This window comes from Sarcophilus harrisii, chromosome 1, assembly GCF_902635505.1.
Source record: "Sarcophilus harrisii chromosome 1, mSarHar1.11, whole genome shotgun sequence".
In the NCBI taxonomy this organism is placed as follows: Eukaryota; Metazoa; Chordata; class Mammalia; order Dasyuromorphia; family Dasyuridae; genus Sarcophilus; species Sarcophilus harrisii.
In genome coordinates, this window is record NC_045426.1 from 116,633,844 (window position 1) to 116,752,502 (window position 118,659).

At 34.5% G+C, this 118,659-nt stretch overlaps 1 protein-coding gene and 1 pseudogene across 1 annotated transcript; one reads left to right on the forward strand and one right to left on the reverse strand.

The window, feature by feature from the left end:
• Window positions 1-36,834: 36,834 nt before the first annotated feature.
• On the reverse strand, window positions 36,835-39,919 carry LOC116422765 (annotated as a pseudogene).
• A 72-nt stretch (window positions 39,920-39,991) lies between these two features.
• On the forward strand, window positions 39,992-111,409 carry KIAA2026 (KIAA2026 ortholog). Its single transcript, XM_031961973.1, has 8 exons — window positions 39,992-40,788; window positions 58,745-58,945; window positions 67,885-69,290; window positions 75,164-75,243; window positions 81,373-81,462; window positions 96,771-96,886; window positions 105,317-105,504; window positions 107,074-111,409. Exons 1-8 carry the CDS (start codon window positions 40,169-40,171, stop codon window positions 110,763-110,765), a joined length of 6,393 nt encoding a protein of 2,130 aa, XP_031817833.1. The 5' UTR covers window positions 39,992-40,168; the 3' UTR covers window positions 110,766-111,409.
• The last annotated feature ends 7,250 nt before the right edge of the window (window positions 111,410-118,659 follow it).

Consider the following 118,659-nt stretch of genomic DNA (forward strand, 5'->3'; position numbering starts at 1 on the left):
TAGCACCCACCCCACACAGTTTATGGGGGATCATCTGGGATCTGTGACTTCCCAAAGAGATGGCTGGGCTTCCGATGCAGGGCAGGCGCCAGGTTGGGTTTTCTCTAACCGAACTTGAGATCCTCCTTCTCTGTGGAGTGTGGGCCTGAAGAGATGCACTCAAACACAAACAGGAGCACAAGTCTCCAAGGAAGTCCGTGGGCAGGTGGCCAGTCAGGTAATTTGTGTGCGGGTAATCCAGAAGGAAGGGGGAAGAGCAGTCCAGATTGGAGCTACTATCCCCAGGGCATTGCCTGCATCCTTGCGCTGCCCTTAGGCAGAAGGGGACTTTGGGATCATCGAGGCTTGGGGATCCAAGATTAAGGGGTGCTGCCCAGGTAGCCAGAGGGAAGTCCTGATAAAAGGCACAGAGAAGGGGTGCTCTGTAGGACTGCTGGATGGGGTAAGCCCCTCCGGGCTTGGGGATCTGAGTCAAGAGATCAGCTCTGTGTGTGACAGGATCTAAACCGTGAGATTGGAACTGCTCTCCCCAGAAGGAGAGGGGAAGGAGCAGTACAAACCAGCTCTTCGGAGCAAACCACCAGAGAGAACACTTGATGATCTCTTGCTATTTTCTGTGGTGAAGGAACGGTCCTCTTCATTATAATTTTTGTCTGTATTTGTATTTGTATCTTTGTGCAGAATGTCTGTGTCATGTTCTGTGAGCTAGGCCTGACTTTTTCTTGTAGACTGGAAGCTGGGAGGTGCAGAAAAAGTAAGCTAATTAAGAACAGTGATTGGGGAATTTGGCAATTAGTTATTTCAAAATTGCAAAAAATACTTATAAAACAAATGCTATATGAGTGTTAACTACTTTACTGGATTTAATTGTTTCATCTTTGGGAACTTTATGGGTTTTTAGATGTGACCAACATACAATACCAATGTTGAAATATATGAATTGTGTGTGTGTGTGTGTGTGTGTATGTGTGTGTGTGTAAAGTAATTTGGAAGCAAATTCAACTAAATTAATGCCTCCACAAGAAAGATAATGCATAGGATAAAGGGACACATGGGAGGAGGGGTGAGAAAGAGAGAGAGAAAATAAGTTCAATCAGTTCAGTGAAATTTGTTATATGATATATAACATGAGATATGAGAGATAATCTAATATGAGATATGAGATATATGATATATAACATATATGAGATATGATATAAAACCAGTTTTATATAAATTGTAATCTCTTTGTACTGTTAACAGAAGAGTTTGGGAACTTTGGGAAAAAAATAGAAAAGTACTTGGCTGCTTTTAAAACACAAGCCTTTTCTGATCCACAGAGGGAAAAAAAAGAGCAAAACCTTATCTTTGTCAGGTTTGCATTTTAAAAGCCTAGAGACCCGGGAGTATGCAGCTCTGAAGGGGGGAGGTAAAAGAAAACAAAGGAACCTGATGTCAGTCAAAGAAAGTAAATAGACAGCAAGTGAAGAAAAGTCTTCTTCTGGAATTCCTCTTGAATTGTAAATTTGTTAAGCTTTTAAAAACTATTTTGTAAGGTTATTATCCCAGAGAAATAACTTGTTTGAGTTACTTAGGTCCCAATAAAGGAATGAGTGTCCTGATAATCTACAATTCTGTTAAGTAGAAACAATTTATAATAATTGGCTTTTACAACAGGAATGTTGAGCTTAAGACCATCTCCTCAGATATCAAGATGAGTTGTAAATTTTATATAATGAATCTCTTGCTATTACAATTATATGAGATGATCACTATTTAATGGTTTGTGCTAGAATTGTGGGTTTATTTATTAAAGCACAAGATCTTCAAAATTGTTATGCAAATATGGAAACATTACTACTGGAAATCTAAACCTGTATTTGATTTGAAATTTAAAAAATAGGTTATTAAAACAAAGTTCTGTTAGCTTACCTTAGGGGGTCACATGTTTGTATCCCCTAATTAGATGAAGTATGTTGCTTTCTAAAATGTATATTGGGCAATTTGTAAAAATTATGAGCTATGATATAAAATTTTGTCAGCTCTGATGGACATGTATAAATTTCATGAAATTTGGCACAAAATTGTTTAGATATTAGCTATCTTGTGAATCTTAAAGTTTTTGGTTTTGTTTTTTTAAAAAAGAAGGGACAAGAAAGATTAATTTACAAAAGCAACTGATAGTTTGAATGGAACATCTAGTTAGAATATCACAAGATAAAGTATTGATTTTTAAAATTACTTTTTAATTGGTGTGTATGTTAAAATTGAAAACTATAAATTACCTGTGATTTCTGTTCGTTTTTGTGATAGGTTATGTTCTGTTTATTTGGCTATAACTTATGAAAAGTGTGAAATTGCTAATTAAATTATTTGGAGTTATTGTTGTAATGTTGAAGCCTAAAATTGTTAGGTATTATGTGTGTTATATAGACACTATATATATATATATAAATAGATATAGACAAATCTATAGATATATAGATGATGATAGGCACCAAAGTTGGGGTTTGGTCATGTGAGGAATTCACATTGGTCGTTATCTTTGCTAAAAAGTAGATTTATTATGAAAAAGATAAGCTTCTATTGAAACTTGCCACTTTCCAGGGGAAAGGAAACACCCTATGAGGTAGGGACATGCTTTTGGCTGGCAGGCTAAATCCTGAAAGGGACTTAACACCCTAAAAGAGTTAGCTCTAAGGAGGAGAAGTGGGGTCGTAAAGCACATGGAGTGGGGAAAAGGGAAAGGGAAAAACCTGTCGGCTTGGAAAGGTTAAGATTTAATGCACCTTTCTCCCGCTGCTTCTTAGAAATGAGAGAACAAGCCCACTTGCTGGAACTCATACCCCCACCCCAACTTCTGCTACCTCCCCCCTTGCTGGTTAAATGAAATTGCTTTAACATTAATTGTTTTCATTGTTTAAAGAAATAGCTTACATTTACATGGTGTTAATAACTGAATGTTTGTTTTTATTTTTCAAGTTTATGGCTGCTTTAAGGCAAGGTCATTTTTGATGCTGTATCAAAATTTCCCCTGCTTATCAATGCAAGAAACTTTTGAGAGGTTTGTTAGAACTGCAAGTACTGTCAAAACAATTATTTCTACCAAGGTTTCCATCTGTCTTCAGCAAATCATTTAATATTTATCTAAGTGCATAATGGTCTCCTTGTTTAAAGAATATGATAACAAATATGATCGATCGCTTTCTTGAAGTACCGAGAGCAGAATTTTAACCTGATATCCCTATACTAGTTTTGACTCTTGCAGATGCATTTGATAGATTGTGCACAATGGTTTGTAAGAATTTTTTTGTGGTTGTTTTTATATAGACCTTGATGAGATTAGATTCAGAGAACCAAAATGATGAGATTAAGGTTCCTGGTGGTCAAGGAGTTTAATGGCAAAGTTAGTAGCAGGTTCAGGGTTCAGGGGACCAAATGAAGAGCTTTGGCTCCCCTAAATCCCCTTAGGATTGGTGCATGGTTGGGAGTTGTGGGAACTCCTTTCTGGTGGCACAGAGGTCCTTCGTAAAGGAAATTACGAACCTGAAAAGCTAGACAGATAAAAAGAAGTTTATTTTTGGCATTGGGAAGTCAGCCTTTGCTATGCATGAATAGAAAGGCTGAATTTCTTAGTGGCACGGTCCTGGCAGAGAAGTAAAGTTTCTATTAGAGAAATCTGGACAGAGAGGTATAAAGTCTCATTAGGGAAATACATGAGGATAAAGAAAGGGTAACTCTGAAAGAGAATATCATTCCAGCAGGCAAAGATTGCTGTTATGCCAGAGATGGCATATTAGGTCCTCTACAAAGAGTGAGTTTAAAATTGGCTTTTTTTTTTTTTATAACAGAAGCCTTAGCTACAAGCTGAGGCCTGTTCTCCATGGGGGCTGGTCAGCTTGAGCTGGAATTTGAATAGAATTGAATGAGTCTTTCTAGGCTTGATCTTTAATTCAATGGGAAGTTTAATCAGTAGGGGTGTTATCAGTGGGGGTGGTGCCTTTCTCTCAGGAAAACAGAATGAAGCTGTCTCCTACAGAGGTCAGATTCAAGGAGACTTTCTCCTGGAAGGAGTTTTAGAGAGTTGCTGGGCTCCCTCACCACCCAAAGGCCCCTGATGGGCAAAACTTGCTATTGAGAGGAAATCTCTTGGGACTGTAACTAATACTGTTTTGAATTTTGAATTTGGATATGATTGCTTAATGGATCATTAAGTCAGTAACCCACCATTCCAGAGAAATGCCATAAGTTACTCAGGTGGATGTTTTATCTGGGGAAGAGCTGGAAGGAGCCTCTGCTTAAGGGGATCATTCTGACTCAGTTTTGCAGTCCTGTTTCTTTGTTTCCCACCTGACTATTCCTGAGTCTGGCTATGAGATGGATTTGTTACTGCATGATTGGTTGTTAGAGTTAAGGATGCTTTATCCTATCACGTATGTGCTCTCAGGATAGGCCCTGAATCACTTTTCTGATTCTAGCAAATTTCTGTAATGGGAGCAAGTGGTCAGTAGAAAACATGAGACACAAGTATGTAGATGATATCTTGATCTGCAGCCCAGCCCTGGAAGCTTCTCAGGCTGCTGTCATAAAATCTTTAACTCTCTTGCTTCCTGGAGTGAGAGTTTCTTTGTCTGAAGGCCCACATTGCCTAAGTATTTGGGCCACCTCCCACCTCCCATTTGCTCATTGGGAGAAGCAGCAGACAATCTTATCACACCCTGATCAGGCCAAGATTTTTAAGACCTTGATCCTAGGGGGTCTCTGGAACCCTATCCTAGACCCCTTGCTTACTTCTCAAAGAAACTTGGTCTCTTTGGGGTGACCCTCCTGCTTTAGAGCTAGCTGCCATAGCTCTTCTAATTGAGGAAGCCCCTAAGCTCATCCTGAGCTAATCATTGGAGATTTCGACTCCCCGCCAGGTTCAGAGTATTTTTGCCTATGTGAGAGCTTTAGAATTGGGGAAAGAAATGAGAATGAATATCACTATTGACCTCAAATACGGTTTTCTTGTTTTGCTTGATTACAGGGGGCTATATAGATGGGGGATTTTTGACAGACAAACATTCCTCCATTAAGTCCATGGACCTAGAGAGGTTTCAGTTAGGTTTCGTAAAGGAAGGGGAATTCACTTCAGGCCAAGGGAAACAGGCTTGTGGATTCAGTTGCACGAGCTGCTGCCCATTTGCCCCTGATCATGACACCTTTAATTCCTCAGCTCCTGACTCCTGTATTCCCTCATATAGCTGCCAGACAAGTAAATTCTGAAAGGGCTGTTAACAAAGCTCTACAGTTTTTGCTAAAGGAGATCATACTTATATAAGGCCACAATGTTCCATTGCTTCTGCTCCTTTGAGGAAACAAAACAGCAATTTGGGGAAAACATTCTTTGTTATTCTAGGAAAAGCTGTTTGGCTGAGAGGCACTTCTTTTCCCTGTCTTCTTCTGGGTGGGGATCCTGGTTTCTGTGCTCAGTAATCCCCATGTTCAAAGAACTGATATGATTCATAGCTGGATCATAGAATTTGTGAAAAGGAATAAAGGATAAAAAAGACTGGACAGATAAGAAGGAGCCAAGTTGTTTGTCATCTCTGCCATTCTATACCCATTCATGAGATCTTTATGCCCTATAGCCTATTTCTTGGAAAGGTACAATCTGTGCCTAAAAATATGTACTGATTAAGGTTGCTACTCAGTTTTCTCCAAAAAGTTTATCAAAGCCTATTTTTCCCCCATTCAAGATCTTGATGTTTACTTTTTTCAATACAACTAAGTTCCCAAAGAGGAACATTAAAATCTCTATTATATTTCCAAGTTCTTTTTGTACTTCAATTATCTTTTTCCTTATGTACTTAGTCTGTAATTTTGTCACTATATAATGAAAAACGGATAGTGCTTCATTGACTAAGCATAATGTAATTTCTCTATTGTTTCTTTTGATAGCATTTATTGTTTAAGCCTTATCTAAAATCATGATTACACCACCTGCTTTTTTTGGACTAGCTGAAACATAACAAATTTTATTTTGTCCCATCTCTTTAAATATATATGTGTCCCTATGTTTTTAGATGTTTCCTGTAGGCAATATATTATTGAGTTGAATTTTCTAATCCATTCTGCAATTCTCTTCCTTTTTGTGGATAAGTACAAATCATTTCTATTCAGGGTTATTATATCTTTTTCACCAGTTCTAGGTACAGAACAGCTTGTCTCTTGAATCAATTCATTTCTATCCACTACACATGAGCACAGACATACCCGTATTTATACCGTAAAATGTATTTATACATACATCCATACTCTTACATACCTGATTCCTGAAGAGAATGAGTAACTCACTCAAAGTCATATAAATAGTAAATGGCAGAGCTGGGATTCAAGTTCAGGGCTCATAGCTTCAAGTTAAGTAGAAAAGTTCCATGTTGTTTACACAATGCTACTATGAATACTCATCATAATCACATCAATACTATCATTGTTTCTGGCAAGTCTAGCTTAACTGTCTAGATTCATGTCCAAAGCTACAGTTTAGGGAAGGAAATTCATGTAAATGTGACTTCCCTTGGAGAAGCTAAAGCAGTTACTAAAGTGAAAGCTACTGCTGAAAAAGAAAGATCTCACCACCATATTGTTTTCACTGGCTAACAGTTCAACATCAGAAATTTATGTGATTGTATTAATGGAAATTATGTGAAAGAAGATGCATTGCCCTCTGCTTGGCCATTGAACTCTTACAAATATCATTCCAAGTACTTTCAACTGAAACTTCTCATATGTTTTATTTTCCCCTACTAAAATATAATTTCCTGAAAGTAGGAAGTGTCTTCCTTATACTCAGTGCATTGCAGGGTGTTTTGCACATAGGAAACAGGAATAGCAAAAATCAATTAGTTACCTACTGGATCAACTCGATATCCTTGTTGACAAGGGGATCCCCGAAACACACACACACTTTCTCTCTCTCTCTCTCTCTCTTCTGGGTGAGCCATAAGGAGAAGCACTTGGGAAGCTCCTTGAAGGAGAGATTCTCCTTGAATCCTGTCTCTGTAAAAGACCTCACCCCAGGAAACAGGATAAGCAGCTTCATTTTGTTATCCTGAGAGATGGGCACCACCCCCATTGATAACAATCGCTAATGATTAAGCTTCCCATTGAATTAAAGATCAGCCTAGAGACACTCATTTGATTCTAAAATTCTCTAACCTAATTCCAGCTCAGGCTGCACCCAGCCCCCCTAAAGAGCAAACCCCAGCTTGTAGCCAAGGCCACAATTATAAAATGAGCCAACTTGGTGCTCAGTCCTTGCTGAGGACTAACATGCCAAGGAACCTCTCTCTTCCTGGCAGAGCAGCAACCTCTGCCCGCTGGAATGATATTCTCTTTCAGTGTTATCCTCTCTTTATCTTTCTCACCTATTTCCCTAACAAGAAGATATATATATATATATATATATATATATATATATATATATAAAACAAGAAGTAAAGAGAAACTTTACTTTTCTGTCAGGACTCCTCCACTAGAAACTTTACTTCTCTGCTAGGACTCCTCACTAGAAACTTTACTTCTCTGTCAGGACCTTGCTACCAAGAAATTCAGCCTTTCTATTCATGTATAACAAAGACTGACTTCTGACTGCCAATAATAAACTTCTTTAACAGTCTAGCTTTTTGGGTCCGTAAATTCCTTTATGAAGGACTTCTGCACCACCAGAAGGGGTTCCCATAACTGCTGAATCCCGGGGGGATTTAGGGGAGCCACCTCTTTTGGTTCCCTGAACTCTGAACTTGCCACTAACCTCATCATTTAACTCCCTGACCACCAGGAATTCTAATCTTATCATTTTGGTTCCCTAACCGGGAACCCCAAAATCTACACCTCATCATTGTGACTCCCAAACCAAAACTTCCTTTCCTGGCCAAAAAAACATCCATATGAATTTTCTTCCTTATGTAAGTTACTTGAGAGCAAGAATAGTCTCTCTTTTGTTTTTATATTTCCAGTGCTTAATGTAGTATTTGTTTACTCAGATTTTTTTTTTTTTTTTTTGGACTAGGTAAAAGAGGACATTCTTTGCTTCAATTACTATTTAGCCTTAATCACTGAATGGATTTAGCCTCAGTTAAACTGAGACCTGTTGAAGACTTTAGCTTAAAAGGCCAAGGTCTCCCATTGAATACAAAGCCATCTCTAGTTGTATTGATCTAAATCTAGCCACTGGACCCAGACAGCTCTGGAGGGAAAAGGGAAATGGGTAACTTTACACAGCCCTCCCTCCCTCAAATCTAATTCACTTGCATGTCCTGGCATCATCTCCCTGATGTCATGATCTCCAGTCCCTTTCAAGAATGAAGGACAAACAACAAGACATACAGTAATCATTTAATTGAAGTATTAAGTTAATTTATTCATAACAATGACAATAACAACTTCCTTGCTTTCCCCTATTTCTTTGTTGGTTCATTCTCACTTATGATGCCCCAATTCAGTGTATATTTTTTTTGTTCTTGTCTCCTCTACCTTCTTCCTCAAGGTCATCTCCATTTTAATCTTACCTGTTATCCTTTCCAAGATACAGTTTTACACCTTAAAGTTAGTTTAAAAAAAAAAAAACAATAATAATAAATTCATAAGTGTCATTTTAAAAAAAATCTTACTTTGCTAAATATCTATATGGTAAGCTTATATGGCAAAGATTCTTTCAAGAGCTAGAGAAACAGGGTGAGAGGGAATTATATATTGCTGTTGTGTATTATCTTTAGATAATAGATCTAAAGATTAGCTTTAGAAAAGAGCCATTTTAGAATGAAAGTTAATTTTCCTTTGTTGAGCTCAGTTATTTAAGAATTTTTTCTCAGCTTTTTTCATTTCTTTTTATTCTGGTTACTTTGCTCTTCACAATTCAAAAGTTGTTTTGTTTTTTAATCTTTGTCTGAACAAAGTAATTTATTCCATTCCTTATAATTTTCTCTACATTATACTTATTCACAATTAATTCCATCTCCAGAATTGTGAAATTATAATATTCCAATATATATTTTATTTATTTTTTCATATTTTCCATCTGGTATTAATGACAGGGGTGAACCCTGAAACTGTCCTCCCTAATTTTGTGGGGGAAGCCATGAGAGTGAAGTTTGAGAAACTCTCCTCTGGGGCAAGCCTGCCTCAGGAAATTAAGATAAGTGGCTTATTATGTTATCTTGGTGGGGTTAGCTGCACTCTATTGAGTTGAAAATTAATCCAGGACCACTCTTACTTTGCTGCAGTAAATGGTCTCATTCAGCTGGAGATCTAGGCCTAGGGACAGTGACAACACTGAAGGAATCTCATTCAATTGAAACCCAGTCTTATAAAAAGACAATTTCAAACTCACATCCTTGCAGAAATCTGAAGTAGGAGTATGCTTTGCCAAGGGACCTTTCCTCTTGGCACAGCTGCCTATCAGGACTCCTGCCTGCTGTGAAGAGACCTCCTTCTCAGGATAACTTCTTGTTATTTCTCTGCCAGGATCTTGTCACTAAGAAGTCTGCCTTCCTAGCAAAGCTGGTTTCTCAGTGCCAACAGAATAAACTTCCCTTTTGCCATTCAAACTTTTTGGGTTCATGAATTCTTTCACATTGGACCTGTGTCGACCGGAGAGGGTTCCCACAACTCTCTGCCCTGCCACTAACTGCATCATTATTTCATGTAGTATTTTGTTGGTCAGTTTCTATTTTTTGTTTAAATGCTCCTCAGTTTTCCCAATAATTTTTGTTAAAATTCTGGGTATTTTCCCAAATAGCTTATGAGCCCAGTTATAGTAAACACTAATTATATATATATATATACACACACTATATAATTGTATTACCTAGTCCATAGTCCTAAATCTATTTTTCTAGTTTGAAAAAAAATCCAATACCAGATAATTTTTAATAATTATTGTTGTAAAATATACTTTGAGACCAAGAATGTAAGCCTTCTTCCTCTTTTTTTTAATATCATTTCCCTTATATTCTTGACCTTTTCTTTTTCATATACATTTTGTAATTCTTTTGAATAATTCTATTGTTTGCTATTGGCATTTTGAACACTATACCATTAAATCTATAGATTAATTAGGGAAATACCTTTATGCATACTACTTTAGCTCTTCTTAACCATGGACAATGAATTTGTTGGAATTGGAATATAAATTTCCAATTTAGTGTTTGCATTATTTTTGCAAAAATTATTTTATGTAACTCTATACAAGTACATCTGTCTTGGTAGCTTATTTCCAGATTATTGATTACATCTCATCACTATTTTAAGTATAATTTCCTTATCACATTTCTTCTCATTTGCACTGATAATAGAAATATTAGTAGGATCATAAATTTAGAGAGATGAGGTATTCAAAAGTCCACCTAAAGCAACTCCTTTTTTTTTTTTTTTCCAGATGCGAGCCTAAGTGATTTGCCCAAGGTCACATATGTAGTATTAAAAGTAAGGTTTTTTATTTATCATATGAATTTATCTTATGCCCTATCCATTTGCTGAAATTTTCTTTTTTCAGATATTTTTTGTTAATTCTCTTAGATTTTCTAAATAAACATTTATAATTAGAAAATAGAGATATTTTATTCCTCTTTTAATCAATGTTTTTCATGGTATATTTGAACTATCAAATTTTAATGGGATAACAAGAAAACTTAGCTAATCTCTCTTGTTTAAGTGGGAAAAATATTAAGATTTCTCTATTATATTTAATGTTGGCTTGGGTCCAAATAAAAGTCTTTAGTGTAAATGAAAAATTTTGTAGTTCTATCCTTAGTGATTTTAACACAAAATATCATTGTTATCAAAAACATTTTTATTTATTCATATAAACATGTTTTAAAAATTATTTTTGTTATGATATGCTATGCTTTCTATTTTTCTATATAATAAATATAAACATACCCACACATATAGATAGATAGATAAATGTCATAGTCTATGTGCCAGTATTTTACTTATTTTTTTTTTGCACTGATATTCATTAATGATATTGATCTCTAGGTTTCTTTCTTGGCTTTATTCTTAACTCATTTGATCATATTTCATCATATCAAAAATCATATTTGTTATCACTAAAGGAAATAAAATATCATCTTCATCTATTTTTGAAAATGTATAAAGCATTAGAATTTTAGATAATTATTTTATAGAATTTACTTTTAAATCTATTTGGTCATGTAATTTTTTAAAGTTACAGTTTCATCAACAGTATATTTAATTACTTTTCCTTGTATAGCTTGCTCAATTATATATTTCTTGGGTTTTCTTTTTCATTCCAGATACTTTATATTTTTGAATATATTCATCAATTTATCAGATATCCTCAATGTCATTTTCACGTAATTGTGTGTAATTTTCCTTAACTTTTATTTTTTCATTATTTGTTAAATTTACATCTCCTTATTTTTTTTTATCAATTCAGATTTTCTTCCTTTTCTTTTTGATAAAATTAGCAAATCAAGCATACCTTTTATTGGTTTTTTGAAAAAATGAAAATATCTCTTTATTATATATTTCTCTCCTTTCAATTCTATTTTTTGACGTTCTTCTTAGTGTTCTAAAAAAAAAGATTGGGGAGAAAAGGTCTATCAGAATGATTGCCTTTCAAAAACTTTTAGTTTCAGATTCTTTATAAGACAGCAAAAAAAAAAATTTATGCGTTCATTTTAGAACTATTTTCAACAAGTTTTAAAGCAAAAAGGATTTTCTATTCATTGAAAAATTCAACACCCCATTCAATGAGTACCTATTACTCAGGGTTTTAGTGAAACCTTTTAGAATTAATGAAACCAAAGGACTCTCTCTCCCTTCAGATGTGGTAGTCATAAAAAATATTGGTTAAGCAGAGTTACAGAGGAAAACATACACAGAGATGCAATATACCAGACCTTATACAAAGAGCAGGTTATGTAGCAGATAGGGAGTTATAACCTAACTTCAGGGAGAAGTGAGCAGGGAGTATAAAGATGTAGCCAGTCCAATTTACACATTTATTTTTGGAATATAACACATTTAATAGTTGCGCAAAATTTAATCATCATATCTTAGCAATTATGTCCAATTCAATTCATTAAAAAAAAAAAACTTTGCTATAATGCAAAGAACTCTAATTGCTGCAAATATAAAGACAAAAATGAAGTAGTCTCTGCCCTAAAGGATTTCACATTCTATTGAGAGGGGAGGTTACAACATGTACTCAATAAATGATTACAAACTATATATGAAGTAGTAAAGTCATTCTGAGAAGAGAGAATATAAACAAAGGATCAGTGAGACTTAAGAAGGTAAAACCTCTGATCTTAAAGGTGTAAGAAGGTGACCCCTAATCTGTATTTTGTAGTAATTAAGGATGCTAAAAGACAAATGAAAAAAAAGGACGGCATTCCAAAAAATGGCTTTTGTGCAGGGTTTTGATTGGATGTCCTGGGAAAAGGCCATGTTAAACAGTTTTACACATAATGATTAAACTCTATGGTACCACTAATACTAGTGACACTTTCATGAATAAGTTCTTTTTTTTTTTTTAATTTCTTTACAACATTATCCCTTGCACTCACTTCTGTTCCGACCTTTCCCTTCCTTCCTTCCACCCCCTCCCCCAGATGGCAAGCAGTCCTATACATGTTAATTATGTCACAGTATATCCTAGATACAATATATGTGTGCAGAATCGAATAATTCTCTTGTTGCACAGGAAGAACTGGATTCAGAAGGTAAAAATAACCCAGGAAGAAAAACAAAAATGCAAACAGTTTACATTCATTTCCCAGTGTTCTTTCTTTGCTGCTCATGAATAAAGTGTCTAATAGACACTCCCTCTTCCTAGGGGGTCCCTCTGCTTTGGACTCATACACAGAATTCTAATCAGACTCAGTCTTGGTTAAATCTCTCTTATGAGGAAAGGTTATGGTCATTGTTCTTCTCATTCTTTATCTTTTTTAATGCACCACCTATCACCTAATATTTTGTTATCTATAAAAGCAGTGTTTAAAATTTTGTTTTTCTTAATTTATGAGTTTATGCTCCAATGTGAGCAACTTTTATTATTGTTCTTTACACATTGGAATTATTTTTGTACAAAACAAAAATAAAAAATATAATAATAAAGGAGATAAACATGGAAATGACATGCTTAATAATAAAGCAACACCAATGTGTAGGAAACATATTGAAATTAAAAGCTAAATTAATCAATTACATTTTTCCTGCATATCTATTTTTTTCAGTGTTCTATCCAATTCTCAAACTTGTCTCATTTTTCTTTTTTGCTCACTGTACTCAGATGGAGTAATAAAATATCTCAATATCAAAATTTTTATCTGTATCCTTTTGAAATTTTGTCAACTTTTCTTTGAAAAATTTATTTTTAATTCCATTAGTTTGAATATATGTTTAATAATTATATACTTTCACCATGAATGGACCTCTTAATGAGGATATAGTTACTATCTTTATTTTTCTTACTGCTTTCTACCTTAAACTCAGTTTTGGTTATAGTCATAATTAAATAGCCTAAACTTCCAGAATCAGATGACTCATTGTGAATCTTTACAATCCCTCACTTTAAATCAATGGCACTTTTTGCTTTAACCATGTTTCCTGTAGGAAATATATTATTGCATTTTTCTAGCCATTCTTTGTCTCTTTTTTGGTGGGTGAATTCAAGCATAAGTTTTCAAAGTTATAATTATTAAGTGTGTGATACCCATAATCAATGATCCTTCCATTTATTTTTGTTGTTGTATTAAGTACATATATGTCTTTATTTACTTTCTTCCCCATTACCAAAGTATAACTGTAAGTTTAACAGGTTTTAAATGAGCCACCAAGATCAATAGCAACTCAAATTTAGTATAGGTATATTTAGGAAGAAATGATTGCAATTTACTTATTTTGTAGAATCTGGAAGTAGCTAAGTGTTTAGTCCTTCACTCTCCTATCTTTAATACAGGAATTGGGCTAGAAATTTGCAAACTAGGATTATGATGCCCTTTGCAGGGTTCATAATAAAAGCTGCTTTCCCTGGTCACTTCAGGGAAAGAAGTGAAGAACTGCTCCCTCCCCCCCAACCCCGACCCAGATCTTAAAGGTAACACCTTAAATCTTCACAAATTTGGCTTCCTTTCCTACCAAATTTTTGTTAATATAAATAACAATAAAAGAATAGTAAAATATATACATATATATTAGTCCAACAAAGTCAAATAACAGGGGAAATGATTCAGATTGTGACTTAAGAGAGAAAATCTAGCTCAACCAAAGAGGGAACAATCTAACCCAAGGAAACTACTGTCAGAGAACTTTGAGTATACAGAAGAAGCTGATATTCAAGGTCCATATTCGAGTGACCCTTTCCCCATATGTATGAGTTTCTGGGAGCTCCTGTTAATAATCATTTAAAAAGATGAAGACTTCACCTCTTCTCCCTTCATGTTTCCTCACTTTTTCTCTTTCTCTGAAGTCTTTCTACCAGGTTAAGGAACCATCTCCCTACACATGCACAAGGGCTCAGAGGTCTTTTCAACCAATCAGTAGTCACATCTCCCTATACATACTCAGGGTCACAAGGCTATTTTTGAGGACAAGGGCATTATATGAAACTTCATTACTGAGTGACAGTCTTCATTGCCTTATTAATCCCCTGGGTGATTCTAAGGCAGAAATATAGCCACATATCTGTCATTCCGGTATAATAGACACGATCTGGGGAATCTTTGATTTGCTTGACTTAGGCTCTTCCACTGACTCTTGACTCAACAATATACCCACTGAGGAGATAACACAAATACTCTGGATTGGTCCCCAGTGATGAGGGAGTCCCGCCAAAGACAGTTACTAAAAGTAACTATCGAACTTGTGCAGAGGAACTTTCCCCCTCGGTAGTACCTGAAAGCAATGGAAATGACAGTGAGTCTCCTTTGGGATTCTTTCTTGTATTAATCTTCTTCAGGACTCTATAAGCGGCGAGTCACTCCAAGAAGGAAAATGGAGAAGGCCAACTCCACTTCAGATTGTCAAAGGAAAGGATTCTGGGATGATATAGATTTTTCAGTTTGATACTTTTTCACTAGTTCCCCAATTTTTCTCTCCACCCCCCAAAGGTGTCCTTCTTTGAGACCACTACATATCATGACCCCTCTAGATTTTTTAACATTAATATTGAGAATAAATCTCATGCCCAGTTCTCATCTCCCACTTCTTTAGATGATTTCATATCCTAACTTTGGGTTTGAAGAGATCTCAGTCACCAGCTAGTCATGACATACTCTATATGTCATGGCATAGCTGACAAGTGTTTATCCAGCCTTCCCTGGAAAAACTCCAATGAAAGGAAATCTAATCTCCTCTTAAGGAGCCCATTCCATATTGGATAGCTATTGTTAGGAAGTTTCTTCTTATATTAAGTCTAAATAATCACTCCCTATTACTTTCACTTCTCACTATTTGTTCTCCTGCTTAGGATCAAATAGAACAAGATAAATCCTTCTTCCAAGACAACACTTCAAATACTTGAAGAAAGATGTTAATCTCTCCTCCCCCAACCATCCTCCTCTTCTCCAAGCTAAATAGCACATTTTCTTCTACCAATGTTCATATTGCTTGATTTTAAATATAGTTACCATTTTCAAAGTCCTCTCTGATAAAGTCCTTATGGTGAAACCATAGTTCTAAGCAAAAAAAAAATCTTTGTTTGATTCAATGGTCCAGCCTGTTAATATCTTTTTTGATCCTGATTTTAAAAATTGGATAACCATGCCACTGATGACTTTCTCTAAGTTGCTGTCACATGAAGCCTTTCTTGATTAACCTGGCAGTTTTCCCCACTTCAATAACTTCATATATTATATATATATGTGTGTGTGTGTATATATAATATATATGTATGAAGCATTAGAGATCAGTGTATGCTAATAGATATGTTCCCAATACCTGTCTATGCATGCCTCTGAGAGCCAAGGGACTGTGTCTGTTTCTGAAAGATGCAAGTTCCCTCCCTTCATCCTTCATGCAAAAAAGGGAGCAAAATCTTCCAAGAAGTGAGCAGTGATCAATGAACTTTGAATAAGATGCGGCATTTCCACAGTGTGTCTGAGACAAGAAAAAAAGAGAGAAACACACATATATAGAAAGAGAGGGAAGAAGGGAGGGAGGAAGAGAAGAGAAAGATTTTTATGGTGCCAGTAGTGACTAATACACAAATCCAGAAAAACTCAAAAAATACCCACAGTCATAATCTAGAAAAAACAAAAAACAAAAACCATTTCCTCTTCTCCCCTTCCTTATCTTACATCACCTAGATGCCTTCTGCCTCTATGTCTGCCTTCACCTCACTTTCTAAATGCACAATTTCATTTCATTCTCTACAGCAAATCGGATCCTCCAACAATCTCTATTCTCTCACTCATCTTCAGTGGTTCCATGTTTGGTGGCTGTTTTTCTCCCACTTATAAAACATGTCCATGTCTGCTTGATCTCCCTATCTCTCAATTACCATATCCAATGGCCTTTTCTCTCTCCTCATCCTTCTTAACTTCTCTGCAGTTTTGACACTTTTGATTACCATATTTTCCCTGATACCTCTTTTTCTCAAGGTTTTTCAGACACTTCTCTCTCCCAGTTTTATCTGGCCACTGCTTCTCAATTTCTTTTGCACAAAATAATGTCTTTCCTCATCTCTGCTTCCTGGCTTTCTTTAAGTCCCAGCTAAAATCCTACCTTATATAAAAATCTTTTCCAAATTCCTCTTAAATGTAATACTTTCATTCCACTGATTATTTTCTATTTATCCTGTAAATAATATGTTTTACATAATTGTTTGTATGTTGTCTGCAAACAATTAGGCTGTCAACCCAGTTTAAATTATATAACATAAATTTGTAGTGGATCCAGTGAAGACTTTCATTCAATAGAAAAGCATAGAAAGCCAAAGTAGTGATAATAGTAGTGATCCATGGCTAAGGTTTGGCAGAATACAATCTGAGTTATGATATAAGAGCAACGGACTCAAAAGAAGAAGTTTAGTGTAGAATTAAAATGGTTCACTAAGAGATCAAGAAGGGATATTCTGGGAGAGAATTGAGTGATCACGGGACTGTAAGTCATAGTATATAGGGAAGGATTTAGTATTGGAAGACAGAGGAAGAGGTAGAATATCAATAAATTATGTTCACATAAGGGCATTTCAGAACTCAATGTGTATATCTGTGGTTGGTAGCAAAATCAAGGGTATGACCATTTCTTTGTGTGACTTAGGCAGAGTGAAAGAGTAGATCATAGGAAATTAGTAAATTGTAGAACTGAGCTTAGGACATTTGAAGAAGAGTAAATATTCTCCTAATATGAAGGAAGGAGTTAAATATAAGGACTGCAAACCAGGTACTAAATTAATTGAAGAAGCAAGAGGAGTATCCTGGAGGTCTCTAGACAACAATTACTAGGATTTGGATTGAGTAGTGCTTACAGAATCCTAAAGAATCAACTAAAAATTAATTGAAAAAATAATTTCAGTAAACTTGCAGGATATAAAATAAAAGCATGTGGATCATCAGCATTTCTATATAAGACCCATTAAATCCAGCAGGAAGAAAGAGAAATTATATTAAAATTATTACAAAATGTATAAAATACTTGGTGATACAGAAGCAATAGCTAGAATGCAAAATGAGATATTTACTTTTCTATACAGTCAATGAGGGAATTTGTTTTGCTTGACTACACATATTTGTTACAAAGATTTTGTTTTTCTTTTTCTTTTTCCAGTAGGAGACAAAATAGATTTGTTAAAAAAAAATGTTCTTTTAAACAGAGAAGTGGGAGTTATAGAAATAGAACATTGCATGCACTTTTAGATAAGGTCATTGATTGTGAATTTTCTTAATTGTTTCATTTTGTTACAAGAAACCTCTCAGGAGTGGGCATTAATCTATAATCACAATATAAAATGAAAACATTATTAGAACTTAAAAGTTTAGCTTGCTGTCTCCAGGGATGGAAGAAGAGTGTGCTCGTGGTTTGAGGGAATGGGTTGTACTTTTGTTCTCACTATATCTTCTTAGTAAATGTCTCTTTGTAAAAGCTAACTGATGTTAATTAGTTAAATGTTGCTAAGGGTCTAATCATTAATCACCATCATCAATCAATAATATAAAGAAAATATTAATTACAGTTGGTGATTGATATTGGGGAGAGCACATTAGAATGGGAACTTGATCTAATGACATTAAAAATTACCACAGACCCTCACAGGTGCCCTGGACATCTGATTTGCCAGTAAGAGTGGGCGTTTGAATAAAGACTATCATGGAGAAAGAATATTGAGTAACAAGAAGAAAGAGTATGTTGCAGGATGATTAGTCTGGCAGGAATTGAGAGGTATTGCTTCGGAAATTGGCAGGTAATTAAAATAAAGGAATAACTGAGAACAGAAAACAAAAAAGAAAAGGAATTGGATAAGTTTCAAAGAACAATACAAAGAACATCTTGAGCAAGAAAGAATGGCCTGATAAAGGACCTGGACTAAATAAGGAACTTCTAAAAGAGCAGCAAAATTTCAATCAAGTGCTAAGGGCAAAGGTTGTGAAATAATAGGCTCAAAATCAGCTATAAAAAAGGTGAACATCAGACACTGAAACAAGACTATTAAGAGAAGAATGAAAGAAAAACATTTACTATGTGTTTATCAGGTGCCAAGAACTGTGGTAGTTGTTCATCCTCTGATCAAAGGTGATAACATATGTTCAATCACTGGGGAGATGGGTATTTCCAGATATGGTAAATTGCATTAGCAGGTTAGATGGCAGTGCCTGGCTTAGGAATTTAGGCTTAGGACAGATAATAAGATCCAGAAGATCTTGGTCCACAGTTCAGGACAGATGAATTGTGTCCAGAACTGTGTGTATACTTATACACAAATATACATACAAAAACACACATTCATTTAAGTACACACAAATGTGTGTGTATATATACATAAATACATATGAGATTTCTGAATATTATGTCTACATACATACATGTTTTACTGTGCCTTCTTTTCAACTCCACTTTTGGCAGCTCCCTTATATGATACTTTGTCACTGGCTCTCCATCAGTTGTAGAAAATTCTTAGGGTAAAATCTTCCTCTATCAATGCAAGTGGACAATTCATCTATAATTTGTTGTCTTATGGAATTGCCTAGAGGCACTTAAGAGACTACATGGGTTGCCTGTGGCAATATATGGCGAAACTTTTTGAGATTCAAACAAGTTTTTCAGACTCCAAGGTCAAGCTTCTTTAGTCACTATCCCACATTGCTTCAAACAGACTATATAACTATGGGCAAATCACTTATCAGAACCTCAGTTTTCTCATATATATAAAAGTGGCATAATAATTACCTGTAGTATCTTTCTCACAAGTTGTTGAGGCCCTAGATGTGACAATGTGTGTAAAGACCAACTAAATGTCAGTTGCTACTATTAAATACATAATCTTGGAGGCAAAATGACATGCTAAGGCTCTAAAGCGCTAATAGATCTTTTCATTTTCCTTTTTAGAGACTAACACCAGGACTCCAGCTAAGAACTCTTTATTTCATTTTATTTCCAAGAAATCCCACAAATAGACCCAACCAGTTGAGACGGGGACTCCCAGAATTAGATTGATCACATAATTTGTGTGGAAGATATGTCTCTGTCACTATAAACTCATTTCAGTTGAATGTACTGGCAAGCAAATTCTGGCTTGGAGAAATCTATCTGGGTGCTATGGCTTGATGATGCACACTAATTGTTCTAGTCAATGTGCCTGGCAACCCTGGGCCTTCCCTGAGTCCTGCATGATTGAATTATGGAGTACCTTCCAATTTGACCACCAGTACTATTAGGAAGAGAGAGGAATGGGTTAACATTTAAACTGAATAACTGTTCCCCCATTTGAATCAAAGTCCCAAATTTTGAGATTCGGAAGGAATCTCAGTGACTATCTGTTCAAACCAAACACAAAAGGAATCGAATCCTTGCTTTTTGACCCCATTTGGGGTTTTCTTAGCAAATATAATGAAGTGGTTTCCCCAGCTCAATTTATAGAAGAGGAAACAGAGACAAACAGTTACGTGCTTCACTCAGGGTCACACAGTAAGTGTGTGAGGCTGATTTAGACTTGGGTCTCCCTAACTCCAGAACTCTGGACCACCTAGCTGGCCCCAGTTTAGACAGCTCTAATTGTTAAGAAGTTTTTCCTGACATCAAATCAAAATTGGTCTCTTGAAACGAGCACCTGGTTCTATCCTTTTGTGCTAAAGTGAAACAGACTCCGTATGATAAACCTTCAAATATTGTGATGACAGTTATCATGTCTTTCCTGTGTGTTCTCTAGTTGAGGTTAAATATCCTCAGAACCTTGAATTTCTATGTGACAGACTCAAGGTTCTTTATCATCCTTATGCACTGAAGACTCTCTAGTTCATCAGTGCCCTTCTCCAATTATGGTGCCCCAAACTAAGCATTTTACTCCAGAGATCTGATAGACAGGGAACAGTAAGACGCTTACTGCTTTAATACAAAAGTTATGCCAATCTTATTTAGCCTGAATTCGTTAGCTTTTTGAGGTATCATATCACTCTGATTCCAAATTGAGCTTCAAATCTACTAAAACCCTCAGATATTTTCCAGAACTCTAACTATCCCTCCCCAATCTTGTACTTGTGAGCAGAGTTTTTGTGTAAGATTTTTATGACATTTCAGAATCATAAATCTGGAACCAGAACGACCTCTAGAGGTTACTGAATTTAATTCTCTCATTCTATAGATGAGAAAAAACTGAGGCCCAGAGACATTAAGAGACATGACTGGGGTCACACAGTTCATAAGGGTCTGAGACAGGATTCAAACACCATATTGTTTCTATGTATTTACATTTGTCTTTATTGAATTTTGTCTTAATAGAGTTAGGTAAATGTTCTCACCTGTCAAGATCTTTTGGGATCCTGATTCTATTGTTTAATATCTTATCTTTCTGTTCTTCAATGTTTGTGTCATCTGCAAATTTGATAAGCCTCCCCTCTATACCAATATCAAAATCATAGATAAAAATGTTAAACAGTGGAAGCCCAAGCGCAGATTCCTGGGGCACTGCACTAGAGACTTCCTACAAGGCTGACACTGTAAAGGGCTGAGGCCTCCAGGGAGCTAGCCCAGACTTAACATGACACTGCACCATTTACAATTACTTCTTGTTCCTAGCCATCCAATTCTGAATCTAATTTTATTATCATCTAGTTCATACTTCTCAGTATCTACATAATAGTACAAAATGTTTTATCAAAAGCTCTGCCATAATTAAGAGAAGCTATATCCATATTATTTTTCTCATCCATTAGTTTGGTAAGCCTGTTAAAAAACAAATGAGATTAGTCTGACATGACCTGTTTCTGATGAAGTGATAACGTCTCTTTGTAATCACCACTTTTCTTTCTAGATGTCCATAGACTATCTTAAAATTCATTGTAGAATTTTCCTAGGATTTGATGTCAAGCTCACTGGCCTACAGTTTGTAGGCTCTGTTCTCTCCCATTTTTTTGGAAAATTGGGACAATTTTTCCAATTTTGTGATATCACTCCAGTTCTCCATAAGCTTTCAAATATTACTGTCAATGCTTTAGCAATTGTATCTGCCACCTCTTTCAATATCTAAGATATAGTTCATCTGAAATAGGTGACTTGAATTTACAAAGAGCAAGTAGGTTCTTATTTTCTCCTTACTTATCTTGGATATGAATTCTGTTAATCATGTTTATTCTGTCATTTCTAGTGTGACGATCATTCTCCTTGGTGGAGAAAACAGAAGCAAAATAATCAAACAGTTCTGCCTTTTCTCTGCTGTCAATTATCAACTCATTTACCCCAATAGGAGAGCCTATCCTTTCTTTGATCTTCCTTTTTGTCACATGGATTTTTTTTTGTTTGATTTTTGTGTGAGGAAATAGGGTTTATGTGATTTGCCCAAGATTACACAGCTAGTAGGTGTCAAGCATTTTGAGGACAGGTGTTCTGTACCACCTAGCTGCTCCCCAATATAGGTTTCCTAAAAAATAAAAATAAAAACCCAAAACATTAACATCAGAATCTTTAGGCAAATCCCATTCTTATTTCTTGTTATAATTGTTTTCCTCTGTATCTTCAGAATATAAATCATAACTCTCCCATTACTTTTGGCCTGACTTCTCCTGTAGTATTTTAATCCATGGGACTTTCCTCTGAACTTTTTGAACTCCTTCCCTTTCCCTACCATATAAGGTACAAGTTGGAGTATGCTTGGATTCCCCTTCTCTATCAAAACTTTAGGAAGAAGTGGTCATTCCTTATTTATTTCCTCCAGGGCACTAAAAGCCTGGGGTTCCATGGCATTTCTTTTTAGATAATATCTTTTGTACTCTCATGAATCACCTGGAATGAATAATTGTCATTCACTTTGGTAAAACTTTGTTGGTTCTCTGATTTGTTTTGAATCCATGCTATAGTAAAAAACAGACATTTTGGTTGTTGTTGTTACCAGGGCAACAAATAGCTACCTCAATAACCTTGAGTAGGAATTTAGTTGGAATTTCTTTTTCCTCTGACTCTTACATAATGATCTCTCAGTTGACAACGTAAATGTTTCTACTATATCATAGTAGGACAACTCATAGAAATATGTGTCCAACCCAAAATAATATCCTGTTTCAAATGAGGCAACTTGGAATTATTGGAATGCTTGTTCTTTCTCAGCTAAAACAATCCAGAAATCCCTTACAAAGACTCTCCAAGTCCACCACAGTTAAGTTCCACAATACCTGAAACACTGACAGTTCAATTTAGAGCCTCAGAAATAGATGAAGTATGGGACGTATGAGGAATTGTCAGTCTGAAGATGAATAGGTCTTGCCACCTCATACATACTGGCCAGTCAGTGTGTGAATCTCTGGTCCAAATGTCCATATGGTGGAAGTGGGTACATGCTGATTTATCTCTTGCCCTAATTGCACACATCAAATGATTCTGCACAAGGAGCTGATTGTAGTAGGATGTACCACAACTTTGGTCACAATATAGAATCAGATGCACAATGAGTTTCAGACAAATGTAGACAAATTAGTAGCCAAATCCACCTGAACAAATTTATCACAAATGGGCCCTTTAAGCCCTCCAGATTTAATCCATCGTGGCAAGTGTATTCTATGCCAAGCCTCAACAAAAGAGTTGCTATAATCTACAAGGTTCTTTGCTCCTTTTGAAGTCAAAGAATGCATTGGTTAGCCATCTGATAATCTCTCAAGAGAATGTTGTGTTCTTAAGCTCTGTTTTTTTTTTTATTAAAAAAAATTAATACATATTGCTTCAGGAATTGTGTTCAGAGAAAAATCAGAGCAGTAGGGGAAAAAAACCCCAAGATTTAAAAAAAAGTGAACATAGCATGTACTAAGTTACATCTAGTTTCCTTACTTCTTTTTCTGGTAGATGACGTTTTGTGGCCAAAAGTCTATTGGAATTGCTTGGGATCACTGAACCACTGAGAAGACCCAAGCCTTTCATAATTGATCATCACACTTTCTTGCTGTTACTGTGTACAATGTATTCCTGGTTCTACTTGTTTCGCTCAGCATTAGTTCATGTAAATCTTTCCAGGCCTTTCTAAAATCAGCTTCTTGTCCTTAAGCTCCTAAAGAAACCTTTCAAATTTTTTTTTGACTGAGGCAACTGGGGTTAAGTGACTTGCCCAGGGTCACACAACTACGAAGTGTTAAGTGTTAAGACCACATTTGAACTCAGGTCCTCCCTGACTTCAGGGCTAGTGAAATCTTTCTACTTTACTCAAAGTAGGGCTATTTTCAGTGAGATAGGTGGGGATCCAGGGAGAGTCTGATTCACTATGTGGGATTCCACAACAGCTACTTTGTCATGGATTATGAAGAATCCATGAAAGTAGAGTTATATGAAAACATTGCACTAAGATCAGAAAGGTCCTCTGCAAACAGTGAAAAAAATCTAGAAAAGGAAGAGACAAAACAATATACACTATGACTACAGTAATGTAAATAAGACAATGTTTTTTTTTTCCATTTGATTGAATTTATGAACTGATATCCAACAGGCAATATTTCTATGACTTGGAACCCAGGAGACTGGAAGCTAAAGGGAAGAAATAAGCACTTATAGAATATCTATTATGGGCCAGGCACTGTCCTAAGTGATTTTTTTTTGTTTTGTTTTACAAATATTATTTCATTTAATCTTCACAACAGCTCTGTGAACTTGTAAGGTAGGAGTTATCTTCATTTTGTAGTTGAAGAAAGTATGAAGTTAAGAAACACAGCTAATAAGTGTTTAGGGCTAGAATTGAATTCAGATCTTCCTGACTCCAGGTCCAGCACTACTCACAGTGCCACTAATCTATAAATTGATTCACCATCAGTCGTGTTGCTAATATGAGAACCTGGAGCCCAGATTTTCTATGACATTAAACTTCCTCTCAAGGCAATAGTAAAAAGAGGGAAAAAACCAGTCTTATGTTAAATGTAAGAGGTCTGGTATGCACTTCCATTCTTTTAAGACTACATAAGTTATAAAATCAGTATGTGATGTATTATCAGTATCCATCATACTATCAATAGTTTTTCTTAACTGTTTTTAGCTAACAGTCTTTGTAGGGAATTTGTTTGGATGTCTGTTGGGAAGTAAGTTTTATGCCAAAACAATGTCTTGGTAGAAAGAAAAAAGAGGGAAGGAAGGAAACCAATGAGTATTTATTAAGTACTTACTGCGTTCCAGGCATGTTGCTAAGCAATAAAAAACCAAAGGCAAAAATGGACCATATCTTGTCCTCAAAGAACTGACATTCTATTATAGGAAATGGCATGTACATTTAGCTAAGTTTAAAAAAATTTGTTTCAATTAACAACCATTAATTTACTCTCCTCACTTTTCCTACCTCCATGAGGGGAAAAAAAATGAAAACAAAACTCTTTTAGGAAATAGAGATAATAGCCAGGTTAAAATAAATTCTCATAGTGGTCATATTTTAAAATGCTTGCTTCAGTCTACATATTTCAGCACCTGTCAGCAGATATGTAGCATTCTTCACTACTGATCCTCTGAAAATATAGTTGATAATTACATCAGAGATATTAAGTCCTTCAAGATTATTTGTATTATATAGTTGTTATGACAAATTTTTTTCTTGGGCCTGTTCACTTCACTCTGCATAAGTTTATTCCCAGGTTTCTTTGAAACCATCTTTATCATTTCTTACAATAGTATCCCATTATATCCTAAGAATATGGCATAATTTATGTAGCCATTCCCCAAATGATGGGCACCCTTTTACTTTCAAGTTTTTTTGCTATCACATAAAGCTTCTACAAACCTTTTCTATTGAAGTTTCATTTCCCTCTTTAAAAAGGGTATCATTATCATTGGGGGAAAGAGTATGTATTATTTAGTTACTTTGGGGAGAATAGTTCCAAATTGCTTTCTTTAGCTAAACATTGCAATTCACAGCTTGAACAAAGATGAATGTGTCTATTTTTCCAAAGTCCCCCCAATATTTTTTCTTTTTTCCTTTTCTTCAACTTTGCCCATCTGATGGATACAAAATGGCATCTTAGGGTTGTTTTAACTTGTTTTTCTCTGATTATTAGTGATCTTAAACTTTTTAAAAATATGGCTATAAATGTTTGTGACAGCCCTTTTAGTAGTGGCAAGAAACTGGAAACTGAGTGGATGCTCATCAATTGGAGAATAGCTGAATAAGTTATGATGTATGTATGTTATGTAATATTATTGTTCCATAAGAAAAAATCAGCAGAATGATTTCAGAGAGGCTGGAGAGACTTAAAGAATTGATGCTGAATGAAATGAGCAGAACCAGGAGATCATTATACATGGCAACAAGACTATACGATGATCAATTCTGATGGACATGGCTCTCATCAACAATGAGGTGATTTGGACCAGTTCCAATGATCTTATGATAAAAAGAACCATCTGCACCTGGGGGAGGACTGTAGGGACTGATTATGGATCACAATATGGTATTTTCACTCTTTTTGTTGTGGTTTGCTTGAATTTTATTTTCTTTCTCATTTTTTTCCTTTTTTTAATCTGATTTTTCTTGATCTGAATTTTCTTTCAAGATAATCATATAATTGTCTTATATAAATATGTATACCTATGTTGGATTTAACATATTTTTTTTAACCATGTTTAACAAATATTGGATTATTTGCTATTTAGGGGAGGGAGTAGAGGGAAGGAGGGGAAAAATTGGAAGACAAGGTTTTTCAAGGGTCAATATTGAAAAATCATCCTTGCATATGTTTTGAAAATAAAAAAAACTTCAACTAAAAAAATTAAAGTATGGCTATAGATGGGATGGATTTCTTCCTTAAGAACTACTTATTTGTATTGTTTGACCATTAATTGGTTATTATTGTTATGAGTTTGAATCAACTCTTGTACAGGACTGAAACTGTGAATCAGACAAGAGAGCACTTAAGGCTGCCTATTCGATGTAAGACAATGGCTCTATTAGCATATATTTGAATGATGGCTCTCCTCACCATTGGTACTTGCTGAATGTTTGGTGGTGAGATAATCATAAGCAAGGATTGGAAGGCTGAAAGAGAGAAATCAAAGTCATTTGGCAGCAGGACGAGGAGGAGAGAGTCTGGAGACTCTGGACTCCAGAATCCAGGGTATATCTTTGGCAAGCCATGTGGCAGCTTTCTTGCCTCCTTCACTTCTCCTCTTAAGGACCAAGGACTTTGATTGATCCTGACTCTGGCTGACCCTGAGGCCCTCCAGGGAGCTAGCCCATACTTTACAAACTTTTATCATTTGAAAATGAGATTTTTCTTAGAGAAGCTTGATACAAAGATTTCACCCAGTTGTTTGCCTTTTAATCTTACCTGAGTTGGTTTTGTTTGTACACTTTTTTTTTTTACTTTTGTAATAAAAATTGTACACTTTAGTGTCTATATCCTCTCTAAACCTCTTCTGGATATGAACTCTTTCCTTATGCCCACATCAGAAAGATAATTTCTTCCTTGCACCTCTAATTCGTTTATGATATGACCTTATATATCTAGATCATGTATGCATTGAGCTTGTTGAAATATGGTATAAGGTGTTAGTGTAAACTTAATTTCTATAAGAGTATTACCCATTTTTTCCAGTGGATTTTATTAGATAATGAGTCCTCCCCCCAGGTGTTAAGGGTCTTTAGGTTTACTGAATATGGATATTTTATTTGCTCCTATATGCTGTGGTTTTTCTAGTCTGCTCCTTAATAGACCCTTCTAATCTACCAAATTATTTCCATGTTTATTGCTTAGTATTATAATCTGATGCTTGCTGTAATTGAGTCCCTTTCTTTTCCTTTTTAAAAAATTTCCCTTGAGATTTTTTACCTTTTATCCTTCTGAATGGATTTCATTTTTTTTTAGCTCTATAACAATAATCATTGGATAGTTTGGTATAGGTACTAAACAAATATATTAATGTAGGTACAATTGCTATTACATTGGCTTGGTCTATACATGAATAATTAATATTCCTCCATTTATTTATATCTGTCTTTATTTCTAGAAATTGTTCTGTAATTGTATTTACAATGTTTCTGTATATATAAGTAGATAGAATCTTAAGTGTTTTATACATTCTATGGTTATTTAAAATAGAATTTCTATATTTATTTCTGCTCAGTGTGGTTGGTTACACACATAAATGCTGATAATTTATGTGGATATATTTTAAATCCTGTAACTCTCCAAAAGTTATTGCTTCAATTAATGTCAGTTGACTAAGGCACTCTAAATATTCCATTACATCATCTACAAAAAGAAACAATTTTGTTTCTTCTTTGCTTATGATAATTTCCTCAATTTCCTTTTCTTACTGCTATAGTTCATGACTTGAGGACTATAATAAAAAGCAGTGGTGACAATGATAAAGCTTGCTTTACCCCTAATATTAATGTAAGGTCTTTATTTATTCTCATTATATGTAACATCAGCTCTTAGCTTTAAATATGATATTTACTATGTTAAAGAAAGGTCCATTTAGTTCTGTATTTTCTAGCACTTTAACAGAAATAGCTGTTTTGTCTATAGGCTTTTCTATATCTGTTGATATAATCAAATGAATTTTCTTGTGTTATAATTAGTACATTCAATTGGATCCATAATTTTCTTAATACTGCACAAAGCCTACATTGCTAGTATATATCCAATTTGTTATAAAATAGTGTATCAAGATTACAAGGTTTTGAAGAGTCAATGGTGAAAAATTATCCTTGCAAATGTTCCAAAAATAAAAAGCTTCAATAAAAAATTTAAAAAATAAAATAGTATATCATATTTTTAATATATTTCTTTGCTAATATTTAATTTTAAGGTTTTTTAAAATAGTAGAATCACCAGCAAAGGATATTCTCATAAGCCATCTATACCAGTTGATTTATGTCCTATTGATCTTGGCATTACAGTATGTACCTATTTTTTAAAATTCTCATTACTATCTTTTGTTTTTATATTATTATAATTTTTAAATATGTCCTACTCTTCTCCCCTCCCTAGCATGCTATCCCTTGTCACAAAAAAAGAAAAAAAACAAGAAAGCAATTCAAGAAAACTAACACATCAGCCAAATTTGATGGTATTTGCAGTATTACATACCCATAATCCTTTACTTTCACAAAGCAATGAGGAATGCATGTTTTCATATCTTTTCTTTGTAGTCAAACTTGTCTTTATAGATGACAAATTCATTTTTAGGATTTGTTTTTTTCTCCTATTTACATTATTGTAATGCTTGTGAAGATTGTTTTTTTCTGGTTCTGTTTACATCCCTCTGCAGTCATTTAAGTCTCTCCTGTTTCCTCTGAATTCTTTATATACACACATGATATATATATACATACATATACGTATATATATATAAATGTAATACTACATTAATATTTCTTTATATTCCTATATAATTTGTTTTATTATGAAAATTATGGGCATTTCTACTTTTTTTCCAGTCTTTGCTATTACAATAAGTGCTTCTATTAATATTTTGGTGTCCTAAGGGGTCTTTCTGTCTTTGACCTCCTTGGGATAAATACTTGGCAATAGAGAAGTTACGCAGACCAGAAGTGTTAAATATGTTACTCTGAGGCACATGCAGTCCACAACATTTCCAAGTGTGACCTGAACCAGATTAAAATGAAATTGGGAAACATTTTTAAATTAATAAAATTACAATAAAGCATAAATAATATTAATATAGTTTTCTGAGTTGATATATAGCCTACAGGGATCTTTATGTATGATTTAGTGATTCCAAATTCTGTTGAAATCTTGACAGCACTGGTCTAGAACAAATTATTCATTTTAAACAAGACGACTAAATTATAGATGTAGAATTACCAAGACTTGTCAATAACTGAATCTTAGGTATGAGGGAAAAGAAGAGTTGTCTGTTCTTCCTGGATCTTGACACCTACAATTGAACAAAAGACTTCAGGTTTGAGCTGAGCAGAAAAGAGTTCATTAGAACTATCATCATCTGTGGAAAACTGGGACACTGATGCGTTATTGGTGGAGTTGTGAACGAATCCAACCATTCTGGAGAGCAATCTGGAATTATGCCCCCAAAAATATCAACCTGTGCATACCCTTTGATCCAGCAGTGCTACTACTGGGTTTATATCCCAAAGAAAAACTAAAGAAGGGAAAGGGACCTGTCTGTGCCAAAATGTTTGTGGCAGGTGTTTGTAGTGGCTAGAAGCTGGAAACTGAGTGAATGCCCATCAATTGGAGAATGGTTGGGTAAATTGTGGTATATGAATGTTATGGAATATTATTGTTCTGTAAGAAATGACCAGCAGGATGAATATAGAGAGACTTTGAAAGACTTACATGAACTGATGATAAGTGAAATGAGCAGAATCAGGAGATCATTATATACTTCAACAACGATACTATATGAGGATGTATTTCTTCGACAAAGAGAAGATCTAACTCAGTTTCAATTGATCAATGATGTTCAGAAGTAGCTACACTCAAAGAAAGAACACTGGGAAATGAATGTAAACTGTGCATTTTTGTTTTTCTTCCCAGATTATTTTTTACCTTCTGAATCCAATTCTCCCTGTGCAACAAGAGAACTGTTCGGTTCTGCACACATATATTGCGTCTAGTATATAATGTGACATATTTAACATGTATAGGACTGCTTGACATCTGGGGGAGGTGAAAAGTTGAAACAGAAGTGAATGCAAGGGACAATGTTGTTTAAAAAAAATCACCCAAGCATGGGTTCTGTCAATAAAAAGTTATAATTATTTAAAAATAAATAAAAATAATTCCAACAACAACAAAAAAAGAACTATCATCATCTTATTCCTAGAAGGGAGGTACTATTATAAAAATCCTCATTTTACAGTGTTCTATCTATCTCCACCCACTTTTCTGCCTTTCTGGTTTCACCCAATGTTCTATCCTGTCAAGATTTTTTTTTTTATTCTAACATCTAATATGTTAGATATTCCTCCTAGTATTATGTCATTTTCAAATCTGACATACTGTTTGTGCCTTTCTCTAAGTTATTGATTTAAAAGTAGTGAATAGCAAAGGTCTAAAGAGAGATCTCTGAAGCATCTATTGAAAGCTTCTCTGCAGGTTGATTGCTATTTGGACTCATCCATTCAAACAGTTTAACATAATTGTACTTTTTATATATGGAGTAGAAACACTGACTGAAAACTCCTTATTCCTTCTTTCTCAATATCACATTACTCAGCCTTCTACCATTATCTCACTCTTGTAGCATTTCTTATTATCATAACTAATTTTACTGTAGCAGCTAGGAAAGCATATTCTGAGGCAGCTAGATGGTTGGGCGTGGAGCCAAGAAGACCTGAGTTCAAATCTAGCCTCAAACACTTCTTAGTTGTGGGAGCCTTGGCAAGTCACTTGTGTTTGCCTCAGTTTCCTCATCTGAAAATGGAAATAATAGCACCTACATCTCAGAGCTATAGTTAGAATCAAATAATTACAAAGTGCTTAGCATAGTGTCTGGCATATAATAAGCACTACATAAATGTTACCTAATATCAAGATCCCATTTTGCTTTGTCTTCTCCAGATTTCCCCTTCTGTCATATCTACTATTGCTAATCTCCAATTTCTCTCTATTCTTTCCTACTGCCCAGTAGTATTACTGCCTCCTGCCCATACTAATTCCCCATCCTCAAAAAATTCTTATTTGATCTGTTTACTCCACTAGCTAACATTCCACATTTCTCTTTCCTTTTGTGACTAAATTGGAGAAGGCTGTCTTCATTAATCTCTTAATTGCCAAATTTAATGGCATTTTCTCAATCCTCATTTTCCTGACCAAAAGAGGGGTCACACACCCCACAGTTTCTGATACTATGGATTACTCTTTTCTCTCTAAGTTTATGTGTCACAATCTATCTTAGTTCTTTCTCCTACCTGTCTGCATTTTTTGCTGGATTTTCATCTAATTTATACCCACTAACTGTGGTTGTCAACTATCATTTTCTCCCATTTCCTTTTCTCTCTTCCCTCTACTTTTTCACTTGGTGATCTCATTAGATTCCATGGATTCAATTACCATTATAGATAATTCCCTGATGTTCTTATCTACTCCTAATCTCTCTTCTGACCTGCAGATTCAGACTTCTCACTGACCTTTATGACATCTTGACCTGGATGTCCTGTAGATATTTTAAACTTAATATGTGCAAACTAAACAGTTAAATTTAAACATTAAATGGAAACCACATGTTATCTTTTTCCCCAAACCCTTCTTTCCTCCTAACTTCCCTATTTCTGTCCAATATCCTCCCTGTCACCCAAATTTAAAACCTAGATGTCATCCTTGACTCCTCCCTCTCTTTCTTCATCACCCTTTCAATAAGTAATCTATTGCCAAGACCTATCAATTCCACCTTTGAAATTTTTCTCTTATCTGCCTCTATGTCTCTTCTGACCCTGCCACTAGCCTGGTCCAGGGCTTCATCTGTCACCCCTACACTATTGCAAGTAGGCTGCTGATTGATTTCACTTCCTCAAGTCTCTTCCTACTCTATCCAATTTGTTCTCCACTCAGCTGTCCAATTGATTTTTCTAAAGTGAGGGTCTGCCCATGTCACCGGATCATTAACTGTCTCTGCCTTCTTATCATCTACAAATGCAAAATTCTCAAGCCCTTTGGAACCTGACTCTCTCCCACTTGGAGAGTTTTCTCTGCTTTCCCAGCTATTCTGTGATCCAGTGACACGGACCACCTTGATGTTCCTAGAACAAGATTTCTGAGTATTTTCACTGACTGATCTCTATGCCTAGAATTCTCTCTTCACCACCTACAGAGCACTCCATCTCTCACAGTCTCTAACTCTATATCTTGTCTTTCCTGGTTTTTAAATTGTGGCTAAAATATCACCATTCATAGGAATAGGGAGCAGAGAAAGGGGAGAGTACAGTGAGACAAGCCCACAGATCACTAACATGGTGGGAGCCCCTTTGGTAGGGAATCTATATTGTGGGGAGAGGAAAGCTTTGTAGGAGAGGCAAAGCCAACTGCTGGTCCTGAGAATTCCACCAGAAAAAGTTGAGTGAGATTCAGACACAGGTCTCTTTAGGAGCAAGCACAGGTGGGCTAATACTCTCTTTGTCAATTAAAGGATCAACTGTTCCTACTGACATTTGCCACCCTATTTCAGAAACAAGGCTCTCTGCTCCACCAAGATCCCAAATCCTCTCACCAGAGAGCTATGTTGCCAATGGTGACCACCAGGCAACCTAGCAACCTTCTGTTTTTGTATTCAGCATATAAGAGTGAAGAGAAGAAGTTAACACCCTAGCATAGCAACAGCAGATTTTCTTCCTTGATATGCTGTGGCAAAGTCCTGGATTAAAAGTCATAAGACTTATATTCAAATCTCAATTCTACTTTCAAATTCAAATCTCAGGCAAGGCATTTATCCTCTGGCCTTTAGTTAGAAAATTCATTAAATGAGAGAAAGCTTTGGACTAGACTACCTCTGAAATCCTTTTCACCTGTTTTCTGATGCCTGAAACTCCTGTTATAGATGACAATAACTTTAATTTTACATAATAATGATGATGACTTTCACATAATTCAAGATTTTAAAAATAATTTTTCTTATAACAGGCTTTTCAGTTGGGTAGTGCAATTATTATTCTAATTTGATTCAGGAGAAAACTAAGGTTCCCAGAGCTTAAATAAATTGCCTAAATTCAAATGCTTTATAAATAATTAAATTGGAATTCATATCTAGGTCTCTTCATTGATGCCATGACCAGGGCAACTACTATAATACCACTGACTTTTTTTGAGGGGAGGAGGAAGGAGAGGAAATGAGTTTCCCTGGGATCACCCAATTAATAAATGGCTGAGGTCTTATTTGAAACCAGGTCCTCCAGACTCCAGGACCAGTTCCTTCATCCATTGCACCACCTAGCTGCCCTCATACTTCTTTTTAAAAGGTGAAAATTCCAAGGAAATAATTGGGTCCTTTACTGTACCAATGGATTAATGATTTCATTAATGTTTTATGACTCAGGATGAAATTTATCCATACCTGCTCAACCTATGCCCTTATCTATATCCTCCATATCCTCTCAATGGGCAGTGAAGGCAGATAGGAAATAAAGTGGATAAAACATTGAACCTGGAGTTAGGAAGAACTGAGTTTAAATTTAGCTTTAGGCACTTACAGTGCGATCCATTTAGCCTCAGTCTGCCTCAATTTGCTCCTTTTTAAAATGGGGATAACAATAGCACCCAATTCCCTGGATTATTGCAATGTTTAGATATCTGTAAAGCAGTTTTATAAAACCTTAAAGATCTATTAGAAAATGTCATTATTACCTATTATAATCAAACGTTTGAACATTTGTCGCAAAAGAGGGTTCAGGCTTGTTCTGTTTGGCTTTTAGCACAAAATTAGAAGCAATTAAGTGCAAGTCAGAAAGAAGCAAATTAGGCTTGATATTTGGGTAACTATGATAACAATTAAAGCTATCCAAAAGTGGAATGACCTGCCTATAGTAGTGAGTTTCCTTTCCTTGAAAGAGAAGAGAGACTGGAAAATCAGTTTTAGTGGGGATTCCTTTTGTTGGATTAGATGATTGCTGAGGTCCCTTCAAAATTTCATATTTTCAATCCTGTCATTCTTCTGATCTTCAGTGGATACTGATGAGGACGATTTCTTGTTCCTCTCCCATCCCTTTTTTTCATATGTTTTCTTAAAATATACTGTATCAGCTTCTTGTGCATGATTCTTCTATGGTTTTGTTGTGATCCCCTCACGTTTACTATCATTCTTAGAAGCCTCACCTTTAGGCTTTTGAAGACACATTCTAGCATTCATGCTAGCATTATAGCATTCTAAGATTGGTAGCCACTGAAGTATAAATAACTGCTAATAACTGCTATTGACCCAATAGCAGTAAAAGAGACATTGTATGCACTGGACCTTTGAAGGAAAAGAAGGAAGAAAGAAGACTGAAAAGTGAGGAAACAAAGGCTCCTAAAACAAAATACCTACTACACGACATTGTCTAGAGTTGTTCCTGTTTATTTTCAATTGTACAGGGCAAATTAAAGCTGTGAAGTTACTTGGGGTTCGTCTTCTGGGTAGGATATAGGTAAGGCTGTCATATAGTCACCAAAATCAGATTACTGTAAATACCTTGGAGGCATTTATGGTGTTTAAAGCTAAGTCACCTCAATGGGTAAAGTTTTAGTGCTTATGTGTATAAAATATATGCCTATATGTATTTTCTGCATTAGTTTCTTGGGATAATAATGATTTTAACCTTTCTTTTTTTATCTGAAATTACTCAGTTTCCTCAAAGGTATAAAATGTTTCATTTTCCTGATTCATAATTTGATTTGCAAATGATTTATAACTGGTTGGGAGTGTTTAGTTTAAGTAAGAATAAAAGTAAAACATGACTCTTTCTCATCATAAAATATTACCGTTATTTCTTAGTCATCAATTCTCTCCTCCACTTTTACTTCTACCAACTTTCATGATACTTCTATCAAATTAGATAGAATGATGTTTTCACTTTTTCGTCACTTCAAAGTATTTATCTTTTAAAATAATTATACTGTGGTTATCACAGCTGTTGCAACTTTAGTGACAAAAACTTGAGTACTTTACTAGGATGCATTAGCCAGTATGGTTTAATGGGAAGCCCAATGGATTTGGAGACAAACTGATATAGCAGAAGTGAAATTGACTTACAGGACCCTTCCTATGGAGGGGTTTCCTTTCCTAGTTCTGGTCTCCCTTTTGGGAGCTTTAGGACATCTGCTCCCAACCAGATGGTAACTTAGAACATAAAAAATTTAGGGTTTTCATTTGATGTGGCAAACTCTACATGGTTCCTTGGTCCTTTCCCTTTGTAAAATGCTAGAAAAAATTTTTAAAAGACACCAGAAATTGCTAAGTGGGGTTAATATTGTGTTTTGTCTCCCTGTTTTATCAGTAGACATGTGCCTACAGTTGTTTGGAAAATACCAGAGGTGAAATGTAAAATGCCTAACCTTCAAATTGCTGATGTTTAAGTATTAATTTCTCAGAGGATCCTACTTAAGTTGCAATGTCGAGATATCTGCTTTACAGATTTTTTTAATTTTTTATTAATACATATTGCAAATCATTTGTTTCATTTTTTTTTACATTCTTATTTCTAGGAATAAAATACTAGTCCCTTATCTGACCCCCATTGTACACTGAGTATTTTTCTGCTACCCCTTTTTAAAGAAACCCTAGACAAGAGGCATTTTGTGTAAGAAATTTTCCCTTTTGGTACTGAGGTGGGATTTAATAATCCAAAGAATATGAAGAAAAAGGGGTCTAGACATCTTCTGAGAGACCAGGCTTCCTTTGGACTAACATTGGGCCAAAATGCATGACAGTGGTTTTTCCACGTTGTTATTCATCCATCATTCTCAAAGAGAGCCAATGATATCATAAAGGTATTGTCTTGAGTTTTCTCTTCAAGTGGATCTAAATAAGCAGAGCTATGTCTTTGAAGTCTTCAGCCTCACTATCTCCTTCAGAATTATCAGAGGTGAGAGGCAAGACAAGAGTCAAGAAAACTGTCCATGGCCCAGGATTCAGTAGGTGACTCTGGTCTTTTTAAATTAAGGTCTTATCCAGGTCTCAACTTGTCTGAGGCAATGCACATTGAAAGACTAAGAGCAAGCTAAGAACTGAAACAAAAGATGGCCTGGTTTACGATCATAAATCTGGGAGGGGAAGACCCTCAGAGTTAGAGACTAACACAGAAAACAGTTGCTTTGCATACTCATTTTAAACCATCCAAACTAAAAAATGAGCAATAGAGGCTTAGGCCTCTTATTAGCCATTTAATGAAATTCATGGTGGATTGGGTTTAAAGAGTAGACAAATAGCTCCATTTGATTCACAGTGGGCTTTTGAAAAGCCTGTTTATTCTATTTATGATTCAAGAAATCATAAATGAAAACTGCACAGAACAAAAAAGGTAAATTGTCTCAAATTTTTTTAAAAAAGTAAAAATAATTTGAAAAAAAATCTAATCTTATAAGATATAAGGAACCAAAAACTAAATTCCTATGAACATAATACGCACATGTAAGGAAGGGTATGGAGCCCCAATGGCAAGAGGGACCCCATGTGGTAAAGGAAAGAAGAGGGAGAGATAAGGAAAGAATAGAGGAGAAGAAAGACTAGAAGGAAGAGAAGAAAAAAGATGAGAAGGAAAAGGAGGAAAAGAAGGAAGAGGGGAAGGAAAAGGAGAGGAGGAAGAAGAAGATAAAGAAAAAAATAATAGGGGAACTCAAATTGGTAAGTTGAGTGGGGGCTAGCTACTATTATTCACAGATAGCATAGTAAAAGATAGTTAATACAAAATGTTCTCCTAAAAACCTAGTTAACTCTTTCCCATAAATACACACAGCATTTATGGGAGGAGTAAGCTTAAACTTAGATCATGATAGTGGTGAGGCACACATGTAACAAACATGTGTGACAAAGGTTTAACTCACATTTGCTCTAGAAATCCTGTTTCATGAAGAACCTCCACTGGTGTTCTTGCTGCTGATCCTTCATGCTTGAAGAAGACCAATAACATTACAAGGGTTGTGTACTGACTTTCAAATGAATTTGGATTTAAGTGAGACAGAGCTGTGTAAAGTTGTCAGCCTCTCTCACCTCCAGTCATCTGTTTTTTTCACACTAGAGACACCCTGTCTCTATTTACACTGCAACACTGGGTGAGTCATCTAATATCTTTATTTCTCACTTTTCTCATTTTTAACATGAAGGGATTAGCGTTTTGGTCTTTAAGGTGCCTTTCAGCCCTAAATCTATGATCTTCTAAATAATCTTTAATATCTATGGGTTCTTTATTGAAAGCCCATTTAAAGTTAATTTCAAATTTGGTAATTAGTTTGCCCTAATTAGCTCTCGAGTCAAGAAGGAAGAATAATAAAAAGAACAAGGAATTTGGAAAATCAGGAGACCTAAAACTGAGTCCTGGCTCTGTCATTCATCATTCTATGTCTTTATCTCTATATGTCTAAAATGCGGGCATTGGACTAGCTGATTTCTAAGGTACCTTCCAGTATTCTATTATAATATTCTATTATTATAATTATACTACTATTATAATAATCTGCATTTGAGTAACACTTTAAAATTTAAACTTTCCTCACAGTCTACACAAGAAAAGAACACCAAAAGTAACCCAGAAAACAAGGATGGGCTGTGCTCTGTATTATTGTAATTAAACATTCAAAACAGTATCTAGAGCTCCGAGCTTGGAATCAAGAAGACTCCTTTTCATGAGTTCAAACTTAGTCAGGCACTTATTAGGTGTGTGAACCTGGGCAAGCCGCTTAATCCCGTTTGCCTCACTTCATACATAAAAGGAACCAGAGAAGGAAATGGCACACGGGCTCCGTATCTTTGCCATGAAAATGGGATCACAAAGAGTTGCATAAGGCTGAAATGACAGAACAACAAAAGCCAGGCACCGTGGCAGACGCTGGAGACACAAGAACAGAAACCTTCAAGCAGCTTATATTCTGTAGAAGAAACAATATGGAAATATAGATAAGTAGTGGGGATATAAAGAGGCACATGATTTGAAGGAAGGCAATATCCAAAAAGAGGCTCATCTGGAAGGTAGTCATTAAGATTTGAAGGAAAGAAGGGATAGATCTTGGGAGTCATGAAGCCCTGAATTCAAATACGCTTATTAGCTCAAAGTCATTTCGACTCAGCCTCAGTTTCCTCACCTGTAAAACGAAGGGCTTCCATCTCTAAATAGCCAGAAAGAAGTGCCTCACAGATGGGAGAGCTGGAGCCAGAGTTTAAACCCATATCTTGACTACAGAACCAGCAGCATGTTCATTAAATTAAGCTTCCTACGCAAAGTGCAGTCCACTTACAGAGTATCAGAAGCGGAGACTCATCATCCCACAATAATTACAAATTGTTTCATAATTTCGTAATTTAATCTTTGGAGATAAGTGAACCTCAAATATCCGCTTCTTGAACGCTCCTTCGGGCCTGGCCCTACTAAATTCCATCAATTCAATTCAACAACTAGGTGGGCTTCGTCCGTGACTCTCCCAAGAACACTTAACAAGTGGAGCTAGCCCTTCTCCCGAGGAGACCAAGGCAAGCACCGAGAAATGCCTGCCTTCCAGGAGCCCACTCCGACAGGTGGGTGGATGCAACAAGTAAAGCGGAGGGCGGGAACTAGAGAGACAATTTGGGGAGGAGGAGTTGAGAGAGGTTGTTTGTTTTGTTTTGTGCAAAGCACACTTGAGCGTAATCTTCAAGGAGGATTTCCGAGGGACGGGCCTGGCGGAAGGGCATCACCACACCGGGGCGGCCGGCCTGTGCTAGCGAGAAGCTGAGTAGTGAACACACGAATATTAATGTTTTTAACCCACTCCCATCAATAAAGGATCTTCAGCAGCCTTAGTCCTTAAGGCCGGCCGGTGGGTGTCCCGTCCTTCTAGGCCACCCGACGCTTCCTCCCTTGGACCCGGAGCGGGGCCCCAAGGCTCATCACCTTCTCAGGTGAAGCAGAAGGGTTAGCGATGCCGCCCACGCATGCGCCTTTTCATCCCCTCCCCGCCCTCGACTCGCTCGCAACTTGATGACGTCATCGCTCCGCGCGCAGTCTACTTAGCCTCTCCGTCCTGTAGCAGAGCCGGAGCCGCGGCGGAGGTGGGAGGAGGGCAAAGGTGGTGGGGGGGGGGGGGGCGGAGAAGAAACCTGTTTTACTACGCATGCGTGCTGGGATGGCGGCGACGCTTCTTTCTCTGCCGGTTTCCTTGGCTCGCCCCAGCCAGGGAGGGCTGAACCCCCTCCTCCTTCCTCTTCCCCCCGCCCGGCGGGGCTTCTAACTGACAGTTGGTCGCCGGGGTCCTGTCCACGCGCCGTCGCGCGCCGCCTTCTCCTGCCCAGGGTCCCCCCCGCCCCCTTCCCCCAGGTAGAGAGGGGCGGGAGGGGGTGTGGGGAAGAGGAGGAGGAGCCGGAGCCTGAGGAACCCAGAGCGGCGGCCACCGCGGCCCAGCCCGGCCAGGGCCGCCGGGGAAGGGAGGAGGAGAAGACCCCCCCCTTCCCCTGTCCCCGTCCCCAGTCCCCCTCGTCCCTGCGCTGGGGCGCCCGAGGCCCCGGCGGCGGTGGTGAGCAGTAAAGCGGGGGAGAGGGAGGAGGAGGAGGAGGAGGTAGAGGGTTAAGGCGGAGGGGACTCTCGTGCCGGGGGTGGGGGGAGAGGAGGGCACTCGGGCCTCTCCTCCACTCCCCCCTACCCCGCACCAGCGCGCCATGTAACCCCGCCCCGCCTGGATCTCGAGACCCCCCTCCCTCTCTCCCCCGGACCACAACACCCCCAGCTCGCCGCCGCCGCCGCCGCCACCCCCCCTCTCCGCGCGCGCGCACCGGGCAGCTGTCTGAGAGAGCCCGGAGGGGGCCGAGCGCCGATGCGGAGGGGGCTCGGCCGCCCCGCGGGGCCCTGAGGAGGCCAGCCTCGCGCCCCCTCCCACCCGCCGCCGTCCCCCAGGCTCGAGCTGGGGCTGAGCCCGGGCCCGCCGCGGACATGAACGTGCTGGAGACGCTTGGGGAGATGGAGCCGTCTGGGGAGGAGGAGGAGCGGCGGCGGCGGCAGCAGGAGGAGGAGGAGCAGCTGCAGCAGCCGGAGACCGCGGCCGCAGAGGCGCTGACGGCCACGGCCTTGACTTCGGCGTCGGCCCAAGGAAGGAGTTCGCCTCTGGAGGAAGACGAGGAGGCGGTCGTGGTGGTCGAGGGCGGCGGCCAGGAGCAAGAGCTGACCTACGAGCTTCAGCAGGGCTATCGCATCCTGGGCGAGTTCTTGCTGGAGAAGCACCGTGGCCTGACGGGTCCCTTCTTGCAGCCCGCCGGCGCCACCGCCGCCTCTGCCGCCTCTGCCGGCTGCGAGGAAGAGGAGGCCGTGGCCTGCGGGGTTCGGAGCACCGGCAGCGGGAGCCGCCCCCTCTCGCAGCCGGGTCTGGGCATGTGTCTGCTGAAGATGGAGGAGAAGTTCTCCAGTGGCCAGTACGGGGGCATCACCGAGTTCGTGGCGGATTTCAGACTGATGCTGGAAACCTGCTACCGGCTGCACGGGGTGGACCACTGGATGTCCAAGCAGGGCCAGAAGCTGGAGATGATGCTGGAGCAGAAGCTGGCGCTCCTCTCTCGGTGAGTACGGCCTCTCTAGACTCTGACACCGGGGAGACGCACGTGTCCCAGAAACTGGGCGGGCCGGGGGCGTCTCTGAGAGGTGCAGGCTTGCTCCCGGAGCGCTCGGAAGGGAGGAAGAGGCTCGAGCCTGGCAGGGAGCGGGTTGGCATCGGCTCGAGCTTCATCCTGTATCACTCAATTGGGTTTTGTGGCCAAGGTAGCCGGAAAACGTAAGAATAGGTTGTGTTCAGACATAGATGAGGCTGTTCGTTCTGAGAGTTAAAGGAAAACACGGCGATCCGCAGCTGTGAGGCCGTTTGGGGGTGAAATTGGGCGAAAAGAGATGCGGTTAGATAATTCGAGGATTTTGCTATCAAAGGTTTGTATGGAGCACCTTGGAAATGTTACTGTGAAAACTGGCTGCTTCTTTCTTCTTTCCCCAGCCTTCATACAGCTCCAGAAACTGAACTTTTGAGAAGAAATCGTTGCTGTTGTGTAGTGTGTGCACACGAGCGTTTTTACAGTACCCCTTAACTAGTAAAGCACATTTCACTTAGTTTGCGCCATTGTTTTCCTTGTCACCAGAAGTACTATTGAGTAGGGTAGATTCTTTGCATGTTTTTAGACATTTGCTTTTCACTAGTATGAGATGATATTATAGTAAGATTGAAATCGAATTTAGATCAACGGACTGGCTCTCTAAATAGAGCATCTTTGATATGATCTAAATAATGATTATTTTAGTAACTACTAATGTTTAGAGTTCTGTAGTGTCAAGACTTCTGAAGATAACAAATTATTTGAATTTTCATTTCATGATTAATGAAAAACTAAGATCATTATTAACCAGACAACTAGAATAAAAAACATCTTACTGCTAAAGCATCGTATGTAAGCCTTTTATGTTTATAAGGGTTTTTAAAAATCATTTGAGAAAGTTTTGTTTCTTATTTTCAGTTGGCAGTGATTCTTAACATTGAAAGTTTTTCTGCACTTGTTAGGTTTTTAAATATTAATGAATATTGTTCCGAAGCTCTGCTTTAAGGATAAACTTTCATTATTATGGGGTACCTACCTCCTAATTTGTTTATCTTGTAAGTTTTATTTTCAGTTGGTTTTCTTGAATATGTATTAATATTTCTTTTGAGGTAGCATGACATCATGGAAAGAGTCAAATAGCACTCAAAGCCATAAAAACCTGTTGAGTTTCACCTGTGACCCATATAGATTTTATTCCAATCAATTAACCCTTGAGCATTTTAATCAATTCTTTAAGATTTTAAGTCATAGAGAACGTACCTACTTGCATTATTAGAGAATGTTTGCTCACCTGGGAGATCTTTATACCAATGAAATCACAGATCCAACTCTGTTTTATTTCACTCTCAAAGTAATTTAAATCCGTATACAGCATATACGATTTCCCCATCCTCCCCATGGTACTTCCCAGATCTCCAAATGAGTATGTGAAAGTAGATTAATCAATAATGACACTGCTTTCTCTAAGGTTAATTAAGAACTCCTAATTGTGAAATCTCTGGCTTTTTCTCATCCTTTTTGACCTCTTTGCATCCTTTGACACTTTGGATCACCAATCACCCTCTTTTCTTTTATTCTCTCTAGGTTTTTTGTGACACCGCTCTTCTGGTTCTCCTACCTATCTGACTGCTCCTTCTCAGTCTCCTTGGCTGTATCTTTATCCAGATCACACCCACTAACCCTGTATGTCCCACAGGCCTGTCCTGTGCTTTTCTTCCTCCATACTGTTTCACTTGATAATCTCACTAGCTCTCATGGGTTTAGTTATCATCTCTATGGCGATGATTCTCAAATGAATTTGTCCATCCCATCTCTAATTGCCTATTGTACATCTCAAGCTAGATGACCTATGGACATTTTAAACTTGGCATGCCCGGAAGTAAATTTCTTTCCCTCTTTTTTTCACTCTTCCTAACTTCCCTTTTATTCTCAGTCATCCAGGCTTCCAATTTAGGTGTCATCCTTAAATTCTCACTCTCCCCCCACCTCATTCCCATATCCAATCTGTCAGGACTCTTTAATTTTAATCTCTTAATATCTCTCACAGAGGTTCCTTTCTGACTTCTAACATTGCCACTGGACTATTATGGGCCGTAATCACCTCATGCCTGGACTAATAAATAGCTTGCTGGTTGGTCTACCTACCACAAGTTTCTCCCCACTCCATAGATCCCATAGCTTCTTCCCTGCCCTCCCTCCCTCCTTCCCTTGCTGCCTCCTTCCTTCCCCCTTTCTTCTCCCCTCCTTTCTTTTTTTTCCTTCAAAGGAGGTATTTGGGATTAAGTGATTTGCCCAGGGTCTCACATTTAGTGAGTGTCTGAGATTGGATTTCAGCTGGGGTCCTTCTGATTCCAGGGCCAGTGCTTTATACACTTTACCACCTTAGCCACTCCTCATTAATGATTTTCCTGAAGCACAAGTCCAACTATAATTAACCTCCCTACTCCCAATTCCACTGTTAACTCTGTCACTTGCTGGATCAAAAATAAAATCTGCTTTTGTTATTCAAAGCCCTACATAACCTGGTTCTCCCCTAGTTTTCCATTCTTGCGTGTACCATTCCTGCCTACTTGTTCTTTGCTTCTTCCTTATATGACATCTCCCATTTACCAGCATTTTTACTGATTGTTGTTCATAGATGAAAAGTTCTCCCTCCTCATCTCTGTTTCCTATCTTCAAGTCCCAATTGAAATCCTACTTTCTACAGGAAGCCTCTCCTGATCCTCCTCCTTCCCCCATCTTAATTCTAGTTCCTTCCCTCTAAGACTATTCCCATTTTATTTTGTATATGTCTTGTTTGTATGTAGTTATTTGCATGTTGCCTTCCCCATTAAACTCTGAATTCTTTGAGCAGAGACTGTTTCTTACCTTTATTGGGAGTACTCTTAACACTTGATGTTAAGTCTGGCACGTAGTAGGCATTTAATAAAAGTTTGCCTGACTATTCTAGTTTAAGATTCTGTGAGCCTCTACCCATAGCTGATGAAACTATAACCTAGATATGGGATATATGATTTGTCCAAAGCCACATTACTAATTAGTGGAAGAACCAGAACTAATAGTTGGTAGGTCTACTGTCCTTTCTCTACTGCATTACCTCCATTATTAAAGTAATATATAATGAGCCATATATACTATAGGTAATGATAGTGCTGTCCAATATGTTGTAAATAAAATCAGATATTACTGTATCATAAACTTTGAACTATCTAAAACCAATGTACAAGATATAATACTTTGTGAATACTTTGAAAGATACACAATTTCATCTATGTAGTTATTCTCTATAGATACAACACTCACATACCTCATTCTTTAAAGTTCATATTTTCCTGTAAATATTCTATGGTGTATATATCCAACATACTAGAGCTCTTTTTGTTTTCTTTTAATATTTTGATATCAATATGCCACATATGCCATCTGTTTCATTTTTATTACATAACTGTCTTACCTCTTTTTCTGGTCGTATATCTCTGTAGGTTTTTTATGCCATTTGCATACAAATTACTGATAATATGTAGCCTGTGTTTGCCCACCATGTACCTTTCTAGTGTCTTCTTTTTATTCTTTAGAGATTATATTTCTCCATGATTTATGCACGTATAGATGTAAAGGAAAGCTTTTGCACCTAGTGATATGCCTGGCTACATAATAGATATGCCTGACAAGTGCTTGTTTATCCTAAGCATTTTGCAATCATTGAAAGTAGTCATCATTTTCCCAAATGAAGTGCAGCCCCATCACTTCATTCTTCTACATTCCTTATCTAAAGTATACTTATTGATGAACAGATTAGATGGCCCATTTCATAATCTAAACAAAGTTTCAATCAAGTTTTTTCTAGGATTGATACTTAGAATTATCAGCTGGGGAATTTCATTTATTGCTATATAGCTACAAATGATAGCATTTAAACTACTTAACAAGAGAAACTTTTCCCCTCTTGTTTTAACCTTATATAGTATCTCTTTCATGACATCCCTGAGTGCATTTAACTAATATACACCTCCCTGTTAAATAAATACCTTACTTGTATTAGTAAGCATTGATATCCTTGAATAAAAATTCTTTGTAATTATATCTGTTATGAAATTTTGAGTGATTTTGATATACATGAGAATTGCCTTGCCCCGTCAAATCCTTTTGCTCTTTTAAGTTTACTTTCTTAAAATGAACAATTGTTAAAATATAGAAAGATGATCCTAAAGGTTCTGTAGAAAATCTCCTATAAAATTTTTGAGTTTCTTTTATTATATTTCCATTGATGGTACCCTCAATGTTTTGTGTGTGTGTGCGTGTGTGCGCATGCACTTCTAATAAAGATTTTATAGAGATGACAATGGTAGATATGTGAATCCGTAACTGTCAGTGTTTTCTTAGTTCTTTTTATAATTGCATTTTTTATTTTTTGGAATCTTTTCTACTTTGAGATCTTGAAAATTGATCTCTCGATGCTTAAAACTAATACCCCCTTGTACTGATTTTATGTGTATGTACTTGGTCAAGTCTAATGAATTCCTTGGATTATATCTTTTTAAGTGTTATCATTTTTTTACATGGAATATAAATGTGATAGGCCACATTTAGTGGCTCTACCATTATTATGAATGAAAGTAAATCACTGAAAAAAATTTAGTTGTGTACCATTTTGCAGTTGTTTATTAGCTTGGGGGGGAGAAGTCAAGCTTCTTATCAACTAATTTTTTTAGAGTAATCTAGTTGCATTTTGTTTCAAACTTTTACCAAACTTTGTTTCTCAATAGTTTTTTTGTTGTTGTTGTTGTTGTTTCCCAAGATGATATTGCTCATATTATTCAGATAAACTCATTTGCAATATTTTGTAAATAAACATATATTCTAAATACTGGGCTGTTGCATCTCTTTGTTTAGCTAGGAGGTTGATTATTTCCTTGCTAAGTGGTCTCTGGTGTTTTTTCAGCTAACCTATTATAGCAATAGTATGCTAACTATAAACAATATTTATTCATTAGTTTAGTTTTCTTGGAATTCAGAAAGGTTTGGAAATGACATGTATAAATCACCTTTTCTTTTTTTTTTTTAAACTATTTTAAAAATTATTAATTTATTTTTATTTTTAGAATAGCTTTTTATTTTTCCAAATGCATGCAAAGATAGTTTTCAGCAATCACTTTTGCAAAGTCTTGTGTTCCAAATTTTTTTGCCTCCCTTCTTTCCCTACTCCCTCCCTTGTTCCCTTTCATAGACAGCAAGCAATCCAATGTGGGTTAAACATGTATAATTCCTCTAATTATATTTCCATATTTATCATGCCGTGCAAAAAAAAAAAAAATCAGATAAAAAGGAAAAAAACATAAGAGAAAAGAAAAAATAAGCAAACACTACTACTACCAAGAAAAGGTGAAAATACTATGTTTTGATCCACATTGGGTCTCCCTCGTTCTCTCTCTGGATGCAGATGACTTTCCATCACAGGTCTATTGGAATTACCTTGAATCACCTTATTGTTGAAAAGAGCCAAGTCCATCACAATTGATCATCACATAATATTGTTGCCATATACAGTGTTCTCTTAGTTTTGCCCATTTCATTTAGCATCAATTCAGACCATGCTTCTTAAAAGAAACTCCTAAGCAAAATTTGAAATGATGCCTTCTTTTATTTTCCTGTAGAAAGTACTATAAACATAAAAAAAAAAAAAAACCCAACTCTTATTTTTTAATGTCATTTTCCAAAATAGCCATGGCAACATCTTGTAGTAGGACATGAATTGAATTTTGGCTGTCAGAAAGCTGGGCTCTAGTCGTAGCTGTGATACTAATCTGGGTAAGATCTTAAGATTCAGAGTTGGAAGGGACAATAAAATTTATCGAATATAATCCTCTCATTTTATAAATGAGGAAACAGGGGGCCACAGAAATGAAAGGATTTAGTAAACAGAATAGGTTTCAAATCTAAATCTGGTACTTATTCTGCCCACTGCTTTAAGGCAAGTCAAATAACTTAAAAAAGAAATTTTTTTCTAGAATCACTGGACCTTAGATTTAGAAGGACCTTTAAGAGTCATATAAATAGACATCTGTTCTGCCTCCATCCAATTTACAGATGAGGAAAAGAGATCCAGAAATGAATAAATACCTAAAATGTTGAAAAGTGAAAGAAATGATAATTAGGCAATCAGCATATGTTTCATTTTTTCTCTTGCTACTAGGGGATCTTGGGTTGTAGAGAAATAGCAAATTCTTGCCATTTTTAATAAGAGTAAATAAATTTCAAAGTGCTTAGAATCATTGCTTTCAAGGCCCCAAATTCAGCAGGATACTCTACTTTCCATTTAATTAATGGGGATGTTGCCACACTTAAAAACTTGGCTTATATGATTTAGATACAAAAATATATTTCCAGTACTCTTGCTGAATGTGCTTATCTAACATTTATTGGAGTAAAACCAAATGATGGAAGTTATTTTGTTCCACTGCAGATGTATAAAAATCTGGATAGGTACAACAGGACAGAGTTTTGTTTTGTTTTGTTTTGTTTTTTGAATTTATTATTTCTATATGAAGTTCATCAATATGTGGGGAAATATTAAGAATACCTTTTTTTCCTATACTAGAGCTATAAACCAATTTTAATTGAAAATAATTTTCAGTGAAACCTAGATAAGATAGAGTAGAATAAGATTGGGTTATAGACTTTACAATATCCAAATTCAATTCAGCAAATATTTACTATGTGTCTATAGTTCCAGAGCAATTTATGGGGCACTCGGAGATATTCAAATATAAATAAGGTACAATCTGTGCCATGTGAAATATAAATATATAAGAAGTCCAAAATATGATTGGGAGATCTTGAGAAAGTGTAGTAATTTCTCGTTGGAAAGATCGGTAGATTTAATGAAGGAAGTGACATTTTCCTTTTTCAAGGATAGTTTAATATTTCTGAAGAACAGTAGGGGAGGAAGTCATTATAAATATAGGGAATAACTAGCTAAAACCTTTTTACTACCCACTTATTCCTTAATATTCTGGCTTTTACCAACCACCTATTGTATTGATACTGGTTTCTTAATAGTCATAAATGAGCTCTAAATGACTAAATCCAGTGGCTTTCATGCAGCATTCCTCATCCTTGACCTCTTATGCCATATAAAATTGTTAACTTTTTTTTGGGGGGGTGGGGGTGGCATAGGGGGATTGAGGCAACTGAGATTAACTGACTTGCCCAGACTAACTTTTGTTAATACTCTTTCCTTGGCTTCTGTAAAAATATACTCTTCTGGGTCTACCTTATAATTGTTGTATGTAGTTTCTAAAACTTTTATCTCCCTAGGTAATCTCATCCGTTTCAAGGACTTCAACTCTGGATGAATCCCAAGTCTTTATTATTAGTTCTGACTTCTCTCAAGCTCCACATTTGTTTCTGACTGGCTTTATGTGTCCTGTTAACACTTCAATTTCAGTAGAGCCAAAATTAAACATTTTTTTTCCTATTTCTATTCATGACACTATTAGTGCCCCAGTCATCCATGCTTGAAACTGTCATCTGATTTTGCTTTCACTTCCCTATATCCAATCGTTTTCTATTTACAGTATCTTCCCTTCTTTTTCTACTAACAGAACCTTAATCTATGATTGTTATGATAGTCTAACACTTCTTACTGCTTCTATAGTTACATAGCCCACATTTATCTTGTCCAAAAATTTAACTGGAGACAGTCACATTTACCCTTTTTTTTCCTTAAAAAAGGAATTCCATCTTCGTTATTCCACACTGTTCCTACTTTCTCATCCCCTAAGTATTGTGAAAAATGACTATTTAATTTCCAACAAAAACCAATATTTAAAATTCACAGCATATACAAATGTTTTTCTGTCATTTTCATGGGTAGAAATGCCTTTAATACATCTTTATATGGCATATTTCTAGTGTCTACCATTCCAAATGATCTTTCTCAGGACGTACTCCCATTTGTCAATATCCTTACCAAAGTGTATCATCCAAGGCAGAGTTCAATGGGATTGTCATCTATTTCATAGATGTTATTCTTGTTATTGAAGTCAAAAATTACATTAGCTTTTTTGACAATAATAGTCTACAAAAACAACCAGTTTATTTTCATACAAACTATTTAATCATCCATCACCCTTCCTGTATTTGTACAGCTTATTTTTTGAGCCTAATAATTTTGCATTTAATCTCATTAAATCTTTCTTTTTAAATATGTTTGTAATGCCTTTGTCTTTGTCCTAGTCACTCCCCTTGAAACCTTACTTGTGACAATGAATAGTTACACTAAATGGTGTTTGACAATGTATATGATAATACTCTTAGCTCCTCACTGGTCTGCTTTAAGGGTTTGTTTCACCATTTTTCTCCAAAATCTTCATTTGTTAAGCTGCTGCTTCTCCCCTTCCCTTTCTTCCCATCCCCCTTCAGTTATGTTTTTAGCATTAATATTCTCCCATTCGTTTTTTGGATAAAAATCATGGAAAACAATGATCTCAGAATCAAAATGATAGGCAAAAAGGGCAGTGGAAGGACAGGTGGTGGGTGTAAGGTTTCAGAAAATAATCATGACTTGTACAGGTGAAGTGATGTGCAACAGACTATGTCATCAAGACTGAGATAGGAAAAAAAGGTGATCCTGTGGATCAATAAGCATTAAGTGTTTACCAGATCTAAAGACAAAAAAATGATGCCTTCAAGGAGCTTATATGAGGGAAATTGTGTGTGTGTGTGTATTATATGTACAAATTGAAGGCAAGTTTAGTTTTGGAAGGGAAGGCATAAGCACTGATGTCAAGAAAGATTTGATGTGGAATGTGACAAAATTGATCCTCCATAGAAGATTTATAGAAGGATGAAGACAAGCATTAAGAAAAGTTTGACTGTTGAGTTACTGTAGTACTGTGTTCAAGTACACCTTGTCCAAGTGATATTAATACTGTTTAGGTATCATGCTTTAAGATTTCCTTTTCCTATCCTCATTGTTTCCCTTCTAGTTACTCTCTCCCCAAAAAGTCAAAAAATGCACAATTCGGGTATGAAGTAGGGGCCAAATCCTATTATCATTGTTAAAGAATTTTTGTGGAACATATAAAAATATAGACATGGAGACTCTAAAGGAATTATTTAAATGAAGTATTTGTGCCACAGTACGGTGAATAAGAAAGTTATGATCTAGAATTATTTGGAGTTAAAAGACTTAGTTTTGAATCCTGATTCTTTCACTTATACCTAGTGTAGTGGGTTGGTCATCTGACTTTGTCAGGAAAACTCGAGTTGAAATTCTGCATTAGACATTGTGTGATCCTGGGCAAGTCATTTAACTTCTATGTGCCTCTGTTTTCTCATATTTTAAATGAATGAATAGATTGGACTCAATAACTTCTAAAGTCCCTTCCAGTTCTAAATCTATCATCCTATTTATTATATAGAAATTTTAGTATTTGAATCAACATCTGTTTTGCTTTTCTTCCTAAATACATAGTAAAGAAAATTAGGGAAGTTGAAAAAACAAGAATAGTCCTTGTGCTGTAGTTCATTCTTCACATCTCTCCCTTACCCCCATTTGATTTTCCCTGTTATCCTAGCTGTTGTAAATTATTTATTTCAAATGGTATTATGGTCCAGTAGCCAGGGATTATAATGTTCCTATCTTGTGACAGTTTTCCTTTCTTTGCTTTTTGCCCCATAATTTGTGCTACTTCACACTCTTCTGTGTCAAAGTGCCCTAACTTCACAGTTTAATATTGCAAAACCATACCTGCAAATGGGAAGCATATAAGTGTGGTTTCTAGACATAGGAAGTCAAGACAGCTGCTAGCTTTTCAGAGCAGTGGTCACAGATTTACAATATCTAACCAGAGAAGAGAGTATTTTAAGGGCAGTTAAACAATCAGGAGTTTGAGTAGGAGAGTGATATGATCAGATTTGATCAGAAGGAAAATCACTTTGGGAACAGTATGAAGGATAGACCAGAGAAAGGAGAGCTTGGAGGCAAGAAGATTGATTAGGATACTTTGGAAATTGGTGAGAAGTTGGATAAAGTCTTTAAGATGATAACTATGGAAATTGATGGGGGGGAAGGCTGGGTCAAATGTGAGACGTTGACATAGCAAGATCTGGCAACTGATTAGATATGTGGGTATGAGGGATGGATTATGAATTATTACAATTATCATATATAAGAATATGGGGAATTGGAGAAATTTGGAAGATATTGAAGATAAAGCTAAAGAGATAAAGATAACTCATTTTTAATTATGTTGAATTTGAAATATTTCTGGGATACACAGTTTGACATGACCAGAGATGCAGAGATATTTCAAGTTCAGAGGGATCTGTGGTATAGATCTGTGAGTCGCTGGAATGAAGACAATAATTAAATCTGTGGCAGCTGATGAGATTATAGAGAAATGGGAGTGTAGGTTAGAATCATGAAGTTAGAGGGTATAGTGTGAATGAAAACTTAGCAAATGAGACTTAGAATAAGGAGTCAGATGACCAAGAAAGTCAAGCCATGTAAACTGTGAGAGGAGAGAATATACAGGAGAAGAAGGAGTCGACGGTGTCAAAATGCAAGGGAGAAAAGTTTTGATAACTTAAAACAGAACCAATTTGGTTTATTAAGAGATCATTAGTAAGAGAGTAGTTTTAGTTGAAAGATGAGGTTGGAAGCCAAGTAGTAAGGGTTGAGGATGGAGAGGAGAGGAAGTGGAGGAATGACTTTTTTCAGGAGTTTGGCTGAGGGAAGATACAGGATGTAATAGATTGGAGATCTGGGAGGGGCCGATGAAGGCTTTTTTGTTTGATGTTTTTTAAGGATGAAAGAAACTTCAGAATGTTTGAAGGCTTCAGGGAAAGAACCAGTAGATAAGAAGAGATTGATGATTCGAGAGAGAGAGAGAGAGAGAGAGAGAGAGAGAGAGAGAGAGAGAGAGAGAGAGAGAGAGAGAGAGAGAGAGAGAGAGAGAGATTAAAGATGAGAAGAGTGGTGGAGAGGAATGATTGAGGTTATAATCTATGGGAGATGAGAAGGGAAATAGATCAAGGGCACAAACGTGATAATTTACCTTGGCAAAAATAAGGACCACCACATTATTAGAGTTCTAGGACCAGGGTGATTTCAGGGTCTTTTGAGATGAAGAAGGAGTTCATGTCAAAATGGAATGCATTTATGAAATGCAACATAAGAGTAAGATCCTCAGCTAACAAGGGAGACTGAGACACAAGAGGCTTAAGAAAAGGTTTGGAATGGTGTCATTGAGTAGACAAAGAGGAAAGAAGGGAAGATTAAAGGGATTGTCTTCCTTCACCAGATGAAGTTAGATGTCATGAATTTGTAATGAATGCACTTAGTATAGTTGTAGTACTTTTGTATAAAGTACTACTCTCTTTGGTAGTGAGTCAGTAAGATCAGAAGTGGAAGTTAATTCAGGGATGAGCTTTGACTGGGGTGCAGCCAAAAAAACAAAGAGGTTCAAAATTTGAGAAGGAGGGACAGCATACAGTTGAATTGGCTAATTGTGGACTTTAGATAGGAAAGGGCGGAAAATGAATTTTAAGAATAGGGCCATACAAAGTATTGGAAGTTTCTGTAGGTGAAAAATTGATTCAAAAGGGCTGAGGCATAGGGGAGAGATGGAATGATGAATGATAAGAGAGGAGAGTGTCGTCACTAGAGAAATGTCAGAGTTCCTGATTAAAGAAGTGGAACACTTGTAGTAGTGGTGTCCAGAGGGTGACATGTGTGAAGTGTGGAGTGAAGGTCATGGGATTTAAGGAAACTGAGGAATTGTGCGTTTAGGGAGCTTGTGGAAGATCCTTAGGATATGGAAGTATCATTTTATATATATATATTAAGCAAGAGTTAAGATGAGAGTCAGCTAGATGTTTACTTTCTTGAAAATGACTTGGGTGGGGCTGGTATACAACCACTGTGAACTGGCTTGAATGGAAAATTTTGATACTGTGTACTTCAAAGTAGGAGAGTTTGCTGGTTGCTGGTAAAAGAAGAATGTGTAAGTGGCAGTGGTGTGCAGAAAGTATTTGACTTCTAGAGGGAGAATAAGGACCTATGTTTGAAGTGGGAGGGGAGTGGGTAGGATGTGAGTTACTGAACAACATTGTGCTTGAGAGGATGACCAGGGATGTGGTGTCCCTAGGTCTCAGTGAAAATTAATAGATGGAGTATTTAAAAAAAAAAAAAAATCCAAGATAAAAGGTATTTGTTTACTTTGTCATGGAAATTCTAGAATGATTAGTGAAAGAGATTGCCATGATTGGAGAGGACACGAGTGGGATAGAGTTGATAATAATAGTGTGCTTCTATGTGTATTCAGAGCAGGGAAGGTGACCCATGGAAGATTGTTAGTCTATGGTAACAGTAGATTATAGACTATGAATTTCAGTCTCCGCAAGAAGTGTTGTTGGGCACATGCCTCTCCCACCTATTCCTCTTGTGTATTTGAAGAGTGAGATTGAGGGGGGGGGAAGTTACTATGCTTAGTTTGGTCTGAGTTGTCCTTGTCCTGTTACTGTTCTTCTAACTTGACTATAGTTAACTAAAAATTGTTGGATTTGAAGATAGTCTATCACTGCCCTTCTCTTTGCCAAATTCAATGCCTTTTTTCAACATTCATCCTCCTTGACTTTTGTAACATTAACACCTTTTTTAAAGTTGCATTTGCTATGATGGGTTCTCTGATCATTCTTCTAGTCTCTCCTTTATTTGAATTCCCTCAATTAATAGTTAACTTTCACAGAAAAAAAAAACAAAATAAATTAGTGATATGAAAAATAGCACTACGATACCTTCATCCCCCATTTGATCTCTCAGATTTCCATAGCATTACAGAGAGGGAGAGGGAGGGAACAAGAACATTTGTAATGTGGGAAATTTATGATCCTAGAACTACTTTAGAGCTAGAATTCTTCCCTGCACTCATCACTGCTATTTACTGCTAATATCATTTGTTGATCTGATGTCATGTAGTTGCATGCTGTGTTGCAAGTTACTGGTGTCCTCTGCTAAGTTATTATATATTCTCTTTTCTAAATGCTTCCATTTGCTGGTTATTTGCAGGTGTTTTTCTGAATTTTAGCTGTTATTTAGCCTTCTCCCTACAAAGTTAGGGTCTCAGCTCATTTTGTTTTGTAGTAGTAGTGGCTGTTTTTAACTCTTCTAAGAGACAGATCTTCAACTACAACCAGTTAGCAAAAGTTCTTGGACTAAATGTCTTTTTTTTTTTTTTTTTTTTTTTTAATTTTTTTACTTCTGTTGGAGCTGCCTCTTCCTTTGCTCATTCTAGTCTTTTACTTTGGTCATGGACATTACTTTCAAGTTCCAGGGTAGGCTACTGATATAAATAAGAAAGAGTCCTGACCTTGGAATCACAAGACCTAAATTGAAATCTGTGCTCTCCAATTTAATGCTTTTGTGAACTTGGTCAAGTCACTTAACCAGTCTGGGCCTGTTTCCTCATCTGTAAAATGAGGGGGTTGGACTAGATTATTTCTGAGATCTCTTAGATTATAAGTCTGTGGTCCTGTGATAAATCCAGTGTCTCTAGTTACTAATCCAAGTCCATGTAGAGCATCCCAAGTTATTGGTTCATTTAGCAAGACTAAATGGATAAGATGAATTTAGCAACAGTTGTTGCCTTACCTTAGAGACACCAAACTCTATTCTTTCTATTTTATTCCTGTTTTTTCCTATTCTACTAAACTAATTTGAACTCTACAGACAAAATAGATCTTTATAACTGATTACAAAAATATAAGCATGGACTTTAGTGCTTTTTCCAATCTATTAAATCTCTTATGATTCTGGGAATACGAATATTGAATGATTATCAAAATAAAATTTATTTAACATTGAAATAGTGTTATAAATGAAGATCACTTAATAAAAAACTAAATAAATATCCAATTTCATGATAAAATATGGAACAAAAAAATTTAAGATGGGATTTCAGGGAATAAGAGGAGGGTTTTTATTAGCTAAAATGTCATCCTTCACATTGGACTGTACAAGATTAGGTTTAAAAATACTAAATTCTCTCCAGACTTTTTAGAAGATTTAAAATGTCAAGTTTTCTATGTGTTAAAATTGAGATTACAAATTTGGTACCTGATCTTAGGGTTTTTGCTTGTATGTTTGAAAGAGACTATGATGAAGACTTGGAACATAATCCTATGACAATAACATTGTCAACACTCTCAAGCAAACTAACATCTCTTTAGTCTCTTAGGTAATGATTACCGTTCTTATTCTTGCTTAATTATAGTTGGAATAGACATGGGGAGATATAGGAAACATTGAGGGATTAATTTTATGAATGACAAAATCATTAGAATGCCTGAAACATATGATCCAAGCCTTTTGAATATTTAATGTTTATTAAAATAGCTAGTAATATTAAAAATTGAATTACATAGAATTATCTGTGTTAGATCAGCCTTTGTTAAACATTCGCTGTTCAAGAATGGGGTTTAATCATTCCCTGTTTAGGAATTTCTTATAGTTTGTACTTTACCAAGGAATAAATATATTCAGTTTAAAATATAAATATGATTAAGGCACCTAGAGGGTACAATGGATAAGAGTTCCAACCATAAAGTCAGGAGGACCTGAGTCCAAATGTGGCCTCAGATACTTAGCACTTACTAGCTGTTGACCCTGGGCAAGTCACTTAACCCCAATTGCCTTGCCATAAATAAATATGAATGTGATCAAGAGGTAAGACAACTATAAAATAGATGGTTTTTGACATGTGTCCTCTTTTTAAAAATCCCTTTATTATTGGAGTTTTAAAAAAAAATTGACAATGACATGTAACAGTTTTCCCATGACATTTATTTCCTGAAAAATTTTACTCAAAAGTTATATAATTGAGTTTTGTTTCTCCTGCTTTATGGGTTTTTTCCATTTAGGACAGCATAACATTCTGCTTATGTGTATTGGTATGATGGCTGTTGAGTTAAATCCATAGTACCAAACTATACCAGTTAGTATAGCACCAAATGGGGGTTTACCTGAAGGTTCCTCATCTGGCAAAGCCCCTATTCCACCCTATGTGTGTTTTAGAAAATGGGTAAGAAAATAGTATTGACTATTAATTTCTACTCTTCCTGTCTCATTTGACCTAGGAAATAATTCTTACCAAATATAGAATTCCTCTAAACTGTTTCCCCCTTTTTTTTTAAGCTTCCTCTTTTATTATCAAATTGAAATACATGTATTTTATGTAAAAAACAAAAACACAGGATTGTATAAATACCATGCATGGTTCTGTAATAAATAGCTTTTTAAAGAAAGCATTTACTAAATTTAACACCGTAATTTGAACACTTCTCAGTACTCAAGCTGCAGAATGAGGTATATGTTTCTAGGCAGTACAATGTATGAATTTATTTTTCTTTATGCATATTTCAGCTAGGTTTTATTTTTGTGTTAATGGGATAAGGTGATAAAGTAAAAAAGAATTAGGAATTGAATTGTTTAAAAATAAAAAGAAAAGGGAGTCATTGAATCATCTTAAAAATATAAAACAAAAAACCTTTTAGAACTTGATTAGAAATGTTAATTGGGAAGGTTACATAACTATAAAGTGTCTATATTGAGTAAAATAAAGTGTCTATATTGAGTAAAATTCTAAGACAAACTAGAAATGAGTTGATTTGGGTCTACTGAACTGGATAACAAAACTTTAAAAACTTTTATGATGGGCTGCTCTTCCAAAATCTGAAGATGTCCAGTAACTTGCTGAAAAATAACAGTTCTTAAATTCATTTCAGTTATTCTGGTGGGTTTTGTTGTTATTATTGTTGTTCTTGTTTTTAACAAGCCATTTTTATTTATAGATTAAAGGAAAGCATTGAATAAAGAAATTTCAGAATCTTATTATGCTTTCTAGTTTGTGTTCCCAGATGAATGAAAACAAAAAGAAATCTAGAAGGAATCACAGACAACTTTAAAAGTTACATGATGAATTTATTAAATCCTTAAAAAGAAATGCAAGCTATACATAGTGGAGAGTTTTAGTTTCTTGTATGATAGTCTTTTTCAGGTCTATCATATATATAGAAATGCTCATTTTAGTTGGCGTTTGTTAATGTCAGAATTTTTTAAAAAAAGAAAATTTAATTGTTTGTAGTATACATGCTTTGAAACCCTTTTATTGGTGAAGTTACTGTTATCAAATTTCTCTTTAATTTTTCACTAGTACTATGGATCAGAGTAGAGGAAGTTGTCCAAGACAGATTATTCTAGTTTTAATGAAGTTGAAATTGATTTTATACAAATTGACCTCTCTGAGAAGGAAAGAAAATCATTTCTGTTTTAAATTATGAAAATTTTGTCCTACTCATTTGGGATGCTTCTCTCTTAAAATATTGACTTTGCCAGTTTAGAAATGGCCATTGAAAAAATTCCGGGAACCCATATGTACAAAAATATTTATAGCTGTTCATTTTGTGATGATAAAAAATTTGAGATGCCCATCAATTGGAGAATGGTTGAACAAGTTGTGATACATGACTGTAATGGAATACTGTTGTGGTATTTTTAAATAAAGATAAGTAGAAGGCTTTCAGAAACACCTGGAAAGACAACCTAATTGATGGCAAAGTGAAGTGAGAAACCAGAATAACATTGTACTTGGTAATAGTAATATACTGTGAAATTGATATACTGTGAAAAAATTAACTATTGTCAGCAAAGGACTCAAGATGAAAAATGCTATCTACCTCTAGAGAAAGAACTGATGGGGTCTGAGTGCATATTAAAGCATACTTTTTTTTTTTAAACTTTCTTTTTAGTCTCTTCTTGTATTCTTGTACAACATGACTAATAAGGAAATTTTTTGCATAATTGCATATATATAACATCAAATTGCTTGCCTTCTTAATGGAGGAGAGTGAAGGAGAGAACTTGGAACTTGAAATTTTTTAGAATGTTAAAATTTTTTTTACATGTAATTAGAAAAAAGTAAAACATTTGGGAAAAAAATTAAAGTGGGAGGGGAGGGAAGACAAAAAAATTCCAGAAATATCAAGTAGAATAGATTTTTTTTAATAGTATTTTATTTTTATTTTTCCAAATACATGTAAATATGAGTGAAAATGAATTAGGGGGAAAAAAAAACCCAAAGTTTTCTTTAGATTTCTAATATTCTTCAGTTTACTAGTTAGAAATGATTTTTTTCCATGTCAGTAAAATGTTATGTAGGCACAAATTCAAAAAGTCTAATTTTAAAAAACAAAATCGGTAGATTTTTAAAAATGGTTTTCCCTAGGCCATTAAAAAAAAAAAAACCTGCCAATAAATAAGACTACTTATAGAATTAGATTAGGATTCTAGTACTTCCATTAGACATCTAAAAAGAAGGCATTTATGGTAAGGTAGGAGGAAATCAATATTTCTTCACATTTGACTCTTATTTTTACAAATTAGGCAGATATTTTTATTCATAATGCCATATTCTTACATGTTTGTAGGGTTTAGTTAATTTGCTTATTTCTTTGAAAGTTTATCTTTGAATTTTCCTGTTGTAGTGTTAGTAATGTGTAGTATATAATTTCATATCTGTACATACACATTGAGAAATGTGGTAGATTTGAAAAATATTTCCAACTGTTGAGATAACTTATTTTGGAATGTTGAAGAAAATTAAATTTTCATTGAGGTCATCCTAACTTGAACCTTAAAATTTAAATATATGTTAAAAATAAAGAGACAATAATATCTTGACAGAATTGAGGAAAATTGGAAACTTTACATAGGGAAGATGGAAATCCTACTTTATATTTATGTTTTAACTGATTTCCTTTTAAGATGTTACCCTGAAAAATATGTAGTTGTATGATGAGGAAAAGAAGGTAATGAAATTTTGTGGACCTTAAAGGTGTCCTCTTATAAACTAACTTAATTTCTTTTTGCCAGGCACTTGAGAGAAAAGACAACAATAGCAGTTACATCCAGAGGTTATTATGGATTAGAGGATGAGAAAGGAGCAGCATGTACATCAACAAGGCGTCGCTCTACACCTCGAAGTTTGGCAGGCTTGACAAGTGGAGTTTTTGAGTCTATAATGGTTCAAGTTTTGAGACAGGAAGAACAGCTAAGAGCAAAAGAAGAGAAAAGGTAAATAGAAAAATTCTTAGGCTAATATATGTTCAAATTTTTAGTCTGGTCTCTTTTTGAACAATTAGATACATACTTCTTTAATATACCCATACCAAATTTCTGTTGTACCCAAATTTATTCTCATTGGAATATATACTTGAAATGGACCAGCACAAGGAAGTTTTTATTGAAAATAGGTTATCTAAAATTTCAAAATCAATTCACAACTGAAAACTTATCAACTAACCATAGACTAGTTGATTTCAAAATGTTATCAACTGCCTCGCTTTTTGATTGAATACATGTTTAAAATGGCACAATTTTGCACAATTTGTATAGCTTTAATACAGAATTTTAGAGGTGTTAGGGTCTCTTGGGTTTACCTGGTCTGTATAGATATGGAAGCAAAAGGCTTGAGAGGTTTAGTAAAAATCCAAGGTCACTCCATTCATTCTAGGGATGTCAAAAAATGACTTTTTTTTTTTTTTTTTTTTTTTTTTTTGCTTATGGGGAGATGAATTTCCTTGATTTTGGGCTGCTTACAGAACCTTGTTGATGCCACAGGGAACTGCTAATGATTTTAAAAGGTGGTATATAAATTTTATCTTCTTTATGTAGCTGTGAATCAGTTTTGCTTTGAGTTTTTGTTTGTTTTGTTTCTTTGAAAGAGTTTATATATTTTTCTTTCTGATAGCCAAAGCCAGAATAGTTTTCTGAGCTGATTTTTTTTCTAAATGTTCAAATAACTTGACAATTTAATACAAAAAGTATATATTTTTTGATGTATAGGAAACTTGCAAATTATTCTTACATTAACGTTTTGAAAACTTTGAAATTTACTTTCACTTCAATGTTGCTGATAAATTACCTTTTAGTTTTCAACAACACTAACAAATGTTCAAATATAGAAATCTGAGAAAAGCAACATAAGGTTTTATTGTTAAAGGATGACTTTAACATTGATCAATAAAGGCTATGGTTTATTTCAGTGATTTCAGTAATAACACTACCTAATTTGTCTGTTTAGAAAAGTGTTATAGAATAAAATTACTTATATGAAGAATCATATAATTCTCTCTCTGTGGCTATTAATTTACAATATAATAATTATATGGCATATTTAAGAGAAAGACGTATAAGCATAATATATGAAAATTTTTTTATACATCAGTTAAAATGACTATTTCATATAACTTGACAAACTTTTGGGGCAATGAGGTAACATTTGTCATTTTATAACTTTGCTCCTAAGTTAGAGAAATCATTTGGAATCAGAAATACTTTAAGTTTAAGCTCTGTCTCTGATACATAATTGCTATGCAACTCCTTTCACTTAGCCTTTCAGTGTGCTTAAGATATTTGAGTTGCTGAACTATTGCCGATATGTATCGTCAGAAAGTGTTTTCTTCCTGATCTATACCAACTAATCTCCATACTTCCCCCAAAAAACTTAGTATTACCAAAAGGTATATAGTTACACCTTCTGAAAAATGTATATAGATAATTATATTTTACTAGGGATGATTGCTTTATTAGTGAAAAATACTTTGTAAAACCAATAACTCTTCCTAATTTATCTGTTTTAGAAATTTAGGTGCATATATTTAAGAAAATCCCATTTTTATAATACCCACTATTGCTAGGCACTATGTTAAGTGTTTTACAAATACTATCTCATTTGATCATCACAATAGCCATGAGAGATAGGTGCCATTATGATTTCTGTTTTGCAAATGAGGAAACGAATGCAGACAGCAATCATATTTGATCTTGGGTCTTCTGACTCCAAGATCAATGTTCTGTCTATTGTGCCATCTGGCTCCCTCTAGACCATAGTGTTGCATGTAGACCATAAAGTTTTTATTGACTAGAATCCATGGGGAGTGGGTCATTGAAGTTGATTTTATTTGGGGGAAGGTTACTTTGATGGATTTATTATCTCATCAAAGCAGGTCCTTTCTAAATAATAGAGCACACAATCTACCCATATTTTCCTGCAGATTCTTTGTAGAACAACCAAAAAGCTCCCTGAGAACCTTCTTGTTGTTCTGTATCTCAATAAGACATGCAGCCTATTATTCTGTTAATTCTGTCTCATGTTCACTACTTTCATTAGCAGCTCACCTTTTCTGGTATTCATTTTCTTTGATTATATTCTTTTTTTTTTTTTGCTTCTCTTACACATTTGGTGATGTGATGTACTGAACTCATGTCCAACGTGTTCATCTTCATTGCCTTTTAGGTAACCCTCAACTTTAATTTTTTTGAAGATTCTAGTATTTATGGACTCACAGCCATGTCGCCATTCCCAGAAATAGATTATTACTATAAAAGATGGGCCCTTGTTTAAAGGAAACGGTCAGTAAAGGCACTAAATAATTTCCTGAAGATAGCCCAATCTCTTCTATCAAATTGGGTTAATACAGCATTAATTACAGTATACATATTCTTTTTAAAATTTTTGTTGAAAATGTAAGGCTATAGTAGTAGTTATTTAATCTTTTATGATCTAGGATTACACAGTTAGAGATACAGGATCATCATTTTGAACATTCATTTAGCAGCAGATAGGTATGATTGAGGCAGCTAGGTGGCCCAGGACTGGGTCTAGAGTCAGGAAGACCTTCTGTAACCATTGTGTTAAGAGTAGAAAAGCAAATAGTCAGTGTGGAATTGGATGGGTAGGAAAGTAGTGTCTTTGAGTATTACCAAGTCTCATTGAGGCTAGTAAATAGAAGTGATAAGGAAAATGGTTCAGAATAAAGGTGAATTTATCTAACTACTTTGAAACAGGAATTTGCTCTTTTTTATAAGTAGTACTTTGTTTTTTCTAATTACAGATAAAGATAATTTTCAGCATTCATTTTTTAATAAGATTTTGTGTTACAAATTTTTCTCCTTTCCAGTTCTTTCCCTTCCCTTCTCTTTCCCCAAGATAGCAAGCAACCAGACATAGAGTTATACATGTGCAATCAGGTTAAACATATTTCTGGATTAGTCGTGTAAGTTAAAGAAGAAATGGAACAAAAAAAAAAAAAAAAAAAAAAAAAAAAAAAAAAAAAAAAAAAAGCCTAAAGTGAAAATGTATGCTTTGATCTGCCTTCATATTCCGTAATTCTTTCCATACATAGGGACAGCATTTTCCATCATGAGTCTTTTGGCATTGTTTTGGATATTGTATTAGGCAGAATTGATTATCACACAGTGTTGCTGTTCCTGTGTACAGTGTTCTTCTGGTTCTGCCCACTTCATTCAGCATCAATTCATGTTAGACTTTCCAGGTTTTTCTGAAATCCACCTGGTGGTGTGTGTGTGTGTGTGTGTGTGTGTGTATGTGTGTGTGTGTGTATTTTTTTTTTTTTGATAGCACACTATTACTCCATTTCATTCATATACCACAGCTTGTTCAGCCAATCCCCAATTGACAGGCATTTCCTCAATTTCCAGTTCTTTGCTACCACAAAGAGTACTGCTCTAAATGTTTTTGTATATGTAAATCTTTTCCTTTTTTTCATGATCTCTTTGGAAGATAGATCTAGTAGTTATTGTTAGATAACAGGAATTTTTGAGGAAAGGTTAGAATGGGATAGAATAGGGTTGAGGAAAATGAATACGAGAAAATGAGAGATGGGAGCTGCAGACAATTGTGCTCCTATATAGTTGGTGAAAACAGGTAAGGAGAAAAAAAATTCCTGTTCCTATTTCTCCTCTGTGGTTCCTGGGGAATTGGGTGGTGGATTAGGTATGAAAGATAAGCATATGAGGATGCTGGTCAGCTAGGCTTGGATCAGTTTTTTGATCCTGACCTGTGGCTAATAGCTATAATGACTTTTGCTTTTACTTTTAGGGTCAGTCTGTCAACAAACATATATATTTTCTTAATCTAATTTTTAAAATTCTCACTTTATTTCCAAAAATTACCAAAAAATATATCTCCATATATAAAGCAGAACACAAAAAGTATGGGATTTTCCATTTTGTACTGCTGTTCTGGACCTTTTCTTTTCTGTAGTAACACTTCACTTGGTGATATCATCAGCTCTCCCAGGGGTTTAATTACCATTTGATGCTCCTTAGGTCTTCCTGTTCTGACTCCAACTCTGTTAGCTACCAGTCTCACATCTCTCATTGCCTTTCAGACATCTTAAACTTGATGTTGAGTAAAAATCCAAAATAACTCATTATGTTTCCTCCTAAACCCTCTTCCCTCCCCTTCCTTCTCTGTTATTATAGAGCATAAACATTATCCTTCCAGTCAATTCCGACTTTTAAAACTCGTGTCATCCTGGATTCCCTTACCCTTTCTCATCTTCCATATCCAGTCTCTGCAGTATCTCTTAAGTGTGCTCCCTTGTCTCTTCTAACATTGCCCCCGCTCTGTGCTGACCTTCATCACTATTTTAGTAGTCTGCTGTTGGGTCTGCATGCCTTGGGTATCTTTTCCATTTCAATCCATTCTCTATTCAGCTACTAAAATGATTTTCTTAAGGCACAAGTCTAACCACGTGGCCCTCCTACTCAATAAACTCCAGTGGCTTCCTGGAGCAAATACAAAATTCTCTACTTGGCATTAAAGCCCTTTATGACCTAACCTCCTCCTACCTTTTTCCAGTCTTTTTATATCGTATTCCCCTTCAGGTACTCATTGACCCAGTGATACTAGGCTCCTGGCTGTAACAAACAAGATATTCCGTCTCTCTACTGCAGGCATTTTCTCTGGCAGTTGCCCACACCTGGAATGCTCTCTCCCCTCTCCTCCAGCTATTGACCTCCCTGGCTTCCTTTAAGGCTCAACTAAAATCCCTTTCATTGGAAACCTTTCCCAACCCCTTCAGTCAAGCAAAATGAATCCAAATAGGCATTTTGTGCCTATGATTTTTAAACATCTTCATCATACATCTTCATATGATATGGTTGTTTGCTGCTTTGATAAAAATTCTTAAGTCCTTCAAAATTGTTTTTTCTAGTGTTGTTGTCTTTATATAAATTGTTTTCGTGGTTTTACTCATCTCACTCTTTTTTTTTTTTTATTCAGTTTTTTTTTTTCAATTCCAAATTCTCTTCTCTCCCTTCTCTCTCACACATTGAGAAAGCAAGAAAAACATAACCCATAATAAATATAACAAATTTGCATAAACGGTCATGCAAAATAAATGTCCACAGTAGACATGATTTCTCATCTCACCTTCTTCCCTCCCCAAGAAAAAACAATAAAGCAAAAAAACAGAATAGGAAATACAAGAAAACATATCTCAGACTCCACTCTAAATTTACTATTTCTCAGTCTGGAAGTAGATATTATGTTTTATCCTGAGTTCTTTAGAATTATTGATCAGAATTACTAAGTCTTTCAAAGTTGATTATTTTTTTCAAAAATGATTGTTTTACAATTGTATTCCATAGCATTCATATACCATAGCTTTGGTTTCTTCATCTGAAAATTGCCAATTCATATTCTTTGCCTATTTGGGAAATAACTATTTTTGTAAATTCTAATCAGTTGCCTTTGTGTTTTAGAAATGACATCTTTATTAGAGGAACATGCTACAGATTTTCCCCCCAGTTTCTGTTTCTCCAAATTTTAGTTGCATTCATTTTATTTGTGAAAAAAATTTAATTTCACATAATCAAAATTACTCTAACCCTTTTGAGCTTCCCTATATCTTTTTTTGGTCATGAATGTTTTTCATTCATAAACTTGACAGGTAATCTCTTACATGCTCCATTAATTTGTTTATATTACCCTTTATGTACCCATTTTGAGTTAATCTTAGTATAGAACTTGAGATGTTATCTGTGCCTGGCTTCTGTAAGACTAGAATGTTATCTGGCATATAGTAAGAACTTAATAAATGTTTATTGATTGACTACTTTCCAGTTTTTCCAGGAGTTTTTCTCAAGTAGCAAGTCCTTGTCCCAAAAGCTAGGATCTGTGGGTTTATTTAGTGTTAGGTTACTATACTCATTTGCTTCTGTACATTTTGTATCTAATCTCCTCCACTGTTCATTGTCTTTCTTACCTAGTACAAGTCATTTTGATTATTGCAGTACAAATTATTTTGATTATTGCAGCTTGATTGTATAGTTTGAGATCTGCTAGTTCCCCTTCTTCCAAGTTTTTTAATTGAGTCCCTTAACATTCCTTACTTTTTTGATTGGTATAACACTGAATAAATAAATAAAGTTAGTTTGGTCATTTTTTATTACATTGGCTCAGTCTACCTGTGAACAATTAATATTTCTCCATTTACTTAGAATTGTCTTTATTTATGTGAGAAGTATTTTGTAATTATCTTCATATGGTTCCTATGCATTTAGGGTTAGGGTTAATTGGTATGGAAGAAGCCAACAGATAGGGAAAAATTGAAAATTTTAGAGATTAGGATGTTTACTAGAGACAATCTGCTAAAGAAAATAGGAGGTGATGGGATCAGGAATGTGTGTAGAGGGGATGGACTTGGCAAGGCGAGAAGGCAACTGAGTGATGGGAAGAAGAGAGAAAAGGAAGTTTTTAGTAAATGGCTCCTCCAAATGTTGGAGGCGATGTGGGAAAATTGGGACACATATGTTATTGGTGGAACTGTGAATAGATTCAGCCATTCTGGAGAGCAATTGGAACTATGTTCAAAAAGTTATCAAACTACATTCCCTTTGACCCAGCAGTGTTTCTACTAGGCTTATATCTCAAAGAAATCTTAAAGGAGGGAAAGGACCCACATGTACAAAAAATGTTTATGGCAACCCTTCTATGTAGCGACAAGAACTAGAAACTGAATGGATGCCCATCAGTTGGAGAATGGCTGATTAAATTATGGTATATGGATGTTATGGAATATTATTGTTGTGTAAGAAACAATCACCAGGATGATTTCAGAGAGATGGAGAGACTTACATGAAGAAGTGAAATGACTAGGAGATCTTTGTACACGACAACAAGAAGATTGGACATGGCTCTCTTCAACAATGAGATGATTCAGGCCAGGTCCAATAATTTTGTGATGAGGAGAGCCATCTATATCCAGAGAGAGGACTATGGGAACTGAGTTTGGATCACAACATAACATTCTCACTCTTTTTGTTGTTCTCTTGCATTTTGTTTTCGTACTCATTTTCTTTCCTTTTTGATCTGATCTTTCTTGTACAGCAAGATAATTGTACAAATATGTATGCATGTATTGGATTTAACATATTTTAACATGTATAACATAGATTACTTGCCATCTAGGGGAGGGAGTGGGGGAAAGAGGGAAAATTTGGAACACAAGGCTATGCAAGGATCAATGTTGAAAAATTATCCATACACATGTTTTGAAAATAAAAAGCTTTAATAATTTTAAAAAGTGAAGGAAGAATAAATAACAAAAGCAACAAACAAATTGACACTTAATAATACTCTGTTGGAAAAAATAATCTATGTGGCTCCCCAGGGAGAAGCAGAGTTAGGAGATAGATGCTTAACTACTCTGAGAAACAGAGTTAAAGGACTCTCCAACCGTCTCCATTCAATGTGGAGTCTACCATAAAATCACCAGAATTAATGGGGGGACTTCTTTGGGCTAGGTCTTTTTATTTTCTTCACAATATTACTGAGATAAGGGTCAACAGTGCTATCAAATGATTGAATATTTCATATTTTCTTTGCTTACAACAATGATTTTTTTTTTTTTTTTTAGTGTAAAGGACATAGCAGAGTTGCCTCTTAGGAAGCTAACAACCAAGATATGTGAGGAGATAGAAAGTATTCAGCTTTCCTGGATGAGTTCAAATCAACTAGCTAAGACAATTTCATGGATTCCCTAAATCTATCCACATTAATAACTTCTAAACTATTTGAACTCTGAAGTCTCTAATTCTGTAATTCCTTGGTGAGGAGGTCTCCACTTCATTGAGTAATAGTAAAGGATTTTTGTCTGTCTGTTTTTAACAGTGTGTAAATATTTCAAAGAAACTGGAAATAAACAGGAAATATCCAGTGGTGGTGTGGGATGGGGGAAGTATGAGGTCTTCATCTGAGAGGATGGAGGAAAAGCATGCTATGAGAGATTGAGAGGAGGGCTGGCAGAGGGAGGAGGATGGGGCCTGAGAGGTGGTTCCTTCTCTTTTTTTTAACCCCTTTGGCCACTTCAGCCATATGAAAAGTTAGATGCTACATAATAAGTAGAGTGGGGAATCAAACCCAATCCTCTAATTCTAAATACATTGCTCTTTCTTCAAGCTACTTCATGGGGATTCTTGGGTTTTATTTTGTTTATTTTTTTTTTAATTTATGGACTAAAACAAGCATTTCCATAATATAACAAGTAAGGGTAATTGCACATAAAACTGTAAATTAATTTTTAAAAAAGCAAAAAATTTACAAGTTTTGATTTTCCACGTAGTCAAAATGTTGGCAGGAGTCATTTACCAGCTGGATTTCCAAATTAGGGTTGTCTGGCAATAATATACCCATTTAATGACTAGGGATCTGAATAAATATCATGCGTGTGATAAAAATCCCAGTAGGGGATATGTAGTCTAAATTTTGGACTTTCCTATCTAATAAGTATTCCTATAATCATATCTTGGTTGAGTTGAGTCTTTAGATATCAGCCTATTAACTTAATCTAAAAAAAAATAGCATTCAATTGAGTGTGCCTGATTCCTTGTCACATAGTGAATGCTTAGTAAATGTTTGTTAAATTGAATATGGATTAATTTTAGTATTTGGTTTAGCTAACTTTATTAAACAACCATTTTTGTGATTTTATTGAGGAAGTAGACATATTAAGAAAATGCCAGGGCAGTTTAGAATGGAGTTTCCATGGGTATTAAAGATCAAAACATTAATGAGTAGTTGGGTGTTTTTTTTCCCCTCCAAAACAGACATTAAAGTAGTTATATTTAAAATTTTGTATTTTGTGGGGTTCTTTTATTTTATTCAGAACTAGTCATCTAATTTTTTTTTTTAATTTTTTTAGGCTACGGGATCAAGAAAGAAAAGAAGCAGAAGAAGCTAGTCAAAAAGAAATAGAAGAATGGGAGAGAAAACTTCTGGCTCAGGCTGCTCCAACTTGCATGGAGACCATGTGGGAAATTCCAGCTATTGGGCATTTCCTTTGTTTAGCCCAACATATTTTGAATTTGCCCGAAATAGTCTTTTATGAATTAGAACGTTGTCTTTTGATGCCTCAATGTAATGCTTTCTTGTCAAAAATAATGACTTCTTTGTTAAGTCCTCCTCATCGCAGACCTACCTTACATAGGAGACCCACTCTGCCTTATAGAACTTGGGAGGCAGCACTGAGGCAGAAGGTACAGCAGTGGTACACTGTTGTTGGGCAGACTGAAAATCCTGATGGCTGTGCTGAGAAGCTTGGGTTGTGCCCTCAGTTTTTTAAAGTTCTTGGAGAAGTTAACCCTTTAGAGGACAAACCATTTCATGAACTCCCATTTTACCAGAAAGTTTGGTTACTGAAAGGCCTCTGTGATTTTGTATATGAAACACAAAAAGAAGTTCAAGATGCTGTACTGGGACAGCCTATCCATGAATGCAGAGAAGTGATCCTTGGCTATGATTATCTAGAGAATGCTTACGTACATTTCCCACAGTTTTGTGGGGCAGATGTGCGCATTTACAAGCAGAGACCCTTTCAGGCACCTGAATTCCCAATTCCACCCATTAAAATACAAAGAGTACCTCGGATTAAACTTGAGAAATTAAAGGGTGAATATGCTAGCAAAAGCAATGGAGAACATAGGTGTAGCAACAGAGAAGAATTACCTTCTGTCTCTAAAAGAGAACAGATCAGTATGGAAACTGTTTGCTGCGCATCCAAAATGCATGGTGTCTCCATGGAAAAGGAAATAAAAAATAACTGTGAAATTAAAATTCATAGGCCCTGTGAAAGTAAAAAAATGGGATGCTGTAAAGAAAATTTAGAGAAACCAAGTAGTCCAGGGGAAGTTACTGGCTTTGGGGAACCCCTCAGCCCAGGTGAAGTGAGGGTTATAGAAAACAGGGAGAAATATGGTGAAGCTTCCAGAGTAAAAACTGAGCCTAGTCCTTTAAAAGAGAATGCCCTTAAAACTTGCCAAGTACATGTAAATGGAAGTCACAGTGATAATCTAGATGTGAACTGCCATAAAGTTACAAGAGATATCATATTAGAACATTCACTGCAGAATCATAAAAAACTCAAACTTAGTAAAATACGGGCAAAAAAGAAGAAAAAGAAAAAAAAGAAATTGAAAGATGTCTTAAATGAAAATTTACAGAGAAAACGTGAAGGTCTTCATTCTCTTACATTCAAGTCTTATAAACCTGAGATCCAGAACAAGTTATTTATCATCAAAAAGAAAGCTAAACACAAGAAGCACAAATCTGGTAAGCTGGTGTACTATTTTGAAAAAATGCAAGGAAGTTATACTTCTAAGGTGTTATCAGCTAGTTTGGGAAGCTGTTAAGTTACTAAATAAAATTTACCTTTGCACGTTTTTTAGGATAGTCCTATGTATTAAAACTTTTCATATATGGAATTAAATTTTATTCTGTCAGCTAATTAAACTTGATTAATTTTTTTTAAGCAACTTATATAATTTATCTTTGAAAATGGATTCTCTTTAATTCTTACTACTAAAGAGTTGTGATCCAAATTACTAATACTTAACTAAAATATTTTGTAAAGTCAATTGCTCAGAAATCAAATTAATATGTGTTGATATTGTCAAAGGATTCCTTCCCCCCCCCCTTTTTTTTTCTGTTTGGCTAGTATTTACTGGTTGATTTCACTAGTTAGCTAGTTAAGTGTAAAAGAAAGAATGTAGGATAAATCCCAAACCAGTTTTTACTATTTATTTCCTCTGGCTTTACAGGAAAAAAAAAATTATGATCAAGATCAGAACTGCTCAAGATCAGAACTATCAACTAAAATGAATTTTGGTGTACTTTTAAAAAGATTATGTATTTCAGTTGTACCTTCAATTTCTGTTCTACCATTATTAGGGAATAATTAAGATTTGGTTATATTTTGAAATGAGTGGTTGTTTCAGTGTCTCATTGCAACATGGAAATAACCCTGAATTCATAAAATCTTTATCCTATCTATCTCATCACAAGGTCCTATACTCGAACCTTCTGTTAGAACCTGAAAGAATTTATGCATAACTTTAAAGAACTCATACTCCAATGGGACATTGAAACCAGATTTTGATTAAAATAGAAGATATGTTCTCCATTTGCCTGATTACTAGCCAACAATTTCAAAATATTACCAAATCTTAATTGTCACTGGTTAATACAGAAAGATGAGAGAATAGACATGAAATTTATAGAAAAAAATTTGAAAAATTCATTTTAGTTTATAATTCTTACATCCTGTATCCATCATTTACAAAGCATTTATGCAGTACTTATGTATGAAACAATTTTAGCTATTATAAGGGTGGATATAGAGGATGACCTCTATCCTCTCAAGCAAGTAATAAAATAAAAATGTTTATTCAATAAGGAATAAATATTGAGGAATATAGTATATACATGTATTTTCGAATGAGGTTAGGGAATTACATGTCCAAATTGATTAGTACAAGTGTAAATAATCTATTAAGTTTACGAGTATTTACTGAGTACGTAAAAGATAGGAGAATTTAAACAGTGAAGGAGAGGATTCTAGATAGAAGTTGGTTAGGTGTTTAACAGCATGAAAAAAGCAAAAATAAATGGAAACGGGATTGAGCATAGTGTATTCAGGAAATGTTGAAGAAATTAGCTCTATTAGAGCTAATTTAAGCTTCTTAAAAGTTTCTCAAATTAGAGAAATCAGAATTTTGGGAGAATTTTAAGTTATCAAAGATGCCCAAGAGACTAGCATTATAGGCATCTATTGTTTGTTCTGAAGAAGACTTGAATTTAGAAGTTGATTGAAAGGTTGAAGTGGGTGTGTGCCAGATATGTAAAAGGGTATGAATGGTGTGTAGAAGGAATGGCTTGGTATATGGGAGGAAGGGTGCAGATGGTGATCAGGATGTATACACTCAGTATTATGATCTTAAGCTCTTGTGAAAACTGGACCTCTGAGACACCACTTGAGAGGATCTCTAAAAGAGAAAGTCAACATGGCCAAGACGGAGTTCAGAAGGCTTGTACATTTGGAGCTAGAAGAGACCTTAGAACTCATGGAGGCCAACACCCTCTTTTTGTCAATGAGGAAATGGACCCAGAGAGCTTAAATACTCCCAAGACTATACAACAAAGTTGCTGAACTGAAACGGCAACCCAGGCCTCTGACTCCAAATGCTATGCATAGGCAAAGCAGTTGTGATGGTGACAGAGATTTGGGGGGGGAAGGGACAGCTCTTAATCCTTAGAGCCTAAGATCTAGCAAAATGAATAGTCTAGATAAGAGGATTCTCTGAGTTAAAGCTTGAACAGTGATCAGGAAGAGCATTACATAGGTGTAAGTGTTAGAATGAATGGCAAAACAAAAGCTGTCAGCTGTCATGTAGAGTTAGTGGTATAGTAGGAATAAGTTAAATTGCCCAGGAGCTCCTAGCTTAGTATATAGGAGATGACAGTATGCTCTGCTAGATTGGAGAAAATGTTTATAGTGTTGCACTGTAGAAGGAGCCTAAGCAGCTTTTATTAATTGAATTTTATTTATTAATTGAATGTTCATTTTAAAGGGCAGAGCAGTCGGAAGTGTCTCAAGTGCCATATGAGACACTAAGCTCCTAAGGGGAAATGTTAAGGGTTAAAGTTTACCCCTCAAGTATGACTGTCATGGATCTGAAATTCTGTCATTTGGAGGGAGAATTGGTGCATGATTTTTTTGTTCTCCAATGATTGTGTACCAATGTAGATTTTGAGTCTAAGATGAAACTAAGTATGGAGCATTTCTCTGACATTTGTGCTGGTTTTGGCCTGACAGTTGACACCAATGAATAATATGGTAGATTTGTTCATGAGATTGCTGAGAGCAAGGACATAAAAATTTTGTGCAATAAAAAAGGAATGGAGCATGAGAATAAATATCAGAGAGTAGTATCTTTTAGAAGGAATCTTATTGGGCAGAATGAGAATGGAAGTAGAACAAAGAGATTCACCTCCATTGCCCTTCAGATTTGCTTAAAGCTATGTTTCTCTATGCATGTGGGCATGCACGCCTGTTTGTATATGTATATGTAAAATATTAAAAAAAAAATTTGTACAGAGTGGTGGGCCTGGAGTCGGTCAAGAAGACCTAAGTTCAAATCCTGCCTCAGACATACTGGCTTTGTGACTCAGGGCAAGTCATTTAACTACTGTCTCCTCAATTTCCTTATCTTTAAAATTTGGATAATAATAACAACATGTGGGGTTATCATGAACTTCAAAGGAGATAATACTTGTACAGCAGTTAGTATAGAACCTGGCAGATAGCACTTACTTAATAAATGCTTATTTCTTTCCTTTCCATGCGAGTCTCACATCTCAGTTCATACACTACAAAAAATCATTTTTTGTATGTTAAAATACCTGAGTGCTGTTTCAGTTATGATATAGTGGGAGATTCCATTTTCTATATTGACTCTTCTCTATCATGAGGATTTTGGCTGTTTGAATTCTGGTGACTTTTTGGAGTTCCATCTACTGTAGCACTAACAACTTTAGTTTAAGGATAAGGGTTAGGATTTCTGTTGATCAGGCCTATCCTGAAACAAACAGTAATATTTTCCCCTACACATGAAACTTGAATAAGGTATATTAGAGCACAAAGCAATCACTCAGCATCTCTCAACATTAGTTTCTTTTGTCTATAATATTAAGTAGTTAAGCTAAATTATATCTAAGATCCCTTCTAGCTCCAAATCTGTGACCTTGTGATCATTTTTGGCAACATAGGTTACTGATGACTTTAGAGAAGAGTATGGATGGGGTATCATTGAAAGCAGAGACATTGCATAAATGCCACAGAGGGGCAACATAAAACATGTATGTTGCCATATATGTTCACTATCTATCAAAATGTACATTTGATTATATAGTAAGATAAATTTGGAAATTGTAATAGTTCATACATTACTTATATAAGTCTTACTAAAAGGAAATGTTTAACTTGGGACTTTTGTGGTGATATAATTTTGATGAACTTTAAAATTATATAGAATATTGTAATTTGGTATTTGTATAAATTAAGGTTACTTATGTAAATACATTGTACTCAATTGAAAGAGTAAAAAAAGTAAAATATTTTGTTTAGCTCAGTTTAGTGCTATACATAGTTTTCTTGAAATAGTTTCCTAATTTTTTCCCTTCATTTTCTCTGTCATTCCATCTGTTGCCAGGTTAGTCTTCCATAAACTAAACTCAGATTATGCCACTCCCTTTCTCAAATCTTAAATTATTCCTTATTGTTTATTGAGCTACATCCAAATTCCTCAGCATATAAATTCCCTTTGTGATACAGAAGAAATTAATGGATTTTCATAATTAATGCAAAATTAATTTATAGAAGTATAGATTAAAACATGATATTTATAAAGCATTTTGCAAATCTTAAAGTGCTACAGAAACATTAGCCATTTTGGTCCCAATTTAATTTTTCCAGTGTTGTCTCCCAAAATTCCCTTATGTTTCGATCTGAATATACCCAGTAATTTACCTAATTTCACAAATGATACTTTCTATCTAAGACTTTCTTTCTATTTAATGACACTGCTCCCTGCCCCTCAAAAAAAAAAAACCTCCCAAGGATCGAAATCTTGCCTATATGAAAATAAGTTGATATACCATCTCTTTCAGCAAGTCTTTTTTGATGTCCTCAATATGTCATCTCTTCCTCTTGTGAAATATGGAGGCTCCTTATTGTTTTCATGATGCTTTTACATATATATATATGTAATTCTATAGATATAAACAACTTGAGGACAGGAATTATGTCATGTTTGTTTTATAGCCTTAAAAGGTAGCTCTTTGCATCTAATAAAATATAAATGTGAAATTCAATTAAATATCTGTATTTTTAAATTATAAGAAAGCACTAATTTATATAGCAGTGCTTGTATGGAAGTATTATGAAGATGTGTGATTTTCCCCCCCACATCCCAAGAAAAGAAAGAGACAAATTTATTATATTCTGAAAGGTTTGGGAGGGGATGTTTTGGTTTTTTTTTTGCTGTAAAATTGAACTTAGAAATGTTATAACAAATTTTCTTTGTAATGGGAGGCAGCATGATAAAGCATTTAGAAAGACAACTTTAAAGTCAGTTCTGCTTCTGGCCTATACTAAATTTATCTTAGGCTAGGCTAGTCACTTAATATTCCAATGTCCCAGACAACTCTCAAGACTACAACTTAGGTGGATATCAGCATCAGGAGACTTTACACTGATAGAAGCTTATTATCTAGATCTTTAACAAAAAAAACCAGTATTATAACTTTCTGGAGGGACGATGTTTTATATTTTTACCAGTAACAATATCATGAAGCCTTGCACATATAGGGTGTGTTTTGCATATATTTGTTAATTTAAAAAAAATGAAGATTTCAACTTTAATAGACTGATGTGCCATATGTTTCATATTAAAAATGGAGTTTATTTGTAAAATGTTGCATATAATTTTGTCAGCCTAAACTACAAAGCTTAATAACTAGTTTTCAGATATGAATTGGTTTCCTTTAGTTTTGAGTCAGATTTTCTCATTGCACAACTATGTACTTTGAAGGTATTTGCTTTCTAAAAAACACTGCATTGCTTACTACCCAATAACACTAACCTTAAGATAGATAATGAGATTAGATTTGTACTAATTGTAGTATTAGAAAACTACTATGAGAATTCATATGATACTAGCCAGAGACTAAATCCCAAAGCGTAGCTAGATCTATACAAGAAACTAATTGCAGAAATTCAGTGTAACAGGTAAGTTTAATTTTTCTTTTATATTAATATTTTAGGTAATGTGTATGACTTTTTCAAATATCCTTAACAATGACAAAGTACACGTTTTCCAAGTTTAATGTTGTAAAATCTTACATTAAACATTTGCAGATTCTGATAGCTGTGTTCATTAAATAACATTGTTAATATACTTGTTCTACACAGATCGTTGTAATTGATGGTTTTTACCTCATTTGATTTTGAGCTCTCATTTTCATTTGATTTATACACATCCATCTATTACTTATAATTTAATTCTGAAGGCTCTGTGTAAACTTGGCTTTTATTAATGAAGTGTAATAAATATCATTATGAAGCTTTTCTCTTTTAATCTTGCAAGGAAAAAAATCCATATCTAAAAAAGCAATCACAAAGAAGAGGAAAGCTGTCACAAAGTCACCTACTGTACCAGAGTTTCAGGTAAATGTTATAACTTTGCTTCAAGCTTTCAAAATAGAATTTTTCTTTTTACAGTTGTAGCTCATGAAATTGGTGAATCCAAGAAATTGTAGCCTATCATTTTTAATAAAATGAGTCTCGAATTTAATAAATGAGTCTCGAATTTTTTCATATCATTGTAGGCATGTTCAAATATTTCTGCTAAAATTTCAAATATTCTTTGGTATTTAATATGTTTTTAATTATTGTTATTAAATATCTTACAGTATTTTGTATAGAATAACATGTATAAATGGTTCTTAATGTAAGTACAAATTAAAAGCGGGTATTACTTGAAGCATAACATTCAGGAATGAAGTTGTAATGGGACATAAGATATTTCACATTGTGTGAGTGATCTTACCTATATGTGAACAGTGATAATGGTCTGTCAAAATAATTGGTAAAAATCTGAATAATTGTAATTTCTTAAACTTTTAAGTGGAGCTTTTTTTAATTTATTAGTTTAAAAAAAAAACCCACTGGTGGGAGCCAGCTAGTTGGCACAATGAATAGAGTCCTGGTCCTGGAGTCAGAAGGACCTAAGTTCAAATGAGACCTCAGATACTTACCAGCTTTGTGACTTTGGACAAGTCACAACCCCAAATGCCTTCACTTATACACACACAATATAAAATAAAGGGCATTGACATATTTTGTTTCCCATTGTTATTCATGTAGATTTTTTTTTTAACCAGATTGCCAGATTTTTTTCCAGACTTTTTTTAATGAAATGACCTTGATTATATCTTATTCTGTTATAAGGTGCAAGTCGCACTGTTATTATTTTCACATATTCTACCCACTTTGGCATAAAATTTAAGCATAAAACACTATTGTGTTTTATATTTCATTATGCAGTCATATCTATTCATCTCCTTGCCTCTAATTTAAATTCAAGTCACTATGATAATTAGCAGCTCCCTTTAATAAACATTGGTTCTTTGTTTTCCCAGTCTAAACTTAATATATAGTGTTAGTTTAAGATATTTTTCAAATTGGGCTGCTTACTAAAGATTAAAAAAAGTTTCATTATGTTGAAATTTGGAGAGATATAAATGTGTGTATGTGTATACATATGCATCACAAATGATTTATTTTCTTTGTACTGTGGGCATTATGATTTTAACTTGAAAATAAATTGTCCGGTTGTCTTAGGAGAGTTTATTTGCTTCAAATAGACTAATAGTTTACTAGGAAACTTAAGATATAATTTAGGCATACCACTTAAATCTGTTGAAGAAATTATTTGTTGTGTAAGCACATAATTTTTATTAAATAGAAAATTGGTGTTAAAGTTTTGTTCTTCAGAAATAATTGGGGAATTATTATTTGAAATTCCATTCTCCTCCAGTATGAAGAAGCATTTTGGAGCAAAGAACACTGGACAGCAGTCAGGCATTCTATTCAAAGTTTTTGAATAAATCTCTTTGAGTTTCAGTTTGCCTAATTTATAAAATTGAATTAAATAATACCTTAAGCTCACTTCACCCTCCAAAATTCTATGATTTTAAAAACAACAACCATTAGTGTAAGGAAACTGGGACAATTTAGAACCTGTTGACAAATACACTTTGAGCCTATTTTGAATGAAAGCCTCTAGCTCTAATTAAAGGAACTAAAAAAGAGATGGAGCATCCTCATTCCTTTAAACTCCACTCCCCACTCCTCCTTTTTTACTCCTTCCAGTGAGATGTAGTGAGAGCAGAGGCTTTATGACAGTATCATGGTAGGTACCTAATGGTACCAGGGAGCAATTGCTACTTATCTTGGTAATAATTTTCAGGAGGATAAATTTTGCTGGTGGGTTGGCAGTTAGGGTTTTTTCATTTGCCACTCTGATGTCTTCCTTCTGAAATTTTGCTCTCTTGTCAGTCCTTGTTTGGTTCATTCAGAATCTATCCACATGCCTTGCCTTTGTGCAATATCTCTCTATCTTATGGTAAATGATCTCACCTATGCTGGAAATGTAGGTTAACTTGGATCCAACCCAACAACTGACAGGTAGGGGAGTTTTGACCTCTGCTCTTCCTGGTTGGGTCGGTTTGCCTCTTTTATGCACCATATTTATGATAAACTTATAGAGTCATCCGTCAGCATAACCCACTACAGCTCAGAAGGCCCAAACTGAAGAGATCGACCAGTCTCAGAGAGCCCTAGTAGCACTGACTACAGACATAATACCTCTGTGCTCAGTTTTCATTTGTATTAGCATAAAAATTTAATATGATAATTAATTCAGGTTAGAAAAGTTTTCCTTTTTTTTTTTTTTTTTTTTTAACAATGTTCAAAGTGACATTGAATAGTGGCCACCTGTCAGGCCACTGACAAAAGTGAATTGACCAAAGTACACAAAGAACAAATGAGAACTAACCCCAGAATAGTTTGAACACATTCCAGGGATGTTATTATACATATTTATATGTACAGACACACATTCAAATGTACATATATGTTGTGTATTTTACTTAGTACCTCCTGCTGAGGTGGGGCCTTTATACTGCAATTACTCTCACTCTCCCATCAGTCTAGTGTTCCCCATTTCCTCAATCTCTTTGGATGGGCACAACTCTGAAATACACCTCTCAATGTAGTTCTGAGCTAGGCACATGTTAGAATAGACAGACAGGAATATAAAAAATCTTGACTTGAGGAGACCATCACAGGCCTCCATAAACTGCATGGCAATATACTTTTTACACATGCATTCAACCATATATATATATAGGAACAATGCTTGTGACCTTGAGAAAAGTCCAATGAAAAATGAGACTCTTAAGTGTAACCATAACCCACCATCCTGGGGTGTGTTTCACATAAGTGTAATATGAAGATCAGTTGCTATTTGTACTGTGGTCATTGTTACAGCTCCATATATCTGCCCACCTTCAGTGAAAGACCACCTGACATCTTGGAATGCTGTCTCGGCACACTGTTATGATTTATAAGTCTGTTTTTCTTAATGTTTAATGCTTTTTAAAAGAAGAAACTGAATATGAATTGGATTTAATAACAGTAGGAAATTATGGAGAATGCCATATTTAGAATTTTGAAAATCAAATCATAAAATATGTTAATTTTAAAAAATAATATTAAATATTGTGCCTGTGTTTCCAATAGACATAAAATTTCATGTGCTGTATACTAACTACTTTGTGCAAAGGATATGATTTGTTCCAAAGGCCAATATAAGGACATATCTAAAGCATTTTCTTTTATACAGAGTTTGCAAATGCAAACTTTTATTTGTTAATTTTTATGACAATTCTGCAAGATTAACATTTTCCTGGTTTTGTTTTTGTTTTTTTCCCTGGATAAATTAAAGTGTAATGAGCATAGTTACATTGAATGTTCTGCAAGTCAGACCTGAAATAAAATTATTTTACTAGTCTGTTCATATGATTGTGCCATTAAAAAAAAAAAGTTATATACTTCAATGTGACGGCTTTTTTTTTTTTTTTTTTAACACTTCCAGCACAATTTTTAATTGAATCTTACTGTTACAATTTCTTGTGTAGTACTTTGGGGGGAAACATGTAATTTTATTAAGATGGTAGCCTGTCACCTTTAAGTTTTAATACCATAGATATATCTTTATTATTGTAGTTTAAATAATATTCGTATAACTTCAATACAAATGTAATAGAAAATTTTGGTAGTTTTTAAGGCAATATTGTTTTATTTGGCTTTTTTATACTTACCTATAATTTGGCTTATACTAGAATCTTGCAAATATGCAATACAGTAGTAAATTATTTAATAACCTTATGTGTAATTTTAATTTTAATAGTATAGGCAAAGTGGAGAATGATATAGCCGATGTATTCCTACAGATTTGAAATTAGGGAATGTTTAATTCTATATAGTTCATTTCCCTTTAGTTATTATAGCTAACTGTAGGAACTTATCCATTCTGCTTCTTTCATCAATCATTTATTTAGCAATGGATGATCTAGATGAACATTCTCACAGGAATGAGCCCTTAGGCCAGGGTGCAGTAATAGCTTGAGAAAAGACCACAGTATGTTATGAAACTATTCTTGTACCCTTGATTTGGTTTGACCAAATGTTGTTTTCAAAATGTTAGTAGAATAGTCAGAATATAATCTGAGTAATTCAAAAGTTTTCCTCTTTAGATAAAGAGGACATTAGATAATGTCCTCTGGTTAGGGTTTATTTAATGGGTTTAAAACTATCTAAATCGAATGAAATTTTTGAGGCATTTTAAAAAAATGTTTAAGTCTCATGAGAGTAGAAAGTAGAGTTTGAGAAAATAAATTTTGAGAGTGCTTTTTGTAGGATTTTAATGTCTTCAGTACTGCATATTAAAATGTCAGTCTCTTCCATCTACTCCATAGTGGAAACTTGTTTTTAAAAAGTAGCATTATTTCAAGCCAAGTCGTATTGAAATGAGCTAGAAACATAACATTATACTAGAACCAGGGTTTCTAACCTATTGAAGGTTTAGTCACTGTCTAACATTTTACTTTTCCTTTTTTTATACACATATGACTGCAGTTTTCCTTTAACAACTATTAATGGATATTATTTATTATTTATAATTAAACAATAATTTGTGTGCACAACAACTTGTTATTTTGAATTATGCTAAACATTTTCCTTTTATTTAAATGGTCAGACAATGAATTCAGTTTTTTCTCCTGGACCATAAAAATTTCATGCAAAGTTCTCCAGACTACACACATTTTTAATTCTTATACCTTTGTTCTTTTGTCTTTTTATTACTAAATAGGAGCTTCAGTCACACTCTAGGTGTCAATTTCTAATGCATGATGTATTCTAATCTGGAAGTTTCTTAAGTTTTAGGTTTGAGATTATATATCAGTCCTAAACATTTGAAATTTTATAACTTAAATTGACAGGTAATGTTCATCATAATAATGTTTTACCTAAATAAAGGACAATGAGTTGAAAAGATTTTCTGAACTTGAAAAATTGCTTTTTAAAGTTAAATTTATTTATTTATTTATTTATTTTACTATAATAGGCCTTTAAGAAACATTTTAATTTTCTCACATAAGAATTAAGGAATGATTTAAGATTATTGTAATAGGGATAGAGGTTGTAAAAAGAAAAAGTAAAATAAGCTTCTATCCAATTTCACTTTGTAGTTAACATTGCCAAAAGAACAATTTCTTTTCTATTGTATTTTCTTGCAGTTTGTAATAGAAATAATTTTTACAATAATTTTAAATGCTTAAGGGGAAAAAAAAAACTGATGTGAAATACATTGAATAGTATTCAGAGTATAGCTTCCAAAGGGAAAAAATTCCATTGAATTGCTGATCTCTAATCTCCCCCCCCCTTTTTTTTTCTTTTTCTTTTTTTTTTTTTGTATTTTTGATAATTCTCTTCCTAAAATTTATAATTGACACCAGTTAAAACTAATATTAAAGTCCATAGCTTTGGGAATAAAAAATTAATTCAGGGATGCTAACTAGGACAAATTATTTTATTTGGTATCATTATGTAGACGATCTATAAAAAAGCTTTGAAAGAAAATCAGGAAAACAATATACTGTTTAAAAGTCCTTTTTCTTCAGCTCTACCGTAAGTTGTGTCAAAAATGACTTCTTCTTTCAACTTTTTTAATAACTGCCATGTAATGTAAGTCTTTATTCCCTCAGTCTTGACTAGTATAACTAGGTCTTGCTAATTTGTGTAGCTACCAAAATAGAAATTTAAATTGAACAGCTGTATGTACTCATTGCAGCATTTATTCATCTACATAAAGGCTGTCTGATGCAATATTTTTTAATGGTGATTCAGAAAACTGAAAACTAAGGCAGGTTTCCACATTGTCATTTGGGCTGAAAGCTTGTTAAGAAAGAACCTGGACTGGAAAGCAAATTCTTAACAGGTGGGAATATTCAGAATACAGCCATTGATATTAAAATTGTAATTTCCCCAATTATAATGAAATTTATAAATTATAAATTAATAAGAAACTACAAAAATTAATAGCTGTTTTTTTGTTTATTTTAAAAAGCTTAATTGTAGATTCAATGTATGTTAAGACATCTTTTGTTACCACATTTGAGGTGTTTTATATTACATGTTATCAAGCTATGTTTTTGTGTTTTATTTTAGCTTATTTGCACTAATCTTGATGAACTCAGGGAATTAATCACAAAAATCGAGAATGAACTCAAAGATCTGGAAAACAGTAGGAAAAAATCGGTAGGTGTTGATCCAAACATTCTATCTGTTGTTGTCAGCATTCAAATATTATTCCTGCTGTTTTCTAAAGCCTTTTTATTACTAAAAACAAAACAAAACAGAAAACTTGTTACTCTCTCTGGATTCCATGAAAATTTATCATGCAATTGGAAACATCATTTCTCTTAATTTTTTCTGTAACATGTTATTTTAATTTTTAATAATAGTTAAAAGCAATATCAGGGATTAATAAATTAGATTTGCTTGTTTCGTTTCTATCTAATAATGCCTTAGATTCCGCACAGTATTTTGATTGGTTTGCTTTGTGATTGATATTTTTAAGTTAAATCTTTTCATAATTGATTTTTGTTTTTGTCTTGGTGTTTTAAAATAATTAAATTCATTACTGAGAAATGAATTTTTAATTAAATATTTGTTATGTGCCATAAGTAATTGTAAACAAGTTAAAAGGGAAAGATTTATGATCTTCTTCTAGTTTTACATAGATCTATTGTTTTTTGACATGTTAAAAAAAAAAAAGGCCATCAATCTTGTCACTTAAGTTTTTCCTAAGAATTTTCATCATATGTTGTCAATTTATAATTAACCCCCCTTCAATTACATTTGAAAGACATGAGTAAAGAATAAAAACTTGGTAAAATTATGTTCATTACTAGATCTAGTAACACCTCATCATTTAGATTTCTAGCAATCTCAGCTATTTTGAACACAACTGGGAACCAGGGAAAGAGGGGGGAAAAAAAAGCCTGTGAACGTTGAGGAAGAGAAATATGAAGCCATATGAAGAAATATGGCCTTAATTTAAAACTTTTGTTTACTTAGAATTATGTATAGAATAAGATTAACTTTCAAATATTATTTAAGCAAGGAAGAATAGTAAATTGGTTTTTTTTTTTTTGAGATAATCATTTGTTTTGACTTGAAACATTCATTTTACATTTCTTTTCATAAGGTTTATATGTCAGATTTTATTGTTCCTGATATTTATAGTCAAGATATAGAATCTTAATTAATATGAACTTTATTATCCTCCTACTAGTAAGCTATAAAAAGAATCCTGATGTATGAATTTGCTTACAATGCTTTCCTACTATTTCCTTGTTTTTTTTTTTTACACTATGATGGATTCCTGTTTTATTTAGTGTAGAATTTTTAGGATGTGATTTTTATATGTAGTTTTTAAAAAAGATTTTTATTTAAGTGGTTTTTTTTAACCCTAAACCTACAAAAATGAAATATTCAACTGCTTCTAGTTTTATCCGTTAAGCCATCACATTCAGTCAATAACTCTTGTTTGTTTGTTTGTTTTTCTTGAATCACTGAACTTATATAGCCAAAAGAAAAAGGTCAAATATTGGGAATGCTTTCTATTTTGTTTGAAAGTTTTTGTAGCTATTCTCATTTGATGCTTAAACAGTCCTTTGAGGTTGTCTGGAACTATTATTCTTATTTTACAGATGAAGTATTGAAGCTGACCGTCCTGAATAACTAGCCAGAGCTCATTAGTAGCAAAGCCAGTCCTCAGTTCTGCTATCTTTTCCCAGTGTACCATGTTGCTTTCTTTCTTCTTAAAGTCCCTTCCAACATGAGTTTTTCTGAGGTATCATAAACTTATAGGTCATAAGAGTTTGAAGACGAGATCATCTAGTCCAACTCTCTCATTTTATAGATGAAATTGAATGTAAATATGGCTTAAGTAAATACATCTGCTAATTACATTGCTAAGGCTTGCAGCCTATATTTTCTAACTCCAAAGAGGAGTTTTGCTGATACTAATGAAGCCAAGTTTAAAATTTTGACTGTATTATTCAGTTTATCATTCTTACATGATATTTTGAAGGTGAGGTAGATGGTATATATAAGAGAAAAGGCTCTGAACTGTGAGTCAGAAGACATGTGCTCTAGGTCTAGCACACTTAACTGTGTCATCCCTTTCAATTCTTAGGAAAATGCATAATTCTATGAATTATTTTCTTTGACCTATTAAAAGTTCACAAAAGAATGTCCAGCAATCTAAAACTCTTATAATGACTTTCCAAACTAAATTCTTTTAAAGCCATAGTGCTTGTAACAAAATTCCCTAAGAGTCTGGCCATTTTTGAAATGAAGAAGAGTTTCCTTCAGAGTGATGTGATTGCTAATGTTAAATCTTTTCAAATCTTTTCTTATATTTGTTTATACTAGTAAGAGAGAATCATATACCAACAATTCTTCTTCAGTAAGTGAGATACATGCTTACAAGATTCCTGTGTCCATCTTCAGGTACAGCTGAATATTAAAACACCAAAAAGAAAGAAAACCAATAGAGTTTTATAAAATGCTTTGTAAGAGAAAATTTTTATTTCTGCATAAGGTTACTTTCATGTTCAATGACAGTAGATAAGAATGAAAATATAGATAGTTTATTTGGAATTTAATTGAGAAACTTTAAATGTATTTTATTTTTATTCTCTAGCTCCTTTTCTCCTTTGGATATTTTCATTTGTTCCATTTTATTTTCTGGTGATTTAGATTGCCCATTGTTCCATAAGGAATGGGTATTACTGAAGCTATACTATGATTCAAGGGCTCTTAACTTGAGGGTAAAATTGAAGTTGAGTGAGGGGGGAGAAAAATCTTTACTTTCATTGAACTTTCGTTTCATTTGTAATCCTATGTACTTTATTTCATGCATTTGAAAATATTCTTTAAAATGGTCTTCATCAGACTGCCACAGAGTCAGTCCCATGACAAAAAAAGAAAGAAAAAAGTAGATAAGAACTCTTATGAACTCTTGTTCATGGAAAACTGATTGAAATGACCAAAGAGGAGTTCTTTTTTTTAACCAATGCAAGTAATTTTGTGAAAATATCTTTTCATGGATAGACAAGTTTCACTATTATCAACTAAGCCTATATTAATAGAAGAAATAGAGTGCAGTGCTTTCTTCCCTCTCCCCCCCCCCCCCCCCCCCCGCCCCAGCTTTGTTGTCTTAAAATTTACTTAGAAAAAAGTAACCTTGTGTAGTCTAGCTAAGTTTCTATATGCTATTTGGACACAATCACCCTATGCTTCTAGGGTACTTTGTCTGAAATTACACTTTGAAAGAATTCTGGCTTAGAGGTAAGTTATATTTTCCTCTACAATCAGAAATTCTGTAGCACATTCAGATTAGTAAAGACTGCCATACATTAAACATTATTTAATAATTGCTTTACTGTATTCTCTCTTGGTTAGACCATATCTAAAAAGGCATTTGTTCTCAAAAAAATTAAATTGTAAGCAGGTGGGAAAACTCTGGACTAGGAATCTGGAAACTATCTGTATGACCTTGGACAGATAACTTCTCTCTGGGCTTCAATTTCTTCATCTAAAAAATGAGGGGCATTATATTAGGTGATTTTCAGGGTCTCTTCCAGCACAGATGTTTAATATATAGAGAATTTAACCAAATTAAAGTTACTTTTCAGTTTCCCTTGCCTCCTTATATACATTGTGAATTGTTGCTTCAATTTAAATAAAAACTTCTTAACAATTAAAAGTGGTCCAAAACTGGAATCTAAGGAATCACTGAGATTCCTGTTTGTAGAGATCTTCAAATAAAATCTGATTGGCTACTTGTCACATGTGGTAGAGTGAATTCTTACTCACATGGAGTTGAACTAGGTACCTTCCTGAGCTCCCTTTCAAGTCTGAGATTGTTTTCCCCCTTCCTTCATGCCTCAGAGTCATTACTATAAATATCATTTATTATGCTCTAGCAGTATCTTCTTGGAGACTATCAAAATATGTAAGCTTTTTTTACTCTGTAAGTGACTTTACTATGTACATTTTTTGCTTTTTATAGTTGTCTTGTTTCTGTCATATAGTACTTCTTGACATTCTCAGTAAGTTGGCCTCTATAAATATCTTCTAGCCTCCATCTAATTTCCTCTTTCAATAGTAATATAGGTTAGAAACGCTTAAGATATGTATAAAATAAATGGAAGCTTAAAGGACTTTACTGTGAATCAAATTCTTGATCACACTTAGCATATTAAACTAAAATGGATTTTAATTGTAATTCTAATATTGGAAGGTGTTCAAGGCTTAATTAAAGAATCCTAAATTTTAGAGCATCATCTAGGACAAGAGGTTTTTAATCTTTTTTAGTGTCGTGTACCCATTTGGCAGTGTGATGAATCTTTTCAGAATGTTTTTAAATGCATAAAATAAAAGATTACAAAAAAAATTATTGAAATACAGCCATTACAATTTTTTTTTTTTAAACTAGTTCTTGGATTCCTGCTTAAGAGCTCCTGGTCTAGGGTAACCTCACAATCATATATTTAATTAGTAGTAGATCTAGAATTCCCAGATTGCCTTATTCCCAATTTAACAGATAGTTGCACCATATTGCTTTAACAAAGTACCATTTTTTTTCCTTTATAACATTATAGTTCAAATTTTTAACATGATTCTATTTCTCACTGGGATGAAAGAAAAGATCTACGTAAGGACTATGAAAATGCTAATAGTTAACAAGCAATAATATTTTTTGCAGTTTATTTGATGAATAGGATGAAAATATATTGATGTTAAACTGCAGTAACAATTAAGATTATTTTTTGATGCATTCATATTTTCTAATGTTTATTCGTAGTAGTAGTAGTAGTAGTAGTAGTAGTAGTAGTAGTAGTAGTAGTAGTAGTAGTAGAAGTAGAAGTAGAATACTTAACATATATTATCTCATTTTATTGTCCCAGCAACACAGGGATTAAGGGCCTTTATTATCTGCATTTTACAGATGAGGAAATTGAGGCAGAAAAAGATTGTGACTTTCCTAGATTCATGCAGCTAATGTCTGAGGTCACTCAGATTTGACCTTCTATCTTCAGGTCCAGCTGTCTTGTCTATCCATTGTGCCACCTAGCTGACCAATTTTAGTTTGCTTAAAATAAGATCTAGATTTCTTAGTTCTCAGCCTTTTGAAAATACTTTTGCTTTCTCCCTAAATTAAGCTAAAATAGAGGAAGTACAGACACCAGCATCAAGGCCAGAGGCAGAACCAAAAGCCATATTCTGTCTTCATGTGATAAACACATAGGGCAATCAGTGGTTCCTCACATATTTTCTAAGCATAAGACTATGTATAACTCTGTATTTGCTTAAAGATGTTTAAGCTTTCTTTTCATGTCTTGATTCTCCTTAGACTCTTTTTATTCTATATGAAAACAATAAAGCTACCATGATAGACATAGTTTGTTGAACCTTTTTCTTTGAATCACACTTTTTTTTTTCTGTTTGCCAATTCCCACTTCTTTCGAGATAAAATAAAATTGGGTATGTTAGAGAAATTTAAATGCACACATCCCAAAGTCCCTATAAATGTGTTTTTATGTTAATATGTTATATATATTTAAGGAAAAATGTTAGCAGCTTTCAAAAGAATAGATTAATGAATAATACACTTATGCATTGAAACTATACAGTGGTGAAATTAAAAGATATAAATATGGTGGAACCCTGTTATGAAATGCCTCATTTTTTTTATTTATATACACTGTAGGACAGATTATGTAGCCTAAGAAGTTACTGTACTTTAGACCCAGGAAGGAAAAAGGAAAACTTTGAATAAGATTTTGGCTATGTCCACCAAAATTTTTATCAGTGGGGTTCATTATATTTTGATTGGTAAATGATGTCATATTAATCTCTTAGAAAGTGTCCAGTTTATTCAAATGTTATGAAAGTAACTTGTTAAATCATCATATGTGATTTAAAAGTCATAGCAGATAAAGGGAATTTTTTGATGAAACCTCTAAAAAGTACATTTAAAACAGAAGGCTCCATATTTTTACTACTGGTCAACTCTTGTCAGCAGTCACAGGATTAAAGGGAATTCATTAGGTACTATCCTGAGACAGTTTATTATTTCACCTTCATATTGAGTTAAGGAAAAGAAAACACTTATCAGGCTTTTAGAATACAAAGTAGATTTTAGTCAAGTATAAATAAATCTTAAACTACAAATTATGGTGTTGGAGCTTCTTAAAGTCTTTGCACTTTTACATTTTGATAACTTAGCTTATTGGTATGACAGAAACAATCTATAGACAACATTTTAAACAAAGTTTAGGACAACTACAGCATGGCATATGATGTTTTCTTATTTCAGATCCTGTGGCAAATGAAAAAATGGCTATCGTAGACAAGAAGGTAAAACTCTGTGTTTGTTGCAAACAGATTTAATGTCCTTAGTGGTTGTAAAAAGAAAATCCAATTTGTTTTCAAATACCATATATGGATTGTTTCTCACATACCTGTAGCCCAAATGATTAAGTCAAAAAAATTTTAAATTAATACAAAAACTTAAAGAATACATACTTACAAAATCAGAGAACTATAAATACTCAGCTACCCCTCAGAATTTAAATGGGTATAACAAAACATAAATTTCATTTATCTAAATTATCTATTTATCAATTTACGTTTTTAAGAATTGCCTATAGAAGTAAATTTTGTTTTGGAGTAGTTTTTAAATGTAATATCTATTTGGCAAAATTGGAATTAGTTTCTTAATTGAATTTTATATATTTTAGAAAATATTTCATTTTCAATGTTATATATAAGATTTAGAGTCTTTGAAAATGATTGTGCTTTCTGAATGATTGTTTCTCACAGGCCCAACTTTTTCTAGCTTCCAGGTTTTGATCCCTGCCTAGTTCCAAGCCAAAATTGTTTTTCCTGTTATCAACTCATAATCTGAAGTACTTGATCACTTCTATGAGTATATGCCTTAGAAAATCCTTAAGTTTATGATAGTTTAGAAACTGGGACATAGTATCAAATGGTTTATGTTTAATTAAGGTAAATTCATATGTAACATTTCTCCCTACCAGCATCCTATCACAATAACATTGGAAAAGCTATAACCAACCATTATTACCATTTTGGAATGCCATCAGGCTTATTGTCCAAGACCAAATAGGCTTGACTCTGCTTTGGCTTCCTTGCCTTCCCTTGCCCAACTCATTTCAGTGCCTTTCTCTTGACTCTCATTAGGTGTACATGTGCAGTATGATTCTCAAATGGCCCCAGCTTTACTGCACTGAGATGTGTTCCTATGGAGCGTCTTGCCCTCCAATTTCATTTTGCGTAACATATTTTCATGGAATCTGTTAGCAATATTTGATGAAGTATAGCTTTACTTAGGAAAGTTCATCTATTATTGACTGAAAATTAGTTGCCCCTAAAAAGAAGTGCCACAGTAATTTTATATTTCATTTATACAAATGGTTAAATGATATAATTAACTGTGGATTATCCAAGGATGAATTATCCCATTTATCCACAATACATCTTGCTGACAAGTTCTTTGTGACTTTGTTTTTTTATTGATTTCTCTTACGGGTTTCTTCTTACTCTCATTTGACATGTAGCATGTAACAGCAAGGATGTTCTTTGAAAACAGAAAACTTGATTATCCTTTCCACTCTGGGAAAGGCTTAATAAAATTGGAAAGATTGAGATTTTTGGGATCTTTTCTCATTCAGAGAGGTCATTCCTAAAATATAGTGGTTTTCCAGGATCAGGTAGGCAAAGCCATTGTTTATTTTCTAAATATTTATCAGTTTCCATATTCACACATAAGTAATATTCAAATTTAAGTGTTTTCAAAGCTATTTGTTTTAATCTATAGTTTTGTGATTTTGTCTAAATGCATTTGTTAGTCTCTTATCAGTAGAAGTAAAATTTTGTAACCTCTGTAATATGGTCTATTTGTCAAAGAGATAGTTGAATTTTACAATCACCTGAAAGCAACTTCAGCTTCTCTCATGGATTTTAAATTTATTTAAATCTCAAAATAATGTTATGTATTCCAGAACAGAAATTGCCCTATCATCCTTTCATTAGTATGTAATTGTTTGCTCCCTCCTAGGAAAGACATATAATCATTTTAAAATAATGAAGAAAATTATCCATTGTTTATAATAGATCATTCTCAAATATCTTGTAGGGAAACAGTTTATTTGGAGTTCATTTATCTGGCAACTCATCTATTAGGAACCAGTGTAAGAATCCTTCAGAATTTTCCCTATAAACAACCAAAATTGATATCTGTTTAACATTAAAACTTAGGAACTTTACTCAGATCCTGTCCATTGTTTTGCTTGCAGTCTAGCAAACTTTTGTTATTTGATTTTTTTAGTTCATAGTACTTGAAATAACAAATTAAATGGGGAGGCAATCCAGGACCCTCTAAGAAATAGAAGCATAGCTATAGATAGGCAAATTACCACCCACAAAAAATGATACATAATATCATGACAGTTATTTTATCATTGTGTGTATTAAAGGATGAAATGAAAAAGTTGATGTATTAGTTATCTATGTGTCTTTATTTTAATATGCAAAAATTATACAGAATTTTACACTAAGCTAGCCACATACTCTATCATTCTTAGTGAAATGGATAGCTGAGGATAGGGATGTAGTCGGTGGCCATAATTTTTTTTCTGTTTATAAAACTGTTGCGAATCAAATTGCAGTGTTTTTTGTGTTGTAGGAACCCTTTTAAGAATATAGTGGAGCTGGTGAATTCTTCTCAAGATCTCCATTATCCCAGCCTGGTCTTGCTTCATTCCCAACTAACTGTGCTTCAAATGCTCCAGATTTTGTCACTATCTACCAGTATCTTCTCCTTTTAATTCCCTTTTAAAATATAAGCTCTGTGAGATCAGGATTTTTTGTTCATATATATTTCCCTGGCACTTAGCATAGTACCTGGTATGTATTAAGACTTTTATACAACACTTGTTGTCTTGTTGTTTTGATAGAAACAACGCTAAAGAAGATTCATTACCTATACATGTGTTGACTTCTACTACTAAACTTAAGTCTTTGATAGCAAAAATGATTTTGCTTTTTTTTTTTGTATTTTTATCCCTGGTATTTAGCACAGTGATTTGTACATAGTAAAGTACTTAATGTATATATAGTCTTTGAAGGGGGGGAGGGGGAGAATAATGAAATAAAATGGTTTCCTTACCTAATAAGCAATTTTAAGAGAAAATTGAAATTGAATATAATAAGTAGTTGAGAACTGAGACATTTAACAGTTATAGTCCATCAGGTGGCTTGTGTGTGCACATAAAAGCTTAGTACATCAATGCAGTGTATTGTTAAGAATTAATTTTTTAAAAAGAATTAATTAATTTTAAATAGATTCAATATTTTTCATTAGTTTGAGTAAAGTCACCATATAACCAAATTAAAAGCACTTTTAAAGAATAAAAATATAGTACTAAGACATTCCTAAACTAAAGGAAAACAGTAATGCGTGAGGAGCATTTTTCTTCAAATTAAAGAAAATAGTATACAGTGTTGAATGACTTTTTGTTCATCTGGTTTTACTTAAAAAAAAAGAAACAACCAAGTTTGGTTGTATTTACAATGATATTTAAATTACTGTTGTGTTTGTAGTGTCTTTTCATACAGTTTGATTGTATACTATTTTAGATTGTTTTCCAACTGCTAAATTCTCATTTTTAAATGTTTAAAAATGTCACTTTTATGTAATGATATTTTGGCCTTAGTAAAAGTTTTATATGCTACATTTGAAAGACTTAGGAGCCAAGTCTGTGACAAGAAAAGTTTTCTTAGATGGCAAATCCAAACTAAATTTTTAGTATTTCTATTCTTAACTTTTCTAATTAAATTTTCTAAATTCTAAATTAAATTAAATTTTCTAACTTAACTCTATTCTAATCTTAAGGATTTAAAATCCAAATATTTAAAAATGCATAGAATATAAATTATGATAAAAGATAGCATTATTACCCAGAATAGAAAGCTGCTCTTGGTGCCAGAAGACTATAGAGTTCAATTCTTACTTCTGAGGCCTTTTGGTCTGATTATCCCAGTCACATCATTTTCAGAACCACAGGTAACTCTGGGATTCTGAACTGTCCAGCTATTTCTGATCTGCATTAGTAACGTATGTTCCCTTTTTGGAAATTAAGTTTGCTTATGAAATAATAAGCCTGACCAAAAAGAAAAGGTGATCATTGATCTTATGTAAGAAAATGAACTTAGTTTTATAATGGACATGCTTTAACCTCTTTTTTTCCCATTCCTTTTTCTTCAAATAAATAATGATAACTGATTTATTTGAAAATTTCATTGCAGGATTACTCTATGTAACTCACTAACTGGCACATAGATACAAGATGACCTGCATCTAAGTTTAATAAAAATACAAAACTTTTAGTTTGTATGCAGAATGCATCCATAGTAATGAGACATTTAATACATCCTGAACTTATTTGTTTTCCTCTTTTTCTTTCTTTTAGGTGTCCAATGTCCCCAGCATCAGTAGATTGCCAACTCCCTCTCCTTGCGACACCCCAGCAAGCATTATGCTGGTGCTGTCATACCCATCCCAGAATACTGCAGCAGAATGGAGCTGCCCTTTAGTTATAAGGTAAGTCTCCCTCCCCACTCCTTTTACACACCCACAAGCATTATTTTATTTCTACAATATTGTGTGGTTTTGTAAGGTTTTTTTAAAGTATTATTTCCATTATAAATCCCATTGGGGTTATAAAACTGAAATGTGAAAAAACTTATAAAACTACATAATATTTAAAAAAAAAAAACTTACCTTATCACTATAGACCAACTCCACTTTGTAGTAGTTTTCCATGGTGGTTTTAAAATCTCCAGCATGATGCTGGCTGGGGTGTCACATGGAGGAGGAGCTGGCAATCTGCAGCTGCTATGGACATTGGATGAGAAAGCAATAAAAGGTAAGCTTCAAATTTAGATTGTATTAGATGTCTTTGGTTACATGGTGCATGCTACCTATCTTAAAATAAGTTTGTTTTTTTTAAACTTTGTGACAGGTCACATAAAATGTAAACATCATGTTCCTCTTTAAATGGTCTTTAGTGAATATGTGTTTATTCTCAAGCTTAAACAATGCAGTATGGTTAGTTTCAAAAAGTATTTGCTTACCTTTATCAGTTAGCTGGAACTTTTCCCTTTCAAATTTGTGAATTTTGTCCCGATTATCACCTATTTGTTCTGAGAATTACATTAAGCCTTCAATGTATGTGTATAAACTTTTAAAGCATGTTTTTCATTGCTTAAAACATAATGTCAGATGATTGTTTTGCAAATTGACTTTTATACAACATACCTACCAAATTTATCCTTGACCCCATATTAATCAGTGCAGATAAAGAATTCTGAGACATTTCTGGTTTTATTATATACATTTTCTCTCTTCTGTTTAAAGTCTGAAGAAAGGGAATTTATTTGTATTAGTAGGAATATTTATTTCATTTTTAAACGTTGTGTTTTATCTTTGTATTCAGCATTTAGCAGTCTTATAGTAGGTGCTTATTGAATTTAATTAAATAACCATTACTAATCATATTTTAGATCAGTATCATTAGGAAAATTTTCAGATAGAACTTTTTTTTTTTTAATCTTCATAGTTAAGAAAAGCCTGGCTAAAATCATGCCTTTGAAAACCCAGAGAGATTCATTCCTGAATAATTCTCAAGAGAAACCACATGCTCTAGAGAAGGAGATCACTGGGGGTTCTAGAAATCAGGAAACTTCTAGCAAAGCATCAGCTCCTACTAGACCAAATCATATCTTTTTCATGTCTTGAAGGGGGAACAAAATCTCTTTCAACTCTTAAAAAAAAAAAATTGTCATTCTCATTTAGAAGCAGAAGTTCTCATTTAAAAAAAATTATGTCATTCAGGACATTCATTGACTTTGCAATCCTAGGGCACTTACTATTTGAGTATTGAATGGATTTCCTCATGATATTGAATTTTAAAAGCTTCATTTTTTTCTGTCCAAATTAGAAAAAACATAAATGGGGGGAGGGGTCTCTTTTGGAAATAAATGTGAGAAAAATTCACCATCCTCTTGAAATACTTGATCTGTTTAGAGTTCAGCAGACTTATGTGGAATCATAGAAGTTATGCAGTTTCTGCTTTTTCCATGTATGCTAGACTTAGCTTAAACAAGACTATTACCATTTGGGAGAATATAGTTTCTTAAAGTTTAATCTATTTCTTTTACTTGGGTTCATTATCTTAGAATTGGAGAAACATTAAAATCAAAGTAGGAAGATTTAAAACATGTTGGGGGACTTAATCTTTTTTTAATCTATTTATTTTATCCATTGCTCTGACCACTGAAAATAACTCTTCATTTTTGTCTTTATATTCCCCTGTTGTTTAGCCCAGTGTTGATTGCATGCTGAATACTTTAGTAAAAGCTTATTAATTGATGTGTGAGGGAAAGCATTATAAGTTTTCTCTGCTATTATACATTACCAAATGATCAAAACATCTTATTTAAAAGTAATTTTTAGCACTCACAAAAAGAGAACATGTAAAGTTTTCCTAAAATGTTTTCTTAAAAGATTTGTGTACACACACACACACACACATACACACACACACACACACACACACACACACGGAAAGAGAGAAAGAGAAAGCAAGCACACGAGCACTCTCTAGCAAGCCAGTTTAGATGATGAGACATTGACCATAGTAAGATTAGGAGTGTGCTGTTATTATAACTATTGTATAACAACTACTTGACTTTAGAATCTGAAAGACCTGGATTCAAATTCTGTATCTCACAACAGCCAACTCACTTAAGTTCTCTATGCCCCAGTGAACTAACTCTACCAAGACACTCTTTTACTCATAATTGCCAAGTTGCTTTAGTGTTTCCACATTAGAATTTTCTATGTCCGTGAAATCACAAACCTGGATCTGCCCCAGCCCCAAATTTTAAAAACCTATTATTGATAAGATTTAAGATTTGACAATTTCTCTTAATGTGTCTAACTACATATTTCTACATTTTGAAGTTAGAGATGTTTTTTTTTTAATTCAGCTAATTAGTTGAATAAAAGATATAAGCAAACATTTCCTTGCTAACATTTTTATCCTTTTCCTACTTAGAATTAAAAGTTATCATAACATAATATAGACTTTCTCTCAGTATGACAACGACCTGGTTTATAAATGTTCCATAAGTAAGAACCATTCATTTCCCATTTCCTTTCCTTGTTCTGTTACTGTTCTTCCTCATCTAGCTGTATTGTTCCTCACTTCTTTTTAGAATGATATAGACAATTCTAGGCCAGTGACATTTGGTGAACATCATGGAAGATTGTCTGATGTAATATATCCTATAACAACTTTTTCAATTGCTTCTCTTCTTCCCAAAAACATTGAAAACACCCCCACACACACACACACCCTCCCCTCCCTCCTTTCTTGTTAAATTCTTAACCAATTATCTCTGGAAGATACCCCTCCTTTTCCTTTCCTGCTTCTTTCCTCTAGTCTGTTCACAAGCTTTCATAATTCATACTATTAATAATAGACTTAAAGTTAGAAATAATTTGTGCTATTGTAAAAAGTCTTGTTTAACAATTTCCTCCTATTTAAGTGGGAATAATAATATCCCTTCTTCCTACTATTCTACAGCCAAGTGATGAGTGTTATTTTTCACCTTGTTAAACAAAGTAATGTTAAAGCAAGAAAAGTAAATGATAATGCGCAAATATGAGCTATAATAATTAAATAAAAGGAAAAGTTTAAATTTTGTTAGATAAATTAAAGAGGCTCTCATCCTTGACAGAGTTCAGAAATCCTCCTTGTAAGCTCCTAAAAAATTGTTCTATCTCCTCTCATCCACCTTAATTAAACCTGCATTTTCTAAAGCACCAACATTTGAGATACATTTTTTAAAAAAGTATTATTATTCACTTTGGAATTTCTCACTTCTCTTGTTAGTCCCTACTATTTATATAGTTTATTTCAAATAATTTTGTGAGCTTAACTGCCATTTAAATATAGTTTTATTGGGAAAATGCATATATCTAGACAAACATAAACGGACTTAGAGAGTATATCCTATTTCTAAGTAAAGAACTGTTTTCACTTTAAAAAACATTTAACAAAGGTTCTTAATTTGAGTTGGTTAGTACAACATGTAAAACATTATCTAGAATGATAGGGTACAGAAGTATCAATAAATATCTCCTCTTCTAACTAAGCCTTTCTATTGTTATTGAGTTGTGAACACATACACATATTACCTTTTCCATCTTGAAATTTCTAATTTCTAATCATTAGCTCCATTTCTAAAGGTGATTGAGTTTTAGAAGAGTTGGAAAACTAATTTATTTTTGGATGGAATTAGTTGATTTTAAAGTCTTTCATGTGATTTTTCTTAGTTACATTAGGATATTCAGTATTTCAGCATTATATATGACAAATTTATGACAGATACTTAAGATTTCACATATGTAAAACAAATGTAATTTTAAAATGTTGCTTACTATTTTAACTTATATATAGACTCTTTCTAAAGAGAGTTATTAATGTTGGGTATATTTGCAAACTGATGATTTTAATTGTTGCTATGGGATGAAGCTTAAGACTTATGCATGATAAATGTAAGCCATGTTAACATTGTCTTGTTTTTGTTTTAAAAGAAAATTGAGCATATTGTTGAGCAGTGCTTAATGCTGAAACTTGGGTACACACTAATGTTAATTTGTTTACTTTTGTGTGCTAACCCAGAGATTAATGAATCATTCTATTACTTAATACTCTCATGGTTTTAAATCAGTTCTCCAATGTTCCTGGAAGATTCATCTAAATTACATCAAGTTTTAATTTCTATAGCATGATTTATTTTAATCATTAACAATAAAATAAAGCATAAAATATCTTTATGTTGAATAACTTTTTAAAATATGGCACCTATGTTATTTTAAACCCCATTGTAATGAAATTACAACTTATACGCCCCAAACTATCTTTTTGGAATAAGGATAAAACCACAGAAATTTAAAACCAATTTCCCAATATTTAGTTTGTGGGAGAAATTGCAAGAACTGGACAGAAAAAATAAAGTTATTTAATCCACCTTTTTTAGTACATTAAGCTTTCATAAATTTTCATTTTTGTGTGTAACTTTCTATTAAAACTCATAGCAAGTTGGTTTGATAGGATTGTTTGATTTTCATAATTGGGATTTCTTTTTTTTTAAGGTATTTGTACCTTTGGGCTTGTATCTCTACATAGCAAGGTTTCCACAGATAAACATGGTAATAGCTTTTTACCACAACTAATGGGAATGTGTTGTAACAAATTTGTCAGACAGTAAATATTTTTTCACCCCCTACAATCTTTTGAAAAAGTGTTTTAAATTTTATTTTATTTGTTGGGAACTAACATTAATTTTCCCTGCATAAAATTTGAAGGACTTACCATAAAAACTTATATTTATAGGGAAAATGGTATCATCGGAGGCAAGCTGTAAAAGAATTACATGGTACATTGATACGACTCCTAAATGAACTGCTGCCATGGGAACCAAAGCTAATGAAGGCTTTTCAAAGAAACAGGTAAGATATAAAATTCATCTTAAACTAAGTGTTTTGTTATTCTTATTTGAGGTTACATAGTTGTTGCTTTTTTTTTTTTTCTTTAATTCCCAGGAGAACTTGACAAAAATTACTCTAGATAGACTGGTATTTCTTCTAAATCTAAGATCTCTTTGGGAAGAAATTTGATTTTATTTTTTAAAAAAATCATCCTTTGATAACTTATTCTAGTAATTAATGTTCTTTTCCTATCCCATCACAACCCTAGTGCTATAATTTCAAACACTTTTTTCATCACTACTACTACTACTTTTGAATTACCACTCATTCACTATAATTTTCCTTTTTTATATAAATATATCTTTGACATTCAACACATTCATTTCATGATATTTATGGAGAGTAGACTATATATAAAGTAAGGTGAGGCATCGCAGTAGTACTATGCTCCCTGAGGAGAAGCTGTCCTTTCTTCTTGCCTAGACCAATCCTTCCCCTTATGCCCTCAGTTCCACCCCCTCTTGTCTCCTCTTGGGGTTTGCTCTCTTAATCCTCCCTTGTTCAACTTCAGTCTCTTCCCATCTACTGGCTCTTTCCCCCCCACTACCTACACATGTGATTAGGTCTCCCACATTCTTAGAAAACCTTCCCTTAACTCTTGTCTTTATTTTAAATGATTGTCCCATATCTCCTCTCCATTTCTCAGCCCTCCCTCACTGAAATTCCCAGTTATTTTGGCTATTGTAACACTACCTTATAGTTCTTGTGGTTTTTTAGGGGAAAGGGAGAAATAGTATTTTTTTTTTCCAATTACATGTAAAGATAGTTTTCAACATTCTTTTTATTATAAAATTTTTAGTTCTAAAATTTTTCTCCCTCATATTTTACTCTCCACAAGGTGACAAGTAATCTGATATAGGTTATGCATGTGCAGATAAACATATCTCCACACTAGTCATACTGTGAAAGAAAAAAACAGAGAAAAAGGAAAAGTTACACATACAAAGTGAAAGTAGCATACTACTTTCTGCATTCAAACTTTATTATTCTTTCTCTGGATGTGGATAGCATTTTCCATCATAAGTCTTTTGGAATAACCTTGCATCTTTGTATTTCTTAGAAGAGATAAGACATAGTTGAGCATTGCACAATATTACCTTACAGTTCTCCTACCTGTGTGACTACTTCTAATCAGTCGTCTTTACGGTATTTTTATGCATCTTTCATCCCATATGTTAGGTGTCCCCCAAAGTTCTACTCTTGGGGCTCTTTTTTCCCCTATCTTTTTCTCTTTTTGCAATTTCAGTTGTTCCCATTATTTCAGTTGTACAGTTATTCAGTTATACAGATGTCTCCTAAATTGGCATTTTCTGTCTGTTCGCTCTTCTGAACTCCATCTGTACATGACTAATTGCCTGTTTAACATTTCTACCTGTTTGTCCATTAGCATCTCAAATTCAGGCTGTCCAAATCAGATCTTGTTACTCTCTCCTTTCACTAAACTTCCCTGTTTCTTTTGTGAGCAGCATTATTCACCTAATCAGTTCATGGTTACAACTTTTACCACCCAACTATATTATCAAAGAGTTGTTAAGTCTTGTTGATTTGATTGTCTCTCTTACATTTGTCTTTTCCACTTTGAAGTGACTACCTCAGTTCATGTCATCATTAGTCACTTTATTTCAATAGCTTTTTCTTTGTTTCTGCTGTCTTTAGTCTACCTGCATACAAAGTGCCTCAATAACCTTCTAAAGAAATAGTTTTGAGCCTTTGACTGCCCTCCTCAAAAACTTCAATAACAACTTCTTACCTCCAAGATAAAATAGAAACTCCTCCACTTATTTCGTTTTTATTTCATATAATCCTTTGCTTAATTCAGTCCTTAGCTCAGTTGCCATTTCATGTGTGAAGATTTTTCTTATCTTCTCCTTTATTAATGCCTTTTTCTACTTAAATTGTATTTATTTTTCTGGGTCCATATTGGAAACCTCTCAAAGAAATTTCTTGAGAGTAGAAATTGTTTATGCATCCTTAACACCTAGCACAATCACTTGTCTGTAGTAGGCTCTTAAAAATGTTTGTTGAACTTTATTTTAATTTTTTACAAAAGGCAGTATCTGCCTTTATGAAGGGAGTGATATACATATAGAAAATTGCATTTAAAGAGGTACCAAGTGCTGTGGGAATTCAGAAGAGGGACAAATTAGATGTATGTACAAAATTATATATATATATATATATATATATATATATATATATATACACACACACACACCCCCAGCGGAGCTATGATTTCTTCAGGGTAGGGAACTCCCAATTATGAAATTTCTTTCACTCTGACAGATTATAACCCTTCTGTGACTTAGAAAGTTTTGGGGAATTGCCTGAGGCACATCAATATTAAGTGATGTCCCTAGGATCATGGAGCTAGGAATTAAACCTAGGTCTTCCTTATTCCAAGCCCAATCTTCTATCTGCTACACAAGATACTGTATACTTAAATAGGAACTTATAAAATATAAAGTAGAAGATACTTGCTTATATTCAGCAAATTAGGTGCTTCCTGTATATAGTTCATGTAGTAAACTATAGTTCCTCTTAAACAATGCTCATTCCCCTCCCTTCTTTCCCTCTACTGTAATAAGTCTTTTGTACCTTTTCAATTTACCCTGTTTTACCTCCCCTTTTTCTTCTTCTCCCAATCCTTTTCCTATCTCTAATTTCTCTTTTATGTCATCACATTAAAGTCAACTTATGCATTTATCCTCTGCCTGTGTATACCCCTCCCAAGTGCCCTGACAAAGATACAATTCTCAAGAGTTTATAAGTATCATTCTCCCATGTAGGAATATAAACATTTTAACCTTTAAGACCTCTTTTTTTTTTTTTTCTTCCCTATTTGCTTTTTTATGTTTCTGTTGAGTCTTATATTTGAAGCTCAAATTTTTTGTTTATTTCTGGTCTTGTCATCAGAAATGACTTGGTAATCCCCTATTTTGTTAAATATCCTTTTTTTTTTTTTTTTTTTTTTTTTTTTTTGCCCTGAAAGATAATGCTTAATTTTGCTGGATAACTTGGTTGTAGTTCAAACTCCCTTGCCTTCTGGAATGTCATATTCCAGACCTTCTGATTCTTTAATGTAGAAGCTGCTAGGGCCTGGGTAATCCTGATTGTAGCTCCTTGATATTTGAATTGCTTCTTTCTGAGTACTTGTAGTACTTTCTCCTTGATCAGATAATTCTGGAATTTAGCCATAATATTCCTTGGAATTTTCATTTTGGAGTCTCTTTTAGGTGGTGTTTAGTGGATTTTTTCAATGACTATTTTTACCCTCTAGTTCTAGGATATCAGGGCAGTTTTCCTTGATGATTTTTGAAAAATGTTGTCCAGATTCTTTTTTCATCATGGATTTCAGGTAGTCCAATAATTCTTAGATTGTCTCTCCTCGATGTATTTTTCAGGTTGGTTGCTTTTCCAATGAGATATTTTACATTTTCTTCTTCTTTTTTTTTTTTTTTTTAATTTTGTTTGACGAATTTTTGATTTCTCATTGAATCATTCACTTCCATTTGTCCAATTATAATTTTTAGTGAATTATTTTCTTCAGTTAGCTTTTTTAAACTTCCTTTTGCATTTGATTAATTACAGTTTTAAAGAAGTTGTTTGGTTCCGTGGATTTTTTTCCCCCATTTTGCCAATTCTATTTTTTAAGGAGTTGTTTTCTTTTTCCATTTTACCCCCCAAAATTTTAAGGAGTTTTCTTCAATCAATTTCTGTGCTTCCTTTTCCAAACTGTTGACTTTTGGCCCCAATTTTCATAATTCTCCTACATAGCTTGCATTTCTTTTCCCCATTTTTCTTCTATTTCTCTTTTAAGATCCTTTTTTGACCTCTTCTGAGAGAGCCTTTTGAGCTTAAGATCAGTTCATATCCCCTTTGAAGTTGCACATATAGACATTTTACTATTGCTGTCCTCTTCCAGATTTGTGTTCTGATCTTTCCTGTCACTATAGTAGTATCTATGGTCAAAGCTCTTGTTGCTTTGTTGCTCATTTTAAAAAGTTGAGCTCTGCCCTAAGACATAAGGAAGATTGTTCCAAGTTTTGTGTTTGTTTTTGGTTTTGTTCTCAGAGGGACCCAGGCCTTGCGATGACTTTCTGCTGCTCTTGGGTTGTTTGTATTTTAGACTTTCCTACTGCACTGGGTTGGCCTGGTCTAATGCTGGGGTTCAGGGGCTCACAGTTTGCCTTCTGTAACTGCCTTGGTTGTCTCATAGTTGACTGCTGATCCACTGGCCTTCTGACTTTGTCTAATAGCCTCTTGCTAGATTCCCCAAGTCTCCCTGCTCCATGCCTGTGCTAGGCTGCATTCCCCTCTGCCAATTCACAGGCCTTTTCCTGAAATCCTTCCAAGATATCTTAAGCTGGAAAATTATTATACTCGAATATTTGTGGGTTCTGTCACTCAGAAATCTGTTCAGAGGCTTAATCTAACATTGGTTCTGAGGGAAAATGAGGAAAGCTCAAGCAATGTCCTCGCTTCTCTCTGCCATCTTGGCTCCACAGTAAATTATACTTCCTCTCATGTAGCTGTCAGTCTAGTAGAGGGATAAGAAACAAAAGACATAATATGCAACATTGTGTAATTATTTTAGATAGAAAATAAAGTACTCTATGAGATTCAAGATGGAAGATTTTATTAGAGAATTAGAAAAGGCTTTATAGATGTTCTTTGATTTGGTTTTTAAAGATGGTAAGAAAGAATATATTGAAAGGTTTAACAGGAATAATTGAATGAGTAGAGATATTGTATTACAAGAAGTACTCTTCCAAGAGGAAGAATAGTTCAGTTGGGCTAGAGCATAAAATATTGAAAGACGATAGAATAAGAAGATACTGGAAAAGTAGTGGGAATTTTCAGTTCTAGAGGCCTTAAATGCCAGGTCACTGAATTGAATTTTAATTAGTAGACAGTATGGAACCATTAAAGTTTGTAGAGCAAAGGAGGTGACATTACCAAAACCATCTAATATGGCAACAACATGAAGGACAGATTACAAGAGACATGGAAAAGTTTTGGAATTGTCCAAGCAGGGAATAATGGAAAGCATTTCATGATGGGAGTGAAGGGATAGATGTGAGAAGTGTTATGGAATTGGATTCCACTGGCTTTGGTAATTGCTTCTTACCTTTCTTAATAATCTTTAGTTTTCAAAGATAAGCCCATGGTCCTAAAACTGGGAAGTGGAATGGATTGTAGTATCATACACAGAAAATTAGTAACATTGGAAAGAGAAGGTTACGGGGAAAATAGTAATGAATTCAGCTTTGAAGTGCCATCAAATAAGGTGGAAAAGTCTCGTAGGTAATTAATATTATGGATCTGAATCTCAGAAAAAGTCATGATCTAGAGGAAATGATCTGAGAATGATATATAGTAATTTTCATTTGAGTCTTGGAAATAATTCAAACTACGAATGAATGAGACTTGCCAAGGAGAAGAAAAAGAAAAGGCCAAAGGTTACTAGATAATAGATAGGTGGCCTAAGTCAATTGAATGGATTTCAAAAATAAATAAATAAAATAAAAATTTTGAGGAATGGATTTAGAGGCACTGGTGAGGAAAAGAGAGTATTTCAACTATAATAAAAGTCTGAGGAAATTGTAAAAAGAATATCCTTCAGTGGATAAGGGTGCAAGGGATAATGGTATGTTCAAGGAAGAGCCAAATTTTGGTTAAAACAAGAAAATAGATTAATGCTGGCTTAAAATCACCATATCTAGGAGATATGGCAATTTGTTAAGAATACAGTGGTATTTTCAAAGGGTACCAGTAGATTAGGTTACAAGATGGGTAATCTATATTGGTGTGGAGTTGGGAAAGAATAGAGCTGAGAGGATTTTTAAATCTGCAGAATTTAACAAAAAGTGTAATTCCTTGGGATATATAAGTTTCTTTATAGATCATTACTTGATAAAAGAGTTAAGTATGAAGTTTGAGATGTAAGAGAAAGAAACTCAAAAACTGAAGCCTGAGTCATTGCCAATTGAATTTAAAGCAACAATTGAAGATAAGACATCTTTAGAATAAGCTAATAAAAAAATGTTTCAGTTTATACACAGATTTTCAGGAACATATCTCCTGTGTAAAGCAAATCATTCCAGTTGCTATCTCTCAGCTTTCTCTTCTTCAAGCTCTCTTTCAAAAGTCACAGTGAGATATTAAATATATATATATATATATATTTTTTTTAAATAACTTTTTATTGACAAAACCCATGCCAGGGTAATTTTTTACAACATTATCCCTTGCACTCAATTCTGTTCCAATTTTTCCCTTCCCTCCCTCCACCCCCTCCCCCAGATGGCAAGAAGTCCTGTACATGTTGAATATGTCATAGTATATCCTAGATAGAATATATGTGTGTGCAGAACCGAACAGTTCTCTTGTTGCACAGGGAGAATTGCATTCAGAACGTAGAAATAATCTTGGAAGAAAAACAAAAATGCAAACGGTTTACATTCCTTTCCCAGTGTTCTTCTTCTGTCCATCATTGATCAATTGAAACTGAGTTAGATCTCTTTGTCAAAGAAATCCACTTCCATCACAATACATCCTCATACAATATCGTTGTTGAAGTATATAGTGATCTCCTGGTTCTGCTCATTTCTTCTTTTTTTTTCTTAATTTTTTTTTTATTTTTATTTTTTATTTATTTTTTTAAATAGCCTTTTATTTACAGGTTATATGTATAGGTAACTTTATAGCATTGACAATTGCCAAACCTCTTGTTCCAATTTTTCCCCTCCTTCCCCCCATCCCCTCCCCTAGATGGCAGGATGACCAGTAGATGTTAAATATATTAAAATATAAATTAGATACACAATAAGTATACATGACCAAACCATTATTTTTGCTATACAAAAAGAATCTGACTTTGAAATATTGTACAGTTAGCCTGTGAATCAAATAAAAAATGCAGGTGGGCAAAAATATAGGGATTGGGAATTCATTGTAATGGTTTTTAGTCATCTCCCAGAATTCTTTCGCTGGGCATAGCTGGTTCAGTTCATTACTGCTCCGTTGGAACTGATTTGGTTCATCTCATTGCTGAGGATGGCCATTTCCATCAGAATTGGTCATCATATAGTTTTGTTGTTGAAGTATGTAATGATCTCCTAGCCCTGCTCGTTTCGCTCAGCATCAGTTCGTGTAAGTCTCTCCAAGCCTTTTTGAAATCATCCTGTTGGTCATTTCTTACTGAACAATAATATTCCATAATATTCAAATACCACAATTTATTCAGCCATTCTCCAATTGATGGGCATCCACTCAGTTTCCAGCTTCTAGTCACTACAAAGAGACCTGCCACAAACATTCGTGCATATACAGGTCCCTTTCCCTTCTTTAAGATCTGTTTGGGATATAAGCCCAGTAGAAACACTGCTGGATCAAAGGGTATGCATAGTTTGATAACTTTTTGAACATAATTCCAAATTGCTCTCCAGAATGGTTGGATGTATTCACAATTCCACCAACAATGTATTAGTGTCCCTGTTTTCCCACATCCCCTCCAACATTCTGCATTATCTTTCCCTGTCATTCTAGCCAGTCTGACAGGTATGTAGTGGTATCTCAGAGTTGTCATAATTTGCATTTCTCTGATAAATAATGACTTGAAGCATCTTTTCATATGGCTAGAAATAGTTTCAATTTCTTCATCTGAGAATTATCTGTTCATATCCTTTGACCATTTATCAGTTGGAGAATGGCTTGATTTCTTATAAATTAGAGTCAATTCTCTATATATTTTGGAAATGAGGCCTTTATCGGTTCTGCTCATTTCACTCAGCATCAGTTCATGTAAGTCTCTCCAGGCCTCTCTGTATTCATCTTGCTGGTCATTTCTTATAGAACAAGAGATATTAAAAACTTAAAGAGCATTAATTACAATTTAAAATGTTGGAATTAGGAAGTCGAAGATAGATTCTACTATCTTACTAAAATTTGTATGATTTAGATACTAGTACTTGGATTTATTCAACTTTGTTGTTAGTCTAAGAATAAGCCTATATAATTTTCTTGTGAATTTCTTGTAATTATAATTGAGGTCAGTAGAAGTAGGCCAAATGAAAACAAGTGAACAAACACTTTATCATCATTCCACAGGTTAGTATAGTGCATATTTGATTTAATGGAGGTATCTTCAAAAAAGAGCAAGAATAAAACATTTTTAATACTAACCTGTTTTATAACAGAAATTATAATTAGAACTTGAAAAAACTCTTACATTTCTTCTTTTTTTTTTTGTCACTGTATGTAACATTATGTATTTTAAGATGCATTTGGGACATAATTTGAGTCTGAATTTTAAAGTTCTATCTATAAGATTAAATGACTTATTCAAAAAGTTTGGGAAGGTAAAGTCTTATATTACATATTTTGTTTTAGGAGTCGACTAAAGAAAGATTATGATGATTTCAAAAGACAACCAGATCATGATAAATTTACCCGAGAGCTATGGACTAGTGAAGAAGGTGAAGGAGAGCCTGGAAAAGAATCTCCCAGAGTAGAAATCATCAAATCTCTAGAATCAGCAGACCCTCTGGATATTCTAGAGAAGGAACATCTTGATTCTGGTAGGTACTCAATTTTAAAAAGAAATAATCATTAAAAAGAGGAAATGATTTTAGTTTGTTTTGTAAGTTTATGTGAGGTAAAATGAATTTGGGGAATGGAAAGAATTGTTTAGGATAATTTGGTAACATTTTGATAATAATTCAGTGGCTTTATCAAACATTGTTTCAATGAGCATTAGTTTTTTTTAATCTTGTACTATTGTAGTTTACTCCTGTCTTGGCACTGTAGTTTTAAAAAGTTTGATAATTTTATATCCTCATGTTATCTAGCAAGCAGTTAGGTCACCCTGAAGTCAGGGAAAGCCTATTTGTTTTTTCTGTTTTTTTTTTCTTTTTTTTTTTTTTTTTTATTTAATAGCCTTTTATTTACAGGATATATGCATGGGTAACTTTATAGCATTAACAATTGCCAAACCTCTTGTTCCAATTTTTCACCTCTTACCCCCCCACCCCCTCCCCCAGATGGCAGGATGACCAGTAGATGTTAAATATATTAAAATATAAATTAGATACACAATAAGTATACATGACCAAAACGTTATTTTGCTGTACAAAAAGAATCAGACTCTGAAATATTGTACAATTAGCTTGTGAAGGAAATCAAAAATGCAGGTGTGCATAAATATAGGGATTGGCAATTCAATGTAATGGTTTTTAGTCATCTCTCAGAGTTCTTTTTCTGGGCATAGCTGGTTCAGTTCATTACTGCTCCATTGGAAATGATTTGGTTGATCTCGTTGCTGAGGATGGCCTGGTCCATCAGAACTGGTCATCATATAGTATTGTTGTTGAAGTATATAATGATCTTCTGGTCCTGCTCATTTCACTCAGCATCAGTTCGTGTAAGTCTCTCCAGGCCTTTTTGAAATCATCCTGTTGGTCATTTCTTACTGAACAATAATATTCCATAATATTCATATACCACAATTTATTCAGCCATTCTCCAACTGATGGACATCCATTCAGTCAGGTAAAGCCTATTTGAATCCAGCTTCAGACACATATATTAGCAAGTCACTTAAACTTTGTCTTAGTTTCAACTGTAAGTTGGGAATGATAATAATAGTATCTTCCTTATACTTGTAAAATGCTTCACACAGTATCTGGTGCATAGTGGGTACTATATAAATGCTGTTATCATCATCATCATCAACAAACTACCCCTTAACTAAGAGGTACTTCTTGGGGAGGTAGTCCTGTTCTTTTCTTTTTTTCCTTTTGGTGCAAGAAATATATTTCACCATGTTTTATTTGGGTGAATTTTAAGTGAAAAAAATACGTTTTGTTTTTTTGTTTTTTTTTTTTAAACCACAAACCATCTTTATTTATTTGCATATGAAAATCCTTAATTTCATTGTTACTATCTCCAGTATCACAATCCATATTCACCTTTAATAAGTGGGTGTATTTCTTTAAATTTTGTATATTTGTACCTTGATGCTTGGCAAAATAATCTAATTATTCATTTTGGTTGTATTAAAGGTATGGAATCATAGCTGTTTAAACTTTTGTATAGCAACTAGCATGTTGTTGGTACATAAATGAAATATTTGTTTCTGTATTTTTCAGATGACATTAAACTGTCAGAAATTGATTTTCCCATGGGCAAAAACAGGCTGTTAAAAAAAGAATTGCCTTCTAAAGATGTACAGAAGACACTGCCTAAAGCACTTAAACGACAGTCCAAACAAAATAGTTTTCTGGATGATAGCACAAAAGAACTTTCACCAAGGAAGAAAGCAAAACTAAGCACAAATGAAACTGCATCTGAGAACTTAGAAGGTGGTATGCAGGCTGACTGTTGTTTGAATGAGTCCAAACAGACAGAGCCACCATCTCCTGAGACTTTTGCCCCTGTAGACTCAACCACATCTGTATCTTCTTTCCTGAAAGGGACCAAACCTATTCAGGCTTTGCTTGCAAAGAATATTGGGAACAAAGTGACCTTAACCAATCAGCTGCCAACTTCGATAGGTAAGAATGTACCTGCCTTGGAAAAAACAGTTACATCTTCTACAGAAGTAAGCCCAATAAAGCCAGCATTGACCTGCCAGACCAGTAACAAGGGTCCTTTACAGATGGTGTACAAAATGCCCTGTGGCCAGTGTGTGCCAATAGATCTTCATAATAGCTCTGTGAAGATTCAGATGCAGCCTGTGACAGATCCTAAAACAGGAGAGAAAGTCATGCAGCAAGTTCTTATTCTGCCTAAAAATTTTCTGATTCAGCACAAAGAAGGAAAGACTGTTGTTACAAAAGAAATCCAGTCATTTCAACAAAAGTGTCCAGAACAGCATTGTTCATCTTTCCCACAAACAACAAATGTAAATTCTTCTTTAGCACCAGTTCTTGTAAACCCAAATGGAAATATTTCAGCGCAACTGTCTAATACAATTTTCAACAAGAGTATTACATCTTTACCAAATGTGAATAGTTCTAGGCCACAGACTTTGCCCTCTCTAACATCAGCAAATAATTTAGCACTACCAGTTAAAACAAGCCAAAGTGAAACTGGAAAAATTAAGAATATAGTTTCCACAGCCACATTCCCCCGACCTGTTGCCTCACCCACCATTTCCTCAACAGTTCAGCCTCTAATATCAGCAACAACACTAAGTGGAACTGCAAATCCTAATGGTTCCCTTCACAATTTAGCATCACAGCCAAATACTGATTCTTCTGATGCAAAGCAAGAACTTAAAACTGTGTGTATAAGAGATTCACAGTCAATCCTTGTCAGAACACGTGGTGGCAACACTGGAGTTGTAAAAGTGCAAACCAATCCAGATCAGAATTCACCTAATAATCTATCTCCAAATTCAGTTTTTACATTTACCCCTCAGCTTCAAGCATTTCTAGTGCCCAAATCCACAACTTTGTCATCCTCCACTTTTTCACCAGTAGCAGGAGCAACAGCTACATCTTGCCTCCCTCCTTTTGCCCAGTCTTCTGTTTCTGGGTTTGGTCCCCCACCATCTTCTGTTTCCATTCCAGCCCCTGCTTCGAGTTTTAATCAGACAACAGGGAAGAACCTTAAACTTACTTTAGGCCAACCTTCCTGCACTAGTAATTTGGGACAAATGGTAGATAATAAAACTGTACCAGTATCCTCTTCTTCCTCCTTCCTGCCTTCTGTTTCATCTGGTCCCATACATCAGTCAACAACAAGCAATTCAGTTAATGTAATTAGCATTTCAGCAGGAAATTTTGGACAAACCAACACAAATATAATCCATACTCCAACTTCACAACAACAGGTAGATTATAAAACAAAGAATTACCCTGTTACGCCACCTGAGGCAACGATGACGACAAATGGAGATGTGATCAGTGGTACTCCAGTTCAAAAACTCATGCTGGTCACAGCTCCATCCATTCTTTCCCCATGTGGTAGTGCTGCAGTTAACATGGTGCCTACTCCAACATCCACAGGTGTTTCTACTCAGAAATTAGTTTTCATTAATGCTCCCATGTCCAGTGGCACTTCAACTCCAGCTATAATTGCAGAATCATTAAAACAGGCTCGACCTCCCTCCCTGAGCAAAACCTATGTTAAGACCACAGAACAACCCCAAATAGTGCTAATTCCATCTTCAGTCGGAGCCCCAATAAAAATAAATTCATCACCTACTGTGTCTCAAATAAAAGATGTAAAAATCGGACTGAACATAGGCCAAGCCATTGTAAATACTACAGGCAGTGCTCCAAATGTTCCATCAATTAACATACTGCAGAATGTAACTCCAAAAGGAGCAGAAGAAAAAGGCAGCAAGAATTTTATTTTGCCTTTGTCCACAAGTGGTAGCTCAGTTCCAGTAAGCTCAAGTTTTATGAATCAAAATGTTGCGCCCATTAATGAACCAGTGGTGTCTACAGCAAGAGCAGTTAACAAGTTTTCAGTAACAGCAAATGCATCTTTGACTTCTCTTTCAACAACATCAAGTTGTGCTTCAGTTGGGACGCGACCTACAGTTTTAGTTAGTGGAAATGAAACTTCTTCAAGAATTATGCCAGTTTTAACAAATAGACTGTGTACATCAAATATTGGAAACACTGTGGCTATTTCAACTGTGAAAACAGGGCATCTTGCATCATCTGTGTTGATTTCAACTACTCAACCAACCATGTCTCCTCAGTGTTTAACATCAGCTTTACAGATCCCAGTTACTGTTGCCTTGCCGCCTCCTGTCACTGCATCTCCTAAAATAATCAACACACTTCCCCATCTGGCAGCAGTTCCAGGTACCACACATCCTGTCCCCCTTCCTAAAAGACAATCGCAGAATTTTGTCCAGTTTCAATCACCAGGGATTTCAGCTACAGTGCCATCAAATACAAATACAAATAAACCTCAATCTGTATTACCATCTGCTTCACTGAATGCAGGTAAAATAATTAGTTTTTCCAACTTTGCTTCTCTGCCAAACCAGCAAATGCCTCCAACTTTGGTAAAATCAGCTCATACTTACAGTTGTGCACCAGGTGCCTCTGCCATTCAGACTGCTACTGCACCTTCAAATGTAACTAGTCTGGTAGGGGGTCAGTTAAATGAACCTTGCATTCAGCAAAAAATAGTTATCAACACCAGTACCCCTTTGGCACCTGGGACTCAGATCATGATTAATGGCACCCGATTTATTGTTCCTCCACAAGGTCTTGGAGCTGGCAGTCATGTTCTTCTCATTTCTACGAATCCAAAATATGGACCTCCTTTACCTCTTAACAGTGGTCAAGGTATTCAGCCTGCAGCTCCTGATAGTCTTGGGCAGAAGATTACAGTAGCACCCAGTAGTTCTTTGAGTTGGCAACCTGCAAAACATCCCCTAAAAAGCTCTACAAAAATTGTAAACTCTCTGGGGAATGCAAGCACTGTACCTGTTGTACATGCAACACCCCAAGTAGTAAACACAACTGCTAAAGTGTCTGCTCCAACCCCTATGCCAGCAGTGTCATTGACTTCAGTAATAAAACCTCCTCCATCTACTCTCCTTGCTAAAACTTCTTTGGTTTCTGCAGTACATGCTGGTAACCCTCAGCTGCCAAGTAGTGCATCAGTATTCCATTTGGACACATCAGTGAAAAAACTGTTGGTTAGCCCAGAAGGAGCTATTTTGAATGCCATAAATACTCCAGCATCTAAGGTTTCTTCACTCTCTTCGTCTCTTTCTCATATTGTAGTATCTGCTAGCCGAAATTCTGCCACTGTCTTCCCTACTTTTCCGTCATCTGGCTTAGAAAAGCCTGACACAGCTGCATCTTGAATTTAGACTAAATGAGCCAGTTTTAAATATTGGGGCATTGTTTTGACTCCCAAATAAATTTTAACTGTTTATTATACTGTTGAAAACATACTATATACATAGTTGTTTTTTTTCCTATATCTTTTCATTAGATTACCACAGGGTTTTGTTTGCTTGGGGCGGGAAAAAATGTTAAATTTCACTCAAATGTATGGGTATGTTTTCAAGGGTTGTTTGTTTGATAAAGGTCTGGAATGACCTGTCTGTTAACATACATTACACAAGTCAAGTTTGACTAGTTTAGAATAATCTAGCCTTTTGCACATTTGCATTGACCTGTTTCCTCTTGAATTTGAACTGTTGCAGCGTGTCTACAATACGGTAATCTGTGTCTTTCATTTGTGAAATCTTATTTTTGTTTCTGTAAAAAAAATATATATATATATTTATGCATTATAAAAATGCAGTCCATGTTGTAAAATTGTACATATTCCCAAATCCCTAATAACAATCTGTACTAAACTATATGTACAAAGAACTATGCTGTCTTATTTATGTTTTGTTTACATAATGTATAGTTTTTTAAGTATTTTAGTAATTTTGGACCAGTGTACTGTTAGCAACAATGCAGAAGAATCTGCATGTAATAAAAAGAAGTTGCTGTATTTCTTTGTTTGAATAATATTTCTAAAGTGTGTGCTTGGAGCATTTTAGAAGAAAAACACATTTCTAGTGTGAAAGACTATATCAATTAAGAAAATTCCTTAAGAAAAGCAAAAGTAATTAGGAAATTTGACTCATGTTTCTCTATGATTTGCCTGTGATTGGAATCTGATACTATTTAACATTTTCCAGGTTTGGGGTTTTAGTTGCTTTTAAATTCAATCTTGGATTTAAAATCATGACATACTGCCCCCACCCCCAAAAAAGTTCATTTTGAAAAGCAAGCTACTTTTCAGCCAATTTCTGCACATTCCAAAATGTGTTTTAGATTTAAGACAGTTGGTCTTCTGGAAGACTCAAAAGTACATCAAAACTTCTTTGGGTACAGAATGAAAGGGACACCTTTCATGAAATGTGGATACCACGTGATTCTAAGATTTTCACTGTTGCTTTTGAGATTACAGAGAAAAATCATTAAATTCATTTTCAAACCAAGTTATTATATATCTGCTGATGTTTGTTTTACTTTATTGTGATATTAGCAAAAAAAAAAAAAAAGAAAAAATACACTGCAAATGAATGCTTTCCCAACTATGGATGAAAAAGTTTAAGGGCCATTTTCTAAAATTATTTAAAATATAATTTTCAGTCTTGAGATCAGAAAATATACCTTCAACATCTTGTGTATTCACAGATTAGAATTTGAAAGATCTTTGGTGACTATCAGTGCATAGATAGTGACTATCTATATCCCACAAAGAGACCCCATAAAACATATTCAACAAATGGCTATCTAGGAATTACTTGAAGACCACCAGAAAGAAAAGTCCCATTCCTTTTTTGGATAATTCTAATAGGATTTTTTTAATAATCAAATTTAGATTTGTCTTTTTGCAATTACCATCCATTGTTCTGGTTCTGCCTACTAAGGCCAAACAGAACAAATATATTCCTTTTTTCATATGGTAGTCCTTCAACTACTTATTTGTATTGTAGGATTAGAAAAAGTTATCTAGTTTATTTTACAGATTAGACTGAGATCCAGGGAGGCTGACAACCCATGACCACTTACTTGATTGCAGCTATTCCATATCAACTGCCTCACACTGCTTCCAGACTCTGTATCTTTCCTAAACTGTAGCATCCATAACTGAATCAGTACTTAGGAGATGGCCTGACCAGGATAGAAAATGGCAAAACTCTTAATTTCCTTATTCCTGAAAGTTTTGGCTCTTAAATTTAGTCCAACTTTTTTTTTTTTTTTTTTTTTTTTGCTAACACATCACACTACTGAATCATATTAAACTTATAATTCACCAACCTCCTGGACAATTTTTTCTGAAAAATTGCTGTTCAACCCTACCTTCTCCATCATACTTTGTGAAGTTGATTTTTTGAACTCAAATTTAAGAATTTGCATTTTTTTTTTCTATTTTATCTTATTAGATTCATCCAGTATTAACAGAGCTTCAGAGCTTTTTTGGATCCTAACATTATGGTAGCTATTTTTGTCACCTGTAGATTTCATAAGAATATGCTATACTTTTATCCAAGTTGATTAAAAATATTAAAACAGTGCTAAACTCAGATAGCTGTAGACTTATTAAATTGTCCTCATACTGTTTAATTCTTCAGTCTGGCTGTTCAATACAACTGTTCTAAATATTGTATTGTTACCTAGTGCACATTTTTCTCTTTTCCACAAGAATAGCATAAGATACTTGATCAAATAAATGCCTTGCTAAAATTAAGCAAAGTGTTATCTACAATGTCACCTGAAATGCCAGTTTAGAAATCTGGTCAAAAAACAAAGAATGGTTAATCTGGTATAAAGGGTTCTTGATAAACCCGTGGCTACTCTTTGGAATCCCTGCTTTTTCTAGTTCCTCACTAAGCATCTCTTACTACTTTTTTTTCTAGAATTTCCCCTAGAATCTTAGACAAGATCAATGACCTATAATTCGTCCATTTTTATTCTTTTTTTTTTTTGTTGAAAACTTGGGACATTTGCCCTCCATCCTGTGGAACCCTTCTGGTCTTCCATGACTTTTCAGTTAACAATGGTGCAATAATTTCCCCTGTTCTTTCTATAGAAGTACTTAGTGCAAACCAGGTGACTTAAATTCACTAAGAACATGTGCTTGTCGTCTTATTATTAAATAGGTAGAAACCCTGTTATTTCTGTTCTGTCTGAATTCCCTTTATCAGAGAAAACTATAGAATCAAGCAGCTGTGCATTCTCTATTATCAAGTGTCTCATTGGACTTCAGTCATGTAGCATCTTTGACCCTCTTCTTTCACCTGATAGGATGGGTTTGTTTTTATTTTATTTAGAAACTTTGTTGTTTTTAAGTTTCCTTGCCAACTTCAGCTTATTCTAAACTTTAATAAACTCCTGAGACTATTCTTCTAGGACCTTATCATAATTTTGTAATCATCCTCTCTTACCTTTGTGTCTCTTTTGCATGATTTTTAAAAACAATCTAAGCTGGCTGGCGAGTTCAGTGTTTACAACAGTGTTTCTTTAGACTAGATAATTCCCTGTTTTCTTTCTCATCAGAATTACTTCCTTTTTATTTCTTGAGAATGTTATTGTTTTAGAGTTTAACATCCCCCTGGACTGATTTGCTTGTGGAATGTTAATCCACAAGATCATTCCTGTATTTCCTCACAACCCATTAAAATATGCTCTCCTGAAAATTAGAGTTCCTTTCAGACTACCACAAGATTTCTTTAATTGCAAACTCTGGAAAGGTATTTCTCTTTTTCTCTTATTTCCACCCAAGCAATCAATTCTCTTTGTTAGGAAATATCAGGAGCAAAATAGAATTATTCTATTTTGAGGTGTGAAAATATGATGGCACAAGAAAATAAAAACATTGCTGCTTTTGATAGAATTTTAGCAAACGTCTGAATAATAAACATTGATTATGCACCCCTTCCCCATCTCTCTACTATATTCTGCCTCTACATGACATGTTTCCAAAAACTTATGTTTTTTTCTCTCTGTTCAAGAGTTTTGTGATATGCTCTTAATGGTAAAAGTAACTTTTATTTCTCCTGGATTTCATTCCATTAGTTTATCTTATTAACATGCAGTATGAACTCTTTTCACTCTTTCCCTCTTTTAACCTGTCTTGTTTTTTGTCTTTTGCTTATTTTTAAACAAGGCATACTTATCCAGGGCCATATTCTAATTCTGGGATTCATCCCACCAAGTCTCACTAATTAATTATCTATGAGGTTACATTTTCCTATGTGCATTAGGACTGCTAGTTTCCCCCTGTCCATAGTATCTTTTTTTTTTTTTTTTTTAAGTATATGTTAGAACGGGATGAGGGGGTTTTAACCCTAATTTTCATCAATATGAGGAACTTTTTGAATGGAAATTCCTCCTACCAATGCAATTCAGCAAATCTGTGTAAGTTATAGTCCTAGAAAGTGACTAGATACTGAGAAATTAAATGAGCTATCATACAATTTAGGTCAAGAGATAAGACTACAATTTGGGTCTTCCTGAATCCAAGACTAAACTTTCCATCCACCACACCACATTACGTTCTACCTTACATGTATCAATAAATATTTTGTATATAAATTAATACTTGAAAAAACCTGAAATTTTAAGTGATGCAAAATATCTTGAAACAGTCATTACACGTAGCTTATCAATTTTATAACTAATATTAAATCTTAGGCTATTTTCCCTTTAATTTCTGAGCATGTTCCCATGGCAAAAATAGCCCATTTCTCAGAATATATGTGGTTGAAAAAAAAGTACAAACTAGTTTTAGTTATTAGCCCAAACTGAAGATAATTGAGAAAAAATATGTTGTAAATTCCTTCTAAAAGACAAGAAGTTTTTAAATTGCCTACTGTTGAAGACTTTTCACAAAATTCTTTTCTCCCTCCTTTGGTCCTTTAACTCAAAACACAGAAATTCAAGAACCACTTGAAGAGCAGTTTTGAAATCAAATGTTTAGTCTCTCCAGATTCTTATGACTTCTCAACGATATTTTTAAAATGACATTACAAGATTATTCAGAATGAATACTTATTAGTGTTATTCTTAACATAGACACAGTAGATGGCTTATGCTTCATAAAATTGAAAATTCTTTTTTTCAATATTTTAATTTTTCCTCAGTTACTTGTAAAACAATTTTTTACATATGTTTTTAAAACTTTGAGTTTCAGATTCTCTCCCTTCTCCTACCCCTTCATTAAGAAAGCATATGTAAAGTTTTGCAAAACATTTCCATAAAAGTCATGTTGTGAAAGAAAATAGCTCTCTGTCTCCCCCCCCAAAAAAAAGTCCTCAAGAAAAATTAAGTAAAAAAGAGGGTGCTTCAATCTGTATTCAAACACAATCAATTCTTTATGTATTGATAGCATCTTTATTTTTTCATAAGTCCTTCAGAGTTGTAGTAGATCATCGTAATGCTGAGAATGGCAAAGTCATACATAACTGATTATCCCACAATATTGCTATTGCTTTGTGCACTGTACATTTACTTTGTTTATGGAGGACTTCCCAGTTTTTTCTAAGAGCATCCTACTTATTTCCCATAGAACAATAATATTCCATCATAATCACATACCCATAATTTATTCAGCCATTCCCCAAATGGGCATCCATTCAATTTTCATTTTTTTTTGCATTGAGAAAGAGCTGCTACATATAGGTTCTTTTCCTGTTTTTTTGTTTTGTTTTGTTTTTTTCATCTCTTGGGATTCAGGCCTAGTAGTGGTATTAAGTCAAAAGATAATGCATGATTTTATAGCACTTTGCGCATAGTTCATATCATTTGTCAATTGGGGAATGGCCACTTTTTAAAAAATTTGATTCAGTTCTTTATATATTTGAGGAATGAGACCCTCAGAGAAACTTGCTTCAAAATTCTTTTCACAATTATTGCTAACTATTCTCCTCCCCTCATTTATTCTGTTCTCTCTCTTCTTTCACCCCAGTCCTCCTCAAAAATGTTTTACCTTTTACCACTCCACTCATTATGCCCTCTCCTATCATCCTGCCCTCTTATATCCCCTTCTCCTAATTTCCTACAGGGTAAAACAAGATTCTACACCCAAAATGAATGTATGTGTTATTTCTTCTTTGAGCTAGTTCTGATGAGGATAAGGTTCATCTCCCCTCATTTCCCATCTTCCCCTCCATTGAAAAGGCTTTTTCTTGCCTCTTTTATGACAGATATTTTATGCTATTCCACCTCTTCCTTTCCCATTTTTCCAATGCATTTCCCTATCACCCCTTAATTTTATTTTTATTATTCCTTCATATTCAACTCACACTTTTGCCCTCTGTCTATATATACTCCTTCTAATTGACATAATAATGAGAACGTTCTTTTGAGTTACAAGTATCACCCTTCCATGTAGGAATGTAAACAGATACACCTTAATAAATCCTTTATGATTACCCTTTCTTGATTACCTTCTTTTGCTTCTCCTAAGCCCTGTATATGAAAATCAGATTTTTCAGTCTTTTAATCATGAATCTTAAAAATCTTCTATTTTACCCCTTCTCTCCTAAAAGCTTATTTATATACTCAGTTTTGCTGAATAGGTGATTCTTGATTGTAATCACAACATGACTTATGGAAACTTTACATTGCTTTCTGGAGTATCATATTCCAAGTCCTCTCACCTTTCATTTAGAAACTGATAAATCTTGTGTTATCCTGACTGTGGGTCCACTATACTTGAATTGTTTCTTTCTAGATGCTTGCAATATTTTCTTCTTGATCTGGGAGTTTTCATTTTGGGATCTCTTTTACGAGGTGATTGGTGGATCCTTTCAATTTCTGTTTTACCTTCTGGTTCTAGAATATTAGAACAGTTTTCCTTGATAATTTCTTGAAAGATGATATCTAAGTTCTTTCTCTGATCATGCTTTTCAGATAGACCAATAATTTTTAAATTATTTCTCTTGAATTATTTTCCAGGTCAGTTATTTTTCCAAAGAGACATTTCACATTATTTTCTATTTTTTCATTCTTTTTGGTTTTGTTTTATTGCTTTTTGATTTGTCATTAAGTCATTAGCTTCCCATTTGCTCAATTCTGATTTTCAAGGAATTATTTTCCTCAGTGAGCTTTTGTACCTCCCTTCCCATTTCACCAATTTTGCTTTTAAGGCATTTTCCTCATTAGTGTTATGTATTTCCTTTTACATCAGTCTCATTTCTCTTTCCAATTTTTCTTCTCTCTCTCTTACTTGATTTTCAAAATCCCTTTTGAGCTCTTCCATAACCTGAGACCAATTCTTGTTTTTCTTGGAGACTTTGGATTATAGGAGCTTTGACTTTGTTATCTTCTTCTGAGTCTATATTTTTATCTTCCTTGTCACCATAGTAACTTTCAATAGTCAGAATCTTTTTCTCTTGTCTGCACATTTTCCCAGCCTATTCCTCAGCTTTTAACTCTGTTAAAGTAGGGCCTTGTTTCTAGGGTATAGGGTGTAATGTCCCAAGTCTCAGGGGTTTTGTGCAGTTTGTTTCAGAGTCCTTCTCGGAACCTGACTAGAAACACTCTTCTGCCCTGGAGATGTAAGGAGGGTCCCTGCTCCACTTTGGCTTTAAGTTCTAGGGTGCTGAAGCAACAGAGTTCTTCCTCATGCTCGAAACTGGGGCCTCCTGGAGCTGCTGCTGGCCCTCAGTTGAGTTAATACACACCTTTCCTGCTTCCAGGTCATTTTTTGTATCTCTAAGTTGAGAGGTCTAGAAACCACTGGTGTTGCCATTGATTCAGAGGCCCAAGGCCTGTTCCTGCTTTACTGCAATTAAATTCTTCATTGTACCTGATGTAGTCACCTCCCTCATCTTTTTTTCATCAATGATTCATTCTACAATTATTTGTCATTTAAATAGTAAATAGTTACTAGATGCTTTGGAGGAAATTTTGAAATATTAGATGCTCTCTCCTTCCTATAGTTCCTGGACTTTAGTTATGGAAACACATCTTGTTCTTCCTGGAACAAGACACTATCTGCTGCCTCTTCATTTTCACTAGGTCTTCTTCCCAGCCTGCAATTTTCTCCCTCCCCATCCACTGTCTCCTGGCTTCCTTCTAGGCCCAAATTAAATAGCAATTGTTTCTACTTTGGCCAAAAATCCTGAGGATCTTCTCCCAATTTTTTTTTGACTAGGTAGGTAAAAGAGATCTAATTTTCCTCAATTCTTATTTGACCTTAATCACTGAATGGGCATTGCCTCAGTCAAACCAAGGTCTCCCCCT

Coding starts and splice junctions, on each gene's coding strand:
- KIAA2026 (XM_031961973.1), top strand. CDS start 40,169: ATGAACGTGCTGGAGACGCTTGGGGAGATGGAGCCGTCTGGGGAGGAG. Junction 40,789..58,744: donor AAGCTGGCGCTCCTCTCTCG/GTGAGTACGGCC, acceptor TCTTTTTGCCAG/GCACTTGAGAGAAAAGACAA. Junction 105,505..107,073: donor GAAGGAACATCTTGATTCTG/GTAGGTACTCAA, acceptor TGTATTTTTCAG/ATGACATTAAACTGTCAGAA.